The sequence below is a fragment of the Sphaeramia orbicularis genome, chromosome 11 (assembly GCF_902148855.1).
Source record: "Sphaeramia orbicularis chromosome 11, fSphaOr1.1, whole genome shotgun sequence".
In the NCBI taxonomy this organism is placed as follows: domain Eukaryota; kingdom Metazoa; phylum Chordata; class Actinopteri; order Kurtiformes; family Apogonidae; genus Sphaeramia; species Sphaeramia orbicularis.
Window position 1 is genome coordinate 48973809 of NC_043967.1, and position 121896 is coordinate 49095704.

General features: G+C 38.8%; 2 protein-coding genes across 2 annotated transcripts in view; both read right to left on the reverse strand.

The window, feature by feature from the left end:
* The window catches only part of cica (capicua transcriptional repressor a), a 62880-nt gene extending 45639 nt beyond the window's left edge, over positions 1–17241 (reverse strand). The window contains exons 1-3 of the mRNA XM_030147743.1: positions 17052–17241; positions 6427–10027; positions 4290–4566 (exon numbers count right to left, since the gene is read on the reverse strand). Coding sequence (XP_030003603.1) covers positions 4290–4566; positions 6427–9825 — 3676 coding nt within the window. The 5' untranslated portion in view covers positions 9826–10027; positions 17052–17241. The remainder of the gene's footprint in view (positions 1–4289; positions 4567–6426; positions 10028–17051) is intronic.
* Positions 17242–49573: 32332 nt separating this feature from the next.
* Positions 49574–114496, reverse strand: erf (Ets2 repressor factor). The gene is made up of 5 exons (XM_030147903.1): positions 114365–114496; positions 76556–76790; positions 63842–63954; positions 53974–54869; positions 49574–53000 (listed from the first exon to the last, which is right to left on the reverse strand). Exons 1-5 carry the CDS (start codon positions 114384–114386, stop codon positions 52362–52364), a joined length of 1905 nt encoding a protein of 634 aa, XP_030003763.1. The 5' UTR covers positions 114387–114496; the 3' UTR covers positions 49574–52361.
* Between the last annotated feature and the right edge of the window lie 7400 nt (positions 114497–121896).

Genomic DNA, 121896 nt, shown 5'->3' on the forward strand with positions numbered 1-121896 from the left:
CTTAGTTGTTAATGAAAATAAAAATAATAACCAAGCACAAGCGCTCCAGAACAGGTTTTCTTCTCTGTGTTTTAGGGTGTTTAATTAAATGTCTTCTATTTGGTCCAAATATGTTGAATATATATAGATTATATGGACAAAAGTATTGGGATACATTGATTTCAGATGTTTCTTTGCCAACAGGAAACCAGGCAACACACTAATAAAGAAAAATGGATTCATATAATTTTATATTGCAATAAATACTGCACTAAATGTTATTTCATCATTAGGGGTCATCTAGCTTATCCCACAGTCTACGGTTAAAAAATGCTTCATGTTTGCTTTTAATTTTTCGCCAGAAAATGATTTTGTTTTAATAATCTACCTCTGGATTGCTGAAATACTTGTCATGTTCTGATCATAAATAGTGATTTTAAACCACATGTAGCTCAGTCGTTCAGGAAAAATCAGAATCTACAAAAGTTTTTTTTAATTTATAAAGCAATTTCCATTTAGAAAATCTCAAAGTACAACAGAGAATTAGAAAACCACAAGAATTAAGGACTTGATGATGATGGACAGTAAAAATCTTAGAATATAATGGTAAGTGGAGTAAAAGCAGTTGCTACAACATCACAAAGATATGATGTAGATGGGGTGTGTCTCAATGTTTCTGTTCATATAGTGTACACTTGTAATATATACATTTTTAGGGGTTTTCTGCAGTATTTTCTCTCTTTATAGCTATTAATCAATAATAGAATTGAGAGGTTAATCAATAAAATAACATAACAAAGATAACATTCTACATTTTCTGTATTTTCAAGGCATCAAACTACTGTTAATTGGAAGTACTTTTTATCTATTTAACAGATTAGTTTTTATTATATTTTAGAGCAGGACAGAAAGACAGCAAACAAAACATTTCATTTTATTGCTAACATTTTACTTTGGTGTATGACAGTAAAGTCTCGGTATCTTTTTGCTCGTCTTCACCACAATACATATTCAGAGAGCATACGGTTACAGTGTTAACGTGGGTGAGATGCTCCTTCATTAGACTTACTAACGTACACTGTCCTGCTCTACTCACGGTATATTAATCAGTCCAGAACAAATCAATATTTGCTTGTGTTTGAGTAATGTTCGCTGAATACTAAAATGCCCAGCTGGAGAGAAAACAAATGAATTGCTCTTTGGTTTTAAAACTGCAAGTGTACAAAACAAAGCATAATTACTACTGTCTGTCATTTAATATTTTGTGTTCAACCAGTAACCCCTAGTTTCTGTGTTGTATTGTCTGTTGATGAAACAAATAAAGATAGGGTACAAAAAAATAAACCTGAAAGTGTACGGTAAGTGAACAGTGAAGCAGTCGTAGTGCTTCAGGTGTATTCCAGAGCTTTGTACTAACATTGTTGGTTTTCATGTGATTCGTTGACACTGAATGAAAAGATTAGCACTACTCTAGTCCTCTCAGATGCTCTCTAATCTGCCTTAAGATTCTCTAAACTTTTTAAAGACTTGCTGACACCTTGAAGAGGCAAGACTCCGGTATTCCTGTGAAGCACTGACATTGGTGAGCTGTGAAAATTTCAGAAGCAGAAACACTGCAAAGATACCCATCTGTCTCTGCTGGGTTTAGCCGAAGCGCTGACGGCGACGAGGAGTGCGAAGCAGCGGCGTTAAAGAAATACACCTGACGGAGCACACAGCTGTCTTTATGCCTCAAAGAGTAAATTTAGTTGGGTGAGCCGTGACCTTCACCAACTATCGCCGGAGAATTTTCCAAATAATTCCTCCTGTGGGTGCAGAGGTAATAACACTGCATCTAAGCACTTATCTCCTTCACTGAAGGCTGCAGATGTACTCAAAGAGAGCTGTAATGAAACTTGCGATGCTAATGCAGCTGCACTTGAGCTGGTCTATATTTAGTGGAGATCTCAGCCGTGGGGCCTCCGCTGCCTTCTGCCTCTGTTTGTTTCTGGGCCCGCTGTGGCTCTAGGTGTTTTTAAAAATGTATGGCACTGGAAACGTTACGCTACAGAGGCAGGTGGCTGTTAGCAGCAGAGCGAGGGATGTGAGAGAAAGGAGGGAGGGAGGGAGGAATAAAAACGCGCTCCGGTAATCAGCTCAGGCCTCAACGCTTTACTGCGCTAATTCTACCGGTGGAAACAGTGTATCCATGACAACACGCCAGCAATACGATTACTCCTTTTTCTGCTGAGAGGGATGAAACACATTCACATCACGCTGGACCTGCCCTTGATGCCCTGTCTGAGGCTGTTGATTGTCTGGAAGACTAGGATGAGTGTGTGCGTGTTAATGTGTGTTGAAGGAGTAGGTGTGAATGTCCTTGTTGCTCCCTCTGCGCTCCCTCCCTCTGTCTTGCATGTCTAGACATGTCAGTATTCTCACTCCTTTTAAAGTTTCAGTGAAACACCCTTTATCACTGTCTCACACACGAATATGGCTCATATGAAAGGGGTGACACCCCTTCTTTCACAGATACATACAAGCAAAACTCAGTGACTCTGACACCACTCACGCTGAGTTGCAGATTACGCACAATGAGCAGCAGGTCTGAGTGGCTGCATGAGCAACTGATATTTTAAACCTTTGGTGAGTGTTACGCCTCAGAAACCTGGTTTCATTTTAAGTCGACATTATCACTCAAGCACAAAAGCATTAGACGCTTAAAATTAAAGCAAAAGGATCATCATGATGTAAATCTGCTGCTTAAAAGGATTCGTCTGCTGCAAATGTCATATTTTCTGAATACAGACAGTAATTGAATAACACCCACTATGGTTATTACTCAGGTTTAGGTTTAGCATGAGCTGTGAAACTGCACTAAACAACCTATAAACTCCCAATATCTAACAAATCCAGCGCATTTATTACACTTTCAGTTTTCACATTTAGATGGTGTTATGTCAAAACGATACAAACTGAGTGTATTCTAAATGCAATCTGCCCTCCTTATTCATTTAGTCATTTCTGAGTTTAGCCATACTGTAATGTTGCAAGGTTGGCATGGAAACAAGCATACAGTATATGATGAACCCAAACACCTCTATTTCTCAGTAGGCAATTTTCACTATTCAACAGTGTTCACACAAAGCTGACAAAATAATTTTACAGTGGGTTTTCATGCAAGTAGTTACTTTGAAAGTGAAAGCACAGCATTACAAATCACTCTTTTTCATCGTCCCTAAAACAACTCAGTCTTCCATCTGACATTTAACATTTACAATCTGCAGTTTGCTGGTGGTATGATCTAAAAGTAATAGAAAGAGTGAATATACCCAGCATCTCTGTAAAATCACAATTTACATGGAGTCAAGACATCAAGAGGAGTGAAACATGAATCAAAAATGCTCATGAATACTTCTGTTTGTTGTCTTTTAATATGATATTAATGTAGGCAGTTTTCTATGCACCTATATCTGCTTTTATTCCTTTAACATGAACCTCTTCACTGTTCTGTATAAAACGAAACCTAACTAAATTACTGTGGGACACAACAGAGATACAGGAATTGTAACTTCATGTTACTTCCTCTTGCTATATATTATCTATACAAATGTGGATATTTTTATTAAAACTCATCTGTACATGGAAGTTGTAGTCAATCAAGCCTCAAATTCTGTAAAACTGACAACACAACGCAGTGAGTAAATACACAGCTCCTTCTTTTTTGCCTTGACGGGTATTTTTTCTTCCTCAGTTACACAGAAACTGATGAATCTAAGTAGATGACTGACTCGAATGATTGAATGTATCAAGGATCACAGAGCTGCAGCACCATAATACCATCATGATAGTCACTACTCCGACTTTGTAACAGAAACACCTTCAGAAGCTTAGGGTTCAGCTTAATGCAACTCAGAATGAAATGTACAGCCAGCTTCACAATAACTGTAACTGAAAACACGCTGTTAAGAATAGGCTTAAGAGGTTTAAGGATGAAGGAAAACCAATGAGCAGAGAATGAAAGAGCAGGAATGTTCTCAAAGTCTTGCCTTGCTAACCATCTAAAACAGTGGATTATGAGGTCCTCTGAATATGGTTACTTTCTTACTCTACCGGCAAACAATAGTAAAGTACACACAGTACATGAGTCATAGCAGTAGTGCTCTGAGGACACTCCTGCAACCCTAGAGAGAGAATGAAAGTGAGAAGTACGAGGCTGGAGTACATAAGCTACAGCATCCTTTCCTGCTTTACAGTAAAAGTGTAGCTCAGCAGACTCTGTGTCTGACAAGAACAAAGGTCGAGATCATAATGACAATACGATGTCTTACCGGTCCCCGGACGTCCCATGATGATCTGCTTGCGCGGGGCAGGGTGTGGCGACTCAGCTGGCAGTATTAGTGGTAGCAGGGCAGTTGGCGTGGGGTGGCAGGCGACGGGCTGAGGCAGAGACCCCCCGGAGGCGTCCTGGTGTCCCTCGGGTTTACGCTCCCTCTCCCTGCCCCCGGAGCCAGAGGAGGACAGGACGGAGCCTGTGGAGGTGGACAACGACCCAGGGGTGGCAGGGCTGGACAGGGCAGCGTGGCCCGTGGAGGCCGGAGTCAAGGACTGCAAAGAGATTTGACATGTCCACTCATTTATTTATTTTACAGGGACAACACAGTGAACACAGTCAGAAGACAAGCATGAAAACTGCAAACACAGTAAATGTACAGCTTTCATTAATAAAGCATCACAGATTGTTCAGGGGATATTCCTCCTAAAATGTCTTTTTTATTAATTGTTTGAGTTTATAGTTTAATATGAAGAACAGAGATGAACACCAATGGTATATGTGCCCCTTCTTTGATTGTCTTTTATGCTCATTTACTGGACATTTGACCTTAAATTGTTTTCACTTAAAACCACGTGATTTTAAGTTCCTTTATTGCATTTTGGGACCTCTGTGAATTTTCAAGTTGGATGTAAAAAAAAAAAAAAGTAAAAAAAAAAAAAAAAAAAGAAAAGTAATACATAAATAAAGATTATTATTATTGTATTCTCTGGAATTTTTTCACAATATTTTATTCAATAGAGAATGTGACACCATTGGATACTGTGTGTGTTTTTAAATTGTTACCATGACGACCAACTTTAACTGCACTTAAAAAATTTGAAGTGTTTCTAATCTTCTAAACTATTGGTTAATATAATTTATTGTTTGAAATTCTGTCTTTTGACTTGCATTTATTATTGTGACGTGTGTTGCTGATTTCTTGGCCAGGTTGCCCTTACAAATGAGAGCTTAACCTCAATGGGTCTTACATGGTTAAATAACGACTAAATAAATACATACAGAAAATAAATATCATAACTGCATAGTCTCTGGAAATACACACAACAAAATGGCTCCAGCTCACCAGCCCTTAACTTTAACTGTGAAAAATTTTACATCTGTATTTACTCTGATTACTGTTGGTTTCCCAGAGTTAACAGCCATTTATGGAGAAAGTTGCATCCAAATTTAGACTGATGTGGTATTTTACAGGTGCCGTTCTCCTAGTTACTGTGTTAATTTATCTGTGAAGAGCTTCAGGGACTAAACGGCTGGCACAGTTTAAGACTAGTCTACGCCTTGATATCAAGATGTACCATTAGCCGTATGGGCTCACACTGCAGCAAGCATTATGAATATTTAAGCATTTGTACAAGGGAAGACTAATAGCAGTGATACAGTAGATGTGAGGCACCATTTAAGTGTATAATTAACTAAAAGTCAATACTATCATAGCAAATGTTCGAAGATAGCGTCTTCTCAAAACACTCTTGTAGTCGCTCACTTAGCCAATGACATAATTTTGTCTTTTTGCAGAAATGGTTTCATAAAAGGCAACATTTGCTTCTGATTCTGGGTAACGGTAACTGTTGGGAAGCCAAGCAGACAGCCATTATTCTCTATAGAGGAATAAAGTACAAACTGCTCAGAGCTGTCGTTAGAACTGACATCCGGAGAGATTCACATATAGCCATTACACTTCAGAGGCAAATATTGTATTTTTTTTTTATCCACCTGCATTTGTCTGACTGCTCTGGTTACTTTCTACATTACAGTTTTTGACTGATTGTGACAAGTAAGGTGAAAATTAGCTTCAATCTTAACTAAATAAATGCCTTAAAACCATTTTTGATGCACCACCAACAGTATATATAATAAAGTGTATATAAAGCACTTCAAATGGGCTCAACCTAAAAACATATATAGTGGTAAAATACAACATACACATGAATGCAGCAGTAAAATTAATTAAAAACATATATTCTAGTAAAACACTGCCAGGGACCATTTTACTACTTTTACTCATATGGTATTCTCACAAAATTTGCACTTTTACTTAAATAAAAGATCTGAACGTTACATCCATAACTCCATTTATGGTAAATTTTCAGTAAATAGAAAATCAGACATACTTTATGTGGAAATTTCCTTACCGAGCTGGAGGTGACCAGGACCAGTGTGGATGTGGGGTTGCGAAGGAGAACTGCCCCATTAGTGGTGGCCCCATTGATGGGGACGGGAGCCTGCAGACCTGGGGGGGCAGTGTGTTGGGGCTGGCTGTGCTCCCTGGACCTGCCCCTCTCTCTTCGTCCTAAGGGCCCATCAGAGAATTTGGCCAGGGGGACGTCTGGGTTGCGAACAATGACGGGGGAGTCGCGCAGGGGCACGATGCGGCGTGGGGATGGTTCTTGTGGCAGCGGAGAAGGGGGAGTGGGGGACACCAGCATGGGCGGGGGTGTGGATGCGGCAGATGATGGTGGCCTGCTGGTGGCACTACGGGGCCGGGGGAAGGAAAGTGAGGAGGGAGTTGTGGGTTGACTCTGGGGGGAGAGGACTCTGAAGGCGGCGGGACTGTGGCCCAGAATTGGGTCTCCCACAACTCCTCCTCCCACACCCACCAGCTGCTGCTCAGGTTTGGTCTGGTAGTCCTGGACTGTGGGCAGTGGAGGAGGTGGGTGGGAATCGAGTTTCCTTTTGCTGGGGCTCATGGGAACTGTGAAAGTGAGGTTGGTCTGGAAAGTAGGTACAATGCCGGACAAGTGGCGTTCTCGCTCAATGCCTGGTGTGCTCATCTTTGTACCACTGAGCTGGCGGTGGCGGCGTGGAGTAAGTGAAGCCGGAGGGGTGATTGGGCTGAAATTAGCAGGGCGGAAGCCGAAGAGCGGAGAAGGTGAAGGTGACGGGGTGGGCGAGAAGGGCGACTGGTTTGAGATTGGGGAGAATGAGGGTGTGCCTGAGCGCGAGCCCCCCAGAGAAACCAGCATGGTCGCTGCCTCACACTCATCGAAGTCGAAGCGGGAGAGGTCTTGGGGGAGCAGGGAGGGGAGGACCAGGCGAGGGCGAGAGTCTGCTCCACGGCTGCTGGTCTCACTGCTTTCCCGTGAAGTCTCATCCCAGTCAAACTCAGAACTGGCTCTCCCACCGCTCAACCTGAGGTCAGATGGTGTCAGAGTCCCTGTGCTGCTGGCTCCTCCTCTCTCCCGTGCTCCTCCACTGGCCTCCATTTCCTTGGTCCTCATTGAGAGGTGTCTAGAGCAGTATCCTCGGCGCTGGGACTCTTTGGAACAGCCCTCCCTAGAGCACAGCCTCCTCCACTGCTTCCCATTGAACTTCTTGCGGATTCCTGTGGGTGTGCACACCACATCTCCCTTCTTATATTTCTGCTGGGCAGCTGTGAGCGGGGTACGGGAGCGAGAGGAAGAAGAAGAGTTTGACCCTGACCCTGATCCACCAGCGCCTGCTCCTCCTCCAGAAGAGCCTCCTCCTGAGGCCTTCTCAACTCTGGAGGAAGGAACGGTGGAGGATGAGATTGGAGGGAGCGGGGGCAGCTGGGGGGTTGTGATGACAGTGGCGCCAACTGCAGCAGCTCCTGGGTCGAGGCCAAGCAGGACAGGTGAAGGAGGGGGGTGGGAATTCAAGGCAAGGTGTGCCGGGGGGATTCCAATGCCCCGCACCACTGAAAGGTGGGGATTGAGGTAGCCTGTCGGGGGCTTCGATACAATGTGGCGGTGCTGTGGGATTGCCATGGGTTTCGCCCCTGGTATGATCGCCCCCATTGGGACCATGTTGAAGTGTGACACCTCCATGTCTTCTTCAGGAGTCAGTGGCATGTATGAATGGTGCTGCTGCTGCTGCTGCTGTTTGGCGCAGTTCTCCCGCTCTCTTTCCTGTTTCCTCTGCAGGTCCCGCTCCCTTTCAAGGTCTTTCTCCATCTCCCACTCCCGGCCAGGAGCCAAGCTGAGGACTGAGGCTGGCGTTACTGGAGATGTGATGTGTCCTGCAGTAGAGGAAACAGGTACCATACCAGGGTAGGGCATTCCTCTCCCCAACACTGACCCCACAGAAGGTCCCATCCCACGGCTCAGACGACACACTTCCTGCTCCACATCTATCTCCTCTCTGTCCTCCCGCTCCCTCTCCTTATCTCTAACCCCCTCCTCTCCTTCTCGTCCTCCTCCTGAGGGTAGATCCAGGTCCCAGGGTGGTACCAGGAGTCGGAGTGTTTGTCGGGACACCCACACGGCTTGAGTAGCGCTAGCTGCCCCCCTGCCATCCTCCTCCTCATCCACAGATTGAGGTCTTTCATCAGAGAGCAGGACACGATACCGGTTGGCAACGGCAGGATGTGTGTCCACCTGTGTGACCACGCCTTCTCTGTACCACTGCCAATGACCCTCGCTGCCCTCTTCATTGCCGAATGGGACGCACACACGGGTGCCGATGGCTATTGGGTGGACACCCGGTGGTGGAGCATCTAGGATAATGTCCACAACACCAGGAGGACTGTCATGTCGATATGGATAGCGGCACAGTGTCTTCTCACCATTGAGTTGGACCTCCAGGTTTCCGTATTCACCACTGACCTTACGCACCACACCAGCACGAAACACTAAATCAGAATCGTCCCTCCTATCACGCCCTCCATTACCATCCTCATCACTCTTTCTCCTGAGCTGTCGGGCGAGAACGCGTTGGTTTTTCAGGCCTTTGGCAAGGGCGTCGGACAACATGTCTGGGAGGCTAGATGGTGCAGACATCGGCGTGTCAGTGACAACCTCGAGGTCAGCTGAATGCTCGCTGGCAGTGTCGGTGGAAGAGCATCGGGGCAGCGGACTGGGCGACACTCGGTCTACACCTTCACCTCCACCTGGTCTTTCCCTCTCCCCTCCCAGCAATAAAGTTGGGGGTCCTGGGGAGCCTTCCTGAGAAGTCTCCCTGCCAGCAGCGGTCCTGCTGTGGAAGTCATCCATCAGCCTTCTGTTCTGAGAGTCCAGACCTGTTGACCCCTGGTTGATGACCCCACTGCTCAACGTGAGAGGAGGGGGTGTGCTGGGGCTGGGGTTGTTATGGTTGCCAGCAGCGGTAGACGAGCAATGTTCAGAGGTGTACTTCTTTTTTGGAACACGGGCCTTGAAGGTGGCGGTTTTCCTGCTGGACGCGGGGTTTGGACTGTTGTTGGCGCTCGGCGTACTACTATTACTACAACTGCTACCACCGCTATCACTGTGGCTGCCCCCACTCATAGTTGACCTCCCAGATCTATCATCTGAGGACTTCCCAGAATCCATCTCTGAAAAACCTTCTCTATAAAGCCCCTCCCCCTCTGAAGTGTCCCGCAGTCTAATTGGCTCCATCTGGGAGGAGTCTGAGTGTGAATTTGCAGAAAAAGAAGATGAGGGGGTTTGGTTTTGCGGGGATCTGCTTCTGTCTCTGTTCTCGTCTGAGTCTCTCTTCTCGCCTCCTTCTGGGGCGTCCCCCACCCCACGCCGCTTCCCCCCTTTGGCCCGGGTAGACGGGGGAGAGCGCCGGCCTTGCTTTTTTATCGGCTTCATCTTTTCATGTAGCTTTTCCTCTCCTCCAAACAAGTCTTTTTATTTATTTATCCCAGAGATTCTCCTCGGCGTTCCTCTCTTGCTTTGCCTTTTTGTTTTTTCTCTCCCTTCCTTTCTTTCTATTTTCCTCCTCTGCCGGGGCCTCTCTCTCTCATCTTGTCTCGTCTTCGTTTCGCGACTTGCCCACCTTATTCCACAGACTCTGAAAGAAAGAGAACAGGGAGTGTGGGTTACTCATGTGGCAAACACAATCAGACATTCACAAAGCCTATTCACCGCACAAGACAGCAACTAACTGCAAGGCTTTGAGAATAAAATCACAGACTGTATTGAAATCAAACATCTATTAAAACAGATGAGATGGGTGGAGACCTTGTTGATTGATAGATCTCAGTATGTCAGAGTAAATCCTTCAGTGTCCTCCCCTATTATCACCCACACCAGGGCCCCAAAAGGGAAGTTTAATTATTTACCGTTTACACAAATGAATGAGGGGTTAAGTCAATGTTAAACTGGCTGACGATAGTTAGTCTGAAGATGAGACATTATGCTGCAGATGGGATGAATGAAATTACTTTTTTTTGGCTAAATTCAAGAAAAACAAAGAAATGAAGACATTATAACTAGTAGCAATTAATGATTACTGTGCTGAAGTATATGGGAGAGTAATTGATGAAAAGCTACCACAGAATTCAGTCGCAAATGTCACTGACAGGAAAAGATTACAGCAATTATACTGAGTAGAGATACACTGTTCGCTTTATCAACCTCCTGCAAACATAATCAAGTTGTTATTGCTGTTTTTCTGAATGTTGTATTTTCTGATTAAGACGTACAGATTATTCTGATATTATTCAGGTGTTAGGTGCTGAAGCAGTTGGGGTTTTTACCACAATTTGCAACAAAATCAGCCTCTCAGTGTGTTTATAGTCAGTTTTGTGTGTGGTAGACAAAAGGAAAAGCATCATTTCTGGTCAGAAAGAGGAACACGCCCAGTTTTAAACAATATAAATGGTTAAGGATATCAATAGGTTTCTGGATATGTGAACATCACAATTTATACAATAAACAGTTTAATCAAATAAGCAAAAGACAATTTATCAGATAGGTACTGTGTAAAATATGCAAAATGGAAGTCATTACATTTGACGTTTTAGTTAACTGTTATATTAGTTTAAAGGGCTCATATTTTGCTAAACCCACTTTTATTAGTCTTTGGTTCATTTATTTGTGTATTTGGACCCTAATAGTTCAAAAAGTTTGAATTTGAACCCTCCAGGTGCTGAGAAGCTATCTTTATATTCATTTTGGCAAAAATCAAGTGGATTTCTACAACCCATTTTAATTCCTGCTTAATTTGTTACATCTATAACTAGCTACGTCACAACATTTGCACATATAAGGTCAAGACTTCCGACGAAGATTTCGACATAACTGTTTTTCAGAAGCAGTGGTTGTAGTAAAAACTGAAAATATGTCCAAACTTCAAGCCCATTACCTAAAATGTTCAGTTGTTGGTTGTATAAACGAACTCAAGTGGCTGAACGGGACAGAGCAGAACAGTCAACAACCTGGAGGGGGTGGGGTGTGAAGTGGCTCATGTCCATTTAAAGGGCCACTGCTCAAAATGACCTTTCTGGTGTCATTACTCAGAAATAGGGTTGAAGATGAACCTGTGGAGTTGAATTAATGAAGAATTCAGACCCAAGCAGAGCATTTACAGTTTATGTAGACCACAGGGAAATGTTCTAAAATGCATAATTCCATTTTTTTTTAAAAGTTAAATATCACACCTTTAAGTTTGTATGTTTCAGTAGTAACAAAATCACCATGTTCCTTGACAACCAAGCTAGTAGACTCAAATCACAATATTCTCACATTACTCGCAGTATGACTTTTTCACCAAAGCCTGGAGCTCTTGGGCAAATGCTGCAATGCCAAGAATGGGCTCATTTTTGACCTGCCCCGAAGAAGAAAACACATAAAACTGTATTTTTCTTACAACTTCCTCTAACACAGACAATAATAAACAAAACTAACTAATATTAGAAGTAGGGCTAGACAAAAAAATCTAATTAATTGGATTAATCAAGGTTTTACTTTCATGAATAACATCTAAATTGCAGAACTGAGGTAATTCCTCTTCACACGTCTCTTGTTCGACAAAATTTCAAGATGAAGCCTGTTTGTTTCTTATTCTAAAATAATTAAGAGTACATTTCTTTGGTCAAATATGGCAAATAGGTTTATGAAAGAATGTTTTAGTTTTATGAAGTACATTTTTGTTTTGTCTTCATTTGTTTGAACTAGAACACAATTCATTTAAATTGTAAATTTATCATTATATATATATTTTTTAAAAATCAAGATTACAGTTGTTTTGTGACTGCAGGTGTCATTAAAAATAAAATCCAGTAAATGCACTGCGTGTAATTTTTGAGTTAGCGGCCTCGGAAGCAAAAGAGAAAAAATATGTAACGGATGGCTTTGGTAAAGTGTCACAAGTTCACGGGAATTGTCACTTTCACCAGCACGGCCATGGAAATCTAGACAGAAATCATGTTTCCAGAGGAGATTTATTAACATTACATTGGATCCCACACACTATATAGACAAAAATGATTGGGCTGCATTGAATTCAAGTATTTAACTGTGAACACGAGCCTGGGCTACAAAATATCACAAGTTCTAAATGTCATAATATAATTTTATATTGCGATAGATGTCAAAAAATATAATTTTTAATTCATCTTTTAGGTTAATTCTTTTTACACTGTCTGACAAAAGGCTTTATGGTTTGTTTTTACGTAATTTTCCTTAATAAGAAATTTTATAATTATTTTGTTCCACTAGATTTCTGAAATATTTGTGATATTCTGACCATGAACAATCATGAAAAAACACATGTAACCACCTGGTTTGATCAAATCTCACTCCAGAAGAAAATACAACCTTTAGACTTCATATATAGAAATAGAGATGTTTTGTGATAACTTTTGACAACTGACATGAACATTTTTTAGTGCTGTAATATTTCAAATGAACAGGAATGGGGAGTTCTGCAAGTAGATATGAGATTTGGGTCCATATAGTTTATATTTATTTCACTCTGAAGAAATAGCAGCAAGTAATGTTTGTCGAGTCCAATGAAATAAGACAATGCACCGAAAGAAATCACACATTTCTTTGCTTTTCAACCATGAGAAACTTATTGTACTGAAGAATCTCTCTCACAGTATTATATACAACACCGGCAATGTCACTTTTTTTATATTTTACAGCGGAAATTTTACATATTAGGCCTATACTTTTAAAATAACACTCGCATTTTAAGTTTAGAAATGTATTCAATGATAAATGATGCACCGTCGTACTAGAGTAGTAATGAATATGACTCATCTTTACAAATTCATTACACATTAATTCATTACATAACAGGTTCTACTCACATTACACAAGGCTCACATCCATACCAGGTACATACTGAAAACAGGACAACATATTGTAGGGTAAACACAATGTAGGCTCGCAACACAGTATGGAAATAGTGAGGAGCACTTTGCAATTTGCCCAGACAAGCCTTTTTGCATGCACTCAGCACTCACACACACAGTTTTACGCACACATACACACTACTTCTTGGCCGGGGCAGTAGAGGCGGGGGAATTCCTTCTTCGCTTGCATACTGAAACCCTCCCTTTCTCTCTCTCTCTTTCTGTCTCTCTCTCTCTCTCTCTCTCTGTGGCGACCTTTATCTATGTATTTCAAAGCAGACTCAATCCGCCCCTACAAACTCCATTTCCTGTGGAAGACCATTACCTAACTTCCCGTTACTTTATTCCTCCCTCTCTGTCGTTTGCTACTATTACACTTTCATTCTTATCCCCTGCCTGCTTCTCTCCTCTGCCTCTAATATCGATTTCTACCTCTCATCTCTCCTTTCCTTGCACTTAGTCTCTATCCTTTTCTTTTTTGTGCTGCAGTCATCCAGAATAGCAGAGTTGTCCTCAAATAATTGTTATTCCACACCAGAGTCATTCACTCCAAGCCACGCCAGAGTCATTCAGAATATTGCCTGTTCTACACGGGACTCATTCACAGTTCTATCTGTGTTTAGAAAGTAAAACAGATTGATTTTTCTGACTTGTTGAACACAGTGCTGTTGTCATTTAACTGGTTTGTTTGCTGAGTGTCTGATACGCTCGGGACTCGCCTCCGGTCCTAGCTGCTGCCTCATTTCTTCCAACACATGAGTCTCCACAGATCTGTGAGCACCAGAAAGATGTAACAAGTGTGTAAGAGGCAGAATCAAAACAGTCCTAAACTTCTCACCCCGGCTCTGATATTCACTGTCAAAAATGTTTCTGATTGATGTTTTCCAGCCACCGCTCAGCATGTCTGCTTGTCAGTGTCTGTTTGTCTGTCTGTTAACGTACATGTCTGCGAGTCTGTCGCTGCTTCTACATCCGTCCTCCCACCAGTCTGTTTCTCTCTCACTGTCTGCCTCTGTCTTCTCCCTTTTGCTGCCTTTCTGTTTGTCTGTGAAGGCTTGCATTCATTCAGATCCTTTTAATATCTGCCACATCATATCGGCTGGAGAGAAATCCATTTTCAGAGACGAGAGCTGCCTGTCTCAAGGCCACACACACACAGCAAACATCTATGTGATGATAGCTGATAGTGCACACACACGCCTGGAGAGAGCTCACAGCCATCTATGTAAATCCCTATTTAGGACAGACAGCCGTAGAGCAGCCTCCATAAAATAATTTGGCATCCAGCCTTACTTGGTCACGATAGAGGTATGCTACGTGTGTTTACTCAGTAGTGAACTGTGTACAACAGCTGGTGTCAGAGTCATGGGCCTAATGATAACAGCTTAAAGACAAACTGACGCAAGTCACACTCTTCTTTGTGAAATATGGGGCAAAAAGGCCCGTATGGGAGCCATAGGAGGCCAGTGCCCCTTATAGGGTTACAACAGCGTGGACCTTCCCTAACATTATGAGGCAACATTAATGTGAAATCCATTTGCAGGGCATCAAAACTAAGTAAATGACTTCTCATTTTATACAACTTTTATCTTTAAGCTTTTTTAGTGCTTGATCTGCTCAAGCTATAACATATTTTTGGACATAGAACTGTTATTACCAGTGCTATTATCAGTTCTTACCAGTTACCAACAACTTTTCCCCAAACTTATGCAAATTGCTTTAACACAGACAGCGCCTACTCCCTCTGAAAACCAAAGGGAAAATTATGAGGAAAATGAAATGAGGAAAATTCCAACTAAATAATGTAAGAAATTACATGTTAACAGGTCTGACAAGTGGGTGAAGATGTGGCAAATGTATACGCAACAGTGTGATAACACACAATTTTCATTAAGTGGTGTAAAAAAAATACTGCTACAGTCAAATACTGCAATTTTATGCCATGTTTGAATCTATTTTTGAATAATTTTGTTAAGCAGATTGCAGCATTGGTGATTCTGCTGTTCAAAATGCATAAAAACAGCATTTTTATCCTAATTCTATTCATACGGTCCTGTGTTCTTTATACTGTAAGTTTTTCTTTTTCTAAAGCTAGGTTTTAAAAGTCACAATATATCCTCTTGTTTACAGTTGAGTAATATAATCAATATATCATGATAGTTATTGCAATTGCAGATTCCTACACAGCCCTGTTATAGAATATAATGAAATATCGCACCTCTGGAACCAGTCAGCCGTGTTTCATGTCTGGAGAACATGGAAAACATCACTGTGCTCGTCGGTATATAACACGGGATAGTGACTTCAGTCATGTTTTATTTGGACCGGGGAGTTCTCCCTGCTTTAAGTGCTGACAGGTATCATAGTAAACAAGACTGAAGGCGACACCAGGCTGATATAAGTCATGTGAGGTGAAATAAACATGAACTGCTGGCTGTCTGGACGCTGTAAGGCCAGGTGAACTGAGGTAGGTCACTATTTCATCACTTTTTTTTTTTTTTTTAATCATAACAGTGGTTGGCACACTTAGCTGTGCAACACATATTCACCAAGTATCATTAACTGGTTTATAATAGAAAAGTGTCTTCACCTTTATAATGAGACATACATTCTCCTCACAGAAATGTTGTATTTCTGACTAAAATCCAGACTGAATTATTGTCATCTGCAAACTTTAAGTGTGCAACTAAAGTGCGAGGTGAATAATATTGACAAGAATAATGGATTGCAGTTGTTAACTTTGTCCTGTCAAGGCCCAAAGCACGTATTGCAAACTCAGGCAGATGGTGTCGTCATCTGGTTTTGCTGGATAGTACCGTGTATGTGTCAAGCCCTCGTAGTACCGCGATTACTACCAGTTTTACTCCACAACACACACTCAGCAGGCCGTGGCGTGCAGCGACCAGGCCTCGACTACACACACAAGGCCGCTTGGAAATCCTCTACTCCCTGTCACCGGGGAAATAACCGGTTTAACGGGCATATTGACCCTTTAATACCATGTAATACGGCCCTTATTCCCTTTGCGCTGCATGACAGTGGGAAACGTCCCAACACTTTGTCAATCCACCCCCACACAAAACACCAAAAAAGTCGGTTTTTAATGGCCCATCCGAAAGTGACAGTCGTCTAAAAATACAACCACAACCCACCCGGTAACTTTGGACCCAACCCTCGCGTGTTTTTGCGTTATTTGTATCGTGATAGAAAGTGTCAATATGTGGACAGAAAACTAGTCCAAGAAGAAGAAGCAGAAGAAGAAGGAGGCCCGTGGAAGCATCGAAGCCCCCCCTTTTAGAAACATAAAAACACGTAAAGAAAAAAAAATTCACCCCAGCCCCGTGGATTGTATGTCAGGAAACAGGGAGAAAAAAAATATGAAGGGGAAACGGGGAGTTTTCGAGGTTTAACACACAACGCGGAGGGAAAATACCAGTTGTTGTAGGAAGTCCAGCGGCAGTTACAGTTATGGCGTTGAATGTATTTCTAGTGGAAAAGTTTCTAGCTCACTATGTCTAGCCGCACCGCTCCCTTTTTTTCGCACAAGACACCCAATCCGCCCTCTACTCCTCTGTGTAGGCCACCCAGATATCGGAAAATACGCTCCTCGGCTCTCTGGCTAACACTGTTTATGGCCACAGTAAACATGTACAGCGTTAGCAGCTCGGCAAAAGCACAACAAGCCCCACCGCAGTGCTGCAGGAGAAAGATTTGTGGGAAGCTAATACTCACCAGAGCTGATATAGTACCCCCGAGTGCCTCCGTGGTGACTCCGCGGGTTAAAATAGGGCAGGGGGGCTAGTCGTCCGCAGTTGCCAATTAGCGACCGTTCATGTTTCTCCGGCAAAGCAACTTAAAAGGAGGAAAAACTACTGCCCTGTACATTCTACACTACAGTCGCAAAATGGTGAATGAAGCCCCAAAGCCTTGACAACCAGCTCGAGCGGCCAATAGCGAGGCACGAACGCGTACAGTAGCCAATCACAAGCCGAGGAAGAGCACAAGGGGTGGAGCGGTACGTCAAAGTAAATTTGATGGACGTCACGACGCGGCCAATAGCCGTGTGGGAAAACACAGAACAGCTGTTGGGAGAGCGAGGCTGCGGCGGCCAATGAGGAGCCGCGGTGGGCGTGGACACGGACACGCAGCGCAGGAATGAAGAGCTGATCTGGTCCTGAGTCTTCATCACATCTTCATCAAACAGGAGAAAAGACTGGGATTAGAGCAGATATACCTTCACTAATTTCACAGTTACAGCAGCAAAGGGTGAGATATTTAATAATTAATAAATATATGCAAGAAAAAATATAACGAAGCTAAACATAATTATAAATAAAAGACAAAAGAGCAAGTTATGACAATACATATGTTAAATAACCCATAAGGGAGCAAGAAATAATGATAATTATGTGAAATATAACATCAAAAAGTAATATATTGTTGAACATATGTGTAATAACACATGAATGAGCAAAAAAATAACATGCAAAGAGCAACATATTTAATAATTGATAAATATATGCAAGAAAAAATATATAGAAGCTAAACATTATTATAAATAAAAGACAAAAGAGCAAGTTATGACAATACATATGTTAAATAACCCATAAGGGAGCAAGAAATAATGATAAATATATGAAATACATGTGTAATAACAGATGAATGAGCAAAAAAAAAAAAAAAAACATGCAAAGAGCAAGATATTTAATAATCAATAAATATATACAAGAAAAAATATAAAGAAGCTAAACATAATAATATGCATGTTAAATAAAAGACAAAAGAGCAAGTTATGACAATACATATGTTAAATAACCCATAAGGGAGTATGAAATAATGATAAATATATGAAATACAACATCAAAAAGTAATACATTTTTTTACATATGTGTAATAACAGATGAATGAGCAAAAAAAAAAAAAAAAACATGCAAAGAGCAAGATATTTAATAATTAATAAATGTATACAAGAAAAAATATAAGAAAGCTAAACATAATAACATGCATGTTAAATAAAAGACAAAAGAGCAAGTTATGACAATACATATGTTAAATAACCCATAAGGGAGCGAGAAATAATGATAAATATATCAAATACAACATCAAAAAGTAATATATACATATGTGTAATAACAGATGAATGAGCCAAAAAATAACATGGAAAGAGCAACATATTATTAACGCCAAAGCAATATATGTGCAATTAATGCATTTTCGTGAGATTTCAATGATAAACAAGAGGTGAAAAGTACACATTTATAAACTATATATGAAATGTATTAGAAACAAAATACATACACATGAGAAGCACAATCAAAAAGAAAATATCATTGTAATAATGTGTAATAAGGGGAAAAAAAGAACAAAATATAATATGAAAAGTGCAAGATTTTTTTTAATAGAAATGCAATACATATATATATAAATTATAAGTTTTTATAAAAATTTCAATGACATATACACACAAGAGGTAAAAATACACATTTCTAAACTATATGAAACTTATTAGAAACATAATAAACATGGTAGACAAAAGAATAAAGTGCAAGCTATGAAAATAAATTTGTAAAATAACTTAAAAGGGAACACGAAATCATGCTAAATATGTGAAATACAACATCAAAAAGCAAAATATAGTTCTAAATATGTGCAATAAAAGATGAAAAAGTAAAATATAATATGAAAAGAGCAAGGTAGCCTTAGCATAAATGTAATATATGTATAAATAATAACTTTATGTAAGATTTCAATGACACACAAGAGGTAAAACAAACAAACAAACAAAAAAACCCTACATATTTACAAACTACATATGAAACCTGTTAGAAACTTTATGTAGCGTATGTCTATATATACATAGTATATCTATATATTCCTGTGCAACTTGTAGATTTCGGCTACTACTACCTCTGTTATGATGCTACTGTGCTCGTTGTGTCTGTTAGCAAAACAGCACAAAAACTACTGCACAATTTTCATGAAACTTTAAGGAAAGGAAGGGCATGAGGCAAGAATGAACCCCAAAAACAGATCCATAAAAAAGGAAATGTCAGGTAATCATCAAAAACTTTGCTTTACCTCAGAGAATGTTTTTAATATTTAATGCTTGATAATTTGCAGGCATTTTCTTTTCGTTTCATGTTTTGTCTCACATCTGGATGTGTTTACATGAATGAGCACACGTAGATGTTTTAATTACATCTTCATGCCTCCAAAATGAAGTTGTATGTGATAATACTATAATATATCTCCTAACAGGTAGGATTTGGCAACATCACCGTGGATTTTGAGGCATATATATCATAAAGTATAGCCTAATAGCCTAATAATGATGTAATAAAAAGACAAAGATATGATGAATAGAATGATCAGTAAACTGTAAATCAGATGTTGTAGACTTTTCACAGCTTGGACTCTTTAATGTGTCTTAAATGTGTGGTTTTTTTTTTTTTTCAGATTTTAACTCCAGGATGACGTTATCACATTTACTAAACTCCATGCATATGTTATAACTTCCGGTTGTATTACATAAAACAGCTTTATTAACGAGACAAATCACTTTCTTTGTGCATCCTCTGCTCTGTTTAAGCTACAGGTTGAGTGTAGTTTCAACAGGAACCACAAAGAACACCAACTCCCAAAATCTCACGCTGTCTCCCTCCATCCCTCTCTCAAAAAAACTCTCCCTCCCTCCCAGCTAATCAGACGTACTCTAAACAGTACAGCACCGCTTAGTCCCGCCTCCTTGGCCAATCGCTGCAGCTGCTGGAGCCTATACGTCACCAGAGCGGCTCCTGATTGGCTGAGAGGCCCGGGGTCTGTAGGCCAATGACCGAGTGCTGTGGTGAGGTCATTATGCTTGTTGCCATCAGCTTGGCCAAACAGGAAGAGTGAAACCCCAGTGAGTAAGTTAGTCCAAACGTGGGATTAGAGCTCCTGAGAGAATGACCCACATACACTGTGGGCCTCATTGTACACACACACACAGACACACACTGTGCAATCAGACAGGCATGCGTGTACAGAGCATGCAAGCAGACATACACACACACAGGTTTACAATAAAAACAATGCCACACACTTTCACACAAACACACATGTAACAGGCATCCCACTGAGATTTCATAATAACACGCTAACAGTTACAGTGCGTCTGTGTGTAGCGCTGCAACATGCTATTTCTATAGCATACAAGCACAGATGGCAAGTTTGGTCAATGATAAAACAAAGCCGGCTGATTGCGGCATTGCAGTCTGCTACACAAACATACACTTCACAGCTACACACAACTGGGCGCGCGCACACAGGCGAGCACCTACACACACACAAAGCAGGCGCAGTGGAGTTATAACATGCCTGGGCGTTACATAAGCTGTACGTGTACTGGAGCACACACACACAAACGCAAACACACACACACAAACGCAGACACTGTAGGCTGCTTAACATGCAAACATACACACTGTTGCATGTACAGTACATACAAACACACACACACAGGTTAAGACACACAACACCTCAGACATACTGTTGACATTTAGTGACTGAAATGTGTGCAACTTGTGCATCATAAATCTGTCTAAACGCGCCACATAAACACATGTAAGTAGTGCAGAGTGAGTGGTGAGTGGGTATCCAGACATCCACTTCCACACCCCTCATAGTGAAGCACTGCAGTCTCTGTCTGTGTCTGTAACTGACTGCTCATTCACCGTATTCAGAAATGTAGGGCGAGTACAGCGAGCACGCAACTTTGAGGGACGGCTGGCTTTGTAAGGCTGGCTTTGAGACGAAAAGAGAGAGAAAAGGAGGCAGGTTTAAGTCTGAGACATGGAAGTGTGAGGGAGGTGGACGGGAGAGTGTGTGACAGGATGAGGATGAAGATGAAGATGAAGATGTGGATGAGGATGTGGATGAAGATGAAAATGAAGATGAGGATGAAGATGAGGATGTGGATGAGGATGAAGATGTGGATGTGGCTGAGGATGTGGATGTGGATGAAGATGAAAATGAAGATGAGGATGAAGATGAAGATGAGGATGAGGATGAGGATGTGGATGAGGATGAAGATGTGGATGAGGATGTGGATGAAGATGAAAATGAAGATGAGGATGAGGATGAAGATGAGGATGTGGATGAGGATGTGGATGAGGATGAAGATGTGGATGTGGCTGAGGATGTGGATGAAGATGAAAATGAAGATGAAGATGAGGATGAGGATGAAGATGAAGATGAGGATGTGGATGAGGATGAAGATGAAGATGTGGATGAGAAAGAAGATGTGGATGAGGATGTGGATGAAGATGAAAATGAAGATGAGGATGAAGATGAGGATGTGGATGAGGATGAAGATGTGGATGTGGCTGAGGATGTGGATGTGGATGAAGATGAAAATGAAGATGAGGATGAAGATGAACATGAGGATGAGGATGTGGATGAGGATGAAGATGAAGATGTGGATGAGGATGTGGATGAAGATGAAAATGAAGATGAGGATGAAGATGAGGATGTGGATGAAGATGTGGATGTGGCTGAGGATGTGGATGTGGATGAAGATGAAAATGAAGATGAGGATGAAGATGAGGATGAGGATGTGGATGAGGATGAAGATGAAGATGTGGATGAGGATGTGGATGAAGATGAAAATGAAGATGAGGATGAGGATGAAGATGAGGATGTGGATGAGGATGTGGATGAGGATGAAGACGTGGATGTGGCTGAGGATGTGGATGAAGATGAAAATGAAGATGAAGATGAGGATGAAGATGAAGATGAGGATGTGGATGAGGATGAAGATGAAGATGTGGATGAGAAAGAAGATGTGGATGTGGATGAGGATGAAGATGTGAATGAGGATGAAGATGAAGACGTGGATGAAGATGAGGATAAAGATGAGGATGAAGATGAGGATGTGGATGAGAAAGAAGATGTGGATGAGGATGAGGACGAAGATGAGGGTGAGGATGAAAATGAAGATGAAGATGAAGGTGAGGATGAAGATGTAAATGAGGATGAAGATGAAGACGTGGATGAAGATGAGGATAAAGATGAGGATGAAGATGAGGATCTGGATGAAGACGTGGATGAGAATGAAGATGAGGATGAGAATGAGGATGAAGATGAGCATGAGGGTGTGGATGAAGATGAGGATGAAGATGTGGATGAAGATGTAGATGAAGACAAGGATGAGGATGTGGATGAAGATGAGCATGAGGATGAAAAGGAAGATGAGGATGAAGGTGAGGATGAAGATGTGGATGAGGATGAAGATGAGGTTGAGGATGTGGATGAAGATGAGGATGAAGATGTGGATGAGAAAGAAGATGTGGATGAGGATGAAGATGAGGGTGAGGATGAGAATGCAGATGAGGTTGAAGATGTGGATGAAGATCAGGATGAAGATGTGGATGAGGATGAAGATGTGGATGAGGATGACAATGAGAATGAGGATGAAGATGAAAATAAAGATGTGGATAAGGATGAGGATGAACATGAGGATGTGGATGAAGATACGAATGAAGATGAGGGTGAAAGGAGGATGAGGATGAAGATGACAATGAAGATGTGGATGAGGATGAAGATGTGGATGAAGATGTGGATGAAGATAAGAATGAAGATGAGGGTGAGAGGGAGGATGAAGATGAAGATGAGGTTGAGGAGGATCTGTAGATGCAGGTGGACCTAAACCCAGAGTGGTGGGACTCTTTACCACAGAAGTCGATCTGTTTGTGAATGAGTGCCATAAATCCTCCTGGTATTAGCACCTCTGAGCACTTTCTAAGAATGAGGCTGAGAGCTGTGGCTAAGCCCCCCAATCCCAGTCACTTTACACTAAATGCATTACAGCCACTTAACTGCTAAACAGCTCCAGGGACCCTGCACTGTGTCTGACCCCACACTCTCACTGTCTGATTCAACTGAGCATGTGTGTGTGTGTGTGTGTGTGTGTGTGTGTGTGTGTATTAAAACACAACCGGTGGAGTGTGAGAGCTGGACCAGAAGAGTGTTACTCTCCTCTTCCGTCGGCCAACGTGTCGAGGTTGAGTAGCCGTTCAGTCGATTTAACAGAGGATGATGACATCTTCCACAAGTGTTTTCATCCACTGTTCACCACCTGAACCTCTTGTATTTTTAATGGGATACTTTCCAAAACTGGTTTTCCTTATCACTGGTTTTCTCAAATTTTCTGTAAAACTTGAGGCCTTTAACATCCAGGGGTCAAAAAGTAGAAAAAATCCTTATGATCTGCTGTAATAGAACTCACAACTACTAGGGCGGTAAGAAAATATCGGTTCTGCAATGTATCGCGATATTTCATTTCACAATAATCTCTTGATATTAAAAAGTACTGTATGGATATTTGTAGGTATTTATTCAAATGCAAATATTGTGGAGGTCCATTTTTGTTTTTTTTGTTTTTTGTTTAGATTTTATTTATTATTATTTAACACTCTTATTAAATAATGTTAGTTCCTTTGTTGGGATTGCACAAAAATACTGTTCTGCTGTTGGTTCTGAACTAAAAGAATATGAACATTTGAGCAGGACCTGAAACTGAAATGTCTGTAAAAAAAATAATTTAAGTTTGAACACAGGAACATTTTGTGATATCGCATTAGATCCTGTTGTGATCAAATAAAAACGTGTTTTGTATTTGTGCATATTTCTGGTGAAATTCAGTTCTTCAAGAAAATAATCATTTCGAAAAAAGAAACAAAAAATTGCCTTTTTTAACAGTATCATGATATATCGTTATATCAAGATCCTAGTATTGTGATTTGTATCGTATCACCAGATTCTTGCATATACACACCCCTGCTCACAACACATATAAAAGAAAGACTTCTTCATCTTCATTGAGGTATTCACAACCTGTATGTTTACTTGAGTAAAAGTACAGATACTGTAATGCAGAAATACTCTGTTACAAGTAAAAGTGTTATTTTAGCCGTTAACCCTCAATGACCTAAACAGAACGAAAACAAAACCAGCTACTGATACTAGTTGATCCATTAATTCTATCAATACATGTAAATAATTGGTGTAAAATACAGTTTGTCATCTTTTCATGGTCATCACATATGACCCATGTGGACGTTCAGAGGCTCTGTAGTTACCATGGAAACACTGTCATCTTCCACAACATTGATTCACCAGTAAAACCCATGGAGTTGAATAAATGACAGTGGTTGTAGATGCTTGTTGCATGTTCAGTTAATGATATATTTTGCTGAAAAAGTCACTTTTTCTTCTGTTTTCTCTGTTTCTGATATAATAACCCTCAACTTTAACCCTTTCATGCATGAATTATGAGAACCTTATAGTTGAGTTGTTTTTTTTGGTTGTTTTTTTGAGTGTTTTTATTCCTCCTTCGGCATGAAAAAACCAATGAGATTGAGGTTTTTTTTCATAGATTTACAAAAATGTCCACTCAGCTACACCATAAATTTTATTCTTGAAGCAAAGAACCATGTATTTAAAACCCAATATGATAAAGTGATATGAAAACAGTGAAATGAAACCATGTTTAATGCAGCTAATCTGATGTTTTCTCACATTTTAACATATTCTAATACTAGTTATTACTCACCTCATGGAGATAATATGCAAAAAATAACAATTAACAATTGATTTTCACTCAAGAACCAATCAACAACAGCAAAGTTACAGTAATGGTATGAATTGCAGTTTATGAGATGGTGCATGACCATCCACTGTGTTGGCTGATATGGAACTAAAACAAGTAAACCCATGAATATACAAGAGAACAGCTGGAGAAGAACTGTCCACTGGAGTGACCACTATGTACAAAAGGGTTAATCTGAGCTTTTTCTGATCAATAAATTAAATATTAGAAAACACATGATTTTCAGAGGATAATATTAGAGTAAAAGATGAGAAATCACTCTGTTTTGATATGACATTTGATGAAAAATACAGAAGATAAAGTAATAAATAATGACAAACCACCTAGAAAATGTTGGACGCAGAGAAAACTTAATTTGAAGTCACCTGAAAAACAGTTCTACGCCGCCTGTAGTGACGTCCATGTTCATTTATCTCCGTATCGAAACCTTCTAAAGTGATTTATCAGAATTTATTATTTATTGAACCTGTGTCTTCATGTACAAATATGTTCACTTAACTCGTATTCTTCCTAAAGTTTTTCAGAATTTCTTGATGTTGTCTTCTGTTATTCACAACTTTTCGACACGATATTCAAGCCAATTGTATCTTCCGTACTGCCGAACTTCTGTCTGTCAGTATTCTCTGAAATATGGTGGACCAAATCTGTGGAATAATCTACAACCTGAACTTCAATCAACATCTACTTTATCATTGTTTAAAAAGCATCTGAAAAGGACTTTAATTCATGACAAAATGTAAGGCTGTATATCATTTGATTTGTAATGTGGATTACCTTTTTATTGTTTTTATTTTAGTTTATTATTTCAGTTATATTGTATTTTTTTTTTTTTTTTTTTTGTGTATTTTTCATTTCGGAGGAGGTATTCATATAAACCTTCATTTTTGGCTTCTAACCTCTCCTGCACAATTTTGTTACTTGTTTGAATGTGTTTTTTTCTGTTGCTGTTTTTATTATGTGCAAATAAATAAATAAATAAAAATAAAATAAATAAATCCTCTGCATTGTTTAGTGAAAAGTAAATATTTATGTAATATATTCAATTTACTGATCGTGTAGATGCTCATTAAAGCTCAGCATAAATTCAAATGTTATTATGTCAAAACCTGAATAAAAAATGACTTTTTCAGCAAAATATGTTATTAACCCTTTGATGCATGAATTCTGAGAACCTTAGTCAAGATTTTTTTTTCCTGAGTGTTTTTATTCCCCTTAAGGCATAAAAAAAAAAAAAAAAATGTGATTGAAGTTTTTTTAATGAACCTGTTTTTTTATGTCCACTCAGCTGGACACCATGTATTTAATCTTTGAAGCAAATAAACGTTTTTCATATATTCTGCTGATAGGAAACTGTTGTGTGGAGAAGGGGTGGAATTAGATAACTTATACTTCCTCCCACTCCTTTTTGACTATGCAAATGAAGTCATACTCGCTTTTCATGTATATGTATATGTTTTTCTTTGTGTGTCTTGTTTTCTCATCATCTGTTTCATTTATTACGACTACGCAGGATTATTTTGTGTTGTTGCATATTCGAAATAAACTAAACTAAACTAAACTACACATGTATTTATAAAGCAATAACAGACAGTTATATACAGTGTGCAATGATGTACACATTTAATGTAATGTAAGTGGTGTGTCAGGTGAAAAGGATAAGCAAAAAATAAGCTTTTGCTTCTGGCCTATTCTTTTTTCGATGTTTGTGTTTATTGTGGTTGTTGTACTATGTGCAGTGATTACTGTGCAAACCAAAAATAAACCAGTCATTCATTCAAAACAATGAAATAAACACATGTTTAATGCAGCTAATCTGATGTTTTATCACATTTTAACATACTCTAATACTAGTTATCACTCACTTCATGGAGATCATCTACAAAAAAAACAACTTCTATTTAACCCTTTCATGCATGAATTATTAGAACATTAATCAACATCTTTTTTCCCAAGTGGTTTTTATTAATCTTTAGATATAAAAAAACCAAAACAAAAACAAACGTGATTGAATTTTTTTAACCTATTTTTCATGGAGTTACAAAAATGTCCATTCAACTGGACACCATACCTTTAATTTTAGAAGCAAATGTATTTACTGATACACTGTGTGAAAACTATGACATAAAAACAGGTTTAATGCAGCTAATCTGATGTTTTATCACATTTTAACATACTAGTTATGTTAAAATGTACTAGTTACACAACATACTAGTTATCACTCACTTCATGGAGATAATATGAAAAAACAAATCTTTTATTTAACCCTTTCATGCATGAATTATTCGAACATTAATCAAGATCTTTTTTTTCCCCAAGTGGTTTTTATTCATCTTTAGACGTGACGAAACAAAACAAAAAAAAAAAAAAACCCAATGTGGTGGAATTTTTTCACCTATTTTTCATGGAGTTACAAAAATGTCCATTCAACTGGACACCATACGTTTAATTTTAGAAGCAAAGAAACATGTATTTACTGATACACTGTGTGAAAACTGTGAAATAAAAACATGTTTAATGTTGCTAATCTGATGTTTTATCACATTTTTAAATACTCTAATACTAGTCATTACTAGGGATGTCCGATATTGGCTTTTTTGCCAAAAACCGATATGCCGATATTGTCCAACGCTTAATTTCCAATTCCGATATCTACCGATACTGCTGCCAATATATGTGAGATATTAAACTAATTTTAGGTGCCATCACATATCTCCTGTCATGGAATTAACACATCATGCCTAATTTTATTGTGATGCCCCATTGGATGCATTCTCAAATGCAACAAGGCTTTCAAAATGTAAACACTGTCTGTGCAAAGAATACATACTTCAACTGAAGTTGTGGAAAAAATGCCATATTTATTTATTTTCTCTCCCTCCCTCCATGAGTCTATTACAGTGTGGCAACTCTACTGTACAAGTTTGAAAACTGCACATTTCTTTCAGCTACAAACAATGCTTCATTTAAGCGTCAGTAAATGCCGGTGAAATCAAGGCATTATTTTATTGGTTTTAATGATAACCAAAAAGAAACGATTACAATATTCACCGATATTACATTTTTATGCCAATATCGGGCCAATAATATTGGTGGGCCGATATTATCGGACATCCCTGGTTATCACTCACTTCATGGAGATAATCTGCAAAAACAAACCTTTTATTTAACCCTTTCACGCATGAATTATTAGAACATTAATCAAGATGTTTTTTTCCCAAGTGGTTTTTATTAATCTTTAGATATGAAAAAACAACAACAATGTAATTTATTTTTTTTAACCTATTTTTCATGGAGTTACAAAAATATCCATTCAACTGGACACCATACGTTTAATTTTAGAAGCAAAGAAACATGTATTTACTGATACACTGTGTGAAAACTATGAAATAAAAACAGGTTTAATGCAGCTAATCTGATGTTTTATCACATTTGAACATACTCTAATACTAGTTATTACTCACTTCATGGAGGTAATATGCCAAAAAAACAACTTTTTGTTGAAAAAATAATAATGATAATAATAATTGGCAATTTATTAAACACTCAAACATGTTACTACAGATCAGGTTTATCTAGAACGGCAAAGTTATAGTAATGGTATGAATGTCAGTGTATGGGATGATGCATCAGTGTCCACTGTGTCGGCTGATATGTCCACTGTAGTGACCAGTGTGCATGAAAGGGTTAAACATGTGTCTTTATTTCAAAAGTTTAATGCGTGGACATTTTTGTAACTCTATGAAAAAAACAAACAAACTTGATCACACTGTTTTTTTTTCATGCCTATAGAGGAATAAAAACACTCAAGAAAAAAAATCTTAACTAAGGTTCTCATAATTATTGCATGAAAGGGTTAAAATTACACTTCTTTTTCTTAAGAATTTTCAGGTTGTTCATGTTTGTTCATGTTACGTTCAAGTATGTTATGAAGATGTAAACATTTTCATTACGGAATTTTACTTTTTTCACTCAAAAACATTGAGAAAACTTTGGAGTTGATATCATTTATAAGTTCTTATCCTATTATTTACATTATTTTACTGCTCTGGCCTACTTTATTTCATATTAGGCTGTATGTGGGCTCTGAACTAAGATGAGTTCGACACCCCTGCTTTAGGTGTTCAAGGGTTAAAAAAAAAAAAAAAAAAAAAAAGCTTCCATGACCTATTTTTTTCTGTTGTATTTTTGACATGTTAAGTGATCGTCTGGTGGTTCAGGTCTTGGTTGATGTACTTTTAGTGTCAGTTGTGCAGATTCCTAGAAATGTGACGTAAAACTCTCATCTCTTATCTTGAACATTTTAGGAATGCACTTAAAAACCATCCATCAACCGTCGGCAACTGTTAAAAACAAGCGAGGAGTAAAACGCTGCAGGGCTGAAAAGGGAAAATGAGTGAATACAAGTTGTGTCTAAGTTGTAAATCTCACTGTACGATGTCGCATTAGCCTGTAAATTAAAAAAAAAAAAGAGAAAAAAAAGATGCATAATAGGCTTTTGTCTTTGTTTCTTTATCTTTACATTGTTTTCTTGTGTCACAGCAGAGACGTGGGTTGATTTTATTGTTATTTGTTCTTATTTGTTGTTTCTCACTTTCTGCCGCTTCTCGCTTTGTGCAACTTAACAACTTCACAAATGAATAAATTTTAATATGAACGTGGACATTAAGTGGAATTACCCCTTCACTGTTTCACACCTCCGCCAAACCGTCGACTCAAATCCACTTCTGTCTAGACTCTTTAATAATCTCAGAGGGGAGTTAATTAGAAATATTCGCTTTATTTCTGGAGGTAAAATGGAAATTCTCACTGTGTTGACAAGTATGATGAAGAATTTACGGAAAAAAAACGTGTTGTCTTCACTCACAGAATATGACTGACAGAAAAATGAGGATGAGTTTGTGTAAAACAATTAAATACTCAGAGCCTTTTGTGTTTTTGTGACCTCCAGTGACATTTTTTTTTAATCTTCCATTTGGATATTTTTACCTAAATGTGTCACATTTTCTCCATATTTCATGTGTTAATAAACTTACCTCCTCATAAATCCAGAAGAAATTAGATTCAATGAAACAGAGCCTTCACATTCAATGTTTTAGTGTATTTTATGTGCATTTATTTATTTATTTTTATTTTTTATATTTTTCAATTTTATTTTTTAATTTTTAAATTATTTTTATTTTTTTTATTATTTATTTTATTTCATTTTTTTTATTTTATTTTTATTTATTTTATTTATTGTTTAATTTTTTTTTAATTTTTTATATTTCTTTTTTTCCCCCTTTTTTAATTTTTTTTAATGTGCATTTATGTGTATTTTATGTGCACTGTTTGTCTATAGAATGTGTATTTATGTGCATTTTGTGCCTTTAATCTGTGAATCCTATGCATATTTCCTGTGTATTCAATGTGTATTTATGTGTATTTTCTGAGTATTTTATGTGCATTTGTGAATATTATATGTATTTTATGCATATTCATGTATGATTGCGATTTTAATATCTATTTACTTTGTATAGTACATGTACTCGTGTATTTTATATATATTTTATGTATGTTTTATGTGTATTCAATGTGTATTTATGTGTATTTTCTGAGTATTTTATGTGCATTTGTGAATATTATGTGTATTTTATACGTATTTATGTATGATTGTGATTTTAATATCTATTTACTTTGTATATTACATGTACTTGTGTATTTTATGTATATTTTATGTATGTTTTATATGTATTCAATGTGTATTTATACATATTTTATGTGTATATGTGTAATGAATATGTGTTTAATGGACCTAATGTGTATTTAATGTAAATATGTATGTATTTCTGTGGTTGGCAGTCTAATGTGTTTATTCAAGTGGGATTTTTTTGTGTATTTTATATGTATTTGTATGTTTTCGTGTACTTAGTAGGAATATGAGTATTTTGTGTGCATTTGTGAATATTATATGTATTTTATGCATTGTTATGTATATTTGTGTATTAAATATCTGTTTACTATGTATATTATATGTATTTTGTGCATTGTTATGTATATTTTGTGTGTATTTAATGTGTCTGATATTTATTATTTATATGTATTTTATGTGTATATGTGTTATGAATGCGTGCTTAATGTGTCTTTATGTGTATTTAATGTAAATATATATGTATTTATGTGGTTGGCAGTCAAATATGTTTATTCCAATGGAATTTTATGTGTATTTTATATGTATTTGTGTGTTTTCATGTACTTTATAGGAATGTGATGTGTATTTTATGTGTATATCATATGTATTTGTGTATTTTAAGTGTACATAATGTATGTTTTTTGGATATTGTTTGTGTATAGAGTGTGTATTCATGTGCATTTGTGTCTTGAATGTGTTTTTAATTTCTTTTTATATGTATTTATGTAACATTTATTTGTGTATTTTGCATATTTAGTGAGTATTTAATGTATCTTCATGTCTATTTAATGTAAATATATGTGTATTTATGTGCATTTGTGTCTTTAATATGCTTTTAGTTTGCATTTATATGTATTTATGAAACATTTATTTGTGTATTTTGCATATTTAGTGAGTATTTAATGCATCTTCATGTCTATGTAATGTAAATGTATGTGTATTTTTGTGCATTTGTGTCTTGAATGTGTTTTTAATTTGTATTTATATGTATTTATGTAACATGCATTTGTGTATTTTGCATATTTAGTGAGTATTTAATGCATCTTCATGTCTATTTAATGTAATTATATGTGTATTTTTGTGCATTTGTGTCTTTAATATGCTTTTAATTTGCATTTCTGTGTATTTATGAAACATTTATTTGTGTATTTTGCATATTTAGTGAGTATTTAATGCATCTTCATGTATGTGTATTAATGTGGCTGACAGTGTGATATTTTTTATTCCAGTGGGACTTTATGTGTGTTTATATGTGTATTCAATGAGTTTTTATGTGAATTTTAGGTTTATTTTATGTATATTTACATGTATTTAATATGTATTTGTGAATTCTACGTGTATATAATGTCTCTGTATAATGTTTGTATAATATATTTTTATATTTAATCTAAACTAATGTGCATTTATGTGTTTGGTAGTCTGATATGTTTTATTCCAGTGTGACTAAAAGTGACTTTATCTCATATATTTATCACAGTGTTTTACAAATACCATTTTATTTTCTTCACCTGCTCCAAATATTTATCATCCAGAGCCAAAACTAAACGGATTTACAGACATTAATAAATCCTTTTTACAGATCATCATCATCATCATCATCATCAATGTATTTTTTTGTTTCTACTTCCTGTTGTAGTTACTCATCTGTGTCAGTAGATGGCGCTGCCTCCTCTCTGTTAAATTAACAGATGCAGATCATCTACATGCTTCTGGGTTTTGTACCTGAAGCAACATGAAATAACAGAGAACAACTCACACATTTAATTGGATATTTTCAGCTTCACAGAACAACATTGAAAATAGGTTTACTTTTTATTTGCAGCCAATTTGCGCTTTTCAGGTGAAAAATCACACGCAAGTTTAAAAATAAAGGTATATTCTTGGTTTTACAAAGTTTAATCCTTGAATCATGAGATATAATTAGTTGACAATATTAGGTTTATGGATCAGATAATGAGGAAATGTGAGAATAATGATTTTTATTTGCTTATCGTGTTGCTTTATTTCAATTTCAGTCGGATCTTCAGTGTTTCTCTGTAAAATCTAAAGTTCCAGATTAAAACAGTGGACGTCCAGGTGTGACCTCATGTGGTCAGAAGGTCCAGGTTGTAAAATAATGAAGACACAGCGGGTCTGAGTTCAGCGTCTCTGCTGCAGATAATGAATCCTTCTTACTGAAGACGCCACGAGGACAGAAATACACCGAGTTGTGCTGCTGCTGTTCTCAGTTTAATCCTCCACGCGTTGACCTGGAGCCTCAGCAGGTCAACGGGATCTGCTCTAATTGGACTGTTTGTTCCGAGCTCCGTGACATCAACGCCAGCAACGTTACAAAGATAATCTGAACGTTCTCCGCTCATAAAAGCAGAAACGGGGAAAGACGAGTACATTTTTAGACCTTTGAAGGAACTTAGTTACTGTCCTGATCCACAGATAATGTTTAAAGGAGACGTGTTTTTCTTCTAAAACATCTCTGGAGGCCAAACCTACAGTCTACAAGCATGAGCACAACATGTTCACATCCCCTTTAACCTCCTGGTATGTGGGTGAGTATATTCTACACACTTTACAGTTCATGTTCATATTATTTTTCACAATTTGTTTTAGGTCAGAATTTAAAAGCTGTTCATTTTTGTATGAGTTTTAAAATTCTGACTCAGTCTTTAAAATCAGCACAAAATTACTACACTAGCACCCATTAGACCTAGCAGGAAAAATAACACTGGTCAACAACAAATTTATTGTTGAAGTTTTTTGAGCTGATTTAGGATAATTTTGGTGTGCTGAATCCAAAAATCACATTAATTTTGCTCAATCAGGTCAACTTTCTGAACTATGCTACATATTGGCTTTTGAACATTTTTGCTTACATTTATGGGCATTTTCATATCATATGATACAAAATTCTTTCATATTTCTTGCAATAAATGAGTTCTGAAGATTTTACTTTTGCCAATTTATGATTAATGTTTTTTTAATATTACAGGTGAATGAAATGGCTTCGACTAGAAGATCTTGCAAAAATAAGCCTGACGTATTCTGCTACATCTGCGGTGAATACGCCATTGTACCTAACAGGAATCCTGTTGGAAAATTATTTTTTTTCTCTTAAAACCTATTTTGGGTGAGAACTATATAAAAAATCAACTGATAGTCACAAAAATGTAATGAATTTTGTGAGAAGATCAAATTTTTAAAAATCAAATTAGCAAAAAAACCTGACCTGATTGAGAAAAACAGATGTCATTTTTGGATTTAGTGGTGCAAAATGGTCCTAATTCAGTTGAAAAAACCTAGACAACTTGCAAAACACATTTTTTGTAACCCAGTGTCATGCATCTTAACTAATGTTGCTGTTAAACATTGACATATGTCAGGCTGCAAAAAAAGACAAACAAAAGTAATCCAGTTTTGTATGTAGTATATTGGGAAAAAAAAAATTTTGTGTGTTTTTTGCATTAAAAAAATATGGTTTGTTTACATTACAAACATGGCATTTAAAGGGTTAAAACATATGGCAGTTATTGAGTATTTAGTTGTTTTTTTTTTTACGGTTGTTTATGGTTAAAAAGTTAAAAACTAATTGTATTAAAAAATATTTTTGACATCTCGACAGTGCTGTGCAGATTACAAAGTTTCTGCGGTTAGGAAGGGACTGTGGGCGGGATACAGAGGGTTAAACTCTTGCTAGCAACCAGTTACTAAATATTAATTAATCAATCAATCAATCAATCAATCAATCAATCAATCAATCAAATTTTATTTATATAGCACCAAATCAAAACAAAAGTTATCTCATGATACTTTACATATTGAGCCGGTCGAAACCAGACTCTAAATACCTGACAAAAACTTAGAATACAGTAACATAATTATATATTAATTGCTGTCAAACAATTAACCCTTTCATGCACAGTGCTCACTCCAGTGGACAGAAGAGGAATCCTTCCCTTGGCCTTAGAAACTGGGAGATTCACCCAAACCCCAGAAGAAAACAGACTTTGTGGACTGTGTGATTTGGGGGAAGTGGAAAATGAATCACATTTTCTTTTGTATTGTCCTCTATATGATGAACTGCGAGCCCCTTTGTTTGATGAGATGTGTATCTGAAATCCTGATCTGTTCTGGAGCACTGATGATGACGAGATGCAATGGTTGTTTAGTTCTAATGTATATAAATTAGCATTATTTGTTTGTAAAGCCTGGAAAAAGCGGCAGATGTGTTTGTGTAAATAGGTCAGTATTTTGTTTTGTTCATATCTATTGTGCCTATTGTCTGGTGTTTGATTTTTGGTGTGTATTTTTGGTGTCTTATAAGCCCATGTAAGGGCTGGGCATGTTTTTTATGCAAGACACAATAATAAAAACATTCATTCATATTCTCCAGCTGTTCTCTTGTACATTCATGGGTTTTGTTGTTTTAGTTCCATATCAGCCAACACAGTGGACACTTACACACCATCCCATTCACTGACATTGATACCATTACTGTCACTTTGCTGTTCTTGATAAACCTGATCTGCACTAACATGTTTGCTTGTTATTGTTATTAGACTATAATTTATAGTTTTGGTTTTTTTTTTTTAAACAAAATTTTTTTTTCTTTGCATATTATCTCCATGAAGTGAGTAATGACTAGTATTAGTATATGTTAAAATGTGAGAAAACATCAGATTAGCAGCATTGAAACTGTTTTTATTTCATAGATTTCAAACGGTATATCAGTAAATACACGTTTCTTTACTTCAACAATTAAATGCATGATGTCCTGGTGAATGGACATTTTTGCAACCCCATGAAAAATAGGTTAATAAAAAATATTCAACTGAATAGTTTTTTTTAATGTTTTAAGAGGAATAAAACACTCAGGATTAAGGCTGTCGTAATTCATACATGAAAGGGTTACAACTTTTAATCAGATTAATCACAGGGTTGCTGTGGATTGCTTCGATTAATCACGATTAAATATAATTCATTTTTAATCTATATTAATCGTGTTTCAATTTGGACGAGCAAAAAGACACAAGTAAGAAAGAAATACACATGCACTTAACGTGTTTATGAAACAGTTTTAACACAAAAACTGTAAACAACTGTTCTGTCTTGTTTTTTTGTCCTCATATTTCCATCCAGAGGACCAACGTACTGTTTAGTGTCTTCCATCTTTATGGGTTGGTTCTGCTGCCTGTCACGACCAGATCAATTGACCATTTGTTCATGCGCGACACTAACTCTACGACAAACTGTTCGAAATGCATCGCCAGAGACATTCAGAGTCGTTCTGCTGCTGATGGGTTAATTGCGTTCAAATTTTTAAGCAGATTAATCATGATGATGGATTAATCTGCCCTAACGTGTTAATTTTGACAGCCCGAATATGCATATTTATTTATTTATTTATTTATTTTTCAGAGCTATCTGTATGTTTGCATATTCAAAGCTATATATTTTGTTTTTCTTCCTCTTTTTGTTGCATTGATACTTGATTGGAGCGACTGTAACACATGAACATCTCCCCTGGATCAGTAAAGTTCTCTCATCTCCACATGTCGGTGTGTTTGTGGTTCATCCAAGTAGAAATGTGTGCGAGTACCGTCGTCTTTCCATGCAGCTGTTAAATGTTGGAGCTCTGGCCTTTTCTCTGGGTTCCACGTGGAGGCGGAGTCTCAGCGGGGGTCCGTTAACAATGTGTGGTAATTAGCCCTCTGTTGTGATCTGTTTTCTGTCTCCAGGTCTGTGGACGGTGGCCTTTGACCTCGTCCCTCGGCCAGACAACAGGCCCTCTCAGCTGGACGCCAAACGGCCGTCAATCAGCCGCCTTTTCATGTGGACTGACCCCAGAACAGAAGAACAGATCGAAGAGAGATTCAAGAAAATACGGTTAATAAAAGGAGAAGAGATAAAAAAAAAAAAAAAAAAAACAGAGAAGAGCTGATGTGTACGGGTCGAACAGAGACAAACTGAAAAAGACTCACCTCATTTTAACAGTCACTCAAAATAACACTGACTTATACTCTTCATGTGCTGCATCAGCTGATAGGTAGCTCTGTTAGCTTAGCTCTGTTAGCTTAGCTCTGTTTTCAGACTGAAAACAGCCACAGTAGTTGAAAATGTTACTGAAAATATAAAAAAATAAAACTAAATATGAATGAAAACATATTAATACTCTTATCCTGGCAGGATGCTGCACAAATTGGTCCAGTTCATCATTAAAGTGGTTCGACATAGCGTTAATATTACAAACTCCCACCAGCAGGGGGAGTCTGGTGAAACAACACGATAAAGTAGAATAATGAAAGTATGAAGCTCATTGTTTACACACATTTGTATTATGGGATCATCAAGTTTTCTTCTTCAAACTAAGACAAGAAGATGGTTATTTTGACAGTTGCTCAAAATAACACTTTTATAATCTTCACATCAGCTGATAGTTTACATTATAGCTCTGTTAGCTTAGCTCTGTTAGCTTAGCTCTGTTTTCAGACTGAAAACAGCCACAGTAACTGAAAATGTTACTGAAAATATGAAAAATAAAACTAAATATGAATGAAGATACAGTATATTAATACTCTTATCCTGGCAGGATGCTACACAAATTGGTCCAGTTCATCATTAAAGTGGTTCGACATAGTGTTAATATTACAAACTCCCACCATCAGGGGGAGTCTGGGGCCACAACACGATAAAGTAGAATAATAAAAGTATGAAGCTCATTGTTTAACACACATTTGTATTATAGTAATCATAAAGTTTTCTTCCTCAAACTAAAACTCACATTGTATATTTTGACAGTTGCTCAAAATAACACTGTTTTATAATCTTCACATCAGCTGATAGTTTACATTATAGCTCTGTTAGCCTAGTTCTGTTAGCCTAGTTCTGTTAGCTTAGCTCTGTTAGCTTAGCTCTCTTTTCTATTCGGTTTGTGTTGTCAGTGTCTGAACTAAAGATCTGTAGGAATCCAACAAACCAGGTCAGAACTGTCACAGTTTAGTCTGAACTGTGGATGAACAAACAGCAACTTAGCAAAGATAATAACATCCCATAATAACTTTATACCTTCATAAGCCTCAGAATCAAACTCCCCTGTGTAGAAGAAACGCTGACATTTCAACATCAAACTCCATCCTTTACATTTACAGCTGAGTCCAGTGGAGAAAACAGTGATTCTAACTTGAATCTCTTTGTCTTGGACTCTAAAGGTTGTTTCCTAATGGTTCTCATCCCATCTGGTCACTTTCTAAGCTCAAGGTCAAAGGTCGTGTGGTGTTCGTTTTCCTCATAATTATGTTTGACACATGATTTAGTGTCTGTTTGAGCTGATAATTCAGGTTCTAGAAGTAAAAAAAAAGATCCAGTGTTAAATAAAAAACACCCGCCTCTGTCAGACTGTGGTTTAAGGAAACAAATGCACATTTTCTGATATTCAGGGGGTGAATTACCTGCTCACTCTTAGATTTGTGTGTAAAATACTGCTAAATTGTAGTTGAACTTGTGCTGTCTTCATGATGTTGTTCTAATAATCATCTAGTATCAAAAAGTAAAGGTTCTGAACTGTTTTAACAAAGAAAAGGGTTAAATATGAGTCTGAAAAGCTCCAAAATATGTTAAATATGTGTATTTTACTGGAGTTTTTGGTTTGATTATAGAAGTTTTAATGGTGTTCGTTTCATTTCACTCCGTTACTTTTCCCTCGGTACAAGTTTTCCAGATGGGAGACTGATGGGTCTAGACGTAAATGTGTGTTTACGTTTGTATGTAAACAGTCTTCAGGCAAACATTCAATTATAAAACCATTATGGCCTGACATGACGTCCCACAAACCCCTGCGAGTCAGAGCTGAGGGCGCAACGCCTCCAACTGACAGCAGGGGGAGCCAGAGTCTGGGAACAGGGACAGAGTCCAGGAGGAGGAACAGAGTCCTGGTCCAGGAACAGAGTCTGGGTCCAGAAACAGAGTCTGGACTCAGGAGCAGAGTCTGGGTCCAGGAGCAGAGTCTGGGTCCAGGAGCAGGAACAGAGTCTGGGTCCAGGAGCAGAGTCTGGGTCCAGGAGCAGAGTCTGGGTCCAGGAACAGAGTCTGGGTCCAGGAACAGAGTCTGGGTCCAGGAGCAGAGTCTGGGTCCAGGAGCAGGAGCAGAGTCTGGGTCCAGGAACAGAGTCTGGGTCCAGGAGCAGGTACAGAGTTTGGGTCCAGGAACAGAGTCTGGGTCCAGGAGCGGGAACAGAGTCTGGGTCCAGAAACAGAGTCTGGGTCCAGAAACAGAGTCTGGGTTCAGGAACAGAGTCTGGGTCCAGGAGCAGGAACAGAGTCTGGGTCCAGGAGCAGAGTCTGGGTCCAGAAACAGAGTCTGGGTCCAGAAACAGAGTCTGGGTTCAGGAACAGAGTCTGGGTCCAGGAGCAGGAGCAGAGTCTGGGTCCAGGAACAGAGTCTGGGTCCAGGAGCAGGAACAGAGTTTGGGTCCAGGAACAGAGTCTGGGTCCAGGAGCGGGAACAGAGTCTGGGTCCAGAAACAGAGTCTGGGTCCAGAAACAGAGTCTGGGTTCAGGAACAGAGTCTGGGTCCAGGAGCAGGAACAGAGTTTGGGTCCAGAAACAGGGTCTGGGTTCAGGAGCAGAGTCTGGGTCCAGGAACAGAGTCTTGGTCTGGGAACAGGGTCTGGGTTCAGGAATAGAAACCAAGTCCGGGTCTAGGAACAGAGTATGGGTCCAGGAACATAATCTGGGTCTAGGAACAAAGTCCTGGTTCAGGAACAGGGTCTGGGTCCAGGAACAGAATCTGGGTCTAGGAACAAAGTCCTGGTTCAGGAAGAGGGTCTGGGTCCAGGAACAAGTCCTGGTTCAGGAACAGGATCTGGGTCCAGGAACAGAGTCCTGGTTCAGGTCCAACTACAAATATCAGAAAATTGTCCTGTGTGTCGGATTCGTTTCGATGACTTTCTGAATACTGTTGGACGTTTCATCTATAGGATCATCATATATCCACAGCGTCTCTGTTTTATTGGAGACATTTATTTGTAAACATGAACATGAGCTCAGAAAAATGGGCCTGTTTTCACTTTTTGGATGGTGCATTATAAAGAGAATCCAGATTTGACTGAACTTGAAACTCAATGTATACAAACAAACTCTGAAAATAAACTCATTTAGGAACGAAAAGTTAGAACTGGAGCAGAACTACAGACCTGGAACAAATATAAAAGCAGAATATTTGTGTCTTAGACGTAGATGTAGAAGTGTGAAGTGTGAGTCAGTGTCATTACAATTAGTCTGCAGCGTCAAAACCCACTGTCTGTGATGAAACGAGACAAACCCACATGTTTGAGCGAACAAAGGAGGAAACCTGCCAGACGACTGAGTAACCCAGACTTCCACAGCGGGACCAGGAACAACACAACACAAGGTGGGAGGATCAGCTGGGACACCGGTCGCATCCCGAGCATTTGAACGTCTCAGGGGTTTGGACAAAACGCTCATGACTAAGGACGCAGAACGCACTAAGAATGTGTCTGGGATCCACAGATGAGCCAGTGGAAGGAACAGAGGATGAAACGGACTGAAAAAGAAGAGAACGAGTGAAAACCAGAGGATTTTATAACAGACAGGAGACAAATAAGAGGGGAAAGTAACATAATAAATAAATAAATAAATACAGGGTGGGGAAGCAAAATTTACAATATTTTGAGGCAGGGATTGAAAGACAGTGTATGACCAATTAGTTTATTGAAAGTCATGAGAATTTATTTGCCACAAGAAAATTTCCATAATAGAAAATGTTTTTATTCTATGTGTCCTCCTTCTTTCTCAATAACTGCCTTCACACGCTTCCTGAAACTTGCGCAAGTGTTCCTCAAATATTCGGGTGACAACTTCTCCCATTCTTCTTTAATAGTATCTTTAAGAAAGTCGACATTGCTGTGTGATGTTCTATTGGTAGCATGTTCTAAAACGCCCCAAATAGCAGAATCCAGAGGGTTTAGATCTGGGCTAGAAGGCGGACATAAACATGATTTCCAAAAACTGCTAAAGTTGGATTTGTTGCTGTTGTCAACAAGTGTTTTGGTGTTCTTGTGTAAGATTTTAACTTCAAATCATATTTTACTGCATTTCTAACGCTCTTGTTGTCTACCTCAAGTTCAATTGCCATTTTTCTCATGGATTTGTTTGGATCCTTTAGGATTTTGGATTTGAGAGCTTTAATAAAAGCTTTGGTACGTTTTTTGTTGCTTCCTCCACTTCCAGACTTTCTCGTAATAGTTTTGCTCATAGTCATTCTCTTCTTTCCATTATAAACAGTCTTTATGGACACTCCAACTATTTTTGAAATCTCCTTTGGTGTGACGAGTGCATTCAGCAAATCACACACTCTTTGACGTTTGCTTTCCTGATTACTCATATGGACAAAAGTTTCTGAAAAGGTATGGATAATAGTGTTAGGTATGATTATGACATCAATATGTTTGGTTTCAAAACAGTTGACGTAGTGCCTGCTGAGAAAAAACAACTAAATGTTCATTGTAAATTTTGCTTCCCCACCCTGTACATAAATAATAAAAATCATCATCATCATCCTGTGGTCTTGAAGTGGGCGGTACTTTCACTGAAGGAAAACTCAACTAATTTAATCAAAGTCCATAAACGACTTCTATCAGTGATCAATATTAACCATAGTTGCGGAAAAAAATTCTTACACCACCCCTTTTTCGCTAACCGGTCGACAGGACGTAAGCTATTGTTGTCTGTCGTCCGTTAAAAAAATTTCTGTCTTCTTCTCCGAAACTACAATTCCGATTGACTTCAAACTTGGTATACAGCCACTGTATGATGATATCAACAAAAGTTAGTGAAATTATTTGGATCTGGATCTGATTCTGGATTTGGTTCGACTTTGAAAAATTTCCCAATTAACTGGGTTACAAAAAAATGTTTTTTGCAAGTTGTCTAGGTTTTTTCAACTGAATTAGGACCATTTTGCACCGCTAAATCCAAAAATGACACCTGTTTTTCTCAATCAGGTCAGGTTTTTTTTTCTAATTTGATTTTGAAAAATTTGATCTTCTCACAAAACTGATTACATTTTTGTGACTTTATCCGTTGATTTTTTTTAATATAGTTCTCACCCAAAATAGGTTTTAAGAGGAAAAAAAAACATTTTCACAAGCACACTTTATCAAACTTGTGACTTGATTCCTGTTAGGTACAATGGTGTATTCACCGCAGATGTAGCAGAATACGTCAGGCTTATTTTTGCAAGATCTTCTAGTCGAAGCCATTTCATTCACCTGTAATATTAAAAAAAACATTAATCATAAATTGGCAAAAGTAAAATCCTCAGAACTCATTTATTGCAAGAAATATGAAAGAATTTTGTATCATATGATGTGAAAATGCCCATAAATGTAAGCAAAAATGTTCAAAAGCCAATATGTAGCATAGTTCAGAAAGTTGACCTGATTGAGCAAAATTAATGTGATTTTTGGATTCAGCACACCAAAATTATCCTAAATCAGCTCAAAAAACTTAAACAATAAATTTGTTGTTGACCAGTGTGATAAATGGCATCTGGATACATTTCCCAAAGCTGATCAGGATCTTCTTCTAATGTGCGCTGCTTTTATTTTTATTTTATTGTATTTCTCTCAAATTTCATCTTATTTCTTGCACTTCAAAAATTCTATGCATAATCAAATATTTTAATGTGCGCTGTTTTTATATTTATTTTTATTTTATTGTATTTCTAATCAAATCTTAATGTATTTTAATATTGTATTTTTTCAATCAATGTGAAGCACTTTGGGCTACAATTTCTGTATGAAAGGTGCTATACAAATAAAATTTATTATCATTATTATTATCATTATTCTGGATCCGCGAACTGATGGAAAATTTAACATGGGCTCTTACGGGGAAAACATTTCAATCGTCGTCTTCTCTGAAACTCCAGTTCTGATTGACTTCAAACTTGGTATACAACTTCTGTATAATGATGTCAACACAAGGTATTGAAATTATTTCAATCCAGATCGGATTCTGGATTTGGTGCGATTTTGAAAAATTTCCCCATTATAACAGATAGGAAGTGGATGGATGCAGTAACTCAGTAAATATAAGGTTCTGAACTGTTTTAACAAAGAGGACGCTGGTGGCAGGTGGATGGACTCCTGACCCCATGTGTATGTTCATTGATTGACAGCGGACACAGCCAATAGTGATAACGCTCTCTCAGCTATACAATGAAAGTCATGTTTGGAGAAAGGCGACTGTCCTGCACTTTGGAGAACCAGAGCCAATCAAAAAAGGGACATCATCTCAATTTGTGGCACATTGAAAAAACGGTCATAAAGCTGTGTAGTCCCACACAAAGTGGGACAAATGGTCACCCTACTTGTCAAACATAAAATAAATATGTCCATCAAATGTTAAATAATTAATGTACCTTTTTTTTTTGGTAAAAATGAACCAATGTTTGATGGATAAACCTAGTGATATATTTACTCGTGTTTCAAAACAAGCATCTGAACCAGATTAAAGCATTTTAACATGTATTAATATCCTCTGACATGAATAAATGGGTGGTTGGTCTTTAATTAATGCTTCAGAGCAGTGAGTGTGTTTTTAACTGTGTCTGCTGTAACCGTATCATGTCCTATTTATACCTAAAGGCAGAAAAACAACCGTCACAATGATTTAAGGAGATTTTTCTGGAATTGAAACTGATCGGCCACTTCAGATTTAGACAAATTTGACCCAGAACTGCCTCAATATACGTGAACACTGTAGAACCTGTACAAAGGTATGGGGTCTTGTACAATATTTACAATTCTTTGTGTTTTTACTAGTTTTTCTCACACATTTCTCTCCTTCTTGTGTTTAACATTTCTTTTTCTTCAATTTTTACGTGTATTATTGAGTAAAATGTGGTTCTGGAACTTCACTCTCACAACTTTACTAACTTGAAATTGAAAATGTTACTGAAAATATAAAAAATTAAACTAATATGAATGCATATTAATACTCTTATTCTGGCAGGATTCTGCACAAATTGGCCCAGGTCATCATTAACCCTGTAAAACCTGAACCATTAAATCATTGACAGAAAATTCCAGCTCTATGAAACTAGAGCCTTTATCGGTCCTTCTGAACAACCCCAATTTTATTTTTTTCAAATATCAATTTCCATGTATGAGTTTCAATTTTGTATCATATTTGATACATCGGGTCTCAATGCTCAAATATTATTTATGAACAAACAAAAACCGAACATAACACAAACATGTCTAACAAATCGGTAATTCCTTCTCTAAATTGTCATGTTCTTCCTCCTTCCTCATTAATGACAGTCTTGTAGTGTCACTGGAAAGGCTTCTGGGGAATGAACCCCTCCCCCTGGTGGATTAAAAATGAACTGAACTGTTTTTTCTTTTTCTTTTAAGAGACTGATACAAAACCCAGAGTGGAAATTTTGAGTTTAATTTTGCCTTACCTAGAGGATATTTTAGTTTGGACTTTGGGGGGGATTTGTGCATTTGATTTGTGTGTTTTCGGCATAAAGTGTGGCCATGCATGGTTTTGGCATTTGAAATTGATTTGATTGTGTGTGTCTTGTGTATGTCATTTAATGTACAGTGTTTAATTAGACTTGCATCCTTTGTGTTGAAGCAGGTAACATCTAAAAAACTAAAAACTATTCCATGTCTGAACAAAAGAAAAAATTATATCCTTTGTGTTGGTTTGAGCCATAACAAACAAAAACTAAACTAGAAAAGCACTCAGAGCGCAGGCCTCCGCCAAGGCAGATCAGTCCCCCCCCCGATCACCACCAAAATTAATCACGTGTTCCTTGTGCCAGTATCAACATTTCCTGAAAATTTCATCAAAATCCGTCCATAACTTTTTGAGTTAACTTGCTAACAAACACACAAACCCAGATGAAAACATAACCAAAAACACAAGCATATACAAAAGACTGAATTAAAACGACTAACCGACTTTACATCTTAAATGCCAGGAGGGAGACCTGGCTGGCAACCCTTAAAAAAAAAAAAAAAAAAATTATTATATTATATATACACACATATATTTTATTTAACTTTTATTTACCCAGGCAAGCAGTTAAGAACAGATTCTTATTTACAATTGCAGCCTGATAGCCAAGTTTGAGTTTGGGGCTCTAACTTATTTACTTAGTATTATTTTGTTTATATATATATATATATATATATATATATATATATATATATATGTATGTATGTATATGTATGTATAACAAAATAATACTAAGTAAATAAATTAGAGCCCCAAACTCAAACTGTCAGTGTATTGCATGTATCTAATTGTATACAACAGGTTTTCAACAGACAACAGAAAAAAATATCACACTGATCATGTAGAGGGCTTAAAACCTCATGTATCAAATACGATACGTTTGGTGTTATAGGGTTAAAGTGATTCCATCCATCCATCCATCCATCCATCCATCCATCCATCCCTTTTAAAATGAAGTAAATATTTGCGCCAAACTTACAGAAATTCCCTAAATGTGTTTATCACGTCAAAAGAAAAGACAATAAAAGACCAAAACCCAGAGTAAATGTTTACCTTTTTTTAATGAACCCTGATTATTGTTTAATTACAAATGAAGATGAACAGATAGAAGAGAAACAGAAGTTACAGGTGTTTCCTCGCGATCAAACTACATCTCCGTCTCGTCTGGAGTGACGTCTCACGCCGAGGTGGACGTGGACGAGACAGAGGGAGGACAAATAATACAACGGTTAAACAGTACGATGCTCGGTTTTCTTACACAATCCTCCAAAAAAAAAAAAAAAATGGAAAAAATATATATACACAACATCAAAAAAATGAAAACAATTGTCTCCCCTGTATATCATGTGGGGATAATGCGACCCTCCTCTTATCCATGTTAATACGGTTATAAAAATCAGCGTGAATTTTAAAAAAAGAAAAGAAAAGCTGACTAGTTGAAGTCCATGGGGAGGAGTGCAAATGAAAAAAAAGAAAAAAAAAAAAGCAAAGATGAGAAATCCATGAAGAGGCGGGGCCATGGCAAGAGGGTACAAAATAATCCAAAAAATAGTCATGTTAATAATATAATAATTACAAGAGTAACAGTAATATGTCTGAAAAAATACAGAAGAAAACGAGAAGAACAGCATCTATGAAACTCTGAGGGGTGAAAATACGAACCCAGCGGGGATTTTCTGCTGTCGTGGAAACGGCGGTGGGCGGGGCTAAGGCGGCACGGGTGCAACGAGACATTTTATTTATCCATCTGAGTCCCTCATGTGTTCAGGTGTCGATAAACCAGTCACTTATTGACAGAAACATTAGTTCTATAGTCATTATTAAATACTCAATGCCTTATTCTGTAGAAAGTCGACAACTATCAGCACATTTACCAACAGTTTATCTCAATAACATCCGAATTCCTGCTTATTCATAGTGAGGAAATAACTGTTCATGAATTACTTGTCATTTACTATAAAATCATCATCTGCATTTTTCAGTTAAAATCATGTATTTTCTTTTATTAATTCACTGCTCATTTAGACGTTCATAAAAGCTCAGAGTAAATTCAAAGGTTATTAAATCAGAAACTGACTCTAACCTTTCTTAAATGATTTATCATCATTTATTATAATATTATCCTCTGTATTTTGCATTTTTTCCACTAAAAAAGCGGTATTTTCCTATTTTTTATTCTTTAATTCACTGAATAGGAAAATATGTAGGAAAAAAAACCCTCAGATTAAAGTTGACGGTTATATCAGAAACAGAAAAAACAGACTATTTAACCTTTCTTAAGTGATTTATCACCATTTATTATAATATTATCCTCTGTATTTTGCAATTTTTCACTAAAAATGTGGTATTTTCCTATTTTTAATTCACTGATCATGTAGGGAAAAAAAGCCCCTCAGATTAAAGTTGAGGCTTATTATATCAGAAACAGAGAAAACTGAAGAAAAAGGGACATTTTCAGTGAAATCTATCACTACTTGAACATAAAACAAGTGTCTCCATCCACTGTCATTGATTCAACTCCATGGGTTTTACTGGGGAATCAATGTTGTAGAAGATGATGGTGTTTCCACGGTAACTACGGAGCCTCTGAACGTCTAAATGGGTCATATCTGATGACCATGAAAAGACAACAAACAGCATTTTACACCAATTATTTCAACATATTGATACGACTTGTGGTTCTTAAGTTATTTAACGCTTTACATCAGTATATAATTTAAGGATTAATATGGTGTGTTCTTTAAACGGCCCAAACTATGATGATGATAGTTTCGGGATAGAAAAAGGTGAAAAAATGTCTGAAATGAACCAGAGCATTAAACAAACTGTAAAAACAGCTGATTCTGGGTCTGGTTTCGACATTTTTTTTTTTACACATATTCTCTACGATTCCAGTTTTAAGGCCTGATCTCAGCCCTCGTCCTCTGTCAGAGATTTCAACGAATCCACACTAAACTAATCCAACTGAACCAAGTATCTGTGACTTAGTTCAATGTAGATTTTGTCTTGTTTTGATGTAATAATAAACTGCGTTAACTCTTACTTAAGTTCATTTAATACTGGTTATCCTTAGTAGAGCTGCAACCGATTAATCGACTCAAAGTGATCCAAACAAATCTTTCAACCACAATTCTCCTGAATCGAAGCTTCGTTTCCTTCATTTCTCTGCCGTTAAACATTGGTTCCGCTGTTGTGTTTCACACGGACGCTTATTGTGACGGACAAAGAAGCTTCAGTTCAGGAAAACTGCAATAGAATATCTCCAATCAATTCGAGTCGATTAATCGAATCGGGAATTTTTGCATTGGCTTCGAGCACCTAATCGATGAATCGGTTGCAGCTCTAATCGTTAGTAATTAATGTCCTGTTTCTAAGGTTTTTAATTTATTCTGGGATTTTGTCCATTATGTCTGAATGTTTTGCGTGTTTTTGTGTGGAATCGAGTTGAATATTTGCTACTGCGGTGATAACTCATGGACGTCACATGAGTAAGTACAAGAAAATAAAGCCAAATTCTGCTGATAACAGTTAAAACAGCCAATTAATAGTTTTAACTTTTATCAAATGAAACACAGAACTACTGAAGCTAATCGTGTCCAAATGATGCTAAATTCAGAATATGTTCCTTGTTCTTAACTGAAGTTTGGATTTTATAGTTTTTTGTTCGACTACATAAGAACAGGCCACAGTAACTCATCTTGTGGACTAAAACTTTTTTTTTTCTTCAGTTCAGCAAATAACTGCTGGGTCACAGCAGAAATAAGACATTAGTAAATGATTTATAACGATCAATAAACGGCTAATATGTATGTCAACAAGTGACTGGTGAGAATAAAGAACAAACAAGTGAAGAGAATGAGCAGCAGTACATGGAACTGGTCCTGGATCAGATCTGTCCTGCCCCCATATGTGTGTGTCGACGGCAAAACCACACACACACACACACACACACACACACACACACACACACACACACACACACACACACACACACACACACACACACACACACACACACAAGTGCACACCAAGCAAAAACCGAGGGAGTCCGATTATGGGAAGTCCCTCTCTCTCCGCTCCATTCTGAGGTTTTGTGATGCCGTTTCCTCTGTGTGTGTGTGTGTGTAGTTTCTATGGTTATACGTCTACTCCGGAGACGGTGCGGGGGAGTATGATGTCAGGCGTGATGTCATGTTTCCCTTTTGCTTCAGCCGCAGTAAAGCCTGGCTCTGGCCGTGGTTCATGTGCGTTAACGTGGGTTCAGGCCGGTTCGGCGTCGGCTGAGGGTCCGGAGTCCACGCCAGGGACCGAAGTCCGGGTGGGAGGGAACCCGGGACCCGCTGTGCGTTTGATCTGCGTCGTCCAATCCGAGTCAAGAGTTCCTGCAGCAGCCTGTGTTAACACTTTAAACAGGATGGTTTGGATTTTTTTGTTGGGTTTGTATGAGGTGATTGGGTGACAGTTTGGACAAAAACACACAGAAGCAGAGTGTGTTCGGAGCATTGTCAGTTCTTGTCCTGTTTTAGGGTCAAAACACAGTATTCGAAATCTCTCTGACGGGACATTTTAGAGACAATATGACAGATTAGTGTTGCTAAATGACCCACATTTTTATTTTTAAATTCATTTTTTGCTTTAGTTTGGACCATAAGGGATTATCCAAAACAAGGAGCTACTTTATACTGAAATAAATGTTGGAATGGCAATCAATTAAAGTTCGCTCTCTGACGGGACATTACTGTGTTTTGACCCTTTATCGGTTTCTCTAAAGTGGTTTCATCTCCAAGAATTAACTCCGTAATTGCTGATAAACCCCCCCCCCCCCCCCCCCCCCCCCGTCTTGACATTTTATGTAATGTTGGTGTTTTAAAGGGATCAAATGAACGCCAAACTTTTCCGTGAGATAAAAGGGCTGCTTTTGTCAGGGGCGTCTGGTGGGTTTGACAAGAGCGAAATCCTAAAATCTTAACCTTAACCCTTTAAACCCTGAGCCTAAAATGATTTGCGTGGGTTTTTTACTTTTTGTTTTCTTATTTTGACTATGAAAAGGTTAGAAAATATGTTGTGAGTGTGTCTGTTTGCTCATTTTTCCAGAGCACTTTTTTCCCCCAGATCTTTCAAACTCTGGCAGTCATTTACAATTTACTACATGTTATAATACTGATAAAACAGCTTCTAGTACAGACGTGAGTGAAATTACAGAAATGACCAAATAAAGCGAAATGTCTCAAGTTTCAGAAGCTGTTGAAATTTTTCCGATTGCACAAACTTTGACAGTTACATCCATCCAAATTGCATATGCCCAGGGTGTGTCAGCCATGACACGCCAGGTTTTAAAGAGTTAAATGAAATAAACCTCATACAACAACAGAACATCCAAACCATCCCTTTGAAGCCGAACTGGTCAAACAGTGGCTGCAAATACTTCACATCTGTTCTTTTTTTTTTTTTTTTTTTTTTTTAACTTTTTTACAAAGTAAATTCATTTAATTGTGACTGGCACTGACTGCTCTATTCCTCTATTCTGATGCGTTAAGCCCCGCCCAGTCTGCCCCGCCGCCACCGCCGCTCCACGGATGTTAACACTAAGTAGGTAAATTTGTCCGGTCACACCCTCCATCCCCTGAATACACAATAACGGTTTAATTTTTTACAATATAAATATAAACTCTGACACCGGTGGCCTTTTGTCACTGCGGCTCAACGGTCAAGAGAAGGCAAGGGTGAGAAGGCAAAGGCTGAATTATACTGATAATAACATGCCCATTAGAATATATACACATCTTTACCATTAAAAATAGTAGGATCTTCCTGATTTGTATCAAATGACCATATTGAAATATAATATTTGAATTCAATATATATTTGAATAAAATATATATGTGTAGATTTACTTATTCTGTATCTCTTTTACAAAAGCAGAAGGCATGGTGGTAGTCTGATACGTTTTGCTGGGGCTAACTGGAAAAAACTCATGTTGGCTTAAAAAAGGCACAAATATTTGGGATTGTTTGTTCATTAAAATGGGCAAAAATGTCTTTTCTTTTAAACTATACGAATAAAATGTCATAAAAATAAGCTGTTTTATCTCAGTAAAGGTTCGCCTGAGTTAACTAACCTTGATGCTTGAACATTCAAATGCATGGATCCTGCTCTCCGCGAATCAATTGGCTTCGATCGTCGCCTCCCGATCGCCACGTGAACAGATTCTCCTAAACACAGATCACCGCGAATGCCCTTAAAACAGAGAGTAAAATACTGCCTGCGTCCTTAAGAGGCACGAGCGTCCTCAGACGGAAAGAAACGGTCTGTAAAAAGAAGTAACGGGTGGGAATGCAGTAGAGCTGTGAGTCTGTAGATTCGGGGTGGGGTGGGGTGGGGGGGAGAAGACACTGGGAAATGCCCTCAAATTCTCCTCCGAGATTGTGCGAAGAACAAGAAGAAGTCACACAGGAAACACTCCAACACGCCCCCACCCTGTATCCACCATGTCTGGGTCCACGCACACACATCCACAAAAACAAGTGTGTCTTTAGTAATAACAGCCCTGCCACGAGCTGCTTCCTCATTCCCTCAAGAAGTGATGAGAAAAAGAGAAATGATCCTGCCGGCGTTGCTCTCCTCGAAGATTCTCTTTCTTTCTTTTTTTTTTTTTTCTGTACAGAAGGAACAAGTCCATTTGCTGGCTAACAAACGTCCATCTGTTTGACAGGTCAGAGTTTCAGGGGACAAACTCCATTCCTCTCCTCCCCGTATTTAATTTCTCGGTCCATAGCATGTACAAATCCACCCTGCTTTCACGTCTTTATACACTGTAGTGTTTGTGAAGCGTCTCCGTCAGGCCTGGTGCAGTTTGATAGTGTCCGCAATTGGAAAGTTCTTTAAAACCATCGCTTTAACGGAGAGTAAATTTGCTCCTGGGTCTGCGTCGGTGCATCCCTCCATCTTGTAAACAGTTGCAGACAGAGAGGCACTTCTGTAATCTCTATCAGGGCCGTTCAAAGTGTATAGTCATGTTTCGATGGGAGCCACGCGCCGCCGGACACACCCGCTGTACAAGACTTGGAGCTCTTCACAACGACTGAATCAAGTTGAGTTACAAATACAAGTCAAGTCTGATGGCCGGTCTGGTTAAAAACATGTTTCCGGGGCACGTTGTGTGATGTGAGGCGATCTCAGAGGCTTCGGAAAAAGGCAGTGTGCAAAATCCCAAAGTGTATTAAGAGAGACTCGGTCACCGCAGGACTCAACAGGAGGGAAACGAGTCGAGATTCAGATGAAGTTTGGTTTTGTTTTAGTGTTTTAAGTCACATCAGACACACACCTTCTGCTGGTTCAGGGCCGTAAAGGTGTGTTTGCCTTGCAGTACATTAGAGGCTACACAGGCACATGTATGTTTCAGGACTTTACATACGTCTCAAAGCTTGTAGCTACGTGCTGATAGTAGTGACTGCAGAGTTAGTAACACTCTCAGCTTCTGCTTTACTGCATCATCTCATCAGAAAATATTTTACTGTTGCATAAATTAGGGGAAAAAGGTGCCAAAAAGCCCCTTTAATTATCAGAATAATTCAAAATACTTGTGTAGGGACGGGAAATGAGAAGTGGGTCCGTCATAAATCATATGGCTCTGAGATAATCGCGTTCTTTCAGCTGCATCAATTGTTGGATTGCAAAACAATGACATCAAACTCATGTCTACACTGGTGGAAATTTTTGCAAAGAGAAACAGTCATTGTCGAGAGGAAATGGTGACTTCATGTCAGAAACAACGATGACATGACAGAACTCGAAAATGATTATTTGACACAAATACCAACGGCGTCCAAGCCAAGCTGCATGACTATTAGTGATGGGAAATATCTGATGTTTCGATAAAATTAGCACCAGACAGGTATAGTTGATCTGTTTCTACATTCAGAGATAATAAATCGTATCGATAAACAGATCAGGATATAATATAGCATTGGATCATTTTTAAAAAAGCATTAAACCAGAGCAAAAACAATGTCCTCGTCTTCATTTTTAAAGCAGCTCCAGTCACTACTGCCAGCAAGAACCCACAATGCATTATGGTCTACACGAAACTAAATTCGTGGACATGATGCCAGAGGTGTGTGTTTGTGTTGTGTACGTCAGCAGACCCTGTGTGTGTGTGTGTGTGTGTGTGTGTGTGTGAGGCTCAGCAGCCGGTGTTTTCCAGAGACAGCTGTGCCGTGGCCCTCTGCAGCTCCGAACTCGCTCTGCGTTGGGTGGGAGGCGGCGGCAGCATCAGCCCCAAAATAACACCCCCTCCTCCTCCTCCTCTTCCTCCCCCATTCTCCACCTCTCCCCCTCTCTTCCCCTCCGCCTCCTCCTCTCCCTCGGCCTTCACTTTCTTGTCCTCCGCCTCCTCCCTCTCTCCGTCCGCCTCCATCTTCTGGTCTTCGCTCCAGCGGCGTTTGAAGCGGAGTTTGAGCGGGATGCAGCGCGTGCCCCCGGGGCTGATGGGAGCCGTCTGGCCCTGACCCGGCTCCGTCTTCAGGTTGATCAGAGGGAAGGGCATGTTGGCTCCGCCCAGAGGAGGAGTGGCGGGAGTTTTGAAAACCTCCTCGTCGTCGTCTGGATCTTCATCGGGGTTGATGTGCGGAGGAAGCGGAGCGGACGGGCTGGTGCCGCGTCCGTTGGCCCGGTGGTGGTGGTGGTTGTTGAGCTGATGGTGACGAGCCAGCGGGGTGAAGATGTCGCCTTCGTCATCCTCGTCATGGTTGATCTCATCCTCCTCGCTGATGTCAGTCACCTCCACCTCTTCCTCTGACTCGATGTCGGATATCGGCTCCACCTGAAGAGAAAAAAATTCATAAAAAGGTCAATTTACGTCTTTTTAGGACTCGTGGAGATTTGATTCATTCATTCATTTTTCACTTAATCATCAAGAGTGTCATCGAGATGCTGGAGCTTTTCCCCATATTAAGCAAATTTAAGACTTTCAGATCATTATGAATACAATGCAATACACATTCTACATCACAACTGGCAACAAAAGTATGAATGAAGAATGGAGATAATTTATATTTTAATTCAATAATTTAAATTTCAGAGGTTTTTATATGAGACACAGGTTTCACATGGTAACAATAAAACAGGAATTCTGCTTTATCCCCCAAAGGTGGTATAATTTTGTGTAAAACAAAGCAGTGAAAACGTTATGGTAATGAGTAAAGGTAAAACAGCTTCTGTAAACCAAAGTGGTAGTATGTAGTGCTACCTTCATTTGCATGTCTTTAACCCTAACCCTTAACCTAATAACATGAAATTGATTGCATTCATTTTCTGATGTTTTACACCAGGTTTCATTCAACATATACCAGATGTTTCTAAGTGTTTGTGCTGCTTCTTCTCATGGGGTCAGAGGTCACGCTAAATGCTAACTTTAACTTTTACAACACATTTAGTTCAATTTGTTGTGCACCCGTAATTTCTTGGATTTGAAGAAAACAGAATGAGAAATAAATAAATATGTTCATTTGAACCCTGAAAAGACCCACAGAGCTGAAGGTGGACTCAGACTTTTGTACAGTACTGTAAATAAAAGGGAAAAAATAAAGAGACTAAAGGTAATTGAAACTCGTAGAAGTAATTAACTTCATTACCACCTTCATTTAAGATCAGAATCCTGTTAAAGGCTTTTTGACGTCTATAAGTTTTATGTTTTTCAACAAAATGCTGTTAAAAGGACTGAGGCAAACCCCCAGAATCTGAACCCCCCCCTCAGTGGAAAGGTAACATCCGTCTGTGTTCATGAAACCCCTCACCTTGATCTTGGGGGGCCCCACAGACAGAGCAGAGCTGTTTATGGGAGCGGACCCTGTGAATGCGTTGGATTGGCCGGAGGAGGAAGCGGCCACTGAACTTCCTGTGTCTCTCTGTTTCCGGCCGAGAGGCGGCGGCTGCAGCTTGAACTTGAACGGCGACGGGTGCTGATGCCCCTCGTCCCCGCCTCCCGGCTGCTGGCTCAGCGAATGAGAGAGCGGCAGGGGCGGGCCGTGGAGGTGGTGGGCGGCTGGCTTCTCCGGGGTGGGGCGGTGGGGCTGGGGGATGACGATGTTGGGGTAGTGGAGGAAGGCCCGGGGGCTGAGGTGGTAGTTGTAGACGGACTGGGTGTGGGCCTGAAGGTAGTGCTTCATGTCCTCCGGGTTGAAGGAGAAGTGTGAGCCCATCATGGGGGAGGACAGAGAGGGGGAGGGGGTGAAGGGCAGATGGGGGGTGGGGGTCATGGACAGAGCTGGGGACAGAGTCGGGGCTAGCAGACCCCCGGGGCCCGGCAGTGGGGAGACGGGGAACGGAGACAGGGGTTCGGGGTGGACCCTGGGAGCCGGTCTGGGGAGCCCCGCTGGGGTGGGCCCCCCACCGTACACCCTGAACAGAGATTCGTGAGGCAGACGAGGAGGGAGCAGACCCCTGAAGGCGCGGTCAGGCCCCACGGCGCGCTCCTCAGCCCCCACCGCCTCCTCCAGCTCCGAGTTGGTGGAGGTGCCGTCGCTGCAGTCGCTGACGGAGCCGCGGGCCATTCGGCGAGCGACGCTGCTGAACATACCAGGACTACGCAGCTCCTCGCTGGATGACAGCACCTCTGAGGGGGTGGAGGGGGGGAAACGGAAGTGGGTGCCTCCAGTTGGTACAGGGGGGGCGCTCTGAGGGACCCCTCGACCTGTAGGAGAAGAAAAGAGGTGGGTTAGAGGTGTGAATAGCAACTGACCAATGTGGAAATTTGCATGAAAACGACACAGAATGAAACGGTTCTAAACAGGAAGTGAACTCAAACTAGGAGCTCGGGTCTAAAAGGTGGACTATTGCCACGTTTCCACTACGTGGAACTGGCTTGGCTCGACTCGGGTACCAGGTCCTATTCCTGGAGACCGTTTCCATTACTGGATATGACCGACTTTACAGTACCTGGACGTCATAGCGAGGTAGACTGTTACTTCCAGGTTATCTGCTCAGAGTTGTTGATAAACTCACTCGTTGCGTGTTGTCACATGAAGCTCATGCTGAATTTTTACATCGGCCACCAAAGACTGAATCTCCTGACGTAATGGTGTAGTTTCGCGGGCTATCATCATGTGGATTAACCTACCGTTATTTTTACTGAAAACTTCCTCATCTGTTTTTTGTAAAACGGCGGGTCACAGAGACGACTCTGACCAATCAGTGGTCTGCAGTGTTTACACGACACATTTTAGTATCTGGTCCCCAGTCCTGGAACCTTGACAGAGGTGATACCAAAAAACTAGTACTGGGTACCAGGTTCCAGGTCCTTTTTCGTAATGGAAACGCAAAAAGGCTGAGTCAAGTTGAGTCGAGTCGAGCCAAGCCGGTACCACGCAGAGGAAACGCGGCATAAGTCGGTCTCATACATAGGGATGGGACTGGATAATAATTGAGTGATTCTGATTCCAATACTGCCTCTCATATTGATTCTCATTGGATTAGAGAATAAACTATAGTACATATGTTTGTTTGCATTAACTCTTTGATGCCAAATATTCACTAACATTTTGCCTTTGATTCCAACAAACCTCCTAAATGGTTCTAAAGGCGTAGTTAGAGAAGCACTAGATCTACCTGCTGCAGACTCTGAGCCTGGTCATCATGGAGATTATTCAGAAACCGCCCCCCTTTGCTAAGCAGCCAATCAGAAATATCCCATCGGTGCAGTTGAATTGGATGCTGTGGTAAAATGTTTGTGCATGTTGGAGATATTTAACCCTTTGTTGTAATAGAAGCTGTGTAACTGTTGGAAATGCCCCGAGTGTCGTCTTTATTGGTGAAACGAAGAACGATTCCAATGAACTGAGCTACTGGGAACTGGTTCTCAATTACCATCCGTACAAAAAGATGTAGTCTGGGAACAAAAAAACCACGCTTACTGCTAAAAATGTACACAAAAGATCTAAATAAAAGGAGAAAAATAATCAAATATGTAAGGACACGTAAGAGCCTTTTATCTAAAAACGCAGAAATGAAATGTGACAGTCATGATATATTAACATGAACCTATATATGGAAATGAGGGAAAACACCTGAAAAATACCCTCAGAGGAAAAAACACCAATTTAAGTAATCTTTATGTATGAGGAATTAACATGGACACATAAAACAGAAACTATTCACACGCGGCGCATAAGAAACCGAAGTTCTGACGCCCTGACCCTTCAGACTGAAGAGAAAGGGAAGAGTAATGATGAGAACAGGGCACATTTCTCCAATAACTCCTACAGTTTAACCAAAAGACTCTCAGCAACACAGAAAGAAAACAGTGGGTTACACCGAGCCACAAGTTCCCTTCTCTTTCAACCCCTCCTCTGTCTCTTTCTCTGCCTCTCTTCGACTGTGGCACTGCAATAAATTCTTGGCATCCGTGCACGTGCCAGAGTTAAATATTGGAAAAGTCGCTCTTATTGCCATCACAAACATGGGTTGGGTTCCTCTGTTTTTTCCAGTGCCTCTACAGTGTGTGTGCGGGTCTTTCAGTAAAATGAAAAAAAAAAAAAAAAAAAAAAAAAAGGACTCGGTGAGAGACAACGAGGAGGGGAAAAAAAAAAGAAAAGGAGTGTTTATCTGTTGAACACGTCTGTGAGCGTCTGTGCTCGCATATTAATCCAGATTGACGTGGGCATGTGTGTCTGTGGAAGCGTCGTCTGAAAAACCATCATATCACAACATGTCAGTGTGTGGGCCACATCACACGGAGGCTATAATTAAAGTTTCGTGCTGCACTTATGTCACCCAGTATCCAATGCTCCATATGGGCTGTGTTTACACTGGGTGGCCGGGACCAGAACGAGACACGACTTCAGAGGAGGGAGGAGAGGGCGAAACGGGGACGTGGCAGACTCATGTCTTCGAAGACGCAGAAATACAGAGACCGGGTCGACACATGCGCCGCCAGAAGTGTAAAAAATCCAATAAAATCACTTCCTGTACAGACGCGCTCAACCTGTAAGGTGAGAATAATGACAGGAGGATTCATACGCAACGGCTTGTGTTTTAACCTGGGATGTTTGTCTACGTCAGGGGTGTCACACTCAGCCCAATGTGGTCTCAAGTGGACTGGACTAGTAAAATAATAACCTGCTAACCTATAAATAATACAAATTGTTCTCTTTGATTTAGTGTGAAAGTTAAATTATATTATGAAAATGTGAAAAACTTGAACCATGTACACCCTGAAACATTTGTTAAAAACTAAGTGCAATTTCAACAGTATTATGTCTCAGATTATTATTAATAACACAGTTTACAGATCACAGTGGATCTACAAATGCACAAAACATTGTGTAACAGGCATTATATTGTTCAAATTGCACTTATTTTTCTACAGATATTTCAGGTTGTTCATATTTATTCAGGTTATTCACATTTTATTGTGACAACATTGTTTGCAAATGTAAATATTTTCATCATATTTTACTTTTTTTCACATTAAACCAAGGAGAAAATGTGGACTGGTCATTAATTATAGGTTATTATGCTATTATTTTACTTGATAACACATTGAGTTATGGCCCCTGAACACCCTTGACTGTTTGACTGTATTTTCATTGTAACTTTTTCACTTTATAAATTCATCCCATGGGCTGGACTGGACCACTGGAACAAATAATACTCGATAATTGTTAGTTGTTAGACTCTGCTATTCTAATGTTAGGGGGTAAATATCATCTGTGACTTCACCACAGCTGATGTTGCAGGTTTTGCAGTATGTATGTATGTATGTATGTATGTATGTATGTATGTATGTATGTATGTATGTATGTATGTATGTATGTATGTATGTATCTATCTATCTATCTATCTATCTATCTATCTATCTATCTATCTATCTATCTATCTATCTATCTATCTATCTATCTATCTATCTATCATAACAGACCACCTTGATTTATTCATGCTGTTTTTGCAATAAAAGTGTCAGAAAATGTCTTTTTTGCCAATTGTTTTGCACATTTTTTTCAGGAAGACCATAATTTTCAATATCTGGCCATTAATTATCATTATTATATGTAATAAATACTTAAACCAGCGTGTTATAGTAAAAAATAAAAAAAATAAAAAACTTGAATTTTTTTTTTTCAAATCATATAATGAAAAACTGTAAATGTGCAGAAGGAAACTTTATTACAAGAATATAGAGATGAACTTTTAACTATTTTACATGTGCTCAAACATTTTTGTTTGTCTAGAGCATTTTGTGTCCATGTTACAGCTTCTTATTTTTGTTATTTCTAGGCATTCCATCGCTAAAATGCTAAAAGTAATAAAAGTCTTCCATCTCTCTCTCACTGACTGCACTCTGCTCCACCTCAGCCAATGCAGACCTCTAGCAAAATGTGTTCTATAGCAATAAAATAAAAACCCAATCTCAGCTTTCAGATGCACTTTGGATTGTATCAATAGTGCAAACGGTTCAAGAGTTACAGTTAATTTGAATGACGGTGAATGCAAAAATGTAGCGCTGGAGACACAATCGTCCTAAAAGGGTTAAATATATCATCAAAGGTCATACAGTAAACAGCATTCGTCTACTACACTGGAAACGTTACCATTAATCTAACAACGTCTCAGTTATGCCAGGTGCACACTGGGGATATTAAAATTTTAACAGCTTTGACATTCAGGATGTCATGTGATCGAGCGTGACTTCAGAACAAAACAAACATGGATGGAGACAGTCCGTCATCTTCAGCTGGTTGTGTGTGCCGTGTTTTGAACCGAAAAACAAAACATGACCAAAAAAAAAAAAAACAAAACTGTGGATGGAGTCGAGGCGAGAAGAGTGAATTAGCACGACTTTACACGTTTTTGTCAAATGAGCTGGAAAATAACGTTCTACTGTTGGTCTCAAATGGAGCTGGTGGGTGCTATTGATTCAAGCTATTGTCGATATTTGGATGGATGGATGAAACCTGTGGCTTTGGTGTTTACAACGTACGCAGCATCCATCTGGTAATGCTATAATTGATGATTCATTTCTGCTGTTTCTTTCATGCTACAGGGTAGGGCTGCACGATTAATCGATTTTAAATCGAAATCGGATTTTTTAGTTAGGACAATTTTTAAAAAAGGGAAATCGTAAAATCGATTTCATCTCTCTCATGCCTCCAGGCCGCACGCCTCCGCGTGCCCGCGGGCTCCCGTAGGCTCTTCCTGTGACAGCGGTCTGTCACAGAAGTCCGTGTAATGACCGGACGTTAAATCTGTTCATGAACCCGCAGTACTTATACCAATATAAGCCGTGGCTTCACGCACGGATCCCGCAATTGAAATATAACTGCAAGCGGATCACTAATCTTCCGTTGTCCCGGATCCGTACCGTACTGTCTTCTTCCGAACCGGGTCCGGGTCTCGGGGTCATCAGCCTCAGCAGAGGAGCCCACACAGCCCTGTGCCCACACACATCCACCAGCTCCAGGGATAGAATCCCTCCAGTGTGTCCTGGGTCGGTCTATTCCACGCACGGATCCCCCAGTTTAAATAGAACCGCATGGGGATCACTCATATTAACCTGGTCCACGCACACACGCACGACTGATGCCTGTCACTGACTGACACTGGTATCACTTCTGTGGGCCAGATACCCAGAAAAGAAAGAAAAAAAAAACTTTTTTTTTTTTTTAATAATTAATTTAGTCCTCTTACTTGCTAAATTTTTCATTCACAAATGTAAGTTCTGTAACACAAAACCAAATATTATTTATGTTTTGTAAGATGTTGAAATTTATTTAAAGCTGTTAGATAAATGTGGAAACAAAAAGGTTGTAACAACTATCAGTATTTGCTCTGATTTGGACATTTTCTTATAGTGTATTCCCCCTGACAAACTTATGTTATTTTCTTGTTGTATACATTGTTTGTATACTCTACTTCATTTCAAAGATTTAATGAAGAGAAAAAACAAAACAAAACTGTAGGTTCATCACGTGATCCCATCACAGCTTTGAGGTCAGAGCAGTGGCTTGCATTGTGGGCTGCTCACGAAAACGACATGTTGACTGCTGTTGCCTTTTCTAGTTATACCCAAAAATCGAAATCGAAAATCGAGTTTTTAGAGGAAAAAAAATCGGGATTTTTTTTTTGCCAAAATCGTGCAGCCCTACTACAGGGTTTCAAACAACTCAAAACAACATTATTTCTGTGACTCCCAAATCGTCTGGACTGTAAACAAGTTCAGATCAGCCTCACATAAAACCTAAAACTCATCAATTTTCTTCGTGTTTCAGCATCACACACACTTTTATATTCATGTTTCTCTGCTCTTAAATAATCTGTGTTGACAACTACACACTCTGAATGTGCCTGTATACAAGGCAGCATCTAAACATCATAAAATAAAACCATTATTGTGTGATTTTCGCTAATGTTATTCCTTCCGTTCTCATTTTGTTGTTGAAACTCAGATTCCCTACACAGTTTCACCTCAGAGAACTCACACATTCACAGACACCTGAAGGCCACAGTGTTTTGTCTGCTTCAAAAAGTGCTTTTTTCACCTCGGATTCCTGCCTTTTCAGTCAATTCACCACAAAGTTGTGTTACAGAGACAAAAACAGAAAAGATTTTATGCAGACAAAAGGCTTTAAGTCTGCTTAGTCCACAGTGTCAGATGTAAATAATAAAACAAAACAGGAGCAATGGTCCTGTATCTCACCCGCATGTTCTATCAAGAATCAGTAAGTTGAATTTGTGATGTTGTAAGGTTCTGCCACTATGTTATTGTCCTGTAGTCTTGATGCAGGAGATTAACCTCCCAGTAGAAGTGGGTGGTACTTTCACTGGAGGAGAACTCAACAATTTAAATTAAATTCCATATATGACTTCCTATCAGTGCTCAGTAGTAACTATACTGATATCTGTAAATACTGTGTATATTGTGTGGAAGAGTGAGTGAGTGAGTGAGTGAGTGAATGCCTGCCTTGTATCATATAAATGCAACACTGAATTTTTCAATTGTATGGTATGATTGTTTTAAATGATGTATATTTACCTCCGCCAAGGAGGTTATGTTTTTGCCAGGGTTTGTTTGTCTGTCTGTTTGTTTGTTTGTTTGTTTGTCTGTCCGTTAGTGTGCAACATAACTCAAAAAGTTATGGACAGATTTGGATGAAATTTTCAGGGTTTGTTGGAAATGGGATAAGGAAGAAATGATTAAATTTTGGTGGCCCACGGGGGGGGGGGGGGGGGGGGGCACTGATCAGCCTTGGCGGAGGTCTGCGCTCTCTGAGTGCTTCTAGTTTATATTGTACTGCAATGTTGTGGAAGAGCCCATCCGGGGACTGGAGTCGAGAATTAGTACTAGCTATAAACTCTATATGCATCACATCAGCTTCAACTATGTTTGATTGCATTGTCCCTGTCAAATAAATCAATCAATCAATCTGTAACCATTTCTATGTTATAAACCATCAAAATATTGCCTATTAAAAGTAAAGGCAAAATTTTAATACTTCAAAAATTCTTCAAAAAATTAAAAAATCTAAAATTGACAAAACTGTGAACAAACTTTATAGACGCTGTCCCAAGGAAGATTCATAAAAAATATGAAATGAATCCGACCAGTAGTTTCAGAAAAAAAGATCTAGACTTCGATTGTCAAAGGTCATGGACCCAAAAGAAAGTCCGTATATGACTTCCTATCAGTGCTCAATAGTAACTATTTTGATATCTCTAATAGGGCTGGGTATCATGGCCAATTTCCATAATCGATTCAATTTCGATTCATAAGGTTCTGAATCAATTAATCACGATTCCATTCGATTCAATATTGATTCGATTCAGTATTAATTGATTGATTCAGAGTAATTTAGTGATACCAAAGTACAATTTTGAGTTGTAACCTGATTATTTGAATACCACAGTCATGCAACATATCAATACTGGTATCAATATTTATATTAGAAAGGAAGTGAATATGACATTTCAACAGTGAATTGCTGAATCTGCTCTTAAATAATGAACAGGACAGAAACATTGCCATGTTTCTACAGTGGCTCAGAACGGACTTCTTCGTCATGTTTATTCTGTTTTATGGCTGGAGGCTTCTACTCCGGCGCTCCGTGACTGTTGGTGGGAGTGGAGCAGAGCTGAGCTGGGGGGTGCGCGCGCTCCATGAATGTTGGTCGGGGAGCTGGGGGGGGGGCTTGTGTAGTGTAGTGGTCGGACATTGTTGCTTTACTATTCCTGTAACTCCATACTCAGCCATAGGTGATAGTATGGATCCAAGTTATTATTCCAAGAATGACCGCCTTCCGCGACTCGCCAGGTGGCCAGTTCCTTCACACTGCGGGTTCGAGTTTGAGCTGGGAGGACCTCCAGCGGAGGACTTTTCCGCATCTTTTCCGTGTCAGAGCTGTCGCGAGTGAGACCAAGTTTTCCCCAGGGGTTCGCAAGACGGAGCCGCCTGCGGTTCCGGGTAGTCCCGGTCCTGCTCTGAAAAATCGATCTCATCAACTATTAATCGATTACGCAAAATTAAAATGAGATCAATCTAAGATCGATTACATCTATTGTTTTACCCAGCCCTAATCTCTAACCATTTTTATCTTATAAGCCATCAAAATATCATCGCCATTGGGCAAAAACCTCTTATGTACAAAATGGTTATTTTTTAGGAAAGTGAAAAAATTATGTATATTCTAAATAAATGAATGGTGTTGAGATGTGGCCACAAGCCATTCAACACTGTTCACAGGTTAACCCTTTATAGGACACTCATTGAAACACCCTCAACCTTAGTGTGTTATTAGACATCGTCATCTACCACCTCTTGCCTTAAAACATCTGAGCAGCACTTGCTAAAAAGTAAACACATGTAATAACACAACTGTTATAAGGTCATAAACGGACAAAAATCACTCATGTTCACTATTTACAGCTTCAAAATGTCCATAAAATCTCTCTGAATCACTGTATAATGTTATAAAACCCAACATGCTTCTGGACCTCACTGAGGCACGGGATTGGCCCCATATTTACTGTTTGAGGAAATGACCAAAAATAGTCACTTGCCTGATAAAGGGTTAAATAATCTGAAACTGTTTAATTTATTTAACAGCGTAAACCAACCAAAAGGATTTTTTTTTGACCCCCCAAAAAAACAAAAACAAAAAACAAAAATGGACTTGTAAGGTTTCTGCCCAACAGCGACAATATGGAACATAATGAGTAAAAGGCAAATTTTTATATTTCAACAATTCACAGGATTGGCCCCATATATAATGTTTGAGGAAATTACCAAAAATAGTCACTTGCCCGATAAAGGGTTAAATAATCTAAAACCGTTTAGTCTATCTAACAGTGTAACCCGACCAACAGAATATTTTTTTGATCCAAAACAAAAAAAAAGACCAAAAATGGACTGACAACGTATCTGCCCAACAGTGACAATATGGTACAATTATTTCAACAATTCATCAAAAATCCAAATATATCAAAAGTATGAAAAATTTGATATGAATCCAACCAGTAGTTTGAAGAAGTTGCCAATGAAGACGATGCTGGACACAACGCCTTCACAATATCTCATGGCCAATGGGTCGGAAAGCGAAGAACTGAATCCCTGCTGCTTTTAGACACATGACCTCTAGACTGTAAGACTGTACTGTAATCAGCACATGTACGTACCAGAGCCCATGTCGATGAACGGGTAGTTGACCAGCACTAGTTTGTTGAAGTTGAACTTGTAGGTGAATCTCTTGCCTTTGGTCTTGTGGAGGATCCTCTTGTTGTAATAGTATCTGGAATCAAAAGAACAGAGGAAGTGTAAATGTACAGGACTATTCGACTGTGGCCACATTTTCAGGTTCGTATGGGCCTTCAGAGGTACAAACATGACACGTGGATAGATGGTGGATTTCTTCAACTGTGAGATGTGATTATTAAATGTCCAACCTACACATTACATAAGTCAGAGTGTATTATTTTCCCTACAGGAGGCTGCATCATGGTCATTTACAGTCTTGTGTAGTTGGCTGTTAGGGTCAGTAATTAACAGTCAATCCAATCTACACTTTCAACAAACAAACAATGTGAGAGGAAACAGACGCTGGAGAGCATTACAAGTCTATTAGAAGTCGAGTTGGGTGGTCTCAACTTTATTCGATTGTCATGGACGATTCATGGTTTTAATCTTTTGTTTTCTACAGGAACTGAAGACAAAGCTTGATTTATTTATATCAAGTGGAAAAAGGACTTTCACAATATATCCTGGTATCCAAATTTATGACTTTTTGAGACATCATTCAAAGCGTCTTATTACATTCACATTAATAACAGTCCAACTGGCCTCAGTTATTGTGTTGAACCAGTCTGAACCATGTTTCAATCTAACATTACGTTTCCATTTATCCACGACTAATGTTTCTGTTACTGATGTTGACGCTGCTAAAGCTCATACCTGAACCCCTCCACCCATGAACGACTGTAGGAGGCTCCACTCATTCCCATCAACACTAACTACACATTTGACTAATTCTCTAGAAAGATTTCAAAAGCAAATGGAGTGATAAAAGTAGTTATTGTGTCAGATTTTTAAGACCTTTGAGTGTCAGATTAAAGGATTTATCATCAATCTAAAGGATAAATTAAAATATCACATATCCTTTTGCTGGGCAGGGGAACCACCTCAATTTTGCCATTTTCACAATTTTCAGACATCAAACCCTAATTTAACTAATTACGCCAATAAACTTTCCAGCTCTAATTAAAAGTTTTTAGTGCCTGAAATAGATGTTTATTTGAAAGACTTAAGCTGCATGCATATGTGAGGCTGTTAGAGATGTACAGACTGCAAGATTCTTGGCTGATACAGGTATTTAAACAAACATTTTGGCTGAAATCATATCACTGTTTGTTTCTTTATATTGTTTTTTGTAGTTGTTTATCCCCCTTAACAAAGAATTCTTCATTATAAATCACGTCTTTCAGCCCATCATCGCATTATCTTCGAATGAACAGATTCAATCATACACATTTATGAATACCTTTTTAATATTAACATGACGGATAAGTATCTGGCACTGCTATCGGTGAAAACATGTTTTATATGTAGGTACAGATACAGGAGATACAGTACTATGGACAAAAGTATTGGGACACGTTGAATTCAGGTGTTTCTTTTCTAACAGGGGTCTGGCATACAAAACAATAATGACATAATATAGATAATATAGTTTATATTGTGATAAATATCATTACATTGGTTAGTTTTGTTTAAATTGTTATGTTTGCTTCCGAAACGCCTCAGAGATGGTTTGGACTTAATTTCTCTCAACACTGATTTTGTTTTTCTTCTTTTTTTTTTTATCCATGGCTATGATTTTAAATGTTCTAGCCCTAGAACTCTGAAATATTTTTCCTGCTCTGACTGCAAATAATAATTTTCTACCACAACTAACCATCTATTATCTTCACATCTCACTTAAGAAGAAAAATCTCCCATTAAACTTTGAGTAAAAATGTTGATGTTTATAAACTGTATGGACCAAAACATTGGGACACATCATGGCTACAGCTGTAAGATACCCTGTTCATGATGATTTGGGATATAAACATCAATATTTCCATTTGAAAAAAAAAAAATCAATATTACTTAAAATATGACATAACTATATTATGATATTAGTCATTATCGTTTTGTATCCCAGACCCGTAAGAAAAGAAACACCTGAATTCAATGTGTCCCAATACTTTTGTTGATTTAGTGTATCAGAGCATCTCAAAAGGCTGTGATCATATAATGAAACCCAGAGGAAAAACTACACAGAAGTAGTGATGGAAATGAATCATTACTGTTGGTTTTATCCTGCTGTTATGCAGTAAATGGGGTCCTTCACAGATGATTATGCAACACACTTGTGCTCACATGAACTAATCACAATCAGTGTATTGTGTAATTGTGTAACATATACACAGCATGTTATGGTTACGTGAAGCTTTAAAGAAAAAAAAAAAAAAAAAAACAAGTAATGTGCCCTGTAGTTTCCAACAGCTTATAGGTTTAAGATAATGTAACACTGATGAATGAAGGTGAAAATAAAAATCTTTCGTTCCACATTACTCAGAGCAGAGCAAACAATTAAACAAGCTGCTCATAATGCGAGCACAGATTCAGGCCCTCGCTGTGATTACTTAAGGAAGTGAGCCATCGAGACAGCCATTCTGGTCGGGTTGAATCCAGGCGGCTCCATTAGTACCCAGGCATTAGTCATCGCCAGTACACAGAGCGCTGCCGAGGAGTGAATAGAGCCGCTGACAGCTCATCTAAAAGATGATAAAATGGCTCCCTGTGACTCACCGATAGCCTCAGGACCAAACCACATTCATATTTCTTCACATGAAAACTTCTAAATCAGTGCCTCTCATTCAGCTGCGACTGGCTGCTCCATTCTGAAAAGTTATTCATCGTTGCCAGTAGATACGAGCGGCCTTGTCTGTCTATATTTGTACGTTAAAAGGGACTGTGCTGAATGCAAAGCTGCAAATGAGTCTCGGGTTGCCGGTAAGTGTTAATAGAGCCATGCTAGTGAGAGAAATGTAAAATTACCTCAAAGCAGGAAGAGTGGCAGTTTATGTAATGGTTATTTAACCCACAGGGACCCAAACAGCCACCGACGACACAAACCATCTACAGATATAAACCATTTAATACCTGTTGATCCACTTATCCTATCAAGACGTGCAAATAATTGGTGTAAAATGCAGTTTGTCATCTTTTCATCATCATCAGATATGACCCATTTGGACGTTCAGAGGCTCCGTAGTTACCGTGGAAACACAGTCATCTACTACAACATGGATTCACAGGTGGAGTTTAATAAAGGACAGTGGATGGAGTGGCTGAAATAGAAACTTTTTCTTCATTTTTCTCTGTTTTGATAAAATTACCTTTGAATTTACTCTGAGTTTTTATGAATATCTACATGATCTGTGAATTAAAAATAGGAAAATACATGATTTCCACCAAAATACAGAGGATAATATATAAAAAAAAATAGTGACAAATCAGTTAAGAAAGGTAGAAATGGAGAAAAAAATCATTTGGGATCTGCCACAAAAGTAGCACTGGGTCTTTATGGGTTAATATGGTCGATTTTTGTTATATGTGTCCACGAAACAAGATCAATAGCTTATTTTGGGCAACAAAAAAATCCTTTATTTCACCTGATTGGATTGGAGCTTTAATCAGGATTTACACAAGGATGAACCTGGGTTTTACCTACATTTTCAGGGAGATTTGGTGCCGTCTGTGTTGGAGTTTAAAAAAAAAAAAAAAAATCCATACTGTGATATCATTTTTATGACCTATTACCGAATATGCGTAGATAAATTTAGAGAAGCTAGAACAGATAAAAAAAGATAAAGACTGAAAAAAAGTACATTTGGGCCATGTCATTTTATTTAATTTCGATGCTCTCCACATTGAATTTAGCTAAAATAGCATGGGTGGTGCATGGAAGTGGCATAATGGAAGAAAAAACCCTGGATGAACAATGAAACCACATGAATAAATATAGATATAAACTAAAACAGATAATTAAGGAGCTTTAAATAAAACTAAAACACTACTTCCTTAGACTCAGAATAAAAACCTGTCACGTGGGCATCAGTGTTAATAGAGCCGTGTTAAACTGTATCAGTGCTTCAGTGTTGAACAGGGAACAGAACCAGCCGCCCATCCAGCCCCTCAATGACTCAGTGAGTGAAGGACCACTTCTGACGGAGCCGACTACTACGCACACCCACACCTCGTATGTAACACAACAAACACACAGAGACGCAGGCAGGAACACGAGTGATCGCACAACTCAGGCATGAAGGAAGCGCACATGTGTGACACATGGATGGACCACAGCAGCAAACAGTGGTGGGAAAAAAAACCCAACTCAATAAAGGCTTTGACTAGGAATCATTTTCACTGCTGATTACTTTATGGTTAGATCAATTTGCTATTTGGTTTAGACAGTGGTGAAAAATGTCAATCAGTGTGAGATTATGTTGCGTTTGGTCGATTGCACAAAGGTATTATGTGTTTTCAGGCTGGAATCAGTGAATTTTCAACTTAATTTATTCATTTATTCATTAGGGACAATGCAGTGAAACAGAACATCTGATGTTCTGCACAAAGAGTATATAGCATTTAGCCAGTTTGCAACTCCCATCCCTGGTTAACAGTACAAATAACAATACCATAAAACCAGTATGAACAATGGTATAAACAACCAATATAAAAGCATATTCACATCTACCACACACACATTCACACTCCATCAAACATCATACATTTTAGACTGTGGTAAAAGATACAGCTCCAAACAATTATCAAAGGGTTCCTACAGGTTTCTATGAGTTAAATTTAAGACCATTTTAAGACAACTTATGTCGTGTTTCCACTACATGGCACCGGCTCAACTCAGGTACCACATACTATTCCAGGAGACTGTTTCTATTACAGGATACTACCTACTTTAGAGTACCTGGTCATCATAAGGATGCTGCAGGTACTGTAACTTCATGACATCTGCTCAGAGAGTTGCTGATAAACTTGCTTGTTGGTCGTTACCCCGTTAAGGTCACGCAGAATGTTTTCATCGGCCAACAAGGACAGAAATGTCTGAACCTCCTCGACTGACCATGGTGTCATCTTGTGGGCTGTCATCATGGGTTAGCCTACTGGTATATTTACTGTTAAATTCCGAATCTGTTTATTTTTTTAATGGCATGTCGCGCATTGACGATGCAGAGATAACTCTGACCAATCAGTGGTCTGCAGTGTTGACACGGGACATTTTTGTATCTCTTCACCTGTTCTGGAACCTCGGCCGAGCAAGGATTAAAAAAGTAGTGCTTATTAAATGCACATTTGCAAATTCAAGACTTTGTGAGACCTCGCGGGAATCCTGCATCAAACCAAAAATCCGTTCAAAATAGTAGCAGATTTCTTATTTAGTTGCCAACTATGGCAATAAAATCATGAAACTTGACATGATGATTACCATACATATACAGTAAACAGTGATATTGTCAATTCTTTTTAGCCTATACCACCAATGTAATTACAATTATAGTTTAATTATGAACAAATTGAGGAAATAAAGTGGCACAGCACTGGATCTATATTGAACTCAGCAGAAGAATGAGACGCAACAACATGATTCTGCAATGGAAATAATGATAATGCTGTTGTCCATGCTACACTATTATTGTGTAGAAGTCGATGCCTCTGTTTTTATGTACATAGTTTTTATTTATCTTAATTTATTTGCCTTCTATCTGCAAACAATTCCTTATATGCATTCATGTACTTGGTGAATAAAACTGATTCTGATTAGTGCTATTTTTATTAGTGTCTCCCATTGTTTTTATACCAGTGAATGGTGAGAATTATATATAATATAAACAATAAAAGGCATAAATAGAGAGGAATACTGAACCTAGAATCCTTTATGAAATTACTCAGCTTCATGCACTAATTATCCACCACTTAACGCCACAGTATGGAACGGTTTATACACTGAAACCTTATTCTGAGAAGTTGAGATTAACTTGTCACTGCAGCACAATGGCTTTCAACATGCATTAAGTCATTTGATATAAAGTTGAGGTCTGACTAAAGAGAAACACGAGCGGTGGGGATGGAAATGAACAAGTCCACGGCAGGCAGTTCTGCAGGTAAAAAAACAAAAAACAAAACACACACACACCAGATCTAAAAGAAGAAAAGACCTGCACGGACACACACATCCCACACTAGTGCAGAAGGTAAACAGCTCTATTTGTGAGTGAGTGTTAACAGGCCTGTATGTAGACATAATGTTCACAGATGTGTGGATAGATGGATGACTCCGAACACGTCGGTTTAACAGTCACGCACATACATGTGAAGAGAACACACACACAGACCTGGAGTATTGAGTCAATATGAGGCAACCGGTCGCACATACCGGACCAGGACCCGGGTTTGATGGAGGCCTTTGAAGACTATTTGAACCTCCTTCAAATAAACTAGAAAGGCCCCGGACTGTATGGACTCAACCAAGGAGTGAACACACAGATGCAGACCTGCACGACTCTGCGCACCCACACGTACATGCATGAATGCACACACATGTACGACACTTACTTCAAAAGATGCAGAAAAGCATCAATCAGAGCCTTCACATCCAGCGGAGACGGATGAGAGTTTCAAAGACGCACATTAATTTACAGCCTTTCATTCACATATACCGTAAAAAAGGGAAACAAACCACAACAAAGACGTCGGCGACAAAGTTTAGCTGCAGCTGGACCAGGATTAAAAGAGTCGTCAGAACAGAGAGAAAGCACCGGCTCCTGAATCATACTGACAGTGACTTACTGTTACAACCCTTTAGATCTCATTTAACCCATTAATCTCCATTAATTTAGCAACTGAAGTAACAGGACCAACAACAGCTTGAATTTCATGTCAGAAATATCAAGTACAAGTTGCTTCTAGGGCCTTCCCAGCTTTGGTACAGTGGTTTCTCAGATCCACTGTTTTGTTGAAAATTGTTATGTTACAGTTGCTCCATGCAAGTATAATTAAAGACAAAATCTATATAGCCACTAGGGATGCAAATGATCAATTAATTCATTAATGATTAGTTGGTTGACCTTGTCGATCGATTAACGATAAATTGATAAGTGGTGATTTTCCTGTGAACTTGAATTTCTCTTTCAACAGGGTCTATAAGAATAAAAGCTAAATATTGTTTATATACTTCATGAAAAAAGCATGTCATTTTCCTTAATGATTCATTTATTGTACCATTGGATACAGTACAGGCAATGACATTTATGGAGTAGAACTAAATACATTCTGCAGAGAAATAAAACAAAACAAATGGATCTGAAGAGGGGCAGTTTAGAAGAAATGTTAACGCAGGGGGTGAATCTCAAGGAATGGGGAGATGCTGTGCCCTGTGTTTCTCTCCACCATGTCCCTAAAGCGATTCTAACTCAACGCCACAATCCTGTTCCAGTCGCGACATTGCAGTGCGGACAACCTGGCTGCCTTCGGACAGGTGGACAGGGTGACTCCCCCCGATATTCAACCTCAGCGATAAAGCCGAGTCTAGGCAGTGACGCCCCCTACTGTCGACACCACAAATACCACTGTGGAAAAGGGCAATTAACCGACAATTATTGTAATTTAATCGAGCAAATTCTTATCGACAATTAATTGATAGGGATGTAAACAATTAATTGACAAATAGCCACCTATCTGTATGTATATATACGTGCACACACACACACACAAAATATACATCGTAAACAGTTAGAGCAGCAAATCTAGTAATAATTTTTCCACCTGTAGTTTATCTTATTCATTAGATAGTTGAGTATAATGTAGATTCTATGCTAATTTATTTAACATTTTTATTCAGAAATCAGTCTTTTGCTGTATAGATACTGTAATTGATCCGTGTCAGCTTGCTGTGCGTGGTGTTTTTTTATTTGTCTGTGAATGAGCCACATTGAAGATGATTTTGTGTCATGACAGATAATAGTATAGTTATAAGTATTTTGATCAGTATTAAGTATTGTGATTTGCTAAACGGGCCCTGCACTGAGGCTGTATCGACACAAGCCCAACTCCAAAGGATAGGCCATGATATCCGGGTGGAGGATGTTCCTTCTGTACAACAATCTGTAACTTGGTAAAGACGACCGTGGGCGTCCACTCCTGAGGTGCATGGATGTTGTGGCTGATCTCGTACATGTAGGCAGCGCATGGGTATTGAGTTTTTCTGGAAGAACGTGGCATCGTCTTCCACGGCTGGTCATCATATTTATAGGTGCTGTGGTTGTGGTCTTGGCATCTTGAGATCGTCCTCCAGAAAATCTGATGTTTGACCAAAAACTGCATTCGTTTTAACTTAATTTTAGACTAGTGAAGCATTTTCCCTGCGACTGTGGAAAACTCAGGGGACCCTTTCACAAGTCAGTTTTGTTGTTTCCAATTAAAAACAGTGTTTCTATCATTCCAGTTCACATTTGGGATGATTATTCAACATATCTGTTTACAAAAATCTGCCAAAAAACAGAGGACATAATAAATAACCATCATCCAAAATGTTGCAAAACAACACTTGCTGATAAACTCCACAGGGGGTGAAACATTAAGTATTTTAGTCAGTTCTGATGCTCTCCACAGCGATTTCTTCTGAATGTGGCTTGAGTGTGTCATCTGAACCTTATCATGGTGGAGAAGACCATGGATTGGGTTAAAAATGCTTCAACTGAGAGCGATAAAAGCAGTTTTATGTCATATTTTGATAAGGATTTACAAATATTACACCATGATAATTTTCCATAATTGCTAGAATGGTTTCCATTCACCTGAAATGTTGTATTCCCATGATTATTTCCACATTCCTATGTTCTCTTAATGACATTATCCTGCTACAGTTTAATGGCTTGAATGGAGGACTACCACACCATTGGTAAGTTATTATTTATATCATATTTGCCCAGTGTAAGTTGTTTACAAAGCCTAAAAAGGCAGACAGAAATGCTATTTTTACATTCAATCTCCAGTGTTTAATGACAATAAATAGATGATTTGACTCATGTAGTTGTACTATAACAATGGCGTAAAATAAACTTTACGCTAAATTGGATTTCTGCTTCTGTGTGATGTTTTGATGTGTAGGGAGTTTATGTTAAATGCATTTGCAGAGAAGTGCAGGTGAGGCAGAAAGTCTCTGGTTACAGTCGTATGGAATTATACGAGGTAAACTGAAGACACAAAGAAAGGTGTAAGAAACAAACAAGACACAGATGGGCTGGAGGAGGGCTGACATATAACAAGGTGTTAAGTGTGTGTGGTGACTCGACGAGGCAGTGTAACTAGTCATCACCATGGCGAACGATAACCCACACCAACCTACAACACAGGAGGCGACACTGATGACTAGCTGTACGCATGTGTGTGTGTTTATGTGTGTTTATGATGAGAACAGACTGGCAGATAAATAAAACTCTGCAGCATCCCACATGTGCTCTGTGGAGGGTGAAGGTGTGTGTTCCTAAATAGACTGTAATCGTGGAGTTTCAGCACGCAACACAGAGGCGCAATTCACGACACAGATTCTTTTCTCTTTTTTTTTTTTTCTCCATTTTCACATTCAACAGTGTAAATAAGTCTCAGCCTTCCCCTTTGTGTGAGAGAAAGAAAAGATAAGAAATACTGAACACTCAAATTCCAAGGCCATAAAACTCACTCATAACCAATACTGATGACATGAAATCAATCATTCGACAAAGAAGAGAAGCCTGGAAATATGATTAAGCGTGATTAAGTGTCTTTTCTCTGTGTGTAGTCGTGTAAACACAGAGAAAATTGTGTCTGAGTGAGATAATCGCCGCCTAAGCTCTTACCATTCTCCAAGAACTTCCTTTTTTTTTTTTTAAACTGAAACCAAGGTGGGTTCCTCCTCTAAGAATAAACATCAGATTACCTTTAATTTGACACTTGATATGGTTTCAGGAATCATAGATAACATCATTAAACAAATAAGGGTGTTGTCAAAACGTTTCTGCTCCAGTGGTAATAATATAAATGGGCCGAGTACCTGTCTGAACAATTGCATCATGGCTTGGTTTAACATGCTGGAGTTTGTGTGATGCGTTTGCTAGAACTGTTGAAATTAAGTCATGATGTCTGACAGAATATGCAGAACGCCTTCAGGTGCTATTCACTGTAAAAATATGACTTTTCAGTGCAAAACAATTGAAAGATCAAATCAAAGGCAAGGACCAACACAAAAGGCAAATGCATATCTGTAACTGGAGTAAAATTATGGAATAACCTTGACATGGATTTAAAAACATGCACATCAGTCACCACATTTAAAAGGATGTTTAAAACTAAGGTATTCAATAAATATAGAATATTAGCAAAAAGTAAAGTAAGCCAATTATCAGTATGAATCTAAGATTTTTAAAGATTATATCATTTGTTTTATCATATTACTGTTTAAAACTGTGCCATCTTGTTATCTTGTTTTGTTTCTCCTTCTTTCCTTCTTGTAAATAGGGTAGGCAGAAATAAGCTGTTGCTTCAGCCTACGCCTTTTCACCCATGTGTGGTGTGGAGATCTGAACTGTATGTATGTATATATCATGTTCTGTTAAATGGACCAATAAATTACTGCTTAAAAAAAGATCTTGTGTGTTAATATGAGGAAGAAGACACCAGTTCTGATTATCTAATTAACTTAAGCATCAATGTTTTTATATCAAATAAATCCATACAGCAAATAAGACATAAAAGGCTATTCTATTCTATTCTATTCTAAATGGCATCTTTAATGTAGTATTTTTCTGGAACTGAGCAAACGTCAGCTGTTTCTGGTCCTGCTGAACTTACACTTCCATTACATTCCAAAAGTGAGAATAAAGACTGAGCTTCCAATCGTGATTAAAAACATCATGATGTGATCTTTTGGGCAGAACGCCTGCCTCTAACGCAGAGAATCAGAGGAGTAAACACAGACCGACTGTAACTTTGAAAGAACACAAAGACTCTGCTGTACTGTCTTCGACCTCACATCAATCTATCATCCATCATCGATCTATCAGCTATGCTTCCCTGGCCTTATCGTAGTTCACGTGGAGTTCAACACACACACATTTCCAGATCCTGTAACTTAAGACTGACACTGTAAACCTGTCACCCAGTGTTTGACTCCTGCGGTTTTGACACCTATTAAGAAAACATAACTTAATACGTGGCTATTTATTAGCATCAGTCCTTACTAGCCTCAGTAAACAGCTGTACCTCCTCCAATACTGAGGCACGGGTCAAACACATGCTTTCATATGTGACTTTCTGTATCTGTATGTAATACTTCATATATGTATCGAAGTTGTTTCCAATAGCTCAGTTCCTTGGAATCATTAATCTGTTTGCTTAACGATCCCACTCATTGGTTTTGCAACTTCATCGCTTCAAATGCATCATCACATCATTTCCATATTTTGGTTCTGATGCCTCTAAAGTCTGGTTGTATTTCACCAGTGAAGACGACACTAGGTCCATTTAGAACAGATGGAGGGCTTCCATTTCGACAAAGGGTTAAATACGTCCATCATGCACAAATATTTAACCACAGCATCCAATTAAACTGCACCAATGGAACGTCTCTGACTGGCTGCTTAGTGCCAGGGGTGGTGACTCTGGAGTCGGAGCCTACAACAAAGCGTCCTCTGTTGCAACTGCTAACATTAAACTCCTCCGAGTTCTATCGATACTGTTAATTTTAGCGTTGTGCTTTAGTATTGTTTATGAATAATCTCCATGATGACCAGGTTCAGAGGCTGCAGTAGATCTAACACTTACCCCTTTAGAACCCTTTAGGAGGTTTGTTTGAATCACATGCAAAATGTTAGTGCACATTTGAAATTAATGTAACGCCATATGTATTATAGTTTATTCCCCAATTCAATGAGGATTGATAAGAGAATTGATAATGAAACCAGATTCTCCACATTCCTATCAATTCCCATCCCTAATGAAGCCTTTGGCTGAGATTGAAGTGTTTATTTTTATAGTAGGTTGACTTGTATACAATTCATGCTCTTCATGATGATTCTTTCTATCTGTAATGTGTCTGTACTGAAGCACATTCTGCTGTTTTCTTTTTCCAGAGCTGTGTTGACATTCAGGGTTTCTGCAGGTATCAGTAAATCTAACTTAATGCTTTTTAATGCCCTTTTTAATGCCACTTTAAAAAAATGTAATGCCCATGTCCAACTGCAGATACAGTTTTATATATAGTTTTATGACGGCTTACCATCGACAGGCTTTAACCAGGTTCTCAATAGTTCCTCCTCCAACTACTTCTGCTGAAACTTGCATTTCCCACTTTTCCAACGTTTGCCAATATTCCCTTTGCTCTTTCATCACGACATGAGCATGTTCACAGCACGTTGCATTCCAAGCATCCGGTGTTGTGACTTCATGTATTGGTTATAAACAATAACCAGTTAAAGGGTTCCGCCTGTCAATCATCACACTATAGTTCCTATCAAAATTATTAAATGTTTATATTATCAAAATAAATCGGGAATAACAATGCTTTTTTTCCATCAAGAGTATTTAATTTTTTAATGCCTCTGGACATCGAATTTAATGCTTTTTAATGCCATTTAAGGCCTTAATTTTCACAAAATCTATTTAATGACTTTTAATGCTTTTAAATGACCTGCAGAAACCCTGTTATATCTGTAATGTGTCTGTACTGAAGCACATTCTGTTGTTTTTTCCAGAGCTGTGTTGACATTGGCGGCTGGACGTGGTCTCATTGGCCTCACCTTAGGGCTCGGCTGAGCTTGTCGTAGTTCATCTGGGGCTTGCACTTCCTGGCCCCCCATAAGCGGGCCACCTCGTCCGGATCCTTAATGACGAACTCGCCGTAGTCGCCCTGCCAGGCGATGACATCGTGATACTCCTCTTTCCTCAGCAGCTCCAGGATGAAGTGCCACAGCTGGATCTGCCTGGAGCCTGGGCTCGACTCTGGCTTGTAGGCCCACTCTGGGAAGGCGAACCCTGGGGAGGGGAGACCAGAAGAGAGTTCAGGAGGGTGATCGGAATGAAAGGCAGATTCACGAAAAGGTGGAACACAGGTAGAACTAGACTGTTCTATAACTGTCTATTCCCCCTTTTGCTTTCTTTGTTCCTTCCTTCCATGCCTTTGTTCAATACGTGTACATTTTTGGAGAATAATCCACCCTGAGGGGAAATTTGTCTCCGGCACAGCACTGCAAAAAACACACACCTCACACAAACAAATAAAGACATTTCACTATAGATTTAACACTGACCACAGTAAAACATACACACTAGGATTGGGCCTGTAAAAAAATTTCAATATGGTTTCAGCACAAAACGCAAAATCGATTTCTAACACTAGGCATCAAACTTCCACACAGCCAGACTGATCTGATGAAATCGCGTTGTATGTCACGCCACTTCTTATGGCATTTGGCGTGCTATACATACGCATTTTCATCCTTTTGCATGTTATTCAATGCCATTTAATCAGTTGTCAATTTACACCAAGATCTCCGGTTCACATATCCGTAACCGCTAACCCTAACCACTAATCGTGTGGTATTTGATGTGGCGTGAACATACAAATATTATAATGCGTACAGATAATACCCCAATTAAAAGTGGTGTGTATATTTACACAATTCATGATATCATGTTGACACAGCAGACGTTGCAAATGGAAGAAATAAGACCAAGTGAAAGCACAGTGGTTGCAGTAACTAGTTAAAGCTAATGCACCGCTAACCAGCTTTGACAACCACCCATTAACACATCCATCCATCCATTCATCCATTTCCTTCCGCTTATCCGGGGCCGGGTCGCGGGGGTAACAGTCTTACCAGGGATGCCCAGACTTCCCTCTCCCCAGACACCTCCTCCAGCTCTTCCGGGGGGACCCCGAGGCGTTCCCAGGCCAGCCGAGAGACATAGTCTCTCCAACGTGTCCTGGGTCTTCCCCGAGGTCTCCTCCCGGTGGGACATGCCCGGAACACCTCCCCAGGGAGGCGTCCAGGAGGCATCCGAAACAGATGCCCGAGCCACCTCAGCTGGCCCCTCTCGACGCGGAGGAGCAGCGGCTCTACTCCGAGCTCCTACCTGGTGACTGAGCTCCTCACCCTATCCCTAAGGGTGCGCCCAGCCACCCTGCGGAGGAAACTCATTTTGACCGCTTGTATCCGGGATCTTGTCCTTTCGGTCATGACCCAAAGCTCATGACCATTAACACATATGTATTTATTTACCAGTTCTCACAGTCACATGCAAGGGAATATAAAAAAATTAAAACAACAACCAGGATTGAAGCAGATTGATGAAGCAGCCTTGACACAGATTTAAAAGGCTAAAGCCGCTCGTTGCCGTGACCTTATCCAGCTTTTACATAATTCCTTTTCTATGTTTTCAGCTCACTTCGTCTTCGGTGACATTGGTGCAGTTTTAATTTGAGTGAGATTAAAGTCGACATGTCTCATCTCGTCATCAGCCGAAAAAACACAGAGAAATGTGGTCGTCTTCGTTTTACAGGCCTCAGCTCAGAAACAAATGACACATGGCAGCTCCATTAGTCTGTTTATAACAATATAATGATATCGTATTCATCATGTTGTTGTGATGTGTATCACTAACGCAAAACAAGTTGGATTTATCACTGTGACGGCATCAAATCAGGCTGATCCTGTAAGACACTTTAATTTGACACAAACTGGAAAAACTGGAAATTGAAACCAACAGGGACTCTTTCTGGAAACTCTACGGAGCATGTACGTCCTACTCTGATGGTCTGATATGACTTTTGTTGCTTGTATCATGGCTGTCTGATCTGGTCAGTCACTTAAAAGTCTCATCTATCCTTCAAGGCTAAATGGAAACTTGCTGCTGCCACCTCTACATCTGAGCCGGATTAGGACGGCGTTACATGCATGCTTCTTCTCAACTCTTAAATGCTCTGGATATGGAACGCTGAGGCTTATTACAACCTTTCAAGCCCTCACTCATCTGCGCTTGTTGAACACTTGAACACACTCTAACGTTGACATATTCATGAGTCTACTTGGCGTCTGCTTACCATCTACAAATCTATATGCAATAATAATAATAATTTTAAAAAGTATTGGCAGTTCCAGTTCAGCTGTAGAACTTTTCATATCCTCTGTCCCTAAAGCCTGTAATGAGCTGGAAAAAGGGCAGTTTGAGTTTGTTACTCTCTGGAATCAGTAAAAAAATGACCTTAAACTTAGGCGGCGGGACTCATTAACTGACTGTAAAGTGATATTAAATACTTCAGAGGCAGACACGTTTCACTGTCGATGTTTTGACTGGTTCATATTAACATTTACACAAATATTTCTGTAATTACCGTTGGTATTTTCATTTTTTTTACTCTTCGTGTTACTTGTGTATTTGAAATCCTGTCTGAAACCTTGTTAACTGTACTGCTGCTCATCTTGGCAAGGACGCTCCTGCAAAAAAAGATTAGTCTTTTCCTAGTTAAAGAAAGGTTAAATAACACATTAGCCTACATATTTTATCTCTATTTATCCTTCGTGGTTGTTTGGAGTGCAACCTGGCTTTCAGTGTCACTTCTTTCTTATTTATAATTATTTATTTATTGCGTCTTATAATTTTCCATTGACATGTACATCTTGGGCAATGTACAGATATTCATATACACATTGCACATTCACTTATATTTACATGTGTGCTGTAGGCTCATTTTCTCAAATCTGCATCTGTAATATATGCTTCTCTCAACGGTCAGTGGAAGGAAGAATTGAAATAAAGTAATAGAAAAACCATTTAAAAAGCACAGATCTTGAACCATAAACATTTGGGAGTGACTGTGTAGCTGTGATTGTTCATTTACATAAAATAAAATCAGGCTTCTGGATGATCATATGTTGAACCCTTTTACCCAACATGAAGCTAAAAGTTCTAGTCTATGATGAACCAATGCAGTTATTTTCTCTGTTTTGTAAATGTCCAGTGTTATGTCCATCCATGCTGACAGGGGTGGCTTTTCTTAAGTTAACCATTTCCTTGTCACTGTTTTTTTTTTTTTTTTACTGGCGATCAGCAGCACCTTAATTAGATATTTGTCTTTCTTCACCCACTCTTGTGGTATACGCTCAGAGTAAAAAGTTTTGATTTCGATTCAATATCACTATGTTGCTAAATGTTGTGAGACCATATGACATGAACATCAGCATGATCTGCATATTTGCTCCATACAGTAGTGCTGCAACAACGAATCATTTAAATCGATCAAAATCTATTTCTTAAAAGAGTTGGCAACGAATTCCGCAGTCGATTCGTTAGGCCTTGAGCATGTAACAGAGGAAAACACAGAGGAGTATGGCTGAGGTTTCGGATGCGGTGCAGCCCCATTGGCTGAAATGTAGTGCACCATTTATGTAACAAAACTTGAATATGGAGGGAAAAAAATGGCCAAAATCCTACGGTGCAGTACGTTTCGGACAAATAGGGCTCCCGTGGCCACCAGGAACATAATGTAAACCTATATTAAGATAACCTAAATGTTGTGATCACTTTAGCCTAGTAGCTAGTTAGACACTATCATCATAATTATAATATTTTCATCTATCTCCGTTTATCAGGCCACCCAGGGCTCCACTTGGCCCTGGGTGGATATAGCATATAGGCTAGAAGTTGTGAAAATTTCAAGTAAGCTCCGGAGTAGAATAGAGGCATAGAAGCCGGGAGTCGGACATCCAAAGTTAAGTTCCATTTTCAGTATCACGCCAGTTACGGTAGTTGTGGCACTTATGGAACGCACTCCCACGTATATGCCTCCCGCCACCCCCTTCTTTTGTGTTTATCCAAAGAATAGATTAGTTATTAAAAGAATCTACAGGTTAATCTATTATTAAAATCGTTAGTTGCAGCCCTACCATACAGTCTCCATTTCCTTTCAAAGTGGAGTCTCTACTGCAGTCTTTGAGGAGGTGAAAAGGTGAATAGTACTTATACTTAACAACTAATAATAGCCTGTTCTTATACCATGTGTAGGGAACAAAGAAGCAAAGTAGGAGCAATGAAAAAAAAAAAAAAAAAAACAGAAATGTGATCGGAGAACTACTGAGGAAACTTTGGAAAAATCCAGTCCTCCATCTTCTGTCTGAGTTTCTGCCTCCAGCGAAGCTTTTGATGAGCGTTTGGTCTAAATCTTTTTTCCCACAGACCGGTCGTATCTAAAATTAAACGCTATCTGCATCAAAGCTGGGGAATCAGCACTGTTATAACAGATTAGCAGGCCTTGAGATGCGCGCAGACGAAACACAAGCCGCGGTTTTATAATCGGAACGCGCGCTCGCACAAAACGCGCACCATTATCCAACAGTTAAAAGTATAGACTCTGTGTTGTAAAGCCGTGGGTGGTAGTAAAAGACTCAACACCACTTCTAAACAAGGCCAGGCTGGAAGGTTGTACAGCGAAGGCACGGTGACACACACCAACACACATGCACACACACATCATTAGGACCAGATGTGCCTTGGCAATCGGGCTGAGAAAGCTGAGGGTGGGAAACATATGGGCACAATATAACAATGCCGAATTTTGTGCGAGCATGCTGGTGTTTATGTAACCGTAAAGACGCACACTATCCTAAATACCAAGGTTACAATCGGTTTCCCACACTCTACAAAGTCTGTCATATCTATATAGCTGTTACAGTCAACTGTTAACAATGATATGAACGTGGCCGACGGTACAACGCCGGAGTGATGTGGCCTGTTGATCAAAGTTACATTATGAAGACGTGATGCCGCCCCCGCTGGTATAATATTTAAGTTGTTGCATCATAGGTTTAGAAACGCTAATGTATCTGTCTGTGTGAGCCCAATAATCTGACATATTAAACAGGCCGTTGTGTTTTTTTTCCCAGCGTTTTACAACCTTGTCAGCGTAGGATAGGAAACTGCTCCGGGGCACCTCCATAAAAGCTGACAATAACACATAAAAACAACCACACAAAAGAAACATAATAACAGATGAAAACCAGATAAGGCAAGAAAGAGTCGTAAAAGAGTTGAAAAAGAAGACAAAGACACACCTGGCAACTAAATCCCCCAGTAAAGACGAATGGATGTGGTGCACAGATGGTGATTAAATCAATTACGATCACACCGTTTGTGAAAAATCTGATCTCGCTGTCGGCGCTATGTCGTGATCGAGATTAGACTTAATATAGGAAATATTAACAAAACCAGCTGGTGTGTGTTTATTGGTTTTTGGAGTTGCTTTGACTGCTTCGTTTCAGTGGAGGTAACGGCAGGTGACGAGGATTTTGCTCCGAGGGAATGTGGACAAAGTACACGTTGCGTTTTTAAATAAAGAACATTTTCCTTTCTATTAAAAAAATTCACCAAAATTACATGTTGCGCTATAACCAACGAGAAAGCAGCGGTGTTTGAAATAATTTTTAATGACACTGCACTGTGGGTTATCAGAGTGAAGTGAATATTTTAACTAATAAAATTCCAGCACTTATGAAAAATAAAAGTTAGCCATTAAATTATTTAGAAAAAACAGAGCAATCGGAAAACAAATGTGGCTTTGTTTGATATATTTTCTAGCACTGTCTGATTGGGTTGAAGTCAGAATGGCAAACAGTGATTTGAGTCGATTTTCTTAGTTTTTGCACAGATTACATTTTGCATGTTTTACACAGTATCAGTGAATACTACATAGCAAAAATACATTAGACTTTCATTTGTATTTGTTTATGATTATATTATACAAATCAATTAAAGTATAATGTCGACTTCCATCCACTGCATGATTCTGAAAAAATGTGGAAACAGGCAGAGAATGTGCAGGAGTAGAGGTATGACAGAAAATCACAGGACATTTATGCAGAAGCATGAGGTTTTGTACTGGTTTTACCACCTGAAAGACCACAAAAAAAAAAAAAAAAAAAAAATCTGTTTATGTTGCATTTAGAATATTTTTGCTGCATTTTCTTTCCGTCATACTAAAGCTTTTAAATTCTCAACACAAAGAGCTGTTCTGCAGCTTATATTGTTGTCACTGATGTTTTAATATGTTCTTTCAGATTCAGACCCATAATTTAACCAATCAAGCTAGTGGTAAATTTGCTAATGAGAGTCCGGTGTTTCAGAATAAAGCAATAAAACTGCTTTAATTTGACTTAATAGAAAATGAATAAGGTTTGGCTACAGGATGTCAGGTGAACTGAACACCTGTGATTCTATTTTTTATACAAATTTCATAAGAGCGTTTTAGTATGACTCTACATAATGTAATTAGATAGTAAGATTTCCAAACAAAGTGGCGACTTGAACCGTTTTCAACCAGAAAAAATGCATATTTTTACAAGTATCATCATCAACACTGATGTGTTCCATTAAAGCAGAGTCTTATGATTCTGTTTACAGCCCGAAAAACATGTTTTATATAACATTTCCGGCAGGTTTTTACCAGCACCTGGTAAGTGTTGCAGAAGGTGACCCTTAAAGCTGTTCGCCAACTGCCACTAAAAAGCAAAAGAAGAAGAAAACGACTACTGGAGGCTGTGAATTCTACAGTACAAATGGAACAAAAATGCAAAACCAAGGGCTATTAAGAGTCGTAAAAATGGATCTGTTAAAAAAAGAACAAAAGGAGAAGCAGTACCAGTTAATATCCAATAATATTTGTACATTAACTGCTGTGCCTGCAAGTCGGTGAGCTATGATATTTCTAAAAACATAAAAATTAGACACAGTGAACCTTAATTCCAAAAAGCTGACTGCTGCAGTTTAACTCCACTGCCGCGTGTCTGATCAATGCATACATACATTTACAGCCAGCTTTGAAATGAACAAGTATCTCCCCCGTCTGATAGAGATCACAGTTTAATAGCAGGTGTAAATTGAGTTAAAGTGAGTCATGGAAACCAACTTGTACACAATGACACCAAAGTCCACTATCAGGTGTGTGTCTGAAGATTAAAACATGGGCATTAGCACGTAGAGACGGGCCAATCGCACAAGAAGAAGGCAGAAAATGGAGCTTTCTTTGGCTTCAAGTGTCTTGCACGTCACATGTCTTCAATAAAATCTGGAGACAGTACATGGAAAGGTACAAGTCGATACTGTCCAAGTCCAAGGGGCTTTTGTTAATTTTTCTTGTGCACAAAAATGGATAAAACCTTAGCTAGAAACCCAAGCTAACAACTGTGGACTCAAGTTGCCTCTTACATTGCTGCGAGTTCCCTTGTGGTTAGAGTCGGCCTAAATAATGAAGCCACATGCCAGCTGGAAACTGGAATCTACTTTCCCCTTGAAGATGGATTTAAAGCCCCGAGCTGCAGCATTTTGTCCAATAAACACCAGGTTTTGCAAGAAATCCAGAGAGGAGCAGAACTGTTCTTTCCTTAACTTCCTTTGCATTTTTCAAAGGCTCCTCAGCTCATCATTTCACTTCTCTTTCATATAATAGTTGTTAATTACTGCTGATTTGTACTGACCGTTTAGACTGTGAATTGTATTATACTGTATGATATTTTATTTCATCTACTTTTTGGGGCATCTTAGAACAGCAAACTCATTTACAGCTCTTTGCACTGTTGTTAATGAGTATCATCCGTCAAATATTTTATAGCTCAGTTTGACATTAGTGTATTAACATATAACATAAACCCTTTAAAGGAGTAATAATTTTCTTTTTTTTAAGAATGGAATTATGCATTTTCAAACATTTCCCTGTGGTCTACATAAACTGTAAATGCTCTGCTTGGGTCTGAATTCTCCATTAATTCAACTCCACAGGTCCATCTTCAACCCTATTTCTGAGTAATGACACCAGAAAGGTGGGTTTGAGCGCTGGCCCTTTAAATGCAAATGAACTACTTCAGGCCCCGCCCTCTCCAGGTTGTTGGCTGTGCTGCTTTGTCCCGTTGAACCAACAACTGAACACTTTAGGTAATCGGCTCGAAGTTTGGACACATTGTCGCCCCTACTGACAAACAATTATGTCGTACTCGGAGAAATGTTCGTCGGAAGTCTTGGGCTTAAATGTGCAAATTTCGTGATGTAACTAGTTATAGACGTAACAAATTAAGCAGGAATTCAAACTGGTTGTAGAAATCCACTCAATTTCTGACAAAATGAATAAAAAGATCGCTTCGCAGCACCTGGAGGGTTCAAATTCAAACTTTGTGAACTATTAGGGTCCAAATACATAAATAAATGAACCAAAGACTAATAAAAGTGGGTTTAGTTAAAAATGACCCCCTTAAGAAAACATGGCATTCCACTGCAAAATGTTCACTGTGGTGGGAGTCATGAATTGCTGATTATATTTGGGAAAACTTCAGACACTCAGACAAAATAATAAAAACCATGAGGATTAAACTGAACAAACTATTCCCTAAACTGTAGATTATTAGAGACTTTCTCTGACCACATGTTTTGGATCCATTAAACAATATATCAGGGTAAGATAAGACTTTATTCATCCTTCAGTGGGAAAATTTATGCATCACAGCAGCATTTACAGTAAAGTGAGCCTGACAAATATTAGAAAACACAATGGGACAAATAAGAGATGGAGTCAGTACTATAAATAACGCAGCTTTAATTAAAGACTGAGTAACTGTTCAATGCAATGATGTCATGCATTAAAGGGGTCATATTTTGCTGAACCAACTTTTATTTACTTATTAGTCTTTGGTTCATTTATTTGTGTATTTGGACCCTAATAGTTCATAAAGTTTGAATTTGAACCCTCCAGGTGCTGCATTTTTAGGTAATCGGCTCAAAGTTTGGACATATTTTAACTTTTTACTATAACTGTTGCTGCTGACAAACAATTATTTGGAGAAATGTTCATCAGAAATCTTGACCTTATATGTGCAAATGTCATGACGTAACCAGTTATAGATGTACCAAATTACAGAATTTAAACAGGCTGTAGAAATCCACTTGATATTTGCCAAAGTGAATATAAAGATAGCTTTGCAGCACCTGGAGGGTTCAAATTCGAACTTTTTGAACTATTAGGGTCCAAATACACAAATAAATGAACCAAAGACTAATAAAAGTGGGTTTAGCCAAATATGACCCCTTTAATGCATGATATCACTGCATTGAACAGTTATTCAGTCTTTAATAAAAGCTACATTATTTACAGTACTGACTCCATCTCTTATTTGTCCCACTGTGTTTTCTAATATTTTTCAGGCTCACTTCACTGTAAATGCTGCTGTGATACATGAATTTTCCCACTGTGGGATGAATAAAGTCTTATCTTACCCTGATATATTGTTTAATGGATCCAAAACATGTGGTCAAAGAAAGTCTCTAATAATCTACAGTTTAGGGAATAGTTCGTTCACAGTTTAATCCTCATGTTTTTTGTTATTTTGTCTGAGTGACTGAGGTTTTTCCAAATATAATCACCGATTCATGACACCCACCTCAGTGAACATTTTGCAGTGAAATGTCACATTTTCTTAAAGCAGTAACATATTGTGGAAATAGCTTTATGGATGCATTTGTGCTTAAAATATTAATATCATTACATATTAAACTGTTGACGCATGGAATCCACTACAATGAATGGCATAATAACATACTGAAGAAATCCGACTGGATATGTTTTATGCCAAAACTACCGCTAATTTATTAACCACTCATGCATAAAAGGGTTAAAGTGATGTGAATGCACACACTACAAACCCACTCATCACCAGTGGAACACCGCTTGTATATGTCACGTTTTTGCTGTATTTTTAAGAGCGGAAACTTCACAGAAACTGGGAAAAAACAACAACAACTTGATACTGGCATTGATGACTTAAAGTTTAAGATAGAGGTGCGACATTCACTTTCCAACTCTGCAAAAATATGGTGGCTCGTTATACACTTTCACAACTTGGCACTCTTTTTTTTTTTTTTTTTTCTGAGACTGGCCGCTTACATGCTCCAAAATCTCACAAAAGGCATCTTAAAGAAGAGGAAAAAAATATCCTGAAAAACAGAGTCGCTCCTGATGACTAATAAACCACATGCTGCTATCTGATCTCCTATGGTGCTCGGAGAACGAGCCAAAAGACAGACAAGCTGGCTGTGATAGTTGATAATAGCCATTTGAAGGCAGATTACTAATGGGGTTCGAGCATATGATTCATGCAGCAGACAATAAGGCTCTTGTCGCTGGGGACAGGTTAGGCGTTGTGACACAGACGTAACACGGCGCTGAAAATGGGGTGCACTGGAGAAAAACACATGTGTGCATGCAGTACAGACGCACAACAACATGAAGCAGGGGTGGATTAAATCAAAGTGGGCGAGCTAATATCCTTCACACATACACAAAGTACACAGACGCACAACAGGTTAGTGGGGAGAGGTAAGTGGGTTCATGCGTGGGTGCACAGAGCACACAGACAAAGAACACAGAAATAGCAATCATGCCCATTGCGAGTGTGTGTTGCAGATGTCCCTGCTGACTCATAGCTTGTTCGTCTGTCGTTCTGCTTTCACAGATTCCGCCTTTCTCCCCCTCAACACCACTGCCATCTCTATCTCCGTCTTTCTTTTCTCTTTTTCTTTCTGTCCCTCCCTCGCTCGCTCTGCCTCTCCTAAGACGCAGTCTCCTAGCAACAAAAGCTTTTAGCTCTAAAAATAAATGGCCGAGTCACGACGAACAAGACAAAATATGATTCAATTACAGAAACTTGCCAGAAGAGTTTAGAGTTTGAGCGCGGGTGTGATCTGTCCAAGGCTGCCTGACCGGCGGAGGCCTCGGGCTGCAGGACAGGGTTCAGAGACACCGTGTTTACGACGGATTGGACATGTGGCCTTATCCTGAAACTACACAGCCACACAGGCGAGTTATGGACTGCACGCAATTCCATTCTGCGTCTGAAAAAAAAACGCCCCGTCCATTCACATTCAGGGTCGTTTGTTTATTCACAGAAAAGTCTGGTTGTACAGTTGACAGTGAGGCGATCTGACAGATGCACAGGGAAGAGTCCAGGTGGAGATGCATCTGTTACTGTTGGTGTTAATGTACGTATATGAGCAAAAACAGATAAACAGACCGGACAGTGAAAAGCTGTGTTGACAAGGACCCTAATAATGCACCAAAAATCTGAATAATGGCCCAAGAGTAAATACGCACAATGTTACCTCAGTCTGAAAAGTCTGGTCTGAGCGCAAGGAATTTTCAGTCAGGTTGAGGTTTGTGTGAATGTGTAAACCTTTTATAATCCATTAAAAGAACCGCAAAAGATTAATACCGAATAACCACGTAAAGGCTTAATCTGATTGTTTCTCTCAGCCTGAAACTAATCTATTGTTGCATGTTTGCTTCACAACATTATACCCAGTGAGCGGTTTCCAGAAGGGACAGAAACATGCTGGTAGCAAAACAAAAAAATGGATTGTGGCTGGTAACTTTTTTCTGTTATTTCTGGAGATTTATTTGAAGAATCTTTAATTTGTCAGTAGGTTCATGGGTTCAGGTTTATGTTGTTAAATGGTAAAAAAAAACCTAAATGCTTTGAGACATACAAATGCAAATCATATCTGCTGATGTAAACTGTTTACGTTGGAATCTAATGAGACGTCAGGTTAGGAAGGAGAAGACAAAGTGGCAGAAATGGGACCAGGTCTGCGTTTTGTTGTAAAACTATTATCACTGTAAATATAACGTATAGTCCTGAAGAACACGTTTACAATATGAACAGCTCCAGCATGACTTTAGGCACTACTGTGACACCCTGGTAAACACTGCCGGATTCATAAAGCTTTAATGCATTTCACATGGATCTAAGGTGCAAAAAAGTTGCGTTTACTGTACTCGAGACTGTTGACTTGTGTCTGGACCACAGATTGGATGGAGAGCAGTTGTAACATGTTTATGTCTGAGTTATTTCCACCCATTATACAGTAAAGAAGCTGTAGTTCTAGGTTTTAAGACACACTTTATTTATTCATTTTGTGTGTGTGTGTGTTTTTGCACTTGCCACCCCAGAAGGTTAATTAGTCTGACTAATGCTAAGTCTGCATTTCAGTAGCATTTAAGGACACTTGGGAATGTGTATAACTTATACACTTTTTTTTTGCATATGTGCAGCACAGAAATTTAACACTTACATTTCATGTGTTTCAGCTAATAGTTTAAGGTTTTTTCTGCTGAGGTTAGTCTATAGCAGGGGTGTTAAACTCATATTCTTTCAGGGGCCACATTCTGCCCAATTTGATCTCAAGCTAGCCTACAAATAATGACAACTTCACATTTTTCTTTGTTTTAGTGCAAAAAAAAAAAAAAAAATGACATTATGAAAATATTTACATTTTAAAAACTATCCAAACAAAAAAGATGTAAATAACTTGAAAAAATTAAACTTCTTAAGAAAAATAAATGCAATTTTAGGAAGAACAAAAATCCTCCAACTCATCATACTGTTGAAAGACATGCAACACTTACATTTGGAGAAAATCAAATTTTTACTAAAAGATAAGGTAAAATTGTGCATTACAGATGTAATCAACAAAGGCACTTGTTCAGGTTATTCACATTTTACTGTTAAAGCATAGTTTGTAAATGTAAATATTTTTGCTCAACTTCATGTTATTTTCTTGCACTAAAACAGAAAAATTTGGAGTTGTCATTATTTACAGGCATTATGTAATATTTTTTTCACATTAAACCAACAAGAAAAGTTAGAGTCATTAGTTACGGGTTATTATGCTAATATTTTGGTCTAAATATGACCCCTGACCTAACACAGGTTTGACACCCCTGACGGTTAATATCAGTGTATCTTTTGCAGTTTACAAATTCATCCTGCGGGCTGGATTGGAACCTTTGGCGGGCCGGTTCTGGGCCCACGGGCCGCATGTTTGACACCCCCGGGTCAATAGCATTGTAAGAGTCGTGGGTTTTGGAAAATGTTCAGAGAAAAACAAACCTGAAGGCCTTTGTGCTATCTGGCGAGCTCTAATCCAGACAGGAAGAATTTCTGATTGTCAGGCGGAGGTGAAACACACCATTTCAGGCCTCGGTGGGTTCTATATATAGCTGAGTACAGGGTAGAAAAACTCATTTAGTATTAGCCGTCTGTTCCAAGCCACCTGCGTTCTCCTGTCCAAAAGAAACACAGAGTTTGAGCAGCAGCAACCGGTGGATGAGGGGGTTTAGCACGCAGGTCTGCTTTTCTACGGGACTCTGACGTCTCTGCAGTGGGAAAAGTGCTGTTAATACCTGATAGATATCACAGGGGTATTGTCCAAGAAGCCAGCAGCCACCGAGTCTAAACACTTGGTCGAAACTGCCCCCCTCCACCAACGCTTCAACTCCTCAAAGCAACTTTCTTTACCACGCTGTTCACTCTATCCATCTATCCCCTGCTTTATTTTTCCCTCCCTTCCTCCTATTCTTTGGTGGGTCTATATTTAGCCGTTGGAAAGGTCGGTGTGTGTCTGTCTGCAGGGTAGTGATTCGGGAGCGAGAGGACGATGCTTCGAGGTAGCGGGCCGTGAGCTGAAATCTGGATGTGGTTTATCAGCGATGTGGATCAGGACAACAGAGAAAGGCAGGAAATAAATGGGTACAGGGCAGGAAAAGGGGAATCACCATTTGGGCGTCAGCGGTGCTACTGGTATGTGCAGTAAATGAAGGAAAACACAAATAAAAAAAAACACAAATCTGGTTTCCAACCTCAGTTAACCAGTGAAAAACTTTTGTCTCCACTTAAAACTAAACACACACTGGTCAAAATGTTTCTATTTATTACAGTCAAACCATGAAATGTTGTCTGATATACATTTAACTCCCCACTTAACATCTATACCATGACTGTAACCTTTGACTTTCACTGAACAGAGGTTTTTTTTTTTTTGTTTTTTTTTTTACATTCATCTGCTGAAAATAAAGTGTCTCTGTGCTCCGTACTAAAAATCTGAGTTCACTGGGAAGCCCTATCGGCAGGATTTGGGAAATTCTGAAGCGAACTGTGCAATGTTTACAATGCAAGTGTGATGTCTGCTTCCAATCTTTCCACTTTTAGGGAAACAGGAAGCAGATTTTTAACAAGGTAATTTTTTTTTGTGGAAAGAATGACATTCACTGCAGAGTATAATTTACACCGTACAAGCTCCCTCACTAAGTTTTATTTTAAAAAATAAAAAATAATAAGGTAAATAATCACAAACTGTTGGCTAGTCCAGGCTGTCCTGATTCCCATTTTTGTCTCGCTTCATAAACTACCCGTCTACAACAGTGGGATCATAACAGACGGGGCAAAGGCTGCTTTATTGAGAAGGCTTGAGCCGAAAACTACTGTTTGAAAACCTCAGCTCCGCATTGAGCTGATCTCATAATTACCACTGAAGGATGGAGGTAGGATTTAAGGAGCCAGTGGCTTAAAGCCAGGGAGGAGTCAGGAAGAGCAGACGGGATGAGGAGGAAATCAGGTGGAAAGGTTTGAGGAAGAGGAGGGTGATGAGGAGGAGGAGGGGAGTACGGTCGAGCAGAGATCAAACAGAGATGAGGGCGTCTGTCTGCAGGTGCACAGCGTGAACCCTCACCTCAGCGCTCACATGATCCTCTGTTACATAAGGCTGACGGACGGAAGGACGGACAAACAGACAGGTCAGAGAGGAAGGAGGAGCAGCCAAAACCTACACAAACATAAGCCTGTCCTGAAAAATCCTCCTTATCCACACAAAAATGGATTCATTTCATAAGATGCTTTCTGTGCTTGTTGGCCTCTCATCCAATCATGCATTATGTTTTAAAATCAGTCAAAATGCAGATAGTATATAAAGTGATGCCTTAGTTAAAGCATGTCCTGTTGTTGTAAAAGAGAATTCACCTGAAACGACCACAACAGCAGCAGATATAAATGTTTGAGATCCCGGAAAGTAAAAAGGTTTTGGCTTTTTTACATGAAATAATTGCCATGATTGGAAACAGTATAATGCAACAGTTTAGTCAAATAAATTTTACCCCTACAAATAACAAAAATGCATTGCTGGGTCTCAGGAGGTTATGTTTGATTAGCGTTAGAAAATAGCACTGCTGCATGACTTCACCGAGTCAAAGATGTCACATCAACAAAACTAGAGGAAGAAATTATGGTTTGAGTGGAGGATGTTAATTTTGACATTCTATGACATGTCCACTCATCTGTTTTTATTATGTCCTCAACTAGACGATCAGAGTTTGTTGCTCCGTGGTTGAACAGAATATGGTGTACAAATTACAGGGTTCGTACACATTTTTCAAGGTCAAATTCATGCACTTTTCAAGCACTTTTACAGGTCATTTTCCAATTTTTCCAGCACAGTCCCGTATCACTGGGGTAAAATACACATCTACAGAAATAAATATACTCATGATTTTTTTTTTTCACTTTCTATCACAATGATGTACATTGTATTATGCTATAAACATCTAAAATCATATTTCATAACAGCAAAAGTTTAGAAATTAAGAGAGAACACAAAGTTTTATCCAAAAAAGGGAGGCTACTTGGCGTTCTTCAGACATATTTGCACCCAGACAAAGATTTAGATCAAATACTTGGAGTCTACCTGAGAACACCTGGAAATCTTGTTTCATGACAGAGTTTTATTTTTCAAGATGGATCACCTTTCTGTAAGTAGCTTTGGCTTGAGTTAATATTAAAAATAAATAAGTAAATCACATCACAGAGTTCGAATTGCAAACACTTTCAAGCACTTAAAACTAAAATTCAAACACTTTTCAGACCTTGAAACCATGACATTCAAGCCTTTTCAAAGATTTCAAAGACCCGTACGAACCCTGAAATTAATGCCAGTCTGTTAATTCCAGATCTCAGCTAATCCGGATCCAGTGAAAACTCCAGCTCTCAGCTTTGCATCACTTTGGACTGAAACAAACTTTCCTCTCAGGTGTTGAAAACATCAGTTTAAAATGAACAGAACTAAAATGCTGGTGTGATCTGCTGCTCACAGACATACATTGACTTGTTCATCACTAAAAACCATGACATGGCGGAGAAATTACAGTGTTGGAATAAAGTTTATGGACACCCACATGTATCTGTGATATATTACAACAAGAATTACTCTTTAGTCATTGAACTCTGCCAAATATTGTTCTATTCTCCAAACCCACACGCTCCCCTCTGCATGTCCTCTGCTCTGTCGAGGTCAAAACTGGATGTTTCAGCAAGTAATGAAACACATCCAGGGCAATGAAATGCTGTCAAGATTTTAGTTTTCAAAAATCATTTGCATTTGTTTGTATCTGTCTGTTGCAGTCACACTTTTTGAAATGGGTGCTTCTACGAAATTGGTCCCTAAAAACAGGACATGGGGGCTAAAAATTCAAACAAGATGTAGACTAATGTTATGGCGCAAGTTTGGAAGCACTTTGGGTCGACTTGAAAAACAAATGCTTACTGAGATAAAAGAGAAACTATTTTTGCAGATAAAACACATTTTTATATTATTTTGCATTATTTTTAATGCTATTTTTAATTTAATTTTTTTTTATTTTTAATGCTCTTTATTCTCTCACAGGCACATTTTGGGAATTGAACTAATTATGCAAGGCAGAGTGTTTCACAAAAATGACAGCTATTGCAAAACAATTTGCAATTTATATATGTTTAAATGGGCAGGTTCTGCGTGTAACACAAGTGGACATAATGGGTTACACACAAAACCTGGAATGAGACTGAGATTCATGAAAAACCTGCATGTTTGGATTAGAAAAACCACTAGGATTGTCAAATTTAACACTGTCGTTATTTATAGTCTATATAAGACCATTCACAGACATGTTTTCCAGATTCAAATGCACTGACACCTCGGTAGCTTTTCATGTCCCATTTTTGGTCCTATTTTTGGCCCCAATATTTGATCAAAAATTAATTAATTTTGGGATGGCTCAGAGCAAGAGAATAATTTTTTTTGCATTTATCTGAGGTCATCATTAGGTACATCCTGGGGGGAAATATGTCTACATTTCTCTTTTATTAATGGGTCTAAAAAAGCTGGCAAAGTGCCAGATAACAAAATGTACCCAATTTCATAGAAGCACCCAAATACAAAAAGAGATCTTTCCACAAGTATTTCACTGTAATACTTGAGATTGTGTATAATTTTAAGGGTGTCTGAAACCTTTTTTCCACTACTGTATGTATTGTTCCACTGCATACGATACGTTTTAAGGCCTGAAAGCAGTAGTTTTCCCCTGTGTTCATATTCATTACTACTGACAAATTATACCGATAAGAAATGGAACTTAGTTGTTGTTAATTGTTTATATCAGCAGATCTCCATCACTGCACTGAAACCAGTTTACAAACAAGCACAGATTTGCCTATTTCTCAACACAAACGCCTCTGCAACCGAAGCATCCAACAGTACTTTGTTTTTAACAGAAACACTTGGGTAGGAGGGCGTCTTGGACTGTAACTCAGGTATTCGTTAGACTGAATGTGCAAAGACATCAAAAGCCAAGAAAAGTCCAACCTACTCTATTATTAAATGCCTTTATTCTCATATTAAACCCAACAATCCCAGACGTGTTTCACCATGTGACTCAGTAGTGGCTCAATATTAAGACGTGTTAAGAGTTTGTTTTTTTGGGATTAATGACTATGTGCTAGGAGCTTTCTTTTGTTTGTTTGGAGGAAAATAAGCTCCCTAGACAAGCTCAGAATGTTCTTCTCTGACCTTCAGCTGATGTCGACTTTGTCACCTAAAGTTCTGGCAGACTTGTATTTGTGCACTTGTAGTCATCGTCATATTGTTGAGTCCGTACAGATATTTTGTAAAACAAAGGTTGTGTGGAAAGATGTTTTTTAATGCAGGTAAATATCTGTATTAGTGTAGAAAAGGCAAAAATCAGATGTAGTAAGAAATGTCTGTACTGTTTATTTTACAGCCAAGAAACAGACCGAAACGAAAGAAGAAAGAGAAAGAATATATGAAGTTTCATGTAAAGAAAAAAAGAGAGTAAGAATGCTTAAATGTGCATATATGCATGTGTATGAGTGTTTTTACTGCAGGGAAAAGAGTTGTTAAAGAACAGAAAAACAAAGGCTGCTCAAATAGCAACAGGAGATCAAGGTTAAGAGACAAGATAAAAAAATAAATGCATTCATTTCAACTGTGGGAATCAAATACATAATGAGTACAGTCGAGTCACGTTTGTTTGGTGGAGGTTTGGAAGTATCACTTTTCATTCTTATCAAGGGTAAGACTCCTAAATATCTTATGAGGAGTCAGGAGCTGGTTTTGTTATTAACGACTTTCATATCTGTACATAATGATTATTTATGCTAGGCTTGTTAACAGATTTAGTAACATTGCTCGAGCTTTAAGGAGCTATCAATTAAGTCGTGTAGCATGGCTTAAATCAGCCTACGAGTTCTCTTGTGGATAATGCGGTTGCTTTCCATCTCGGTGCTCAGAAATCCGGCTTCCAAATAGCTCATGCTGTAAATGATGCTTCCCGTAGCCTGTGACCAATCCAAACTAAACAAAGCCTCAGCGGAGCGGAGGAGCGTAGACAGCTGCACCGCCGCGATCACAAGCCTGAAGAAGTTAAGACACAGCAGAAAGTCACGGGGAGTTTGATTGTTTGCCACGTTATTAAAGCCTCGGACTGCAGCGTGAAACACCTCTGATACAACCGAGACGGCTAAGCTACTCTAATCTGTGACACGGCGGCCGGCCGAACTCTGCCAGACAGAACATGTGGCGCCCTGGAGAACTGTGCAGCACATTGGGAAGCTGCCAGGGCTGTGATTAAGCTGGCCTTGGCTCGGTGTGTGCACATTCAAGAGTCAGTTATTAGTCTGATAGGAGGGGATGTTCCTGGTGGATTGTGCAGTCCTCTCTGAGTTACGGCTGATTAAATGATGTCCATGTCACGTTGTTGTAGTCTCCTGTCCATACCATTTAATTAATGCAACTTCATATTGCAGCCATGGTTAAGCCTGAGTGATGTTTACAGTGGAATACTACAGTGGACGGTGGTATGAGGGAGTAGTATAAGTTTCGGTATAGTAAAGTTAATGAACGCCATTTCTAGTTTTTACACATTTGAGGCCATGCACCACCCAACCATACCTACAACTACATTCGTTTATTTTGGCTAACTCATTCATATACATTCATTTAACAAAAGTTACTTTACACTTTAGCACAGTCAAGTCTTAACTATTAAATTGCAGTTCATCAAATTGATCAAATATGGATTCTTGCCCAATAAAATAGGAACCTTTATTCTAGAGGTACATATATCAGGCCAATATATAGATTTTTTTTATATCGGTCATCAGCCCTAACTTTTTTTTTTGAAAGCTGATATCTGATCAGTAGTAAAAATGTTATAAGATATTTGATCAGACACCTGTGTTGGCAGCACTTGAAGTTCAATAAATGTTTAAAAAAGTACCATGTGTACGTGTATTAATAATTTCATTTATATTGCTGCATAAAAATCTGAATTATCTGAGTGTTTCAATTATATTTTATAGTCAATGTGCTTTAAAAAAAAAACAAAAAAAAAACTGCCTTAAATATCGGCCTCAAAAACTGGCTGCAGATATCGGCAATCGGCTGACCAAATTTTTAAAAATAGGACCAATGGCCCTGTAGCTTACCAGCCAAGTTAAAAGCTTTGGGAAATGTATCCAGATGCCATTTATTATCACCCAGTTATGTGTATTTATTATATTACAGAAATAGCCCATGTTTTGGTCATACTCCAATCAGATCTGTAAAAAAGTGAAATTTCAACTTGATATCATTGATACTTATTGATTTATTGGATCAGTCCACTTCCTATCTGTTATAATGGGAACATTTTTCAAAGTCGCACCAAATCCAGAATCAGATCCAGATCAAAATAATTTCAATACCTTGTGTTGACATCATCATAAAGAAGCTGTATACCAAGTTTGAAATCAATCAGAACTGGAGTTTTAGAGAAGAAGACGAATGAAAGTTTTTCCCCGTAAGAGCCCATGTTAAATTCTCCGTAAGTTCCCGGATCCAGAAGAAGATCCTGATCAGCATGTGGCCATTATGTTTTGGTCATCTCCCCATCAGGGCTGTACTGTAGAAATTTCAACTTGATATCATTTATATTTACTGAGTTATTGCATCGATCCACTTCCTATCTCTTATAATGGGGAAATTTTTCAAAGTCACACCAAATCCAGAATCAGATCCGGTCCAAATAATTTCACTAACTTTTGTTGATGTCATCATAAAGAAGCTGCATACCAAGTCTGAAATCAATTGGAATCGTAGGTTCAGAGAAGAAGACGATTGAAATTTTTGTAACGGACGACAGACGATGACGGACGCCGCATGACGACAATAGCTTATGGCCTGTCAGCCGGTAAGCCAAAAATCAGAATCGGCCTTAGAAAAACCTATATTGGTTGACCTCTACATTATTTCCGTTTGATGTGTCGTTTATGGCTATTATTACGTAACCAGAAAAAGGGTAATTAATTATTTGAAGTCTTCAAAGTCTGGACATGTCATTAGCCTAAACTGGGTGGAAAGTCAAGATCGTAACAACCAGGATGTGACAATAAATCAACAAGTGACCTTTAATCATTACAGTATCAAAAATTAATCAACAATATGAAGTTATATATGAAGCATTCTTTCATCTGGTCCACCATTGTTGTAAATCTCTCGTGTTAAGGCCCCAAACACTTTAAAAGCAGAAAAGTAAGGAATCTGATGAGTGAAAAATGATCACCCTTATGTCAGTAAGATGCTGAATCCAGAGCAATCACATTAGTGATGATTAACTTAAGCGCTAAGACTTCTATCTGCAGATTGTGCTGAAAGGAAATGCCAAATTTGGAGACTTATCAGCTCCAGGTCTGTATTCCCAGAGAGGAAGGACACATACATGCATGTACACGTGCTGTGAAACTCGTCTCAGCACGCTTTCCTTCCAGAAAATGACAACCCCGTAAAACATTCGGCTGTAATGAGCTCCCGGCTACCTGGCTGCCTCGCAGGAGATTTCAGGCTCACTTCCTACAGTCAGGATGGAATTTGGTTGGAGGTTTGTTCGTGTGTGTGTATGGGTGTGTGAATTACAGTCAGATTGAGATAGACAGGAGGGAGGGAGATAATGTCTCTATGCAGACTTGCACTGAGGCAGAACTGATTTGATTGGCCTCCTGCAGAGTAACTTACACTGGCATGTACACACATATATACGTGTACACAAACACATAAATAACCCACATGTTTGGTCTAAATTGGAAAAAAATAAAGCAGATTGACAACAGGGTAAAGACGACCACTGTGAAACCCAACAAAACCAACTTAGCTTCACAGTCAGTCAGTTGTTTACTGATAAACAGCTTCACGCTGAGCAGCTGGCTGAAGAATGAACAAGACGACGAGACTTCAGCGGGTGGGGGTGGGAGGCCTGTGGTTAAAACTAGAGTAAAAAAAGTGCTTTTACTCTTTGGATGTCATCAAGACAAGAAGGTGTGAAATTAGGGATCTGATGGTACACTGAGTTAAAACAGAAAGTCTGATGAATCTGTTGGGGAGGAAATGTAACTGTGTGACTGTGAGGGGAACAAAGTCAATCAGTTTCAATAACTGCCTTTATACTGACCCTTATAATCCATTAAAGGAGTGATATTTTGCTTTTTTAAATGGAATTATGTGTTTTAAAACATTTCCCTATGGTCTACATAAACTGTAAATGCTCTGCTTGGGTCTGAATTCTTCATCAGTTCAACTCCGCAGGTCCATCTTCAAGCCTAGTTCTGAGTAATGACACCAGAAAGGTCTTTTTGAGCGCTGGTCCTTTAAATGCAAATGAGCCACTTCACGCCCCACCCCCTCTAGGTTGTTGGCTGTGCTGCTCTGTCCTGTTGAACCAACAACTGAACATTTTAGGTAACTAGTTATAAAACAAAACAAATCAAGAAGGAATTAAAACGGGTTGTAGAAATCCACCCGATTTTTGCCGGATTGATTATAAAGATAGCTTTGCAGCACCTGGAGGGTTCAAATTCAAACTTTATGAACTAATAGGGTCCAAATACACAAATAAATGAACCACAGACTAATAAAAGTGGGTTTAGCAAAATGTGACCCCTTTAACACTATCAGAATACAAATGCCTCATGTGAAGACATCAATCATTACATTCTGGTTTGATGTTGCCCAACTGGCCCAGCTCAGTGAAGTTAGAGGGAAATTATGAATTAACACAATGTTCACACTAAACCTGATCATTTCTCTCTAATTTGGATGGAATAAATCTACTTTTTCTGCTCATCTCTCTCACATTGGGGTAATGTCAGCTGAAAAATGAGTATCCAAGGAGGACAAAAACCTCTGTGGCTGATAAAACATTCTTTCTTTAAGACCTTAAAAGATTTAAGGACTGTTGGAAACCCTGATGATCAAAAGGCTTGAAAGAGTTCAATCAGAAAAGATGAAAAGACGAAAGGTGTTCTTTTTTCACTCTCATGTAATGCTTTGTAGCAGGTAAAAAAAAACAAAACATGCATCCGGACACTATTCAACATCCACACGGAAACATCATCCATGTCTTTCTACCAGGAGAGTTTTCATGAAGACTGAAGGACATGATAATCTGAGGTGAACAGTTCTGAACGTCTTAACGCTCCTGAATTCAGTTCAACCCACAAACACGGCTTCTGAGTGAAGTTATCGGAAACTGATCGGAGTGGCGGTGTTGCTGCAGAGAAGACTTCAGACGGGCAGGCAGAGGGAAGATAAATATCTGAGTTAAAAATCTGGCTGCTGTGTTGTGGTTTGCTCGCCAGACTACTTTCATTTTCCTCCAACACACAAGGCCAGCTACCAAAATTTGGTGACTGAAGCTGTTGGATTGGACCATGTGAACGCTGCTGTGCATGTATACGTGCACTAAACCACATACATACACACACGTGTCACCGCAGCCCAGAATAGGCCCACAGCTCCCAATCCAGCGAGCTGCAACCAGTGACTCATTCTCATACTCCCTGCCAATCAAATCTCATCTCCTCCTTTCACCTCCCCCTCCCTCCTTCCCATAATGCAGCTTTCCTTTTAGCATCTTTCCACACAGACAAAGAGGCTCCACCGTTGATTACAACTAGGAGGAGGACGGCTCTACGGCGATGGAGGTTCGGCTCCAGGATGTGACTCGAATATGACAAACGCCGTGTTTTCTTTAGTTTTTTAGTAGAAACACATTCGGCTTAAATACTTAAAATACCAAAGCAATAAGTGGCACAAGACGTTAGCGGCAAAGGGTGTCAAGAAGAAGAGTTAAACAGGAGTCAGTGCTTAGTTCAAGTGATTAAGTGGAACTGTACGCAAAGGAAAACATCAGTGTAGAAAAAGTAGTACTGGTAACACATGGATACAACTTTTTCACTACAAACACAGAATCATATATCACACAAGTCAGCTGATCCGGACTGTATGAAACCAGTGGAGTCCAATGATCCCATTACTGTGATGTTCTAATGTAATATGTAATTGGGTTTACTGGAAGAGTAAAAACTAAGTACCTCAAACCAGAAACATGGTATTACACAATGACAGTAGTGAGGACAATATTAGTTCTGAATCAGTCGTATCGCTAATAAAAACTCAACTTCATGTGATTGGAAGAATAATGTACGCAAATCATGGGAGAGTGATGTATTTGGTCAATAGTTAATCATTTCTGGCACTTAACTCACCTTAGTCAAAGTTTCTTGTTTTCACTAACTCTTGGCTGGTAAAAAAAGAAATCCAAATTGTTGAAAAACCAAAATGCTTCCTCTGAACTGATCCAAATATAACAAATCCTCTATTAGCTCGACATGCTACTGATGGTTGATAGCACCCAGTATTGTAACAATTTTTTAAAAATGCACTTAACTTGATTGAAAATGTCCACACTGATATTGCAAGGACATTTTTACAGATAACATAATACCTTGTAAAACCTTCGGATAGTTTCTAACTAAAAATTCATATCGATTTAATGGTCAATCTTCGCTACACAATCAAACTGTGTGCATAGAAAAGACTTTATTTCAATACATCTTTACACCTGTTAACAGTATGCCACTAGTTATTGGATAGAAGTCTTAAAGGAGTGATACTTAGCTTTTTTTAAATGGAATTATGCATTTTCAAACATTTCCCTGTGGTCTACATAAACTGTAAATGCTCTGCTTGGATCTGAATTCTTCATTAATTCAACTCCACAGTTCCATCTTCAACCCTATTTATGACTTATGACACCAGAAAGGTGGTTTGGAGTGCTGACCCCACCCCCTCCAGGTTGTTGGCTGTGCTGTTCTGTCCCGTTCAACCAACCACTGAACATTTTAGGTAATCGGCTTCAAATTTGGACATATTTTCAATTTTTACTACAAATGCTGCTGACAAACAATTATGTCGTACTCAGAGAAATGCTCGTCAGAAGTCTGGACCTTATATGTACGAATGTCATGATGTAACTAGTTATAGACGTAACAAGTTAAGCAGGAATTGAAACAGGTTGTAGAAATCCACTCGATTTTTGCCGGAACAAATAAAAAGATACCTTTGCAGCACCTGGAGGCTTCAAATTCAAACTTTTTGAACAATTAGGGTCCAAATATACATAAAAATGTACCAAAACTAAAAAAAAGTGGGTTTACCAAAATATGACCCCTTTAAATTCTACATAAAATCTTACCTTTTTAGCATCAAATCCAAATGGGTAACACTGACACCAACTATATAAGGCATACATTTTACATTATGATATTATCTGCCAAAACTGTTGCATCACTTGTGTGGAAAACATGAATAGAATCACATTATCAGGACGTTTTATTCCATGAAATCATTTGGTTTTCCTACATGTTCAATCAGGTTAGGTACAAATCAGATTACGCTTACTGGCTTTATTACATTGTCTGGGAATTATTACATTATTGCTTTCTACAAAGTTGTCATTGAGAAGGAAGAAACATTTTATACAGTTACACTTGTTCACATGGCACTGCGCCGTTGGACGTGAATATTGTTATTGGTGCCAAAACATTTTTGTTCCAACCTGTCACTCTTTGGTATTTCAATATAAAGTACTGCATTGTAGCCGACGTCGGACCACTGGCAGCTTATGGCGCTGTTACAGTGACAGCACTTCACTCTAAAGGGGGTCTATGGATTCTTTAAAAAGTAACACAGCAAACAGGGGACTTTCTACATGTGTGATGTCTGGGTGCGTCAGCCTTTCCTCATTGGCAGAGCCACCGCAGTCTTAATTCCTCAGTCTATTGCATTAAAGCTGGATCTTGTCGTCTCTAGACTGAGTGGCTCGCTCCCTGTGTAAAAACATTAAAGACAGAGGCACGACGGCGTCACCGCAGGGAGATGGCAGCCCAAATGAGCACGCCACGCTCGCTAGCTCTAGTGAGAAAATTAAAAGAGTGTGTCGATGTGTGTACGTGTATGTTAATGCGAGACAGACATCGCCCGTTTTCATGGCATGTGGGGGGTCCGGAGCCCCTAATAAACTGTGTGTGTGCTGCGGTGAGTGGGCAAGATGAGTGAGTGAGTGTCTGAAGGACTAATAGACTTTCGCATTTCAATAAGACAAGAAACCTGACTCATCCATCACTGCCTTCGGCCTGGGGATTTCAGAGAGCCAACGGGGACGCCAAATGGGTCACAAATCTGCATCGAATGAAAGGGGGGCAGCTCTTTTAACTTAACAAATTCAGCATGTAATGCACGAGTGGTATTCAACTGTTAATCATCCAGCATTCCTCCTCATTTAGATCATTTGTTTCAATTTGCTCATCCATCATGTCACTCATTGGATGTTCACATATGGAAGACCAATTGTTTAAAAGGATTTGCCTGTAAATTGGATGGAGAGCATTTGCTGATTCTTTTTGTGTGTGCGGAGGAACCGAAAAACTTTATGGCTGATTGACCGTTGCGGCCTGATCAAATGGTGCCGTTCTTATCACTAATGTAATTTATGACCTACCTTTAAAGTAACCAGGCAAGTCCAAACTTATTTTTCCATGCAACGCGGCATCTGCAGCTGCTCGGCGGTTATCAAGTTCACTTCTCCAACATTTTCTCCCTTGATACTGACTCCTGTGTTTTATCTCAGGGTATCAGATAACAAATCTCATGGTGTTTTTTTTTTCTCCTCACAAATTAAAAATCTGTTAACAAGCGGAATCCCTTGCATAGCTTTTCTATCAAAGACAACACAAAGTTTGGGACAAGACGAACACTAAAGTCTCTGTGGTTAGAAAATGACGACTATCCTCATGTGTTAGAGGTTCATCTCCTTTTTTTATTTCTCTAGGGGTGATTTGTCTGCAGAACATTATGAAAAATGTACATTACAGACGGAAAACTGGAGCTGAAGGTGTGGTGAGAAAAAAAGTGTTATGCATATATTGAGAGAGGATGCATATATGTATCCGAGCTTTAGGGTGTGAAACAAGCCTGCAGGCGTTTGGCCAAAAGCAAACACAAGTTGAATGTTTTTTAAGTTTTAAGCAGCCGGAGTCACGAACACACCACGCACACTGGGACAAGCTGTGATAGGGCTGCAGACGGAACGTGTAATGTTCTGGATTCCATGTCTTTTTCTTCTACAGATCCTTTAAGGTCACAGACAACAAATGGCAACGAATTCAGAACAATCGTCACTTGCTTTCTCTGGTTTAGTTTTAAATTGATTCTTGCAGAATAACTAGGTACACTGGATGGTGAGCCAGTTGTATGGAACAAACTTGAACTCATAACCAAGTAATGAACAGATATTTTCTGAAAAATAAAATATTAAAGTCAAGTGCATCTGATGGTAGAGGCTCATTCATCTAACAAATAAATTAAAGGAGCCTGAGGAGAGGATAATCATCTACCTGCTGAATGCATCATTATAAAGCAGATAATAACCAGCCATTCCACAAAGTTTCAGTCAGCTTTAGATTGACTTTCCTACCTTTTAAGGGAAGTTAATATTGCAACGTATACAACACAAACGGGCTGTTTAGAAATAATAGCATAACAGGGTGCTTAAAGTAAAATATGGGCGATACACTCACTCAGGTAAGGCTATACAATCTTCATGACAGTTCTGAAAGCTGAATATTTTATATTTTCAGTCTAGCCCTGTGGGGCAAAAATGCAGGTGAAATGCCAACAGGTTTATGGGCAGGAAAAGTCTGGGTAAGATCAGCCCAGTTGAACCGACCGCAAAACCAAACCGTGCTCTTTTTCTCCCTCTGCAACCTGTTGGAATGGTTTCCCTCTGTGACTCTTGGTGGTCCCTTTTTGAGACGAAAAAAAAAAAAAAAAGACTTTACTTCGTTTTACAACTGGTCTCTAAATTAGCCACATTTAGACTTTCCACTGGTATTGCAAAGCGTTGCCAATGAATGCCACAGTTGATTTTGAGCGTTGTAATGATTTTAATGTAAAAACATTGCCACCTAAGCCTCTCTTATTACCAGAAAATAACCTGGCAGCCTCGGACCTCTCCGCTGAAACAGACGACCTCAAAAACATATGGCTCTGAGGGGAGATTTTTGCTCGAACAGCAGCTTGGTTGTAACCGTTTTAGTGCTGGCATTGGTAATGTGGGCAGTATTACACAGAGAAATACAGGACACACCTAGTCTGTCCCCTTATCCTTTCATCACGGTATGAAAGCCAGACTCACCAACTTGGTAGAGACCAAACCCAATCCTTCTGTCAGTAAATGAAGCAAAACCCGACCAGATCGCCCTCCCCTTCGCGCTCCGACTCTCCACGAATCACTGCTGATAGCCATAACACACGGCACAAACTCTCCACACCTTTTTAAGTCGGGATGACTCCAGTCAAAACAGCCACAGACAAAAGACAATCTCACCTCTGTGTCTCACTAAATCTCAGCCTGATATAAAACCCTGCCCAAAAAAAAAAAAAAAGCTCCAAGGGCAAACCATGAGACTGTCAAATGTTTTGATCGCTATGCTTTATTTCTATTGAGACCTTCAGTTTTTTTTTAGTGTTACCAATGCATAAAAAGCCTTGGTTTAGTAAAAAATCTCTCAATTTTTTTTTATTTTTTTTTACTTAAAAAAAAAAATAAAAAAAAATGGAATTATGCATTTTAAAACATTTCCCTGTGGTCTACATAAACTGTAAATGCTCTGCTTGGGTCTGAATTCTTCATTAACTCAACTCCACAGGTCCATCTTCAACAATATTTCTGAGTAATGACACCAGAAAGGCCGTTTTGAGCGCTGGCCCTTGAAATGCAAGTGAGCCACTTGACTCCCCGCCCCCTCCAGGTTGTTGACTGTGCTTTCTGTCCTGTTCAGCCACTTGTGTTTGTTAATACAACCAAAAACTGAACATTTTAGGTAACCGTCTCGAAGTTTGGACATATTTTCAGTACCGACTACAAGCGCTGCTGCTGACAAACAATTATGACATACTCGGAGAAATGTTTGTTGGAAGTCTTGACCTTATATGTGCAAATGTTGTGATGTAACTAGTTTTAAAACATAACAAATAAAGAAAGAATTGAAACTGGTTGTAGAAATCCATTTGATTTTCGCCGGAATGAATATAAAGATAGCTTTGCAGCACCTGGAGGGTTCACATTCAAACTTTACGAACTATTAGGGTCCAAATACACAAATAAATGTACCAAAGACTAATAAAAGTGGGTTTAGATAAATGACCCCTTTCAGTCTTTGTTTACAGGTATTAGGATGAAAGGTTTGATTTACAGAAGGTGAAAAAAGGTAGGACGAAAGAACACCAACAAATATGATTTACCAAACCCTGCTTTTCTGACGTCCCTATGAAACGGATGGTTGTTCCTGCATATTTATGTTTCCTGTAAAAACAGAGATCTGGGACGACCACCCCTGTCCTAACAGCAGTCTCGTCTCCAAATGGTCAGCTCGCCCTGTGGACCAGCGACCCATAACGACTCGGTGACGGCACATAACTGCCAACTCCTAGGTTGCCCACTGGGGGACATAAAAGTTTAAGAGCGTTTCATTGGACACAACATTACTATGCACACCCTAGAGCAGGAAGTTCCTTCAGAACTTTTGATAGAGTTTCTCAGGAAATGACAGACTCCAAAATACCAGTGAGACCACCTTCAAAACAATTAGGGCTGCATTTTCCTAATGCTGTTACACCCACCTTGTCTCTTCAAGTTCAGAGTGATTGTAATTGTACTTCCACTTCAGCACTGTCACAGTAGATTTCGAACTTAATTGTGAAATTTGCGAAGATAAAAAGCTAAAACTCTTCTGCCCTATTTTTCAGAAAATGTGAAGTGAACACTCAACATGAAAACTGTTGTGATCACTTTAACTCTGATCAGTCTGAAGCTACTGTCCTGTTTCTTATCAACAAACCCTGAATTGTGTTTATGTTTCAGTTCTTCATTCATACCATTACATTCTCCTCCAGTTGAGGACAAAGCATGCTGCCATGCCCGCAGTTAATGTAATAAGTCTAAGTAATTGAACTTTCACTGCAAAAAGGAAGAAAAAAAAAAAAGACAATGGAAAACTATCCGGGCAAAGCATAAGGTTAATACTAGTGTATAGGACATATTAAGCAAAACACTGAAGAAATATAACTTATTTCAAATGTCCCAAGTTTGGAAAACCCATTTTATGCCTCTACACTGTGAAACATTTGTATTGAAGGAAAACAAAGCAAAATTTTCCTGCAATCTTACTTCATTTTTGTCATGCAATCCACTTTTTTGTTTGGTTTTCATTTGTAAGTTACTGAAACTATTGCAATGCTCATTTCAGTCTTAGTTTTTTGTTAATTATAATAATCCCAGTAGCTGGGATAGGCTCCAGTGCCCCCTGAGACCCTAGTGAGGATAAAAGCAGTTTCAGAGGATGGATGAATGAATGAATGAATGAATGAATGAGTGAAGGTAATAATCCCAGTACAAAGCTCAGAAGTCTTATTTTAGATATCACAAAAAACCCCAAAGTAATACACTGTATATCTCTTAATACGAAAGCCATGTATGAGTCTAGATGCAAATGTAACAATGATGAAATTGCATAACAGGGTGGGTTCAGATCTAATAGATCTGAAAGTGAAAGACAGAAGTGAAGCCGGAAACCCGGTATCCTGTCAGGTGTCTTGGAGACATCTGTTCTGCTGCAGAACCCTTCCTTATCTGCTCAGCGGAGTGAGTCTTCAGTTCCACTTGACCTGTTGTGTTCTCTCATCTGCCCCGATGGAGGGTCAACTGTGACGGAGCCGACACCGACTCGCTCAGTCATAAATACTCACAGATACGCAACGACGGACCGTCCGACAAAAACATTTAAAATGAGGGGGAAATTCTTTAAATGTTTTCTGAAAAGTGGTACTTAACAAATGACAGTGTGCAGATAAAGAAGTGACCTGCACTTTGCCTGAGCTTAAGCCTGTATTTGTGCTCTCTGAGAGCTCCAAAACTGAATTCCTCATCACACAATCACATGGATGCGTTTTTCCTGTGGAACACTTCTGGAAAATTCTCACAACCAATTCACCTTAGATTAGCTATAACTTCCCAGAGAGAAGACAGAAGGAGGTGGAAGATCTGCTAAAAAGCAACTCAATTTCCATCTGTTTGGGGTATGATTTATGAAGTGTTAGAACTGTTTTATTATGCATTTCTTTATTATTATTTTGCATCTTTGAAAGGCCTGTGAATTCCTCTGAATAAGGTTTAGGAAGTAAGCAATGACACTTAATTGCACATGTTTCCCACAACAACAATCATCACAGATCCCCACTGAAAAAACAAGTCCAAAACATCAGTGTACATGCCAGGTTATGGTCGTGATCTCTCAATCATAGAGGACTCAACACCGGCTTCTAAGCTCAACTCGTACAAAAAAAATCACGCAGAGAGAAATTAATCATATATAATTACTCGGCTAACAGCAGCCTCCACGTTGTGTTCCAATTAGAACGATGGGTCCAAGGCTCATTTATTCACCGCCGGAAAAACACTCCATCGTTATTGCGTTTGTGCCTGGATGTATAGCCCACAGCTGAGTTTTTGTTCATAGCTTACGGGCGTTGCTAAAAGTCATCATGGGAAATGTAGGAGTTCAATAATCGCAGGAGGAGATGAGATGGCGGCTGGTTGTAAGTGCATACAAAAAGAACATAATCACCCTCCATCAAACACCTGACTCTAGAGCGACATCAATTAATGTCATCATGGCAAAAGAGGACGGACTGAGCTTTTAATACCTAAGCCATTATGAAACTACAACTATAGCATGTGTTGCCGAGGAATTAATGCTGTAGGGGCTCCAAGATACATATAAATCACAGATATAGAAAGGTGTGAAATCAAAAATTGCACGTTATTGGTTCAGTGACAAAAAGTTATTCAAGTTTCTTTTCTCTACTCTAAAGCAAGCCCTCTTTTTTGGCTATAAGGGTTTCCAGGTGTAATTAATACGGCTGAGCATCAAAGCCTCAATCGATTCACAAAGTCTCGATTCAATATTGATTTGGTAAGCGATAACGTACTTACAGCACCAATTTCTCTTACATGAAAGAGATTCTCAAACAGATAATGATGTTCAGGGGACCTGATGACTTGATTAACGTTAAAAGGTTAAAGGTTAACTCGTTTTATTATCCACGAGGGGAAATTCCAGCCTCTGCCGTAAAACCATCCCAATACACACAGCATGTCGTATTAGCATTAGCACTTAGCACATTATGAGCAGTGAGCTGCCATTGAAGGTGCTTTAGGCCCAACTCCAGGTCTTCATTAGACACAAGACAGGAGAATTAATTATATACACCTGTTTTTAATGACGGGGGAAACACGGTTGATGTTAAGAGATCAGGCAAACTCAATACAGAGAGGCCGTGGTCTGGCTGGGAATCAAACACAGAACCTTCTAGCATCATCGTATGACGGTGATGGGGTTAACCTTAAGTTTTACTCAACCACAAAAAAGCCATATATTTATGAAATTATCCAAGGTTTGCAATAATCAGTTTCATCGGACTACACCTATACCATACAATACCAAAAATCTGAACAGAAGCACAACCAAAGACCACAAACATCCATTTTATTCCATAAATTGTCCTAGATTTCATTGACTTTTTGGACTCTTGACGTTGATATAATTGTACCATTTTCAAGAGCAGATTCTGTAGGTTTCAACAGTGCGACAGGCAGCGCACACACACATATGGACACTTAACTCCTGGATTGACGGCGAGGCTTTTCCTGTGCATGAGGCCCTGGTGTTTGTTTGGCCAGCATGTCCCGACTCGTGCAGCCTGTTGTCTATTCTCTAAGCTTTGTATGGGTCACTAAAGCCACTGTACATACACACTTCCAGGAAAAGAGGCCTGCCGCAGCCCTGAGAGATGATCATGACAACACTGACCCGGACAGCTACCTGACAACACACCAGAGAAATGCTGACGTCACGCTCTGGACAGATTTTCCAGGATACGCCGGTGCATGCTCGGCTCAGTAGTAATCAGGAATGTGATCGGGTCAACCTTTGCGCTGACCTGATCACTCACTACCACCATATAATGGGAGGAAAACCAGGGAAAAGGTACAGGCTGTCAACCACAGGCTGCCATTTAAGAGTTTTCTTGGTATGGCATTTCCCCTTAAATGGTTTCCTTTGTGATTTAGTAGCTGCTAGTCAGGTGAAACTGAGACCTGAACCCTGGCTATATTCTCTTATTTATGGCTTGACCTGACTGAGGCTGAGTGGTATAGCCGAAAATTACACCCAGGATTAAAGTTATACGCTCTTTAAGGAGATGGAGACATGCTTAAACGCGAACACAGAAAACAGAGTCATTTCATGCCGACACCAAGAATTCAGAACTTCTACGAGTTCATATAATGGATTTTCTTGAAAAGATTTATGTGATGACGCCTGTTCATTTCAGTGGACCATGCAAAAATCCTTGAGCATCTTAAAAGTTTTTATTTATGTAGAAATTCAAGTAATCCTTCTGGGGGCTCCAAAGCGATATTTAGCTAGATCTTTGACAGTCGAATTTTTATGCATACAATAACTTCTAGATATGACTGAACAAATCAAAATCTGAGCTGAAAGAAAGTGAACTAAACCAGATGTATTAATTTTAATTAATTAGTTACACAAATGCAACTTATCCTTTATGTTGTTTTTTTTTTATTTTTTATTTTTTATTTGTTCCAATCCAGTGAAACAGTCACTACATTTAGATCTTCACACCTAAAACAGATCTGGAGAACACCTTTAGGATATTTTGGATACCCCCCGGCGCAGTGACCCCAAAACATGATGCAGTCGATAACAGCCTTTAATCCGTTCTCCATTGATGTTTATTGACATAAACAGAAGAACTGCAGCCGCCTGGCAGCACATGACATTACAGCCTCTCCACTAAATCAAAGAGAGGCAGAGTGTCCTAAAACACACTCAGTGCACAACCACATGCTGTACATCAGCTGCCAGCGCCTCTTCTCAAACTTTCCCCGAGACAAACAACTTGGCCTCGGCGCATAGTATAATTGTGCTGTCTTTGCTGCCGTTGCCAACAGCACAACTCAATATAGCGGTGAGAGTGTAACAACGGAGTTCTTCCAAAAGGAAACTAACGACAGCATTTTTAAAATAGAACGGGTTGTGGGTCCATTAGCTTTGGTCTAACCAGAGTTATTAGAGCTACTTGAATCTGCATAAAGACGTCTGGTTGATCTTCCTGTAATTATAACAGGCTGAGTCAAATGCCCACAACCAAATGGTCTTCCTCAAGGGCAATTTGGTCTCGCTGGTAAAAGTCAAACACTCACTTTGTTGTTACCACATCAATGTCAGGTAGAGCCGCACAGTGACAGACATATGGGCTCACACACAAACACTTGCAAATGCATAAACACACCCGGAGTCATAAACAGCAGCCCTCTGCTAACCAGACTTAACACCAGCTAACTTTTCATGTATGGCTCCTTTCACAGCACACACACACACACACACACACACACTAACACACACACACATGATTATTCAACACACACACACTCTATACCAAAGTGCGCTGGCTCGTTGGCCGTCTACAGCTGTGACGTCTCACATGTGGCGCGTTGTTGATATAAGGAGTAACACAAGTGGAAAATTGGAGCTGGTGGGGCCAGACTGCTGACTTCCTGATAGGAAGAAAGTGGAGCTTGACCCATATATATTTTAAATAGTCAACAGGCTTTAACACCACAGGAAATGCAGACAAAAGGACTGTGTAGCTGTGCATGATAGAATGTGGACACAATCTGGGAACAAATGGGTCTTCCTGCATAAATCATACTGACTAGGCTCCATGCACATATTCTGAAGTGTTTATCTTCGTGTCCCACTGTTCTTTCTGTTCATGTCAAGCTGTGAATGTGCCTATTGAAATAAAATTGGATTTTTGCATAAAAGATTTTTTTTTTTCCCCACAAATAGTGGACTTCTCTGACTATGCACACCCTTCCACTCTTTCTCCTTCAACACTCTTCTTGAAAAGGTCATTACTGCAATATCAAAAAAGTAGTTATATTACACCTCCTGCCCAGAAATATGAGTTCACTTTTCGATCATGAATCTCTACTCCAACTTTGGAGATGAGACGATGGTAAACAGACAGGAGGCTCTATAACAAACTGCATTAAAAACCCAAACTGAGACAATGAATGTGCTGTAATTTCCAAAAAAAAAAGTTCCTAAAACCTGAATAATGTAAGCATATCTGACGTCTTAATTGAATTGCGCTCTATTGGGAATAATGCTGCATTCAGAGTATGGTGTTGACATGACCCATATCCAATTTGTAATACTGTCATGATTGCAATAGAAGACTTCTTTGTAAATGTTCATGGATGTCACTATAATAGCCACACAGCTTGTCTTCACCAATATAAAAACACAACTTTGCTTGAAAATCCCAGAAGCTGGGAAAGTTAAACTCATTATAACCCTTGAAAAATAGTAAAAAAAAATTTTAAATACTGAAAACTTTGGAGCTAACTTGGCTTTCTTTTAAATGTCAAACAGGAACACTGTCACACTGCGTCGATTCCTTTAGGCTGTGCAAGTGTTAGAAGAGGAGAAAATATATTTATAATTGGCACTGTGAGGCATGTGTTGCTTATCTTGTCTGTTTTTAAAAGCATAAAACCTTGTTAATTTGACCCTGTGAATAATGAAAGTTATTAACAAAGAGGACAATGTTCAGATGTTGGAAGTAAGACACAGTGATACGCCTGGATGTGTGATGCTTTAGACGAAAAATGATTCACATATAAATAACTCTGCAACACTTTCCTACAATTGAACTATGTGCAGGGTAGTGCTTCGTATACATTTATGGATGCATGGTTTTTTTGGTTCAAGACAAGTTAAATGACTAACTTGAGAGGCTATTTCATGGGTATTTTGGGGATGCATCTTTGACACAAAACCAAAACCAACAATATGACGGTCAATCAAAACCATTCTGGCATTTTATTTTTCCCTGGCATCATATATTTTCTTTCACATGAGCTTACTGGAAAATAAATAAAAATCACAAAAATACCCCATTGTAAATAAAAGTTAGTTGTTGTGCCCTAATGAACTTATCTGAAGCAGCAGAGGAATCTAAAAGGTCATATTCCTAATTATGATGTTGTGTTGTGGTGCGGCATTCCCCTCTTAAATAGCCCATTGCATTGTGGGCACTGGATCTTTGCCTGGCCAAGATTACCACACATCACTTCTGACTAAACTGAGTTTAAGAGCACCTCAAAGCACAATGGAGGACAAATCATGAGTTATGGGTGGAAAATCATAATCATTTCAAGGACAACAAAAACGGCCCAGAAAATGAGTGGAATCTGAAACAGCTGGGCTGAAGAAGCTCAAGTTAATTCGAATTCCTGAAATAATCTGATGTGTCTGTCAAACACAAAGGTAGGAATATCAGTTTGGATGATATTCATGCATATGGCAAACATCAAACATGTCAAAAGTGCTTTACAGGAAATATGAACCCTCAGCCCAAAGCCAGGTCACATCCTCAAACCAAAACCCATCATCAATCCATGGAGCCACTTTACACCTCTAAATGTGGGCAGTGACAGCGTGACCAACTGACGTGACCTCACACTGGACCAAAAAACTACGAGCAAAACCCTTGTTTAAGCCAAAAATCTGGGTTTAGTGAGACGCTGGATTCACCCAAACCTACATCCTTGATCAGTCACGACTACAAACAGCAGTGGTTGTATAATCTTCTGTCTCACTTTCTTTTCATCTACAAACAGGATTATTTTTGGAAACTTTAGCAGATTTCACGTTTCTTATTCCAGTCTATTGTTTACACACTGGACAATTATACAATCACTTACTGAAGTGAAAATAGAAATAGTGAATTCCAAGTTCAAGCCCTGAATTACTCTGAATACTACTGTGCAGATTGTTATTATTATGATACTGCCTATCATATAAGAACATCCACTTGTTAAAGTACTTAGATACATGTACTTCACTTAAATATTTTCTTATTCCACAAAAGTTACTTATATTTCTAACTACAAACAAATACACCGTGATTCTATTTTCATCATAAACATCAGTATATACAGTAAAGTGAAGTCCACTTTTATCAGATGCAAAATCATTAATAATAATCCACCAGGCATAGATTACACAGAAATAAGTCGTACAGTACTTTTACTTTTAATACTTTAAGTACATTATGATGCTGTTGTACACTTGCGTATAGCAACTTTTCATAGAATTTGAAAAAAGATTACTTCTTCCTAAACACAAAAACTGAGTATATTATAGGTTTTAATGTAAAAAGTACTAATAACACTAGCTGTAGGTGTCAAATGTATGCAGTAGTATTTCCATGTGAAGTAGAAAGACAAAGTAGCATGAAAAGGAAACTGTTAAATACAGTAAATGCCACTTACTTCTGACTACATGTGGTGTTAATAATGTGCGAAATTAAACCTCTCTTTTTTTGTTTCATTGGGGAAGAATGGTCCTGTAATGGCGCATCAGTTAAACCCTGAAAGCAGCCTTATCTGGGTCCGGTTCGGTTCTGTATGTCCGTGACCCTGACTCTTTCCAACCACTGATCCGGGAAACGAGGCTCCCCTTCTGCCCTCACTGTAAACCGATAGCAGCCTCGGACATCCGTTTTAAGTTAAAAATAGTAGAGATAAAGTTAAAAAAGTAGCCCTGGCTGTTGCTTCTGTTGCGCTGTGGTTAAACCAGATCGTGTCGGTGGGCTGAACTCTGTGTCCTGCTGGACTAAAACAATAACAGAGTCGGATGGATCCACTCTAGCGCCATAATTTTGTCACACTTTCCCTGGAGCACAGCGGAGTTGGTTAGCATGCTAACAGCTAGCCGCCGAAGCTAGCTTAGTTGTGCGCTGTTGTTTTCATTTGAAGAACAACAGTAGCGTCTGGTGGGGGGGAAAAAAGTTTGCATAGTTATCAGAAAATACGGGTGTGAACTTACCCGTGTCTGCCGGGGTTTTCATCTTTGTTGTCTTCTTGGGCCGGTCGCTTCAGTCACTTTTCCCCCGTCGACTGGTAACTTTACACTTTAGTTAGCTAGCTAGTTAGCCAAGTTAGCTAGCGAAGTTAGCCGTGACACCCCACTCCTTCCTCTGGTGTTGTTCTCACAAGTATTAAAAAGAACCTGCCCCCCTGATCGCACGGGTTTCAAAGTAAAAGAAAAAAGAAAAATCCTCCGCTAACTTCGCATAGGGGTTCAGTTTTTCAGATGCACACGTCGGGAAAAGTTTTGTCGCCGGAGTGTTTGTTTGTAAGTTCGGGGCTTCTGATGCTAAAAGTTGCCTGCGGGGAAAATCCACTCGCCCGGGTCTGAATGGCGCAGGTCGGAGTTTGGATCGGAGCTGGAGCAACGGAATGCAACGAGTCTAAATGTTCATGTCGATGTCGCATGGTCGATCCGTCCTCCTCTTCGTCCTCTTCATCCTCATCCTCCTCCTCCTCCCCGGCGGTCCGAGCAGCAGCAGCAGCGGCGTCTGAAACCGAACAAAAGTACCGAAGCCAACTCCGCTCCTCTTTCTCTCTGACCCTCTCCTTCTCCGGCTCAGACTTTTTCTTTTTCCACTCACTCACTTCGTGTTCTCTCAACCCCCCCTTCCTCTGCCGGGGTGTCGTGTTTCGCTCTCCTCCTGCCACACGGGGCCGCCCACGCTGACCCACGGAGGGAGGGAGGGAGAGAGAGAGGAACTGAACGCCCACTTGTTGCCAGAGATCGTCTATGTTTTTGGAAGATTACATTTTCCCTGCGAGAAGGAGATTTGGATAAAACTAACACACAGAAAAAAAAAAAGTGTTTTAACATATACATGCAACATTCCTGTGTTTTGATCAGATTAACCCATAAACACCCAGAGCTGCTTTTGTGGCAGTTTTGTCTCTGTTTTTAGCTTTTCTTAACCCTCTGGTATCCGGGTGTGCTTTTTAGGCACACTTTGCACTTTGTGTTAAAAAACTAATATTTTTCACAATTTAAATAAGGTTAGAATTCAAAAGTTGTTCATTTGTGCGTGATCTTTAAAATTCTAGCCACCAACTTAAATGTGTGTTTATGTTTATGCATTTGGCAGACGCTTTTTTCCAAAGCGACTTACAGGGGAAAACCAATCACATCACTCAATCAATCAAATTTTATGTCTTATTTCTTATTTATTTATTTATTTATTTGCGCAAAATAAAAACAGCAATGGAAAAAAACAACAACATTCAGACAAGTAACAAAATTGTGCAGGAGAGATTAGAAGCCAAAAAAGAAGGCTTATATGAATACCTCCCCCCGAAACGAACAATACACAAAAAAGAATTTAAAAATACAATATAATTGAAATAATAAACTGAAGTAAAAACAATAAAAATGTAATCCACATTACAAATCATCAACTACAAATCAAGTGATATACAGCCATACATTTTTTCATGAATTAAAGTCCTTTTCAGATGCTTTTTAAACAATGATAAAGTAGATGTTGATTGAAGTTCAGGTCTTAGATTGTTCCACAGATTTGGTCCACAATATTTCAGAGAATACTGACAGTCTGAAGTTCGGCAGTACAGAAGATAAAATTTGCATGAAAATCATGTCGGAAAGTTGTGAATAACAGAAGATAACATAAACATATATATATATATATATATATAGCGCCAGATCACAACAAAAAAGTTATCTCATGACACTTTATATATAGAGTTGGTCAAAACCAGACTCTAAGCCAATTTACAGAAACCCAACAGAATCCTCCAGGAGCAAACACTTGTGACTGGTGACAGTGGAAGGAAAAACTTCCCTTTAACAGGAAGAAACCTGGAGCAGACCCAGACTCCTGGAGGATGGCCGTCTGCCTTGACCAGTTGGGGTTAAAGAGAGAGGGTAAAGAAAGAGAAAAAGAGAGAGCGATAGAGATAGAGACTGGGGGAGAGGGGGAGAGGGGGAGAAGGGGGAGACACATGGAGGCAGTTGAGGATAAGTGAGTGATCATGATGAAGGCAGGAGAGAGGCAGGACCACCGCAGCAGGTCCAGAGATAATCCTGGGAAAAACTTTATTAAAATATTTAAAATGGAATGTCTGACAGTGCTAGGACAGGAGGTGCTCTCGGAAGAGCTGGGTCTTCAGGAGCTTCTTGAAGATAGGCAGGGATGCCTCTGTTCTCGTAGTGCTTGGGTAAAATTTGCACATTGTAAACAAAAGAAAATTACAAGACATCTGTCTCCCAAGTGTGCCTAAAATGCACTATTTCTTCCATTATAAATATAACCATTGTTTTTTATCCCAAAGCCATTAAGGCATAAATCCTGCTTTTACTGATATCTGGGCTTCATTTGAGAGGTGAGGGTCTGAATTAATTTATTAACGTGTTAATGTTGCTGTTAATCATTGACATATGCCAGGCTGCAAAAATCAAATGATATGTAATCCAATTTTTATGTAGTATTTTGAAAAACAAAAACATATTTTGTGTTTTTTGCATCAAAAAAATGTAGTGACATCATGATGAAAAGAGATCATTTAAAAGGTTAAAAAAAAATCTAAAATGAATGATTATTTGATATGTATGATGATTAGGGCTGACCTTGATTTACAAAAATAAAATCAAATTAGAGCAGAAAAATAAATCAATATATAATATTTAATAGTTTGATTTATAGGTGTGCCATTTTGGCACACTTGGTGACAGATACTAGTATTTTTGAACATTTGACCTCATGCCAAAAATAATAATGCAAATTAACCAGTGTTGGAGTTAATCATTGACATATGCCAGGCTGCAAAAATCAAATAATATGTGATCCAATTTTTATGTAGTACATTGAAAAAATATTAATTTTTTGTGTTTTTTGCATCCAAAAACATGGTTTGTTTACATTACAAACACGGCATTTAAAGGGTTAAAAAAATGTGACAATTATTGAGTATTTGGTATTTTTATTTATGGCTCAAGTTGATGAAATAGAAAAAGTGTAAAAGAATTAAAAACAAACTGTATGAAAAAATTTTTGACATTATTCCGCAAGTGTGGCAAAAAGGCACACTTGGTGCTTAGTGAGGGCCTTACTGGATGGGATACCAGAGGGTTAACCCATAAACACCCAGAGCTGCTTTTGTGGCTGTTCCAAAATGTAGTTTTTCTCTATATTTAGCTTTTGTTAAAGGAGTGATATTTTGCTTTTTTAAATGGAATTATGCATTTTCAAACATTTCCCTGTGGTCTACATAAACCAGTGGTTCCAACCTTTTTTGGTTCATGACTAGGGCTGGGTATCATGGCCAATTTCCATAATCGATTCGATTTCGATTCATAAGGTTCTGAATCGATTAATCATGATTCGATTCGATTCAATATCGATTTGATTCAGTATTAATTGATTGATTCAGAGTAATTTAGTGATACCAAAGTACAATTTTGAGTTGTAACCTGATTATTTAAGTATCGCAGTCATGCAACACATCAATACTGGTATCAATATTGATATTAGAAAGGAAATAAATATGACATTTCAGCAGTAAATTGCTGAATGTGCTCTAAAATAATGAACGGGACAGAAACATTGCCATGTTTTTACAGTGGTTAAGAACGGAGTTCGTCACCTTTATTCTGTTTTATGGCTGGAGGCTATTGTATGTAGATAAAAGGCTTTACATTTTGGTTTTTGCAACTTTTAGCCAAGTAAAGTAGAATCTCTTGTAATTAATCCTTAAAGATCCAAAAATCCACTGTCGACCAAAAGCATCCACACATCTAAACTGTTGATCCACTAATCCTATTGATACATGTAAATAATTGGTGTAAAATACAGTTTGTCATCTTCTCATGGTCATCAGATATGACCCATTTGGACGTTCAGAGGCTCTGTAGTTACCGTGGAAACACTGTCATCTTCTACAACATTAATTCACCAGTAAAACCCATGGAGTTGGATCAATGACAATGGATGGAGACACTGGGTTTTTGTTCAGTTAATGAGAGATTGTACTTTTATGTCACTTTTTCTTCATTTTTTTTCTGTTTTGATATTTTAACCTTTGAATTTACTTTGAGTTTTCGTGAACATTTAAATTAAATATAGGAAAATTCAGAGGATAATATTATATGATATGGTGATAAATCCCTTAGGAAAGGTTAAGTAGAGGGAAAAAATTCATTTGGGAACTGACAGAAAAGTCACACTGCGTCCTTATGAGTTCAGATGCTGCTTTTTGACAATAACTGTTGAAAAAATGTAGCTCCAATAGAGACATCCTGATCCATTCATAGACACATACTTATAATACACTTGCATTTCTAGACTATTTATTTATATACATACCACACAGTGTTGGGAATCCTACTTTTAAAATTAGTCAGTTATGTTGTTTCAGCCTGGAAGAAGAACAGAACTGGTTTAGATAGAAGTCTAATGTTAGTTAACTATGGATAACAGTGAAAATATACACATGATACACAAATAGTATAATATAAAGAGGCTCAGGTAGTTGAGGCTATTACTTGTACATAGGGATGTAACGATATGAAAATTTCATATCACGGTTATAGTGACCAAAATTATCACGGTTACCATTATTATCACGGTATTGTTGAAATGTGCTCAAAATGTTCAAAAAGTTCTAATACACACACTGAAATAATTTAACCAAGTTGTATTTTGAAAAAAAAACCAAATAAAATAATCGGCACAATGTACTTTCTGTTGGCAGAAACATTCAAATATTAACATTTAAACATCAAACATACACAAGTGGATTAAAGATGGCACCTTATGGCCATTGTTTGACCGTTTTCCATATCAAGTTTGAGTTGTTTTAGTTTCTTTTTCATACGTAGGTAGGTAGGTAGACAGGTAGATAGATAGATAGATAGATAGATAGATAGATAGATAGATAGATAGATAGATAGATAGATAGATAGATAGATAGATAGATAGTCTTTCTCTCTCTCTTTCAAAATGTGGTAATCAAACATGGTTATCATGATAATTAGAATTTAAACGGTAATACTAACCGTCAGGAATTTTACCGCGGTTTATCGTTATACCGGTAATCGTTACATCCCTACTTGTTCATTCATTCATTCATTTTCTGAACCCGCTTTATCCTCACTAGGGTCACGGGGGTCGCTTGGAGCCTATCCCAGCTACATAGGGGCGAAGGCGGGGTACACCCTGGACAAGTCGCCAGTTCATCGCAGGGCTGAACATATAGACACAAACAATCACTCTCACATTCACACCTATGGGCAATTTTAGATTAACCAATTAACCTATTAGTGCATGTGTTTGGATGGTGGGAGGAAGCCGGAGTATCCGGAGAGAACCCACGCAGACACGGGGAGAACATGCAGACTCCACACAGAAAGGTCCCACCCCCTGTCGTTGGAATCGAACCCAGGACCTTCTTGCTGTGAGGCACGAGTGCTAACCACTGCACCACCGTGTCGCCCCATCCCTACTTGTACACAACCAAAAAACTAAAACACTGCTTCAGTCAGACATACAGTATATCATAACAAACTAGATTCCAAGTCTGCATCTCTTTTAAATCTCTCACTCATCATTGTTTGCTTTATGCTCGTGTTGGATGGTCTTCTTTGTCGGCTTGCAGACTTAGTCAGCAGCGTATTTAAATTTATTAGTCCATTCTAGGTCTGCTCCCATCCTACCTTCTGACCTACATCAGTTGGAGAACCACAGACACTTATAATCTTCATTCTCAGGCTCTTTTCTTTTTGTCTGTTCTTAAAATTAGAGCCGAACAGGAGAAAAAGGCCTTCAGATTCACCTGGAACGAACTACAAAAAGACCTGAAACTTAAAGATCTGGTTTCACTGAACACTTTCAAGAGGATGCTGTATGACTTAGAGACGGAAACATCTGGCTGCTGCTGTTTTGTCTGACGCACTTTATTTTCATCTCGTGAACACTTATAGTGAAGTTGACTTTGGAAGGTTTGACTTGATCTTGTGTGTTTTTTGATGTATTGAAAACTTGTTGTTTTTATGTATGAAAGTTTGTGTCTGTTTGTAACTATTTAATGTTCTGTTGCCTGTCTTGGCCAGGACACTCAAAGAAAAGAGATTTTTAATCTCAATGAGGAGTTCCTGGTTAAATAAAGGTACTAAATAAATAAATAAATACACAGGCAGGAAAATGAACAAAAGTGTGATCAAATTTTCAAGAAAACCAATAAAAAGGATTACAAATGACACAGATATGTTTAAAACTCATTAAAATGGTCAAGAAAATGAATGAAACAATTGAGAAAATGAACACAACTGGACAAAACAAGTGTTCAGAGAACGCAAACCTCCGCCAAGCACCCCGAACGGTGTGCATGTGTGGATCAACTATTTCTTTTTAAATGAAACAGTTTGCAGGTTGTTCCATACAGCAGGAAAAGTTGCAGCTTGGTACCAGTCATGTGTATGTCAAATTATATTCAATTCCAATCAATATTTGTTGAGTAATAATGAAAAATGTGTGCTAAATGGGATTTTCAATGTTAAATGTAAATGTCCACAGAGTCCACATTCCACAGTGGATGTGGACAATTTTGTGCCAGATACAAGATATTGTTATAAGCTACAGGTGGATCAAATTGGAGGCTACTCAGAGTCGTTTTGAATTTTGTATGAATTTTCGAAAATTGCTCAATGATGAGAGATAGGAAAATTGTAGATTTTGTGACCTTGCTGTGACCTTGAACTTTGGCCTACTTGGCCCAAAATTTAATGGGTTGGTTCCAGGGCCTAGGCCTATCTGTGGGTACAATTTGGTAAAGATGGTTGGAATATTTTTTCTGTAAAGTTGCAAACAAACAAACAAACAAACAAACAAACAAACAAACACACACACAAAGCAAAGTGATCACAATACCTCCTGGCAGAGGTAAAAATCAAGAAAGTTACTGTTTAGACTGAGGTTGTGTTACTCAAGATCAGATCTATATCTGATTAGGACGACGTGTGGAAATGAAAAGATCAGACTCAGTGTGATATGAGCTGTTCACATAACCAGGGAAAAATGATCAAAAAAGAACAGATTAAGATGTTTCTGTAATGTGAACGTTGTCTTTGTTATAGTGATGATGGTAATACTGACCCAAACTGTAATTATTTGACCAGTTGCTTTTAAAAAAAAGCCATCTACTGTTTTTAAACTGAGCTTTAACTGCATTAAAGTGTTAACATGCAGCATTTGTAAAGGAATAAGTAGAGTTAAACCAAATTTTACGCTGTGCAGAACAGGGTTAAAGGTTTATGAACAGACCTGTTGTATTAAAAACTAAATGAATGAAAACTCAACATGTCATAAATGTGACTTTTAAAGCCTTCAGGGTTTTCCTGTGTGTAAATGAGACGCAAATCTAGCAAAACCCAATGAAATGCTTTACAAATTTAACCAAAAACAGCATTTAAGCTATGATAACAAGTGATATATAAACCAAAATCATATGATGTTGAAAAACTGCTCAGGAGAAATAATTAAT

Excerpts from the sequence above, each read along its gene's own strand:
- erf (XM_030147903.1), bottom strand. The coding sequence starts at position 114,386 with ATGAAAACCCCGGCAGACACGG. Across the intron at positions 76,791-114,364 it reads GAAAACCCCGGCAGACACGG|GGTTCGCCTTCCCAGAGTGG; the intron begins GTAAGTTCACAC and ends TCCCCTCCCCAG. Across the intron at positions 54,870-63,841 it reads GTTCATCGACATGGGCTCTG|GTCGAGGGGTCCCTCAGAGC; the intron begins GTACGTACATGT and ends CTTCTCCTACAG.